At 30.3% G+C, this 144,179-nt stretch overlaps 8 protein-coding genes and 1 long non-coding RNA gene across 11 annotated transcripts; all 9 read left to right on the top strand.

Annotated features, from left to right (window-relative positions):
• The first annotated feature begins 1,859 nt into the window (after positions 1 to 1,859).
• On the top strand, positions 1,860 to 4,178 carry LOC130821631 (uncharacterized). Its single transcript, XM_057687419.1, has one exon. The coding sequence runs from the start codon at positions 1,860 to 1,862 to the stop codon at positions 4,176 to 4,178; it is 2,319 nt and encodes a 772-aa protein (XP_057543402.1).
• Positions 4,179 to 13,515: 9,337 nt separating this feature from the next.
• On the top strand, positions 13,516 to 14,945 carry LOC130820262 (uncharacterized). Its single transcript, XR_009045143.1, has 3 exons — positions 13,516 to 13,682; positions 13,776 to 13,912; positions 14,599 to 14,945. It is a non-coding gene; the product is annotated as an uncharacterized LOC130820262 (long non-coding RNA).
• Positions 14,946 to 15,231: 286 nt separating this feature from the next.
• On the top strand, positions 15,232 to 19,793 carry LOC130820261 (probable mannitol dehydrogenase). Its single transcript, XM_057685571.1, has 3 exons — positions 15,232 to 15,959; positions 18,008 to 18,050; positions 19,377 to 19,793. The coding sequence occupies exons 1-3, from the start codon at positions 15,957 to 15,959 to the stop codon at positions 19,574 to 19,576; spliced, it is 246 nt and encodes an 81-aa protein (XP_057541554.1). The 5' UTR covers positions 15,232 to 15,956; the 3' UTR covers positions 19,577 to 19,793.
• Positions 19,794 to 55,855: 36,062 nt separating this feature from the next.
• Positions 55,856 to 57,328, top strand: LOC130821630 (uncharacterized). Its single transcript, XM_057687418.1, has one exon. It carries the CDS (start codon positions 55,856 to 55,858, stop codon positions 57,326 to 57,328), a length of 1,473 nt encoding a protein of 490 aa, XP_057543401.1.
• Positions 57,329 to 58,717: 1,389 nt separating this feature from the next.
• Positions 58,718 to 60,280, top strand: LOC130820260 (dof zinc finger protein DOF5.7-like). Its single transcript, XM_057685570.1, has one exon. It carries the CDS (start codon positions 58,927 to 58,929, stop codon positions 59,911 to 59,913), a length of 987 nt encoding a protein of 328 aa, XP_057541553.1. The 5' UTR covers positions 58,718 to 58,926; the 3' UTR covers positions 59,914 to 60,280.
• A 17,282-nt stretch (positions 60,281 to 77,562) lies between these two features.
• LOC130820259 (uncharacterized) lies at positions 77,563 to 92,864 on the top strand. 3 transcript variants are annotated; one of them, XM_057685569.1, is made up of 6 exons: positions 86,893 to 87,080; positions 87,277 to 87,499; positions 88,545 to 88,592; positions 88,867 to 88,950; positions 89,044 to 89,213; positions 92,524 to 92,864. In XM_057685569.1, exons 2-6 carry the CDS (start codon positions 87,481 to 87,483, stop codon positions 92,620 to 92,622), a joined length of 420 nt encoding a protein of 139 aa, XP_057541552.1. In that variant the 5' UTR covers positions 86,893 to 87,080; positions 87,277 to 87,480; the 3' UTR covers positions 92,623 to 92,864. The 3 variants fall into 3 exon arrangements, 1 of the variants encoding a protein (XP_057541552.1); XR_009045142.1 differs by lacking the exons at positions 88,545 to 88,592; positions 88,867 to 88,950; positions 89,044 to 89,213; positions 92,524 to 92,864 and adding exons at positions 77,563 to 77,745; positions 83,893 to 86,308; positions 86,392 to 86,586 and having other exon boundaries at positions 86,657 to 87,080; positions 87,277 to 87,463; XR_009045141.1 differs by lacking the exons at positions 88,545 to 88,592; positions 88,867 to 88,950; positions 89,044 to 89,213; positions 92,524 to 92,864 and adding exons at positions 77,563 to 77,776; positions 83,893 to 86,308; positions 86,392 to 86,586 and having other exon boundaries at positions 86,657 to 87,080; positions 87,277 to 87,463.
• An 8,506-nt stretch (positions 92,865 to 101,370) lies between these two features.
• On the top strand, positions 101,371 to 107,147 carry LOC130820258 (uncharacterized). Its single transcript, XM_057685568.1, has 3 exons — positions 101,371 to 101,488; positions 106,252 to 106,365; positions 106,636 to 107,147. The coding sequence occupies exons 1-3, from the start codon at positions 101,445 to 101,447 to the stop codon at positions 106,814 to 106,816; spliced, it is 339 nt and encodes a 112-aa protein (XP_057541551.1). The 5' UTR covers positions 101,371 to 101,444; the 3' UTR covers positions 106,817 to 107,147.
• A 16,943-nt stretch (positions 107,148 to 124,090) lies between these two features.
• On the top strand, positions 124,091 to 131,443 carry LOC130820257 (probable glycosyltransferase At5g03795). The gene is made up of 6 exons (XM_057685566.1): positions 124,091 to 124,372; positions 124,463 to 124,765; positions 127,367 to 127,653; positions 129,017 to 129,249; positions 129,873 to 130,030; positions 130,915 to 131,443. Exons 1-6 carry the CDS (start codon positions 124,217 to 124,219, stop codon positions 131,014 to 131,016), a joined length of 1,239 nt encoding a protein of 412 aa, XP_057541549.1. The 5' UTR covers positions 124,091 to 124,216; the 3' UTR covers positions 131,017 to 131,443.
• Positions 131,444 to 137,451: 6,008 nt separating this feature from the next.
• LOC130820255 (flavanone 3-dioxygenase 3) lies at positions 137,452 to 143,823 on the top strand. Its single transcript, XM_057685565.1, has 3 exons — positions 137,452 to 137,679; positions 139,217 to 139,464; positions 143,242 to 143,823. The coding sequence occupies exons 1-3, from the start codon at positions 137,455 to 137,457 to the stop codon at positions 143,816 to 143,818; spliced, it is 1,050 nt and encodes a 349-aa protein (XP_057541548.1). The 5' UTR covers positions 137,452 to 137,454; the 3' UTR covers positions 143,819 to 143,823.
• Positions 143,824 to 144,179: the final 356 nt, after the last annotated feature.

Raw genomic sequence — 144,179 nt, 5'->3', positions numbered from 1 at the left:
TGTTTAAACACATGATACAATTATATATGACCATTGTTTGTATCTTTTAGTTGAACCAATGATACAAATTGTATATTTTGTTTTAATAAACAATATAGGGGGAATTTGGTAGTTGACTTTTACATTAGCTTTTTGGTTGACTTTTGACTTTTGACTTTTGACTTTTGACTTTTGATTTAAACGCCAAAAAAAATATTTGGGAAATGGATTTTAAGCGAGCTGAAAAGTTGGCTTTTAAATCAAAATAAAAAAATAATTCCAGTTAACTTTTTTTATTGGCTGTTAGCTTGTTCGTCCAACAACCAACAACCAATATATAAATTTACCAAACAACTTCATAAACAGCTGACTTTTTCATCTAACTTAAAAGCCAATAAAAACAGCTAACATTTCTAGTTGGTCAAACAAGCAAACTAAAAAAGTTAACAGTCAACAACCAACAGCCAACAACCAATTGCCAAACACCCCCTACAATTAAGGGGTTACAAATGAAAATTTTTTTCTAGTGTGCAATGAATTTGGAATGATACTCAACAAAGGTATATAATGTATTATATCAATGTTTCTGATTGTTTGTATATTTATATTTTTAGAAAAATAAATAATTGGCTCAATCCTTCCAACCCACCCCTGACTCGTTTAGAACCGCCGTCTAAATCACTAGAAACCGTCAAAGTATGGTTTGAAATCGAAATCAAAATCATCCATAGACAGTTCGAACTAGATTTCACGGCCGTATAAAATCGAGACCAAAATCGACCCAAATCAAACTCTGGCCATCATCAGTTGTGAGAACCTTAAAGAAAAAATACATATGTTTTAGAATTTGCATTTGAAATCTTGCTTGTGCTAGTTATGCGCAACAAGTCCTATACCACATTTGTTCACATCTTTATTGCCAACAAGAAAGACATCACCTTAAGATTGTTATGAACTCTTTTTGCATAGCAAGAGTGACAAGAGTAAATGTTATCACATTTGTTCACATCCTTATTCAGGGGCGGACCCAATGAAGTGACAAGGGGGTACAGCTGTACCCCCACTTTGAAAAATAAAAAAGAAAAAAAAAATTAAAACCAAAAACAGGGGAAAAAGAAAGAGAAAGCTGCGAAGAGCGAAGAGCGAAGAGCGAAGAGCGAAGAGCCTCCCTCGGTCCCTCCTGCTGCTGCCTGCCTGCCTCCTTGCCTCCTGCCTCGCCTCCGGCCTCCCCACGTCGACTTCGTACCTCCGGCGCTCCTGTCCCTGCCTCCCTAGTGCCACCGGCCACCGCCATCACACCGTACGTTTATGAACCCTAATTTTTGAATGTTGGTTTTGTCGATTGTTTTTTACTCGTTTTGATGCCGGTCTATTTCTCTTGATCTTGATGTTCTGAATCAAATGGTGAAGAATTCCATGGCTTACTGAAGTTACTGATTGTTGATGGGATCATGGGATGGCTTGAATTCTTGATGCTTACCGAATTAGTTGATTAATTTACTTATGGATGGCTTACTGAAGTTACTGGTTTTGATGCTTACTGAATACTGATTGTTGATGATTATTGATGGCTTGATGCTGTGATAGTGTGATGCATGATTGAATCATGTCTTTTGATTTAGAATTATATGTACTTAATTTTGAAAGATTTATTTTGATTTAGAAACATCTATTTATTGTGATTATAAAGCATTAATTAGTTAATTTAATTTAATTAGGAAATGTCAAGTAGTTCAAGTTCAAAGAAGTCAAAAGCCGAGGATAAACAACCCAATCTTCGTGAATTCTTGTTTAAAAGAATGAAATCCCAAGGATCATTTAACGAAACCATTGACTCTCCTCCTTCTCCTTTAAGTTCCCCTCCAACTCAAGATGTTAATATGGAAGTAGGTGGTTCAAGTGCTTGTGATGAACCATTGGATGATGATTGGGTGTATGATGTTGAACTTCTTCCTCATGACCCGGGATTGAGAAAAAACATAATGGATTATCCCCCAAATGAAAGAAATCCGGTTAGGAGAGCTTATATTCTTAAAAAACCTTGCCAACCAAAAACACATGTTTTCCCTCAAAAACAAGTAGGTGGTTTACGCCGTTTTAGTGTCAATTGGTTCAAAAAATGGGATTGGCTTGAATATAGTGTTGAAAAAGATGCCGCATTTTGCTTTGCTTGTTATTTGTTCAAGAGTGATGTTGAAATTTACAATGGGGGTGATGCATTTGTTAATGGAGGGTTTAGGGGGTGGAATAAACCGGATAGGTTTCAAAAGCATGTTGGTGGACTTAAAAGTGCTCATAATGTTGCTTATGAGAAATATGTGAATCTAAGAGATGCAAAAAAGACATCAATTGAAGTTGTGTTTGATAATGCGAGTCAAGCTCAAATGGATTCATATCATATTCGTTTGAATGCATCCTTAACTTGTTTGAGATTTCTTTTGGGCCAAGGTTTGGCATTCCGGGGACATGATGAAAGTGAGGAGTCAAATAGTAGGGGTAACTTTCTTGAGCTTTTGAAGTGGTTAGGGGAGAAGGTTGACGAAGTCAAACAACATACTTTCCAAAATGGACCCAAAAATTGTCAATTGACATCTCCCAAAATTCAAAAAGACATTATCAATTGTTGTGCAAAGGAGACTACCAAGCGCATAATAGAAGAGGTTGGAGATGGTTACTTTTCTATTTTGGCCGATGAATCAAGTGATGTGTCTCAAAAAGAACAACTAGCTCTTGTTTTGCGGTTTGTTAACAGAGAAAGTGGATCGGTAGTGGAACGCTTTTTAGGCATTGTACATGTGGGTGACACTACCGCTTTATCTCTTAAAGATGCAATTTTGTCCTTGCTTATGGAATATTCATTGAGTCCATCCATGATAAGAGGTCAAGGGTATGATGGGGCGAGTAACATGAGAGGTGAAATCAATGGCCTTAAGACTTTGATTATGAATGATACTCCAAGAGCCTACTACATTCATTGTTTTGCTCATCAACTACAACTAGCTCTAGTTGCGGTTGCTAAAAAGAATGATAGTTGTGGTTGGCTTTTTGAAGTACTTGCAAACTTGTTGAATGTGGTTGGAGCTTCTTGTAAGAGAAGAGACATGATTCGAAAAAAGCAAGCTCAAGTAGTGGCTCAAGCATTGGAAGTGGGGGAAATTGAAAGCGGATCGGGTTTAAATCAAGAATGTGGTTTGAGTAGGCCGGGAGATACACGTTGGGGATCTCATTACAAGTGTCTAATAAATATCACGAACTTGTTTCCTTCAATTATTGAAGTACTTGAGTGGATTGGAAAACATGGCACTTCGGACGATAAGTTCAAAGCTCAAATTGTTTCGGGATTTTTGGAGTCATTTGATTTTGTTTTTATGGCTCATTTGATGTTGATTATCTTTGGCTACACTAATGATTTATGTATTGCTTTACAAAGAAAGGAACAAGATATTGTTAATGCCATTAGACTTGTTAGTACTACAAAAAATGTGTTGCAAAAGATGAGAGATGAAGGATGGGATAATCTCTTAAAAAAAGTTATTACATTTTGTACTAAACACGAGATTGATGTTCCATCTATGGATGCTCATTATGTGCCTCAAGGAAGAGGAAGACGTTTTGTTCAACAAGCTACAAATCTACATCATTTTCGGGTTGGAATCTTTTTGGAAGTAATTGATTTGCATCTTCAAGAGCTTGATAACCGTTTTAATGAGATTAACATGGAGTTACTTACATGCATGGTCTCTCTAAGTCCTAAAGGTAACTTTTCATCTTTTGATAAAGAGAAGATACTTAAACTTGCTTCTTTATATCCCGAGGAGTTTTCATGTAATGATTTAACGGCTCTTGATCTTCAACTCGATGTGTTCTTGGATGCTATGTTAAACGATGAAAGATTTCATGATTTGGACGATATCAATTCTCTTTCCATGATGCTTGTTGAAACAAAGAGACATGAGACATTTCCTCTTATACATTTGCTAATCAAGTTGATGTTGATTCTTCCTGTTGCTACGGCAAGTGTAGAAAGAGTGTTTTCCGCAATGACATATGTCAAAAGTAAGTTGAGAAATAGCATGGGTGATCAACTTATGAATGATTGTTTGGTTACTTTTATTGAGAAGGAAGTGTTTCTACAAGTTTCCGATGAAATGATTATTGATCGTTTTAAAAGTATGAAGACTCGAAGGATGAATTTGTAATTTTGAAGTAAGACTTTTAAGTATTGTAAGACTTTTATTGTTATTTTGGATTGTAAGACTTTAACTATTGATTCTATTATGTGTTGTAATTTTTTTATTTTTTAAAAAAATTTTATTCGATATCCGAACGACATGAGGTTCGTATTTTGTACCCCCAGTTTGAAATTCCTGGGTCCGCCACTGTCCTTATTGCCAACAAGAAAGACATCACCTTAAGATTGTTATGAACTTTTTTGTGTAGTAAGAGTCACAAGACTAAATGTTATAGACGAGATTATATTTTAAATCATATTGTCTCCGAGTCTAATTTAATTTTGCACATTTTTCATACGCTATTTCAATTCTACTTATCTCTAATCAAGCTTTGTTAAAATTATAAAAGGTACATATTGATAAACATAATATTAAAACAAATCAAATAAAATCTCACTTGATTATGTTGTAACTTATAGATTTGAAATAAAAATAAACAAAAGTGATCGGTGAATCGTGTAAAAAAACAAATTCGACATTCAACAATAGAAAGTAGTAATTATCAAACAAAATCACACTTCATTATGTTGTAACTTATAGATTTAAAATAAAGACGCACTATATGCAGGGTGAAGCTTCATGGGGGGCTGAAGGAGGCCCGATCCCCTTGCCGAAAATGCGATTCTTTGTATTTTTAGCTTTGACCCCCTTACTAATATATGATATATTATTTAAAGAGTGCAAAAATATAAGGAAAAATTACTATAGCTCAATGGTTAGAGACTTAGAGTAACATATTTGTAATCTATGGTCAAGGGATCAAATTCCAATTTAAATTGTTTTTATAAACTAATAAATTTATACTATATTCTTTATCTTTCATAATTTTACATTCAAAAATTATGTTATAAGTATTTTTTTTTTGAATTTATATGATACATTCATCCTTTTTACTTTGTGTTTATATTTTTGCTATCTTAATTTTAATAATAATTTTTTTGGAGACTTATAAGGCGAATTTATGAAAGTTTCAACTCTATTTGTTAAATATAATTTTTGCTATCATTTTATTTCATTTTAGTCTACATGATTTAAAATTTTCATAGTTAACTAGTTTTTACGTAGTAAATAATTTACTAATATATCATTGTTTGCCTTCCTTAATTCAAAATCTTAACTTGGGCCCTAATCGTACGATATTAATGGAGGTTAGCTTTTGTGCTTTTGACCAAAATACGGGTTTCACTTGTTCTAATTTATTTAAATAGTAGCTTTAATTAAAATATTTTATAAACTTTATAGAAGTATACAATTATACAAACCTTAATTATCATAGACTTGGTTGAAAATTGAAAAAGCTAAATTTATAAAAAGTAGCGTTGTATCCATTGAAGAATTTAATCAACAGCAAGCTTACGGCTGGGCAGCTCGTCACTCATCAGCAGTTTTCTCTCCCATCACATTTTTGCGAAGGTTTTTCTTTTAAGCTTTGTTAACAGTTTTCTATTTGATTATTATCATTTTTAATTTCTTTGTTTTCTTCGGCTTATACTTATTTTAGTAATAGGCCGTGACAAATTGTTATATAATCTCACCGTGGCCCACTCGTGAGGACACGAGACACTTGTAGGCTCGAGCCCACAAATTCACGGGTTAAAAGCGTCGACTTGCACATACACTTGGTGTGGTTCATTGTTTCCCAAAACCATATGGTAGTAGGAGGATTAGTTCACCCAATATATATGCAAGTCCACAACCCACTATTTTAGCGATGTAAAATCTTGTCTCACATGTGAAGTATTTCCAACACTCCTCATCACATGTGAGCCACATCATACCAGGAACTACCTTCGGCTCTGATACCATATTAGGCCGTGACAAATCGTCACATAATCTCACCGTGGCCCACTCGTGTGGACACGGGATACCCGTAGGCTCGGGCCACAAACCCACGAGTCAAGATCGTTGACTTGCACATATACTTGGTTAGATTTATTGTTTCTCATAACCATAGATATTAGGAGGATTAGCTCACCCAATATATATGCAAGTCCACAACCCACTATTTTAACGATGTGGTATCTTATTTCACATGTGAAGTATTTCCAACAATTAGAGCTATGTTTTCTAATGTTTGGGTTCGTTTTGGAGTTTGGTGTGTTGAGTTTAGCGTAATTCTGAATTTGTTTTGGTTTCAGAGGACTATTTGAAAATCCTATTAGAAAATTAATAGAGTCTTAGTCTTGGTTTTGGTCTTAGTCATCAGTCTATTATACTGCACAAAGTAGGAATTTTAAGAAGAGAGGTAGTGGACATGACATCCCGTACTCCCCTCAAGGGAAAGAGCAATGCGCCTTCATATTAAACCCCTAAGTAGTGAGAGTCGTATAAAATGAGAGATGGATAGCACCAAGATAACGTAGGAGAAATTACCTGCGAAACGTAAAACAAGTTGTACTAGAATTAGACTGCTAGGGAAAAATAAAATAAATAACACATATATGGCCTCAACCATCAACTTAACAGTGAAATTGATAGAAAATATAATATATATACTCCTATAAGTTTTTGATTTAGTTGATTTATTAATTTGGTGTATAAAGTAGATGTTGCATGTAATATAATGATATTGACTTGTCCATTTTTTATAATATGAGCTTAACAAAATTGAAATTATTAGGTATTTTTTGACGGTGTTTGATAATTGAGTTTATAAAAAACTTGAAAGTATAAAATATCTAATTTTAAAAAGTAATTACTATTTACGAAATTGAATCTATTCAATACTTTTTAACAAAATGTTTAATAAGGGTGTCTTTTTTGAACAAAAAAGAAGGCTTAGATAGAATCACCGGTTGCAGGTACAATTAACAATCTAAAAAGAACCACCATCAAACCACATTTAATCATAAGAGCTAGATGAGGCCCAACGAGCTAAATTATGTGCTACTTCATTAGTTTCACGAAACAAAAAAAAATGAGTCAAAACTAAAGTTGTTTAACACAGACTTGATGGATCGATATTCACTAGATCTAGTAATAAAAATCAATATGGACACAAAATCCAATTTAAACCAACCTAAAACATTTGACCCGAAATCAATCCAATGTAACCTCTAATCAACACACACAACTAAAAGACTTAATATCGTCGAATCAAAATAAAAGCTACAAACGCTTGGAATCCTATAGAATCTTGGCTTTTTCAACCTCACAACTCACAAGCTCATTTAGCGGCAACAATCTCTCCATTTCTTAATAATGTAAGTTGTTGAATAATTTTGAGTATATAAGGTATAAAAGTATTAGTATACCTAGTATACTTATACTTTCACTACAAAACAAATCAATTTGGAGACAAAACCATATTCTAAGGAGAGATGTTTAGTGAAAAAAATAGTGACAAAAAGCCTTTGTCACTAACTAGCTACAAAACAGTTTGTCGCCTAATTTGTCACTAAGATAAATCTTGTCACTAAGGACTGCAACACTTTTGAAATTCATTTTAGCGAAAAAAATAGGCAACAAAGCCTTATGTCGCTAAGGTTTTTTACCCTACAATTAAATTTCGGACTCCAATTCAAATATTTTCAAATTCATTCTTTCAAACCTTTTAACTTACCATTTCATTCTTCAAACCATTTATTTTCTTCTTCAACTTCTCTCTAACATCTTACTAAGTTATTTTCCTCCTTCTCTCCACTTCTTCAAACCTTTTTTTAATTGTTCTTATGGAATTTTGTCATGATATTCACATCTTTTCACAAGTTTTCAAATTCATTCTAGGTATGTTATTTTTGTTTTTTTTTTCTCACTTCTTCATCCATTTTCTTTGTGTTCTTCATGTGTTTGCTTCAATCTGGGTTGTTTGTTTTGGATCTGGTTCGAATTTTTTTGGGTTTTTGTTCATGATCTTTTTTGTTACTTTTTTTGCTCATGATTTATGTTCATGATTTTTGATGTAGATTTTGTGGGGTTTTTTGTTCAAGATTTTCTTGTGGGTTTTTGTTCATGATTTATGTTTATGATTTTTGATGAGGATTTTGTGGCTTTTTTGTTCATGATTTTGATGTGGGTTTTTTGTTTATGATTTTTGATGTGGATTTTGTGGGTTTTTTGTTCATGATTTTTTTTGTTCATTGATTTTTTCATCTTTTTGTTCTTCATTTTTGTTCTTTTTTTTCGTTTATTTTTTTTTGTTTTATCTGTGTTCGTTTGTTCATGTCTAGATCGGGGTTCGTTTTTTGTTCATTTTCAAATCTGAGTTCGTTTGTTCTTGTTCTTCGTTTGTTCTTCGAATGTGTTTTTTGTTTCTTGGTATTTAATTTTTTATTTAAGAATAATCTATTCATTAAATTTCAATTGAATTACTTTTGTTGGTTAGATATAGTGTTTGAGTATTATGAATAAAAATAATTGAATATTTGTTATTATTGTTAAATAATAATAGTAATAATTACTATTATTATTTAATAGTAGTGACAAATATTCAATTTTATTTAAAAATTTGAAAATCAGTTTAGCGACAAGTTTTTTTTGGCGACAAAAAATTAAGCGACAAAGGGTTTTGTCGCCTTTTTTGTTGCAAAATGGCTTTTGTGACAAAATTAGTGACAAAAACCTTTGTCGCTAAAGGGTTTCTAAATTGTAGTGTTTTATACCTTTATACTCTAAATTATCGAACAATCCTCCTCAATTTAAGGTATATACTTATTTCTCTACGCAATCCAAGATTGCTCCATCTTGTACATCAATGCTCAATGTCCTTACGGATTGAATTGGAACCTAGTATATTCTCAAACACAAGTGAAAATGATTCGATGATGTCTATTAGGATTGAATCAAAGATATATATCCATCCACCCAGAGAGAATTACATACAAGATAACTTCTCTTGTACATTCAGCTTAACACTTTAAAGCATGTGTCCGTATTCTTTCATAAGCTCATAGAAGTCTATATCTCCATCCTAACTTCCTGAAGTGGTTAACTTCAAACTTACATAGATATGTTCTCCCATACGTAACTTTTGCGTCCTTGTGATATGACACATCCATCTATAGCTCTTCAACTTTAGAACTAGAGAGCTTTTTATTGAAGCTATCTTATTAACATCATAAGTTTCAAGTAACTCTCTTTCGGTCTTATTATACGTGAGTTACTTACCATCATAAACTTTGCTTTACACTCTTACCAAAGCTAAATTACCATCACAATGGATAGCCACCAAGTGAAATAGACTTAGGTAATAATGGTATCTAAAATAGAGATTTCAAAGCCATTCTGCTTCCTTAATTGCTGATGTTAGGGCAATAAATTCCGATGTCATAGTAGAATACGATATACATGTTTATTTCTTAGAAAACCAAGAAATGGCCCTTCTCCCTTACATGAATACCCAACCACTAGTAGAAGAAGAATCTTCTTTATTCGTGATCCAATTTGCATTCGAGTACCCTTCAAGTACCAACGGTTCTCCACTATAACATAACCCATGACTTATTGTTTTTTTTTTGAAAAGAAGAAAACATTTCCATATCACCAAAACCAAGACAAAAACATCATAGTTAGGGAGAGACAATGCAATATTGCATTAGTGTGAAAGGAACCCACCTTCTAGGAAAGGTTGTACCAGATCACCCTTCATGTGCATACACCATGTGAGCCTTAATAAAACAAAAAAAATACATTAATACATTAAAACATAAAGTCTCAAAACCAAGGGATGGTTCGAGATTTGACAGGATATAGTGTAAGAAACTGAGTCTTGGTGTCACTCTTGACCTGATCCATGATCTTATCAACAGTGCTCATGCGTTGGAGCCATACTACCTCATTTTTGGTTTTCCATATGTAGTAGCAAAGGCTGCAAATGCTAGAGATAAATCACTTTTTTTTGGAGACTGGTTGCCTTCCACTTGTATTTGGCCATGTCGGCAAAGGTGAGTGGGAGCCTAATCAGGGGGAGCCAGTTACCGAGCTCCTTCATACATCTAGCACTAAAAGGGCATAGGAAAAACAAGTGCTCAACAATTTCAGCAGCAACGAGACACATTGAGCATTGATCATCTGCTAGGAGATTCATCTGAGCAAGTTTACTCTTTGTCTTCAGTTTATTTAGAGCAATCATCTACAGAATTACTCTACTCTTAGGGGAAGAGGTTCTATTCCACACAAATTTGCTCCAGGGGACCTTTACGGTGTCTTTGAAGTAGTCCAAGTATACTTCCTTAATTTTATACTTGTCCTTAAGGATCCAGTCTCTGAGGTTGTCTTTAGTTCGGCAAATCTTCTTAACTGACCAACTGGCTGTTATGGGGGGGTTGAAGAGCATCCAGTTACCACCTTTCGTATATACTCCGTGGATCCATCTGACCCACAGGGACTCAGATAGGTGGGTAACATGCCAAGCCAATTTGCCCACTGTAGCTTCATTCTAATAGTCAATATCTATGACTCCCAGGCCACCATTCTTTTTGGGTTTGCAAACGTCATTCCAGTTGACATTACCAGGGGCTCTATTTTTAGGATCAGTATGCCAAAGATAAGAGCGACAAATAGTGTTCCCCTACTTTATGACAGCTCTAGGTAAGATAAAGAGTTGACACTAATAGGAGCATATACTTTGGAGTACTACAGATACTAGTTGTACTCTAGCAGCATAAGAGAGGAATCTTGAACTCTAGGAATGGATTCTAGTTGTCATCTTGTCTATTAGTGAGTCATAGTCCAAAGCTGAGATGCGCTTAGAGGTGAGGAGCACCCCCAGATACTTAAAAGGCAGACTACCCAGAGGTAGATGAGTAAGATGTGCAATTTGAAGTTTAGTAGGCTCAGGGGTCCCTGCCAGATATAGGGCTGATTTAGAATTGTTTCCATGAAGGCCAGAGGCTGCAGCAAAGGTTTCCAAGCACTCGTATAAGATCTGGGCTGACTGAGCTTCACCCTTACAGAAAAGCATAAGGTCATCCGCAAAGCATAGATGGTTGAGCCTAATGCTCTTACATCTAGGGTGAAAAAGAAAGTGGGGATCTTCCCCAACTACAGATAATATTCTAGACAGATACTCCATATCTATGACAAACAGGAGGGAAGAGAGGGGGTTCCTTGCTGTAGTCCTCTCTTAGGTTGGAAGTACCTTAGTACTCTCCGTATAGCTATCCAATGCATAGATCCCAGATTCCTAGTATACCTACTTAACTTTCAAACTGCACAAGCTATATTGGGTCTTATTGAGGTAATAGCATACATCAAATTTCGGATCATCTTTGAGTACGAAAGTTGAGAAATTGGACTACCTGCATGAGGTAACAATTTCACACTTCCATCCATAAGAGTAGAAACTGGAAAACACTCAAGCATATCAATGAGCTTAAGTATTTTCTCAACATAGTGATGACTTAAGATTATTTGATCATTAGATCGTTAGATCGTTAGATCTTACAATCTTTATAGCTAAATGAAATTCGCCTCCTCCATATCCTTCATTTTGAAGACCGAAGATAAATAATCCTTTACCTTCTTTACTTGAAATAAACTTCTACTGAAAATAAGCATGTCATCCACATATAGACAAATAGTAAAACAGTTGCGCTTGTTATCCAACTTGCTATATACACACTTATCTGGGTGATTAAGATTAAATCCATATGACAAGATAATTACATCAAATTTTTGTTGCTATTGCTTTGGTGCTTGCTTTAGTCCATAAAGAGACTCCACTAGCTTGAACACCTTTTATTCTTTTTCTTTCATGATAAACCCTTTGGGCTGTCTCATGTAGATTTCTTCCTCTAGATCACCAGACAAGATTATCATTTTGACATCAATTTGATGAATTACTAGATTAAATGACGAAGCAATCCCCGTCCAATAACCTAATAGTGGTTATCCTTGCAACTGGAGTATAGATGTCAAAGTAATCAACACCATGCTTTTGCCTAAAGCCTTGAGCCACTAACCGGGCTTTGAACTTATCAGCTGTACTATCAACGTTTATTTTCTTTCGAAAAATCTACTTACAACCGATGGGTTTGCACTCTAGAGGTAAGTCTTCCAACACCCAAGTGTGTTTTTCCCATAATGGAGTCCATCTCACCATTTATGGCTTCCTCCCGAAATTTCGAATATTATGAAGTTATTGCTTCACTATATGTTAACGGATCTCCTTCTACTTCATATAAATATAAAATACAAGTGCAAAGATCATCTCTTGTTCCTTCAATCAAACAAACCTCAACATTGGGTCCAAAAGATTTTTTTTTCTTTGCCTTTTACTCCTACAAAATATAGAAGCATTTTCCTCTTCATCCTCCATAATCTCTTGATCATCTTGAGTACTTGATTGATTTTGAAGATCAATCTCTTTAGAATTACTATGAAGTAAATCATGAGGTCTTATAATCGATGAAAAGCAATTTTCATCAAAAAAGCATCTGTTGACTCTATAACGGTGTGAACCGGCTTATATTCATTGAGTTTTATAATATAGAACTTATAGGTTTTACAAAATTATGCATAACCTATGAATATACTTTCTAGGCCTCTTTCGTCCAACTTCTTTCTTTTGTTGCCGGACAATTTTACAATATCTCTACAACCCCATATTCTAAGATAGCTTTGATTTGGATTTTTCTTATACCATATATAACTCACAAAGTGAGTTATTGGTGGCATTTGTAGGAAATCTATTTAAGGTGTGACAAGCCATCAACATCGCTTCCTCCCAAAATCCATCACTCAAGCCCGAGTAGGATAACATGGATTTAATCATTTCTTAAAGAGTTTTATATTTCCTTTCCGCTACACCATTTGTATGTGGTGCATAGCTTACATGGGTCTCATGAATAATACCATTATATTGAAAATAACCTAATTTGTAGTATTCATCACCTTTACCCGTTCTTAGCCGTTTTACAAGCAAATTTTGTTTTAACTCAACTCCACTTTTATAGAATTTTAAACTTATCTAAAGCTTCATCCTTAGCATGAAATTTTTTGATGCTAGTCACGGGTCGCAACTTTACTCGCCCCTCGCAGGATTTTCTGCGGCATTTTTTGATGCAAATTTTGTTGTTTGCTCGACACGATTTTCTGCGGCTTTTTTGGGCTTTATTTAATTAAAAGTGGTGATTTTTTTGCTTGGGCCTTAAGTAAGTTCCCTTAAACAGTCTTTACATGACTTGAGGGAAGTAGAATCATGGGATAATGGGAGGTTACTCCTACTTCTATATATGGAGGCTAGATCAAATTTTCATAATGTGCTTTAATGGTGAGTTAAGAAGGGTTTTATAATGATTATAAGCTTCTATATAAAGGATATATGATTCACAGAACCATCACAACAACAACACATATACTTTGAGAGAGGATTAGTTCATTTCTAAAGAAGTTAGAGTGTGTAAACCAAAAAGGTGTTTTTTCTTTAAATTAGTATTTGTGATTCTGAGAAGTTGTTCTCAAGATAGGAAGAGTTATTTATATTGTGTTGTTGAATCCATTATAATTAAACTTATGTTGAAGGGCATGCAGGTATCCAAAAAACTGCATAAATCATTGTGTCTATTATTCCTATTATTTATTTGTTATTCTCATCTTATTTTTGATTGATATAATTTCATATAGCTTTCATTTCAAATCTAATCAGAGCCAATGGTGAAACTGATCTGACGATCAAAATACTATATTTGTGGAGTTGATCACACTGATCTCCACTGTGCAAAAGACGAATTTGGGATCACCAAGTATTCATTTCTTCTCGGGTAATGTTTCTTTGTACTTCTATATAAAATATAAATTAATGTTGCATCTCTGATTTAATTTTGTTTGTAGTACTAAACTTACTATGCAAATACACAAAATATCTTAATTTAATGATTACTATTTTCTTTTTATAAATAACTTAATTAATTTAATTGTTATGATATATATTTATCGTACATATATCATTATATATAATCTCTATATATAATCTATATCATTAAAAATATATATTACTTTAATATCAACAAAACAAATATTTAATAATATTCTTGTTGAATAATATTATTTTATACATCACTTTTACTTTTATACTTTGGCTACTTTATAGAGTTTAAGAATTAGATCGAAATAAAAAATCTATATAATCCTTCGGTCTCACGAAATATGTCACACTTTTTTAGTCTGATATATTAAATTTGTTATATTTCTATTTTTAGTCATGATCCACAAAATTTAAATTTTCAGTCATATAAATAACTTACATTTTCATCTCATCTATACATTTTTCTCATTTCCTTGTATAAATTTACTTTACTCAATTTCTTAATTTTTTCCCAATTGTCATTAAAGCAAAATTGGTGGGACTGAGGGAGTAACTTCAAACCTGAATTTCAAGTAGACAAAATAAAAATAAATAGAAGTATATGGTAAGTCATGTAACAATTTCCTACTTTTTTTTTTATAGGCATGAAATTGTTGGAGAAATAACCCATATTGGAGCCAAAGTAAACAAATTTAAAGTGGGTGACAAAGAGGTGTGGGTGGTTTAATCGGATCATGGAGAAAATGTGAATATTGCACCCAACATTTAAAAATTATTGTTCATCATCAATTATGACTTTCAATGATAATGGTGGATACTCCAACAAGATTGTGGTTGATGAGCATTTTGCAGTTTTAATACCAAATCACATTCAATTGGATCGGACTGCCCCATTACTTTATGGGAAAATTTGAAAAAAATAAGACGTTTTAATGAATTTATTTAAAAAATAAGTTTCGTTCAAACTTTATTTTCTAATCCTTTGGTTATCTAATTCAAATCACCTTTAATTCCTAAACCTTATTTCGATTTTTTAATTTCTTCCAAATATTAAACTTAAAATATATATATATTCTTAAATTTCTTTATAAGCACTAAAATATTATTTTAATATTTTATACTACGAAAAGTAAAATTTTAATATTATATTTACGGTTTTATTAAAACGTTACGTTTTAATTTCGTTTCCTTAAACTAATTTTACTACTTATCATTTTAACCTTACAACTTTGATTTAATTATTTTATACCTAAAAATTAACTATATTTTTTTTTATTAACTTTAAGTATAGTTTTAACCAAAATTTTCTAAGTAAACTATCATATTTTCATAATCAAACCTTAATCATACTTTCCCATTAATCTAAAACATTTCACTAGTATAAACTAGAACAAAAATTTGATGAACCCAAATCCTTTCTACATCAATCCTTAATGTTCATCACTTACACAAGCTATCACCATTTTTTTACACAAGTTAACCTTCTTCTACCCTCCAAACTCTTACACATCCACTTACACACTCCAACTATTACACATTCACTTACACACTCTAAATCACTTACACAAGTTAACCTTCTTCTATACTCTTAACACTCTTTTTCATACAATCTTATGAACTACAAAGTTGCCCAAAACCCATTATAAAGACCCCTCCTTAGCCATGAGATCACTTGCACCCCCATCATCAAATCTTTCTACCATTCTTTCTTATATCTTCACTTTATTAACATCTTACTAACTTTATACCCTTTTCATTAGTTGAAGAATCAAATTAAGATGAAGCTTGATCTTATCACTTCTTAAGCCAATAATCATCAACTTTTGAAAAGTCAAGTATTATCTTTTGGAGCTTGGATATCATTTTCTTTTGGGTAATTGAAGATCTACTTCTTTGAAGCTTGGAGCCTTGAAGACTTTCTCTTTTGGAGCTTATTTCTTTAAGTTCTTATTTTCTTAATATTATTCTCTTAGTTCGTTTAGCACCACCTTTGAAGGAAAATGGTACAAATTTTCTTAACTCTCTCGTTATGTGATATTTATTTATGGTTACTCGATAATGTAAAAGCATGATCAACATGATTTTATTTTAATCATTTAAACTTTACATGGTAATATTAAAGTCATACCCAGTTTAGTGATATTTTTGTCAAAACAATAATACTTTGGGACACTCGAAAAAAAAAGTCATATATATGGAAATTTTTGATTAATATGATAATATAGATATATATGAATTTTACTAGTTAAATAAACTTATGTCTTTAAAATGATTCCATATCATCTTGGTGTTTTGATAATTTTTTTTTTATTTTGGACTCAAGTAATTATAAAGAATTATTAATCGGTTTATCGGTAAAATAGTCAAACAAATTTGTTAAAATGCTTAGCGTTGTTTTTCTTGAAAACTCATTTCATTTAGATTTTTGACCCTTAATAACTTGTCGGATTATTTTTTTTTTATAGTTATGATAGACCCGTTTTACTATTTTACTGGTTATTTGATAAAATACGTTATTAAGTACTTAGAAATATTACCCTTAACTTTTATGATTATTTATGACATAATAATGATTTAGTTTAGCCTCAGGAATCTTAGTATAGCTACGAAAATTTAATATTAAATTAATATTAATTTATTAGATACTAGTAATTTGTTTCTATTAAAAGGGTAGAATTGTTAAAATTTTGACTAGTGGAAGTTTGACTTATAAGGATGTAAACTATTTCGGTTTAGAGTCTTGTTTGATATTACATGATATTGATTGTATGACTCTGACAGTAAGGATGTAAATTATGTATTATGGGCTTAATAGGCCCAATATCTATCTTGATATTGTTGGGCTTGGTGGTGTGGGCCATTTGGCTGTTAAGTTTGCCAAAGCTTTGGGCTTGAAAGTTACTGTTATTAGTACTTCTCTTAAAGAACTTGATGAAGCTTTGGGCCTTCTTGGTGCTGATTCTTTTTTAGTTAGTCATGATCTACAACAACTTCTGGTGATAATATTTCAACTAAATGAATTATTGTGAGAGACGGTCTCTTCGAGGAAAATATTAAATATATGCGCTAAATAGTCTAATTAATTTAAATTAAAGAAAAAAAATTTTGGGCTTCTTGTTTTAAAGTCTTCTATTTGAGAGATGGTCTCTCACAAGAGTAGCTATTTTTAATTTCACAAGTCCTTATATGAGAAGGTGATTTGTTTGTGAGACGTGTGTTATTTATGGGCTAAATAGTTCAACTAATGCAAAATATGCGTATATGAGTTTTTTATTTAGAGGTTATATTATCAATGAACGATTTCTCACACGACTAGTTGTTTTAGTTTTGCAATCAATTTTTTATGTTAAGCTAGACTGAGTAAAAGGAAATGGTAATGAGAATAGAACTCAATATATTTTTCTAGAAAGTAGTACTTATTCTCCAACTAAAAAAATACTCCATTTTCAAATTGCAATCTATTATACTCCCATGTGTCTTATTGATTTGATTGTTTTTATTGATTTTCACTCATTAAAAATGAATTTTAGTAATTATTTTTAACTGATTAAAGCTGATTTTTGGATAAAATTACGAGGTGACCTATTTTTACAATACTTTTCCTTCCATTCTTATGATAAAGATTTAATTTTCACTGCATATATCAAAATCAATTCTCTCTCCTCACTTTGCTCTAAGAGATATTATCCATAAACTTGAATTTTTAAAAAATGAGTTGAGCGTAATACGTGATCATTATTTTAACCAGATGAACTTAAATTGATCCTCAAAAAATTTAAAAGATTTGTATATATAAAGTTAAGTTCTTTTATCAAAATCGAGTTGTACTTTACTAGCTCGATTAAATAAATTATTAAAATTGATTTAAATACTATTAGATTAAAGTTAATTATGTGAATAATAGACACAGTTTCTGTACATTATATGTATCCGATATTTTTATGACCGTTTCTTAGTGAGAAGAATTTGAAATAAGGCGTTTAAATACTCATAATTTGTTCATAAATGTTCGTTTATATATTCAAAAATGTTGGTTTATGGTGCTTGCTAGGCTGCTAAATCCAGTATGGATGGAATAATAGACACAATTTCAGGTGATCATTCTCTTATTATCCTAATTGATCTACTTAAAAAGAATGGGAAATTGGTGAATTTAATTTTGCTACACTTTCCTTTTAATGGAAATATTCCCATTACATTGTTTAATGCACTTCTATATTTTTTATTTTTCTTTTGATATAATTTATATAATTTAAAAGACCCCACACTCGTTAAATTGTTTCAAATGCCAATCTTGCAAATTTGCAATCTCTTGGGAATAGAGAGTAGAATTGTTATTTGAGACATTGAGCCGAATTCGAATCAGGTATTTCGGTTTGGATAAAAATTAAGTTTGTGTTCATATTGATAATTACATAATTTTCAATTTATTTTAAAGTCGGGTGAAAATCGAATTCAATTACAAGATTGAATATTGTTGGATCTGTTTTAAATGCTATAAGAGGAGTATGTATTTAGGCGCAAGATGTTATACTTATATATTTTAAGATGAGTAAATTTTTAAGTTGACACAAAAATATCAATATATCATACTTAATATACAAAGAACTTTTAATTGAATTATTTATAATACTACTAATTTTTTTGTTAAGAAAAGAATATTAAATTTTTTGGGAAAAATAGATGCTACAAGGTATACCACTTTTACGGGATTATTAGGAAAAGAAAAGAAAGAGAAGAGAACTTGTATTAGAAGCGCTCTTGCTTATCACGCTATGAATCAAATTTAATATTTTATAGATACTCATAGTCCAATTGTCGAATAAATTTAATATTTTATGAATCAAATTTAATATTCTAAATATTAATTATTATCAAGAATACGAATATATATATATATATATATATATATATATATATATATATATATATATATATATATATATATATATATATTATATGAAAATTCCTTTTCCATCTAAAGTTTTGAAATAGAAAAAGAGATGGGCACTATAATATAATTTTGCTTTTAATGGGATATATTTAGCGACATTTAATTTAAATGTCACTACTTTAAAATTCTAATTGTATATATAGTAAATTTTGTGACATTTTTTAGACTCTTTAGCATCATAGCATAATTAAAAATCACACGAAAGCTTTTCGAGACATATGATCTAGTTGCATTTCTCATAAATGTCACTATAGATTATTGTAATAATTACATATGCCACTAAAGGCCAAATAAAGTGTCACTAAATCATTTTGTAGTGGAACCTAAAATAAAAATCAACAATTATTACACTAAAATTATTATTCAGTAGCATTTTTTTAATACCAGTACTAAATTCAATGTCGAAAAAGTTAAATTTGTTGTAGTGTGAATATCCTTATATCTTCAGAAATTAAATTATACGCAGAGAGGAAGCTTGTTGAGGGAAGTGTGCATGGAGGAATGAAAGAAATACAAGAGATGATTGATTTTGCTGCAAAACACAAAATAAGTGCAGAAATTGAAATTATTCCCATTAATTATATAAACACAGCCATGGATCGTCTTGCTATGGGAGATGTTAAGTATCGTTTTGTCATTGATATTGGCAACACCTTAATTTCTTGAGTTTCTAATTTTTTTGTTAGGAAGTATTTGGCATTGTTGTGATATTCAATAATTTGATCCAAGGATATATTATATTTCGGTTTTTAAATGATAATGATGTGTAGCCAAGAGAAAATTTGATTAATGTGACATTCAAATGGTACTTTTTTATTATTAAGAATTAGTTTAAATTAGTTTATTTGTATTAGGTCGCATATATTCAACATTTTAAAAATCCTACTAAAGTGACAAATTTGGTATAAATTTTTTTTTAGGACTGTCTTAAAATTAGGATGACCGTCTTAAAATTAGAAAGATATTTCATATATGATCATTTTAAATACATATGTGATCACTTTATTGTAAGGATTATGTGATCACTTTTAAGGCGTATATAATTACTTTTAAAGCAAATATGATCATTCTGAATGGTCTATATGATCATTTTTATTTTAGTATATGATTACTTTTAAAGCTTATATGATCACTTTTGAAACATATATGATCACTTATAAAACTTATAGAGATTGTGTTTTGTAGTGGTGATGGTGGTAGATTTGAAAATTAAAATTGATCACATATGCATTAAAAGTGATCATATAGCGCCTTAAAAGTAATCACATAGATTTTAAAAGTGATCATATAAAGTAATTACTTATAATAGTCAAAGTGATCACATAAGCCTTAAAAGTGATCACATATGCTTTAAAAGTAATCATATAAACTTTAAAAGTGATCACGCAGTAAATTAAAAGTGATCACATAAGCCTTAAATGTAATTACATTGGTCTTAACAGTAAACACATATGTCTTAAAAATGATCACATAGACTTTAAAAGTAATTACGTACAATAGTAAAAAGTGATCATATAAACCTTAAAAATAATCACATAAAAATAATCACGTAAGTCTTAAAACTAATCACATAGTATATGGTTAGCCCATTTATCATGTCCTGAATATAGGATGGCGGCATATAAGACTTTTACAGATTTAGTGGTTTACTTGTTAACGGTAGACTAAGAGAATATTTTAAAATTGAATTTAGTGTTTAGAAAACTTGATATCCTTGGTAGACTTGATAGACTTGATATCCTTAATAGAAAGAGATGTTCAAAGATGGTTTGTTGGGTAGATATGGGTTAGGGTTTGGATAAGTGGTGGTCAAGAGGTGGTTTTGGTTATTTGGAAATGTGTTTGATTCAAATATACTCCCTTCTATTCTCCTTATTAGTCACATTTTTAAATAGGGTTAAGTAACCGTATTAGTCTTATTTCTATTTATAATGTATATTTTTTACCAAATTATCTTTACTCACATTATCTTATTAAAATTAATCTTATGAAAAACCATTAACAATTTACTTATTACCCAAATGACCCATTTGGTAGGTGGTTTAAATTGGTGGTAATGTGAATGATATATAGTGTAAAATTTGATCAAAAGTTTCATATCATTCCCATGGTAATAAAACTTTGATCGCAAAAAAGTTTTTTTGTTTACAAATTTCCATTACCACCTAATACAACATCTTCCAATGGTAATGCATTGGAATGAATTTTAAGAAGAAAATAAGATGATTGAAGTTGAACATGGCCATTAAGGTAGACAAGAGAATTTTCAACCAAAATTACACTAGTTTTTCATTTCCATTTCGTTTATTACCACCTACCAAACGAGTTATTAGTCTCTCCTTTTTAAGTGGTCCTATTTGGCCACCTAAAAATTGGGGAAAAGTTAAATGTGATTAATTAGATTAGGAGGGAGTATAAAACAAAGAAAAAATTAAAATAAGAGTTTATATCTTTTCATTTATTTTTAACAAATATTTAACTGATTTTGTTATGGTCTTTGAAAATTTAAAATATTAACTTTAAAAAATGCTACCACTCCTATTTCCGACCACTAAATTTAAAATATTTATGGACGAGTTGGCCACAGTGTTCGTTTGGTGGCTAATGGTGACTTTCTCCATAATGGTGATCTAGAGAAACCACAAACTGAATAAATGCATGTTTCATAGAAGTATTATAGGAGTATAACACTATGTATTCATGGAGATCATAAATGGAGACTACTTTTAATTCTTCTTGGATGGAAGATACAAAACAGGTGATCGACAGAATTCCCAGTCACTGATACCGCTAATTAACTACCTTGTTCATCTTTACTACTACATTATTGCATGCCAATCAATTTCTTGTACCCCTCCTTTGTCAAGCTTTTGACTACACTAGATTAGGCTTCATTTCATCACTAGAGGCCAAACTTATTAGTCCCTTCCTTGCTTAATAAAGTTCACATATAGAATATTCACAAAAATTAAAAAAAATAAAATCTTTTAGATAATGAAGATAGTATTTTATTAAATAATAAATTTGATAAGGAAAAATAAGGATCATAAATGCTAAAAGATGTTAAAAGAAACTTAGTAGAAAAAATATGGGGACTACAACTAATAAAAAAATGTTTTTATAAAGTTAGTAGAAAACATATGGGGACCATAAAAAATATAAAAATGTCAAAATAAAATTAGTGGAATATGCGTGAGGATTGAGGAACATAAGTATTATTAAAATATTAAATTGAAGATGAGTAAGTCTATTTTTATCCAAAATTTGTAATATAAATAAAATGATTCTAATGTAAACAACAAATAAAACACCCCCAAGATGAAAAGTGGGAACTTCTACAAGGAACGGAGGGTGTAAATCTTGTTAATTGTTACTATCAATTTTATACTACCTATCTTATTCATTAATGGTGTCACATTTAATTTAAACACGTTTATCAATGTACTGTTTCTATTTTAAATATATTTAATTGTGATTTAGTAAAAATTGTAATAAATTACTATTTGTAAAATTTACATTAACAGAAATTAAACAATATTACTATATTTTTGCTTATTAAAAAAGAAAATTAGTTAAAGAGATTACTATATTTTAATTCTAGACCCCTTTTCTTAGCCTAATATATAATTCCAAAAAAAGTAAAAGAAAAATAATAAGTAAATGTTATTAAAATAGATAATTAATATATCTTATAGATTAAAAGATTATTGTGAAGATCAGTGACGATCATTAGCAAAAGAAGTGAATCAAATGAAATAATTCTAAATATATGTGTAAATTAAATAGAATTAAATTTTTTTTTATGTGAACAGGACAGGAGGGCAAATGTTTACGAAACCATTAAAGGAAGTGGATGGCAGAAGACATAACCGCCCAAAGACGTTATGAAATGCACTTATGGAGTTATGACTAACAAACACAACCAACGACTGCAAGACGAGTGTGAGACAGTTACATAATTACATTGGTACCGCCGTTACTATTTAGCAGTACTAGTTCACAAAAACATGAATTCACATGCCATCAATTGGCCGTTGATTGTTAGCTGATGGTTTTTAAGTGAATTTGTTTGACTAGTTGAAAATATTTACTATTCTTAATGGCTTTTAAGTTAGCTGAAAAAGTCAGTTGTTTATAAACATATTTGATAAATTTAGATATTCGCCATTAGCTGTTTATTAGAGAAAAAATAAATCAATAAGCCAAAAGTCAACGAAAAAAGCTAAGTCGAGTAGCTTATTTATTTTGGCTTTTCAGCCGGCTTAAAGTCACTTACGAAATGGCTGTTTAACCAACCAATAAGACAAAGACCAAAAGTCAACAGTCAATTAAAAAGCTAAATATCAAGCCATTTATCAAACATCCCATAGTCATATTGTAACTTAAAATTATTTCTTAGGGCTGATTTTTCTCATTTGGTTCATGTACAATATGATCCACATCACAATTTAAATACTTGTAAGTGATTTAGTACGACTACTAAAACACTATTTGAAGAAATATTACTGTTTGGTAAAATAGCAATTTATATAATATTTAATGTTGATCCAAATAGTTGTTTTAGAATGTTGTAGTATTCTCAAATTAATAATAACATTTTGAGATTTTTTAATATTCCACTCAATAAATTATGTTTTAATAACTATCATAACCCTAAAAGTTTTGACACAAGAATTTTTAACTATAAAAGGCAACATATGCTAAAGTAGACGATTTAATAATTTCAGTTTGTATATTGTATTATTATGTAAAACATATAGTTTTCTTTAATAGGGCATCTCATGTTATTTTTTGACATTTTAGTCATTTTCTTTGAAAAATTTCACTATTATTGTTTTGGTGGGTTCATGACACCATAACCCCTTTGGTTCACCACTAAAAATCGTTATTTTTACTGAACATGTTTAATATAAATAACTAATTTAGAATTCCAAATATTTAACTATAGTCATATAGCTATAACTACCTACAACTAACACTACTTATATACTTCAAAAAAAAGACAACTACTTAAACAGCTAAAAACTGTCACTAGTACTTTACATTAAAAAAGACTTAGATTAGAGTTGAACAAAATTTGATCTAAACCAAAAAATCAAACCAAATCTGAATTAGAGTTTAACAAAGTTGAACAAAGTTTGGCCTAAACAATCCGATTCGATTTTTATTATAAAATAAAACATTGTAGACATCATTTTTTATTAAAACTGCATACATATTACATTTTCATGAAAAATTTTCCCTCTGAACTCCAATATTTTTTTTGGATGTCTACTACAATTCATTACAACATATTACCCCTCCGTTTACATATGTTCTTTTCAAATAGAATTTACGAATTTTAGTGTTAAACTTTGACTATGATTTCTCATAATCTATATGAAAAAACATATTTATGTGGGATCTTGATCGTTTTTGCCTCAATATATACATTCAAAATATCAAGTTTTTATAATTTTTTAAAATTCACAATTAAAATTATTTAACTTTTAAATTTGCGCAATGATCCAAAGAAAAGTGAATGAAAAGAAGATATGAAAACAGAAGGTATCATCTATACAAATTGAATTTTGACTTTTAAAATTACAACATTTAATTTGAGACACTAAAAAATAAACTACAAATATTTACATACTACACAATATATTATTATGATTTTATACTCCCTTCAATTTTCTACTAATATTCCATTTACTTTATGCATTATATCCAATGCACTTATTCAATTTTTAATATTTCTAATTGTGCATAACTAAACATTATAGAAAGTTAATAAGAATAATCCTTGCATTGAGACGAATGCAAACAAAATCTCACTTGACTGTGTTTTAACTTATAGATTAATAATAAAGTACAAATTAAAAGTAAGAGATGAATAGCATTCAAAAAGCAAACCAAATATTAATGTTGAATTGGAGGGAGTATTTGTTTGATAAAGTGTGTGGAGTATTAAAGCCTCTTTTCTTACTAAAGAAACTCATAATTGAGTATTGTATAGGTTCCAAATTTCCAATCATTTGCCCTTTATTAAAAAATATCACCATATCTAATCTTAATTACTAAAACTTTATTATTAGGCTTGAAATATTCAAGGTGAACTATATAATTAAGATCAATTGCCAATGCAAGAGGAAAATATCATACAAAATTTTATAAAGTAAAATGGATCCTGATTAAAATGTCCAATTGCGGACAAAGTAAAGATTATCAAGACTCTATATATTTTTCACTAATTTTAAAAATTACAATCTTTAATAATAAAAAAGAGAGATTTTTTATTAAATTAAAATAAAAACTCAGCTCGATTTTAATTTAAGTACTATATTTAAATAAAAGCTCAACACAATATAATTTCTTACTAATTTTAGATCAATTTTATAAGAATATCTTAAATTAAGTCGTTAAAAATTAAATTCTCATCCCTAATTCTATAAAGAAAAAAAATGCGTTGATGACTACAAATTAAGAAATCATCAAATGTTTATTATTTTTAAAAATTAAGATGATGCTTGATGGTGTACAAAAAATTAAATGGGGTAAGAGAAGATGCCCGAGAGTCAAAAGTTTGCTTTGGAGAGAGATAATATATGAAAGGAGAGAAAAGAATTGTTGTTAATAGGAATTGACCTTATGACTATTGATATGTAAGGTTAAACTCCAACTACTTGCTCTATTTTATTACTATGTTATTTTAATATGATTTTTCTTATTTTATATAAATAAAATTAATTAGATTTGGGTCCCTGTACAATTGTGCACCTACATATCTTCAAAATCGCTCATGAATTGCATATAACTTATAGAGTGAAAGAGAGCATGACTACTACAGTGTATAATTTATTTCTTAAAATTTTTCTTACTTTATAAAAATATATCAAAAAAAATAAAGTCGTGCATCACGCAAACGTACTTCATTCTATTTGAGTCATTACATAAAGACTTTGCCCAAGAATTACGTGAACAGTATGTTTTTATTAAAATAACCATTATAAACCCTGAAGAAATATTTGTAAAATTAATAAGGTAAGAGATATGAAAAAAGTAGAGACAAAAAAGACATTTACATAGTTACTTGTTGTCAAAAAATCATAATTTAACTAGTAATTAGAGGCCCATTGTTTTGTCGTGGGCCTCTCAAATTTCAAGGCCGGACCTGCTGCCAACACTATGTAAGCTTTAACATTAAATAGTTTATCTATTTCTAGCTATGAATTTGCTATTTAAAATAATATTTTTCTTTACAAGATATAATAGTTGATTGATTAGTTACAAATTATAATGTATGAATATGAAAGAGTTGCTAGTGATATAGCATGGAGCTCGTGAAGGTGGGCGAATTCCCGTGAATTCCAAAGCATAACCAGCTGAAACTCAAACTCAAACTAAAACCGAAGGAGATTACTTGTTCACACCGGTATCACCACTCACCGTTGACATCTTGTGTTCTATGCTTTGCATCTATTACTGCTTGTCTAATACTACTAATGATATTCGTTATTACTTACTACTTCCTATATTCTTTAATTTTCTTCTCATTTAGAATATTCTACTTTAAGGAAAGAATTTTGACTTTAAGTTTTGTGACATATTTCCTCCGTCCATATTACTTGTACCAAACAAATTTTTGCACTATTTATCATTCTATGATAATTTACATATTCCGGCTGTTATACGAAAAAAAAAACATAGTCATGTGGGTTCGTATTTTATTCGTCTCGTCGCATATTTTCATAACATCAAATTTTTATAATTTTTAGTTATGTATAACTCTAGATATAATGATCCGACAAACATGTTGGATTGCGTAAAAATGTGTTCGGTGCAAGTATTTTGGAACGGAGTAAGTATAACAAAGAAATAATATATCAATTTGAGATCTCGTTAGAATTTTCTTAATGTATACTTTATTATCATGCATTTTCATAATTCTTATGAAGTATAATTAGAGATATTGAAACTTAATAATTTCTTTGAAAACTATGCAAAACGTAAACGAGAAGAACAAAAGAAACGGAAGAAGTACTACACATACATATCATAAAACTTTTTAATAAATTTTTTTTTCTAAATTAAATTTTAATACATTCATGTTGTAAAAAGTATTTTCTTGGTTTTAATCTAATTATTTAATATTTATACTTAAATTCGTAATTCTACGTCAAAAGATGAGATAAAGGAATGAGTCAACATAAAATTTGGTAGTCTAATCCACCCGACACCAATTAATTTGATCGTTTTTAAAGCGATTTGCGCTATTATATTATTATTATTATTATTATTTTATTTTAAATTTATCTAGTTTACTGTAAAATATCATATAAAATAAATTTGATTTCACTTTAAATTGATATTATAAACTTGATTCGATTTTAACTCAAGTTTGATTTAGCTTATAAGAGGTGTAATAGACGATAGAAGTGGGTCGGGGTGGCTTGGGGCCGCCTAGGCAAAAACACGACAAAACCCTTGTCATGGCCCATCGCGGCACCAGAAATGTAGAAGTAGGGTTCATAAAGGTCGTAAAGAACAAAATAAGCATATAGGCACGCGGTAACCCTACGTTTACCAAAGTGTTCCATTGTGACGTTTTTGCACATAAAATATTAGCAAATATTAATTTCAAAGCTTTAAGGCTGCTGTACGCGTATTTATGCGACTCACTTTTTCAAATTCCATCAGTCTCAACCTTTTTTCCCAAAACAGAAACCCTAATTCTACCATCTTTCATCCAAATCACATTTTTTCTCCAAAATCCCAAAATTATCACGAAAAATTTCTCAAACATTTAATTAATGTACTTCAAATAGTTTTGATATTTGAAATTATAAAATGCAAAAAATCAAAATTATGGAGCAATTATTTTGGATAATTAAGCACAATATGACACAACATTAACACTATAAGTTTTAATTCCATGGTTAATAGTACTGATCATACAATTGAACAAAGAAGTGGCCAACTTCAAACCAAGTTGATATTGTTTAACCATTACCCAAAAATGTATCCAAATACACAACTAAACTTAGCATCACTTTCAAATCAATGGAAATTCAGTATGTTCAAAACTCAAATTTTGGAATATTAACTTAGTTGTCTGCCCTGAACCCAACAAAGGCATCTGACCCTTCGTATGTAGCGTTATGGACTTTGGGGAGAGTACTTCCTCCAAGGTGTACGGAGGATATATTATTTGATATTTTTTTTGTTTCACAAGCATTTATCATTATTTGATATTTTAATCCATTTTATTCATTTTTTATTATTTCTATTTTTAAATACCAAAGTTTTCTCTATTTTTTTATTTTTTTATTTTAATCAGTATAATTATTTTTGTTTCATTTTTTTTTTTATCAAATATAATTATCTTTGATGTTAATTCAAGAGACAGGATAGTAATACTTCATAAAATATTTTTTTTGTAGTTTATATTATTTAAGCATATTTACAAAGCGAATAAAATTGTACTTCAATGTAGAATAGAAGTATTTATATTCAACTAAATTCTCTTTTATTTAATTTATTTCAAAATTCAAAGTAGTACATAATTTCATGTACCGTCTTAACCATAAATAAATTATTTTCTTGACATTATTAAAGTTTACTAGTAGTATATTATAAATAAATATAAATTATTAGTACAAGTCGTTTTCTGATGTTAACAAGTGAATGTTACCATGTTATACATATGGAAGTGTACAATCCCTTGACGAGGATAATGGTAAATTACAATTAGTAATACTTTTTGTAAGATAGTAGTTGTTGACATAATCATACCTTTTGTTCTTTGCAATAAGACAATTTGTTCTTCTTCTCTAACAATTTTGTTGTATTTACTTTCAAATAGATTGGACTATTCTTATGTCTCTTTTAGGAGTGGATTTTAAAAATAAAAAGTAATATTGATAATTTAAATATATAAATTATGTTTAATAATAAAAAAATCACATTTAACATTTGATTAAGACAATTACTCATGCTGAATTTTATTTTAGGTTTTAAGAATGTTACAAATTACAAACATTCAAAATAACTTATAATTATATCATTTCAAAGACCAACTAATTAATATACCAAATGACCAACCAATGCAATGTTAAACAATCTTCTATTATCTACAAACAAAAATACAAAATCTACCATAACAATAACTTTATTATTTCACTATTATTTAGTCCTTCAAATTTTCATCAACTAATTTAAATAATAATGCTATTATCATAAAATAATATAAAAGACCTAATATTTTGAGAATAAACACTAAAAAATTTAAGTCAATGGAACAACACTTCCAAGTAACGTTTAGTTTGATTTAGGCTTCATCATCATATTAAATATATTTCACTCATAAAAATTATGATGTAATTTTATTAAAATAACATAAATAAAGTTAGTCAATATAAAATAGAGGATGTGGGATAACATAAAATTTTGACCTCTTAAAAACAATATCCAAAGCCTTTATAAATTTTTTACAAACATTATAATTGCTTACTCAATTTTCAAGTTTATTTATCACATAATTTACGAACAAGATATATATCAATTTAATTTTGAGTTTAATTAACGCCAAACAACAATGTGGGAAAAAAAAGTTCTTAAAAACGCCTCTAAATTTATGTCAAGATATAAGTCTACGTCGCCAAATTAAAAATCAAATTTTCTAAAAAACAATTTCTAGTTTTTATTTGTGGTTCATACATATCAAGTTGGAATCAAGTGATTCTCATTTCATAGTTTTATAAATAAACAACATTATGCTTTGTATAATACTCCCTCCGTTATTTTTTGATCTTCCACATTACTATAACGGGTAGTTTCAAAAGTTCTTCCACTTTAAAATACTTTCTATTTTTGGAAAGTTTTTATCCCACTTTTACCCCTTAAAACCCTCCTTTTCTTTTAATGTACCCCTTTTCTTTTATTTATAATTATTTTCTCTCTCATACTTCCAATACAATCATTACTTCACACTACTATTTAATTAAAATAATACCCACTACAACCTCATACTTCCAATACAATCATTACTTCACACTACTATTTAATTAAAATAATACCCACTACAACCCAAAGATTCTATCTTCCTTAATATGTGTGAAAAACCCAAAGTGGAAGATCAATAAAGAACGGAGGGAGTACATTTAACAAACTCTTAATGAACATATATCAGATTTACTTGCATTTCTTTAGCTCGTCCACTGTAATTCTATAATGGTTGTTGATTTAAAAGTCAGCGAGTACTATATATAATAAATTGAATTAAGTAACAATTTATTATATAAGATTAAGCTTGCGATTATCGATGATTTTATAAAATAATAAATATTTTGAGTCAGAATATAACTTTGATTTTAAAGTCATTAGTTATTTTGTTGTTTATTTACTTTTAAATTTTTATTTGATATGAAAAATCAATAACATAAATTACATAATAGAATAATTATGAACGCTTGAGCTAGTAAGCTAAGAAAACTCTATGACTCAAGTCACTATAGAATCACCCCTCATCGATCCTGGTGTACCATGTGCAGGGACAAAGCCAAGATTTTAAATTAGAGGGGCCAAATAGTCGATGTACTAACAAATTATTTACTATACAAAACTAGTTAAATTATGAAAATTTTAAAAAGAGAAATTCCACATGGTACCATCGAACTTTAATGAAATACCAGTGGTAGCACTTTTGTAAGATTTTTTACACATAGTAGCATCCAGCTTATGCCTTATCTAACTTCCGAAGCATTTTCCATTAAATTCTTGTCAATTTACGTTTAATTCACCATTTTGACGATTCTACCCTTACTAAGTGTTGTGATATTATTATTATCATTTATATGCTCCTTTTGGGTGTTAAGTAGCGTTTTAGGGTCGTGTAAGGCGTGTTTGCTTCATTTCGGTACTCCATGGCTAATTTGTGGGTAATTAAGTGAATCATGACATTTTTGAGTCGTTTTGTGGGTTTTTGTGGTTAATCTTGTTTATAGGACTCATAGATCGAATCAAACCATCTATAGCATCAAGCCATGTGAAGCTAAAGAACAAAAGGCCTAAGTTTTCTATGTATTTCCCTCTAGATCACAAAAGCTGAGTCGACTGAGGAAGCACTTTAAGTCCTCAACGAGTCGGTGATGAAGAGAAAATCAAGAGTCATTCCAGAAGACAAAGTCGACTCGGCTTCTGTGAAGAAGAGGTAACCGAGTCGGCGTTATGTGCTGACACTCACTATGATTTCCAGAAACAAAGCCGACTCGGCTTTAGTTTGGAAAAGGTGACCGCTGAGTCAGCGGTATAGGCTGCCAAATTCATCAATTCTTTCAGAAGCTACAACCGAGTCGGCGGTGGTGCGTGTTCATAAAAGCCAACTCGGAGGTTTTTTTTTTTGTAGCCCGGTTTTTTGCAGGACGTATTTTCATCCGGTTTTCTTTTAAGGGTTTAGGTTAAACTTCTTAATTAGTATAAATACACCCTTAATTGTTGATTAGGGTTTCTTCTTTTCTCCTTCTTCCATCCTTTAGACTTAATTACTCTTTTCCATTAGTTTTACTCTTAATTTCAGCATTTAATTTAGTTTTCCATTAAGTTCATCATTAATCTTCCTTTAAGCATTGTAAGTTTTCTCTAGTATTTAATTTTCTTTGTCTTTAATTCCTTGCATTAGTTTTAAGCTTCCATTAGTGAACTTTAATTATTTTCATTAATCTTTCTTCAATAAAAACTTGTTATTGTTCTTTATTCATTGCCTTTTGATTTAATTGTTGAGTTCTTGGAATTTAATTATTGCTTTTCTTGAATTTGTCATTAATTTCATTCTTAGTCATGTCTAATATTATCCTAGGGTTTGTATTTATTCTTTTACCATGATTAGTGAGTAGATCCATTTTCTAGGGTAGGAGTTTGAACCTATAAGTCAAGTATGATTTGATTTTTGAATGTGTCTATGAAACTAGGATTAAAGTAGTTGAATTGTGCTAATAACCTAAATTAAACATGCTTTGTCGGACTAGTCATTAGAACTAGCGTGTGAGATTGGGATCGACTTTGCTTTAGGGTAAATTTTAGTTAAATTCTTATTAATTCGTTCAATAAAATTAGCGTGTGAGAATTGAATTAATAGGGCCTAAATCTAATAGTTAATCAATAGAGCGCGAGTTTAAGATTAACCAGATTATGTTTAACCACGTAATTAATCCGACATTTCATACTCGACACGCTAAATCTCTTTATCATATAGTTTAATCCATATTTCTTATCGCATTCGTAGTTTGTTAGAAAACAACCAACCACATATTTTTCTTCTTTTAGCAATATAACTAATCGAAATTAGCAAGTTCCTTGTCCTAACTTTCTTGTGTTCGACCCGCGACTACACGTACACCTTGCACTTGCTATTAAATAAAATTAGCACATCATGTTGGTTGTTGTCATTAAATTTTCCATAAACCATTTTTATGCCCTCAAATGTTTAATTCACTATTTTGACGTTTAATTCATCAACGCTCTCAAATGTTGTAATAACATATTTTCATTCAAATTATTGGCATTTTTGACAAAAAGTGCGTTAAGCACTATTACATAAACCATAATATTCGCTTAATGTACTCCTTCTGTTCCTTTTTGTTTGTCCACTTTAAGTTTTTTTCCATTTTAGGAGAGAAAAATTTTAATTTGATTTTTGAAATATATATTGAAGATAAAATATATTCATGGAGGATTTTGTTAGTACATCTTCATAAAAAGAATTTTAATATAAAACTTTTACAAGTTTTTATAATGCCTATAAAGAAATATCGAGGCTCAAAATTTGCTTTGAAATGCGTGAAAAAAAAAGTAAAGTAGACAAATAAAAAGGAACAAGGAGAATACTTAACTAGGATTATAAAGTTTAAAAGGTGTGGACAAATAAAAAGGAACAGAGGGAATACTTAACTAGGATTATAAAGTTCTAAAGGTGCATTTCAAGCACTAATACATAGGTACTTAACTGGGTAAATTATAAAGACAACAATTTGAATGAAAACAAAATCGTTACAACATTTGAGAGCTTTGATGAATAAAATGGTGAATTAAACATCAAATGGTGAATTAAGCATTTGAGAGCATAAAAATGGTTTAGGGAAAATTTATTAAAACAACAAACCACACATGATAAGAGTAGAAATGTCAAAATGGTGAACTAAACGGAAATTAACAAGAATTTAACGGAAAATGATACAACAGTTAGATAAGGTATAAACTGGATGCAACAATGTGGAAAAAGCTTACAAAAGTGCTATCACTGGCGTTTCATGAAAGTTCGATGCTAACTTGTAAAATTTTCCTTTTAAAATTTCTATAAACTGAAAATAAGTTGTTCAAAAGGGACGACCCGATATTTTTCCATTCTTGTAACTAAACTTGATTTGACTAGACTTCAAAAATGATTTACAATTATGTAAAACTCAATATGTACATAAAATCCGATTTTAAACCGACCCGAAACACCTAATTCGAAATCAACTCGATGACTCAAATAAACACCTCTACCAAAAATCAACTTGAATCATCAAAAAAATTATATTCACGAAATGAAGTTGAACCTTCTCTATAATTATCCCATTTGAAAAAAAAAACATGTATTTTTTACTCTATTTTCGCCTAGTAAGTCTCCAAAAAATACTATTAAATTAAGATAACAAAAATACAAACGCACACACTAAGAAAGGATGAATGTAAATTATGAAAGATAAAAAGTAATTACATTATAAGATAAATGTTCTAGTTTATTAAAGATCATAATTATTTACATTAGGATTTAATCCCTTAACCTTAAGTAATGTTATATTTTCCAAACCATTAAGTTATAATAATTTTCATTATATTTTTTGCACTGTTTAAATTATATATTATGTATTAGTAGGGGGGGCCAAAGCTAAAAATCCAAAAAATCGCATTTTCGACAAGGAGGGTTGGGCCTCCCCCAGCCCCCCACGTAGCTTCGCCCCTGACCATGTGTCACGTTGATCAAGTACATAAGTGAAAGTGAATGAATCGCTTTAAGAACCATAGTATCACAAGTATAGGGGTGAATAGAATATAGTAAATTTTCACCAATTGTGCTTTAAGTCTTAACAAGGAACTTAAAACTATTTTTGAAGTTTTTGTATTTGTCTTTAAAAAATTAAGTAAAAAAATAAAATTAATGCGATAATATCTTCTTGACGTTTGTTCCTTGATCAACAACCCATATTTTAAATTCAAACACAATAAAAAAAAAAATTTCTTACACAAAGTGTAGGATAATTTGAATATAAAAATCATGTTCAAAAAAATTCAAAAATTAACAACTAAGTTAATATTCTTTGCTCTAAAATAGGATGAAAACAATTAAGTATTTAGACTTAGTATGATTTAATTCCTACATAAATTATAAAATAGATAAACATATGCATTACTTAAATTATATAATACTAACATATATACAAAACAATAGTATTTAAATCTAATCGAGACGGACAAATTCATCTTTCACTATTAAGAATATTAACAAAGTAAAATACGTATTTTATTATTAAGCGCCCTAATAATTATAATTACTCATTTATGAATGACAATCACTATCATCGATTAATATTCCGACAAAACATATGTTAGTATGCATAAAAACAAATAAATATTTTTAATCTAATAAATAGTTATGTGATGCAACCCAAAACAAAATATAAAACACAAGTTCATCTCCTCTTTAGCTTTCATCAACTAATGGTCAAAGGAATGTGGGATCAAAAACTTAAAAAGATAATCCTTACAACCAAATAAAAAAACAATTTAAAACCAAAATAAAAAGGTTTTTGAAATTCATCTAGTCGTTATATTGTAGATCAATTTTTTCTCGTCACTAGCTAGCACGTTAATATTGACGATTATTTATGCTTTATGATTATCATCATCATCGTATCCAATATATATCGTTCATAGAAGATTATAATTAGAGTTTGGAGAGGGAAGGAAGCAACGTCAGTCCTAATGTTTTATCGGCCCATTGCCAAATTGAAAATTGGGTCTCTCTTACAAAATTTCTAAAATATAAAATAAAATTACAACATAAAAAGTAATTATGAGTTATATATCAATTGGAAAAATTTGCATGTAACATCATCATTATATGACATCATTAAATCCAATATATAGGGTCATTATAAACACAAAAATAATATTAAATCTACCAAATAGCTTCATGAAAGTTTATTTTCTCAAGTAAAAAGTTAGTTTATAATTAGAAAAATGAAAAAATAGAAGTCATCTGCTTATTTGGCACCTACTAGTACCACATTGCTACTTTTTAAATATTTTTTAAATAATTTTTGGGCCTTTTATTTATAGCAATGAGCTCCTTACTAAATCAAATTTCTAATCTTTAGGTGTGGGCCCAGGCGGCCCTTTCGGCCTAACCTCAAGGATCAACCCTAAAAGTAAGGCGGCAATCCATACCCATTAAGGATGGTGCGATCAAAGAGTCCCTCTATCAAGGAACCAAGTCAAAAGCTTAAGTTGATGGTTGAGGTCCGAACTCCCAAGATATGTTATATACTCTAACACGTCCCCTTACACGAGAGAGCCCATTGGGCTAGAAGTGTGGATGCACACATACACTGAATATTCTACAATGAGAGGTGGTTGAAATTCGAACTCGTGACCTCTAGTCAAGCTATGTTATATATTCTAACACCCTGTGACTCAAGAAAGATTCTCAAAAAAAATCCTCAAAAAAAGAAATTCATACAACAAAAAGGATCGATTAAAACTAAATCTGCAAACCTACATTTAACCACACAAACTTGACACTTAATCAACATTTAACGGTCATTATTCTTTCATCTTTTTTTCCTCAATGTATAATATTTATCAAACCAAGATAAAGAATTAGTGTAGGGTTGCAATTGCTAAGTTAGAGTACTCGTAGATTTTGGCCTTACTTGGTCAAAAATAAAGTATATATATACTCACTACAATATAATTTGTTTTTAGTGTGATATATTTAGCAGCATTTAATTTAAATATCGCTAATTTAAATTTCTAATAGTATATATAAAAGATTTAGTGACATTTATTGGACCCTTTAGTAGCATAATAAAAAATCACACTAAAGCTTTTGCGACGTAGGATTTAATGACGTTTCTCATAAATGTCACTACATATACTATAATAACAATTACATATGCCACTAAAGACCAAATAAAGCGTCGCTAAATCACTTTATAGTGGACTTAAAATAAAAAATCAATAATTATTACACTAAAAATATAAATCACTGGCATTTTTTTAATGCCATTAAATTCAATATCACGAACAGTTAAATTTGTTATAGTGACTTCTTGTTATGTAATAAGTAACCAGTTAACATTAATACATTTTAAAATATTTTTAATCATTAAATTATTTTTCATTGAAACACAATTTTTACATTTTATCATTACGATTTTCCATAACTATTTTTAAATAATTATTAATTAATATATGTATGTATAGTATATAAAATCTTTTTTAAAAAATATTTATTAATAATAGATCGTGCATGATACGGGTTATTATCAAGTACTACACTAATACTGCATGCATTTATTTGTTTTTTTTCTTTTTAATTTACTAATCTCGTGAAGATAATAAACAAGTGGATTAAACTTTATTAAGAAAATCACATTCATAGATTGATTGAAGTGATAATTTTTTCTTCTTAATGTCATTGTAATGTGGATAGCAAATACCACTTTTTATTAGAATCATAATACAAATAGAAATACAAATACAAATTATAAGTACAAACGAACTATATAATTGTATTTTCCTTAAATTTGGCTATGGTCCCTTCAAATATCACCTAGTAGAACTTCTTGACGATTTGATTGCAACGTTAAATTCACTTGGAAACTTAATATGAGTAATAGATGTGTTGTCGCTTTTCTTTTGTGATAATTCTCCCTGCTTGAAAATGATTATGAAACTCACAAAGAGATACAAACTACTCAACTCTCTCTTAGCATATAGAGAATGCAAAGAAAACAACTAAGTATTGTAGATGAATTAAGAACTAAGTATTTTAGATGAAAACAACTAATTAGTAGGTGTGTTTCTTAGAAATGTTCAATAATCAAGTGAATATTTTACAAGTTGTTTTAACGTTATTAAGTCAGTATATAATGAGAAGTTATTGAGTCTATATTGAGTAACGTTTATGTTTTAATAGAGACCAATAAACGTTATAGGAGAGCTATTTGATAATTGTCCGAGCTTGATATTACTAATCCTATTAGGTCACATTATATCAATGTGTGAGACTATTTTGTGTGTTTGAACCTATATTATTTTAGGTTCATGTGACTAATCTAGGCTAACTAGATAGTAGTCATAATTTTATTATTTAATATAATGGTTATATTAAGTTTTGTAACTCCCACCATTATTTCTTATTATGTAATGGAGTTTATGAGAATATCTTAAATCTCTTTAGAACTAAATATTAAGTGCTATGTAAACATCTAATTAAGTTAATTAAAGGGCTTTCACATCCAGTTTCAATGCAATATAGAAGGACTTGATTATTAATACAAAAGGTAGAAGAATAAAAAATCATACGTGTAGCTTTGATTTTTTTTTTTTTTTTTTTTTTGCTGATCTTTTGTCGAAAAGAAAATTATTTTTTCATCATTGGCTTATACTGCGTTGGGATTAACTTCTTAATAAATAAAAGAAAGTGGGGTTCAATACAAGAGTTGTATACACACAAATTCTGTTTAAGAAAGGTTTTTAAACGTCGTATTAGTATATACGGTTTTATAAGACATTGTTGGTGGACTACACTAGGAGGAACTTCATTTGTGGTTCTTGTCTCGGGATTATATTTATATTTATATTAGCTAGTGGATTCACGCTACGAAGGTATAATTTCTCATCCTGATATTCTCTTGTTTCATTTAATGTCAATTATTGAGTCTTTAGTTGTTCGCATTTTAAAGTTAATAGTACTAGAATCCTATAGTGGTATTAGTTTTCTCTTTTATTGATATGTTTTGGGCATATATATATATATATATATATATATATATATATATATATATATATATATATATATATATATATATATATGTATATATATATATACATATATATATATATATGTATATATATATATACATATATATATATGTATATATATATATACATATATATATATATATAGATACATATATATATATATATATATATATATATATATGTATATATATATATATACATATATATATATATATACATATATATATATATATAGATACATATATATATATATATATATATATATATATATATATATGTATATATATATATATACATATATATATATATATACATATATATATATATATAGATACATATATATATATATATATATATATATATATATATGTATATATATATATATACATATATATATATATATACATATATATATATATATATATATATACATATATATATATACACACACACACACACACACACACACATATATATATATATATATATATATATATATATATATATATATATATATATATATATATATATATATATATGTATGTATATATATATATATATATATATATATATATATATATATATATATATATATATATATATATATATATGTATGTATATATATATATATATATATATATATATATATATATATATATATATATATATATATATATATATACATATATATATATATATACATATATATATATATATACATATATATATATATATATACATACATATATATATATATACATATATATATATATATATATATATATATATATATATATATATATATATATATATATAGATATATATATATATATATATATATATATATATATATATATATATATATACATATATATATATATATATATATATATATATATATATATATATATATATATATATATATATATTACTGAATTACAAAAACAATTCGAGGAAATGGCAGTCTATGACATACTTGATCAGCTCCAAGCTATGTTTTGGAAACACGCTAGAATTGAACGTTTTGAGACTGTCAAGGCTATAATAGATAGCCAACTCAAAAAGGGCAGCATCTTGGTCCGCATGTTCTCAAAATGAAGAGTCATTTTGAAAATTTGGAACGCCTTGGTGTTGAGTTTGGTGAAGAACTCGTCGTTGACATCATACTACATTCCTTACATGATGGTTTTAACAATTTTTATTCAAAATTCCAATATGAATTCACTTGAGAAAAACATCAATGAGTTGCTTGGTATGGTCAAAACTGCTGAGCAGACTATTTCCACTAAACTAAAGAAAGAGAGGTTCTTATAGTTCAGAAAAAGAAGAATGTCTTCAAGAAAAAGGAAAAGTCACAGAAACAAGTTAACCAAGGCAAAGGCAAAGAGGTTGTCAAAACCAAAGTGAAGTCTGGAGCTACTTCAGATCAAACTTGTTTCTATTGCAATAAGAAGGGTCATTGGAAGTGAAATTGTCCAAAATACCGCAAAGATCAGAAGGATGGAAACGTCGCTTCTACTTCACGTATTTATGTGATAGAGATCAACTTTGCTTTCTCATGTCCTTGGGTATTGGATACCAATTGTGATTCTCATATTTGTGGAAATGTGCAGGAATTGCAGAAAAGTAGAGATCTTGTTGAGTTGAAGTTGACCTACACGTTGAAATGGAGCTAAAGTAGCTGCATTAGCCGTACGATCTTATTGTTTATCTTTACCTTTATGATTTTTGTTAAAACTTAATAATTGTAATCATGTTCCATTTAGGAATAGAAATTTGATTTCAATTTCAATGTTGAATTCTGAAGGTTTTACATTTGTAACAAAGAATGGTTGCTTTTCAATTTATAAAGTTGAAATTTGTTATGGTGTAGGTCGTTGCATAAATGGCTTTTACATCCTAGATCTTGATAAACAAAACTATCACGTAAACAATTCTAAAAGACTAAAATCAAAGGATTCTAATCATACTTATCTTTGGTATTGTCATTTAGAACATGTAAATGAGAAACACATCCAAAAACTCCATAAAAAATGGACTATTAGACAATTTTGAATCATATGAAGTATGCGAGTCTGCTTTGCTTGGAAAAAATGACCAGATCACCATTTAATGGACATGGTGAAAGAGCTAGTGACTTATTGGGAATAATATAATCAGATGTATGTAATTCTATGAGTACCTTGGCTAGGGGAGGGTATGAACGCTTCATTACTTTTACTGATGATTTAAGTAGATACGGATATGTCTACTTAATGAAACATAAATCTGAATCTTTTGAAAAGTTCAAAGAATTTCAGAATGAAGTACATAATCAACTTGGTAGGACGATTAAAACACTTAAATCAGATCGAGGTAGTGCATATCTGAGTCAAGACTTTGTTGATCATCTGAAAAATTGTGGAATAGTTTCACAACGAACCCCGCCTGGAACATCACAATTAACTGCTGTTTCTGAGCGGCGGAATCGGACCTTGTTAGATATGGTTTTTTCAATAATGAGTTTAGTCGATCTTCCTATTTCATTTTGGGGTTATGCACTCCTAACAGCGGGTCATGTTTTAAATCGTACTCCGTCTAAAGCTGTCGATAAGACACCATATGAGTTACGAAAAGGAAAAGTTGTCTTTTCTAAGGATTTGGGGTTGTCAAGCATATGTAAAGTGTTTACAAACAAATAAGCTTGAACCTAGATCTGATAAGGTTTTCTTTGTGGGTTACCCTAAAGAAACCAAGTGATATTACTTCTACAACCCTAGTGAGCATAAAGTGATTGTGGCTCGCAAAGGTGTCTTTTTAGAAAGAGAATGTCTTTCTCAAAAGCCAAGTGGGAAAAATTTTCTCATGAAGAAGTTCAAGATGATCAGCCAAAAATCACTCCTCCAGTGGGAGAGATTGTTTCTCCTTTGGGAGCTTTAATTTTGGTACCAGTTGTACCTACTGAGGTGGTGGATGTCCTAATTTGTAGGACTAGTAGGCAGAGTAAACCTCCATAGAGAGATCCTATGGAGGGTTATCTCGTTCATGAAAGTCATGAAATCCTTATATTGGATAAGAAGGAACCTACTATCTATAAGGAAGTAATGACGAGTTTTGACTCTAAAAGATGGCTTAGAGCAATGAAATCTGAAATGGAGTCTATGTATGACAATCAAGTTTGAAACTTGGTTGACTTGCCTAAAATGCTAGACCGATCGAGTGCAAGTGGATTTATAAGATAAAAACTGACATGGCTGGCATAAGCCTTGTGTATACAAGAAAGTCAATGGGAGTTTTTTGTTGTTTTCTTAGTTTTGTATGTGGATGACATACTGATTGTAGTGAACAATGTATTGATGCTCGGAGTTTGTAAAGGCTTGGCTAAGTAGTTGTTTCTCTATGAAAGACCTTAGAAAGGCTCAGTACATGTTGGGCATCCGAATCTATAGAGATAGATTAAAACGGATGATTTGGCTTAGTTAAAAGACTTTTATTGATAGGGTCCTTAAAAGGTTCAATATGGCAAACTTTGAGAAGGGTTTTCTTCCCATGTCTCATAGCATGTCTCTTAGCAAGAAGCAGTGTCCATTGATACCTGATGAGCTCGAGAAGATGAGCAGGATTCCATACGCTTCTGCGATTAGATCTATCATGTATGCTATGATATGTACCAGACCAAATGTTTTCGTGTGCATTCAACATGAAGAGAAGATACCGACCGTGTCCGAATAATGACCATTGGACATCTTAAAGCACCTTAACAAGATTAAGAATAAGTTCTTCTTTTTTTGAGGTGTATTTGAATTATGTGTAAAGGGTTACACAGATGCTAACTTTCTTACAGATAAGAACGTTTCTGATCAAAATCTAGTTACTTCTTTAATCTGATCGAAAGTGATGTTAGTCGGAGGAGTTCCAACTGAACTATAGAAAATTCTACAAATGATGTTAAGTAAACTAGAAGTGTAAATTTTATTAGGTTAGTATAGCTATTAACTAAACCATTGTATCAATAAAATTATGAGATGCATTTAGTTGGAATAGACATCAATAGTTTAGATGTCAGTTATGTGTATGAGACACATATATAACTTATGTTACATTTGCAGTGATCTTCAATGTAATATGACATTCATGATTATTTTAAAGTATTATACTTATTCATTTAATGATGGTTTAGTATTAAATGAAGTCCAAACTATAATGTATAAAGTCTATATAGGTTGTTAGATGTATCTGACAAATGAACCCTGTAATGTGAACTACAGAACTTAGATTATTTTAGGTCCTTGGTCAGGTAGTTGAGTTGGACGCCAATTACCTATAATGGTCAGAATGTTGTTGATTGATGATGTGTTCACATATCATAGAGACATTGGATGTCTAGTCAATCACATTGATAGAGGTTGAGTATCTCCATTTGAACATGACCCATTTTGAGTATTCTTTAAGAACACTAGCTTCATAAGAATATCTCAAATTGACTTATAAATAGAATCCTTAGACTTGAGTTTCTCACTACTGACTTTGTATGTGAGAATTATTGTCCTTTGATGCAGTCTAACAAGATGGAATTGTCATCCTCTTTTTGAGTTATTAGTCTCAGGCCACTCGGAGAGTTGGAATTGTAAAATGCATTGCCATGCTCAGATGGATAAGGAGATAATCATTTGTTATTCAATTCATCTCATAAGTCCTAGGAACATGATCAGACCAAATAAGACCAAATAAGGATGACAATAATTGTCTCGGTATTATATTTATATTTATATTAGCTAGTGGATTCACGCTACGAATTAAGGTATAATTTCTCTTCTCGATATTTACTTGTTTCATTTCATGTCAATAATTGAGTCTTGGAAAGATTTTAGTTTTCTGCATGTTAAATGTCTAGCACTTTTTATTAAAGGTTTAATGTTCGATTACCACCTAATTTTCCATTTATTTTCTAATTCAAGAAATATCATTTTCATTTATATTTCATTCCCATGTTTTGCTATTCTGATAGAGTTAGAATAAACGGGTTAAAGATTCCTTGATAGTTGAAGCACATTCCTATATGATGTTATAAGAGTACTATAGTTTTTCAGCTTATTTTGCGTCATTTTAATCAAATTTTAAAAGCCTTTTCATCCAATCCAAATCATGTAAAATGAGGGGAATGAGAATATATTTAAGTAGGAAGAGATATAATAAAGAAGAGACAAAGATGAAGGCAGAGGAGATTGGCTTTATTCAGTTGGCAATGATGGAGGAGATTGGGGAGTTAAAATTGACAGTTCATGGTAAGGAGTAGACAATGCTGCAGTGGCGTGGGCAGACCTATGCTTATTCCTTATTGCTTATACTATGTACTCACTGTCCTTTCTCATCTTTGCTACTATTGTCTCCTATTGCCTCTATTTAAACTATTGGCCATATATTTGACACTATTAATCGTTCCAGCTTATTTTATATATTACGGCTAATTTATAAGAAAAAATATAGTTAAGTGGAATCTTATTTGAATTGTTTAATCACATACTTTCATAATATTAATTTTTTAGATTTGTGTAGTTTAATATATGAATGACCAAAATGATTTATTAGATTACGCAAAAAGTTAAATCTAACAAGTATAGTAGAAAGAAGGAAATATTTATTTCGTTTTAAATTACTAATAGTTTTGACATTTTTTTTTAATTATGATACGATGTAGAGTTTTAAAAAATAAATAAAATTAAATCAATCAAAATTTTGATGGGGAGTTGAATTTTAGAAGACAAATATCTAGATTCAACAAATATTGAAAATCAATCAATTAATTATCCAAATAATCGTTGAATATATGAACTACTTTATATATCAATGGAAAAAGAAAAGGCTAAGTAGCATGTGAAAATTGGTTTGCTTTATACCCAAATTAAGAATTCTAGTATATGATTTGGGTGATGTTAATTAACTATATTTTAATTAAAAATAAAAATAGCATGTCCAGTTAAATTTTCATATCGGATTAAAAAAATCAACAACAAAAATAAATGCTTTAACTGCGCTTACCATGTTAAAGATAAAAATATTAGAATCCTGCGGTTAAGATTCTAATAATGTACAACAAAATTCTTACTAAACCTTAAGATTGTATTTGAAAATTAGTAATTCATTTTAAATTGTAGATTTTAATTATGAAATTATAAAGGAAAGAATTTGAAAACAAAAAGATTTGAAAAGTCATTTTTAAATTCTCAATTTTACCTAATTTTAAAATAATGATGAAATTGACTCAAATTCAAAATCAATCTCATCAATTTACCAAATATTAAATTTGAGTCGGTTCTAATTTTCAAATAAAAATATTGTTCCCAAACATAGCAATAAATTTCTTTAAAGATAACAATATATTATGTATGTGTCACCTTTGCTTCATATTCCTTTTAATTTATCAAGAAAAAAAGAATGTTAATTTGTAAATCATTCTAAGTTCTTATTTCATTTATCGAGTTGTTAGCTTAATAAATTTAGAAAAAAAAATTAAAATTTATTAAAATGGAAGTTTTAAGTTATACAATATTAACTCTAAAGTATATATTGATTTTGATATTTTACTCACTTAATTTAAATTTTAAATTTCCAATTATTTGGGATAAAAGTGTAAATACAATACAAATACTTCTCATATCTTCGTACTTGACACTAAATAGTTTACTTGATCAAAATAAAAAATGAATGAAATTTAAATCTACAAACTTGCATAGTACCAGCTTTTGATATTTTGGAAAGGAACCAATTGGTCAACTAAAAAACTTATTACATCATTTGGTTGACATTGAAATTTAATTACCATACCAAGTTTGTTTTCCTAGGAAATCATTCCCTTCATACAATTTATAGGAAGTCTATTTTTGTGTATATTTAGCACATGAAAAATTACAATGAACACAAGAATTTCTAATAACCAAAGGGTGCCGTAGTGATTGAATTCCTACAATTTATGGAATTCACTTCCCTCACAAATTTTGTTTGGATGTATGAAGATGGAGGGAAAAGAAAGAAAATAATTTGGAGAGGTGAACATCTTTTTGTTTGAATAGCAATAAGAGAAAGAGAATTAAAGGAAAGAGATTTAAAGGGATTAAGTCCCTTCATTTTGTTAATATTTAATTTTTTCTATAAGAGAAAAGATTTGAAACGAAGGAAAATGAAATTCTTTTCTTTTCTCTCCACTTTCTCCCTATATAAACAATGAAACATTTTCCCTCTATTTCCCTCCCCTTCCTTTTCCTCTCGTCCTTTCCCCTCCACTCCCTTTTTTCTATCATAATTTGCTAGCAGAACACGTTATAAATTTTCAAATTTCTAGTTGTTAATTAATTTTCTTAGTCAACCAAACACAATATAATTTTCTCTGTTACCTAGCAATTTATAATTTCATGGGAATTAAATAAAGTACAACCAAACAATTTGTTAATTAAATCATTTTTTGCAACGATATCAAAGTATGGATGTTACATTAAGTAAAACGGATATAACATTGTTTGATTTACAAATTCTAATTTCAATAATGGAGTAAAATGATGTTGAAAAAATAATTTTCTGATTTCCTTTGGGTTTGTGCAACTTGCTATTTAACCCCTTTTCAGCAAGTAATTAAAAAAATATTACTTCATCGTACTTTAAATCTCTCCAATGTTATTTCGTACTTCCTCCTATTCAGCTTATGTGTCCCATTTCCTTTTATGGTCAAGTCACCTTAATTGTCCCATTTCTATTTTTGGTATAGGTTTTTGACTTTTATGCCCTTAGTAGCTTTATCATATTTTCAATTATACCCTCCATTACCTATACTAATTTTCCTCCCTTACATTAAAAACCCATGATATCACTCTCTTTTCTAGCTTTAGGGTCCCGCTTTTGACTCTCCTTAAAATCCGTAAAAAGTCAAATGGGAAACCTAAAGTGAATAGAAGGGAGTATAAATTAATTATTAGTATGGTCATAAGTTTCTGTATAGGCATAGATAATATAGCGTAATAAATACTTATCTTTAATCTGCTATACATACTACTACAAGTTTAGGAAATAGGAGTGGTCTTCAATCACTTTACTACCTGGTCCATATATGTACTTAACATTCCATTCCATTATTCCATAATCCATATTATTCTCTCCGTTCTCTAATATTTTTCTCGTTTTGAATATTTAGTAACTAGATAAAATATATTCATGTGAGATTTTGTTTTGTCTTCATGTATATTTTTATTATATATATATTTTTTTATTTTTTATTATACATACTTAAAAATATTAATGTTCAAAATTTACTTTAAAAATAATTATGCAGAAAATAAACAAGAAATACAATAAAAAAACGAAGGGAGTAGTATTGTATATGTGTCTTTAAACTTGACTATATCGCAAATCACAATAATCAATGTAAGAGTTGTTTATGAAAAGACAGAAAAGTATATCAACCACAATAAATTTAGAGTATTTGTTGATGCTTACCTTTTAACACCTCAACACTTAATTTTAGGCTACCTTTGGTTTCTTACTACCTTCCACATACTCTACTTTAGGAGTTCTTGCTAACACTTAACACTACAAAAAAGTTTAAACACCTACTAATTAGTTGGAAATTTCTGATAAAAATATCAACATTATCATGTTAGTCGCAATTTCAACCCACCTACCAAAAACATGAAATTCCGACTAAATTTCCTATTGTCCTTCATCGTTAGTCGAAGCACAACCAATTAAATTTCCAAATAACCAACTTTCAATCTAAACTCTGCATATGTGATCGGGACTTTACTTTCTTCAATAGTAATACCTCAAGTGCACGGCGTAGCCTAGTACGACGGCAAGTACCGGTCGAATCCACAGGGAGTGGGGGTTAAGTCAATAATTTCTCGATCGATTAGTATGTTCAAAAGCGTATAATATGGTGTTCGGTGGTAGAAATAATTAAAGCAAGCAATTAAAAATACTTAATGAAAATGAAGCAAAAAAATAAATAAGAATGCAATGAACTAAAGCAAGGATAAAATGATCGATAAACTAAATAGGCATAGGCTAGGGTTTCTCACCAAAGTAGTGTTTACTAAACTTTAGCCTAAGATCATAGATGTTTTGTTATGGGGAAGAACGTATCATAAATACTAATGTTTTCTCTTGAGCAACAAACACTTCCTAAATTATACTCAACTACCTATTCTCATGGAGTTAAGCATAAATTAAGGCATAAGGTATACATTAAACATTTCCAATCAAAGCATTTACCTATTCTCATGGAGATGACTTAATTTTTAAGCATATATTATCGGCAAAAATCAACTCTCGCTCTCAATTCAACGACACTACACATGATAGCAAAATTCATCGTAAACCATAAACAACACAAGCCAAAAGTAAAGAAAGCAATTTAGACTGCATACAAGGTCATAATGCCTAGCCTAAGCCAAAATTAAACTACTCACTCACGCTCATATGGAGATTGTAAATCGCAAATAAGCCAAGAACCATAGATGAATGAATTAAAATAGAGTACTCTAAAAAAGATGAATGCAATATAAGTTGAAGAACTACAAGTATGAATATATGAAACTAAAAGCAATTAATCAAAGATAACTAGATGACATGAATTGAAAACAATAATAAGCAAAAGATAGGATTTACTCTTTTGGGTTCAATCTAAGGATGAACAAGATGATTGTTGATGATTCAAAGTAATACCTTCCAAAAGCTTCAAAAATAATACATCAATGGATGAAGAATCCAAATTGTAAAATGTTACAATAGAGGATTGAAATTAAGATAATAATTGGAAATTGAAAGTTTTTTATTGAATTGAAAGAGAAATAATGCTAAATACTAATTTTTGATTGAAATGAAAGCTAAGCTATGAAGAATACATAAAAGTTACTCACAGTGAAGGGTGAAATTTGAGATGTTGAGCTCCATCTTACTCTTCTCTATTTATAGCCTTCAAAGCAAGTGGGGGTGGTGGTTTCATGATTGCTCCACCACCCCAAGGTTGTAGGAGGGAGGTGCCACCCCTAATTGACAGGGTAGGGTGGCTAAGCAGTCCTGGCAGCAGCGAAAAAGGAGTAAATGTGATTGGACCTCAAGTGATATTTAAAAAGATCGCAACAACTACTGCCGCCCATCTCGCTCGACTTGTGCAGAGCCTGCTCGACCAGTTGAGCCACCATCATGTACGATATCCGAAACTTCAAAAATTGGTTAGAATGTGAAAATTAGCTCCGCTCGACTCGAGCCATCTTGCTCGACCTGGTCGAGCGGATGTCCTGTACCCCTGAATTGAATTCTGCTAATGATCAAAAGCTACTAGAAGATTGACTGCAACTCGGTCGACCCGAGCCACCTCGCTCGACCGGTCGAGCGAGCTTCAGGAATGTGATACTCAGCTTCTGAACTGCTCGAGCTACCTTGGCTCAAGCTAATTCTGGTCGAGTAGGTCTACTTTGGCTTCTTTTGGCTTGTTCTTGTGGCTTGGCTCATGATGTTTAACTTCTTTGAGCCCTCGGCATTTAGGTGAGTAATGTATGCAACAAAAAGGGGCTAGTTTGTGCTCGGTTTTGATAATTAGATCCTGAAAGAAATAAAACACCAAAGCAACAAAACAAGCGTAAAATCCAATAAAACAATGCAATAATATATATTTTCCTCATGCTAAACAAGCCACTTATAGGAGTAAAAATAGAGATAAAATGTAGCTAACAATATGTAGTGACTATACGATGCAATTGTGAGTACTTTAAATTTCCAATTACACGCATCATCATACTATACCCCAGTCTGACGATATCAAGGATGACGTACTATCATAGTTACATTTTGAAGAAGTTTTGAACCCTCAATCAAGACTCTTCTTTATTATATTGCATGCTGTTAATTTACAATTGTACCTTGGTTGTGTAAGTCATACTCAAATTTCAAAGATAGGATGAATGACGAGTTTGCAGACGAACTTTCATATTCTTGAGAGATTGTATGATGAGTACAGCCAACTAATGAGAAAAGTTTTGCTGAAAGTAAATAGAATGACAAATAGTTTATACGATACAAAGAAATAGATTGCAGGTCTTGGTCGATTGTGGGTTGAAATTTTGATTGTTGTCTTAATGAGTGCATGATATATTGGAAATGTAGAGGGAATGTGGCTCATCGTGACGTTTGTAGGCTTTCTAGATGGTGTGACATTTTATTTACCGCAAGTGCAGGATGAAAATGTAGCAGCGGATCGAACATAAGGAAGCTAAGATAAGACAATCACTAATCTTTACTAATTATATTGCTTGTAGAAAAAGATAAATGATGAAAGTTGTGTATCTAATAATCTAAAAATGCAATGAAAATTGGTCTAAAATATATGATAATGAAATCTAGGGTGTTGGAAATCCCCAAATCCTTGTATGATTAAACTTCTATCAGTGTCTATAAAATGTTGGATTAATTATGTGATTAAAAAACATTTCGTTAATGTTAAACTCCTGCTCTTTTAATTAACTATCAGATTTTAACCCTATTAACTCAATTCTCATACGCTCGTTTTATTAATTAAAATAAGAATTTAACTAAAGTTTTCCCTAAAGCAAAGTTAATCATAATCTCACACACTCGTTATTTTGGTTAGTTTAACAAAATATATTTGATTTAGGATTATTAGCTCAATTTAACCACTTTAAGCCTAAATTTGTAAACGCTTTTTATGGTCTAATTATACTTTGAATTATAGTTTCAAATGCTAACCCTTGAAAAGGAGTCTACTCACTAAGCATGATAAAATTAATGAATGAAAATCCTAAGATGAAACTAAACATGATAAATAAAGGTATTAATGATACTTGTAAAGAAAATAACAAAAGAGCAAATGAAATTGCACAATTAAAAAGATCTAAAAGTCAAGATATGAGAAAAAGTACTACTTTTATTAATGATTACTACTAGGAAAAACAATTAAAATTTGACAAAAGAAGATTAAACTAATAAGGAGAAAACAATCAAATGACAAAAATTAGAATGCTAAAGAAAGCTTACAAGAATTCAAAATGTGTTCAATATAATAGAGAGAAGAAAGAAGGAAAAAGAAAAAGAAGAAGGGGTTTTGATCTCCTTATTTATGCTCTATTAGATTAACCTAATTTTCCCTTTTTTCATCACTAAATTAACCCTTATAACTTCCTCAAATAAAAACAAATTAAGATAATATTAAAACTAAAGTAGTAGAAAACGTGTGCTGGCGGCTTAAGTGGCCCGATGACGAGTCGTTGCTTTTATGGGGCGACCAGTCACATACTTATTGCCTACAAACATCAACTTCTGACACTTTGCGGCAACTCGTAGCTTTTAGGCGACAACTTGTCATTTCCTACTCGTTATCAGAATTAGGCGTATAATATACCGTTGGAAAGCTCTTGAAGTCTAGTTTTCAATGCCCCAAACCTTGCGTTAATACAATCTTTCTATCAAAAGTTATGAACAAAAGAATGAACTTGTATCATATTTCACCAAAAAATGTTGCATTATAAATACACTTCTATTCGCTCATCTTTGTAAAACGTCTTCATTCGAGCTAAAATCCCCTTAGTAAAAATCATTAAAACTATAAGAATTATGCTTAAAATAATCAAACCACTCAAAATCACCATGAATATGTGTAAATTAGCATAAACTTTCAAAATAAACACTAAATTACTAACAAAGATCATCATTTAGGAGTATAAAATGATATAAATAAGTGTAAATAATTACACTTATCACTAGAAGGATAAGAGACAACAATTATGATATAGCTCCTAGAAAAAATTCCCATTACTTTCCTCTTGGCCTCAGGTTACATCAATTGTATTCTTCTGCGACAATTGCTAGTCACATGAGGTGTCACGCCCAGCACCACTAGGAAGATGGAGAGATATGACACCTATCAGACGCTGAAGCATGGTTGACATTTAATGCGACACATCTAGACTTCGTGAGGGAGACGAGAAATGTGAGACTGGTGTTGTGTACATATGATTTCAATCCACTAGGTAGTTCGAGTCAATAATATTCATCGTGGCACATTTATCTTAACTCTATACAACCCTCCTCATTGAATGTTCATGAAGAAGAAGTATATGTTCTCAAAGTTGATCGTGTTTCATCTTAGCAATTCTAAACACACGATTGACATGTACCTAAAATCATTGATACTTGAGATAAACTTGTTGTGGGAAGATGCGATCCATACGTTCGACGTCTTTAAGGAAAATTTTCAATTTTGTGCAACGTTGATATGGACAATCAAAGACTACCTATTTTATTCAATGATGTCGGGGTGGAGTACATATGATGTGCACACTCGTCCATATTGCATACTTAAGGCATAGAAGAAACATATAATGGTTTGATTCTCATAAGAGATTTTTAGATATGAGGCATCCGTATTGCAGAAACATGAGAAATTTCAAAAATAAAATTGTTGAAGAAAATAACAGACCTCATATTTGTACGAGAGATGAGTTGAATCGATTTGGGTTTTTAAGGGTAGTTGAAGAGGATACATTTAATTATAATGTGTAAATCAACATTCACTGTGTTGGAAGAAGAAAAACATATTTTGAAATCTATTGTATTGAAGAAAAAACATGATCCAACACAATTTGAATGTCATACACATAGAAAAAGATCATCTAAAGGCATGTCAAGATTTAGCCGACCTAGGCATACAATTAAAATGCATCCAGCGGGTTCGTCGATCCCCGAGGCTAGTCGACAAAAAATTTAAACGAATAGAATATTAGTCATAGAATATTTTATATTTATAAATAAATATAAAATGAAATGGAAACTAGTCCACAAAAAAATAAATATTATACGGATATTTCATGATATACCACTGAGTTTCTTCGAAATTCACCATATACCACACAAAATGTTTTAATTCACCATATACCATTGAGTTTTCATCCGTTACCACAGAATACCATTAATGGCAACTGCCGTTAGTGTGCCGTTTGTGGTAAATTATTAATTCACCATATACCATTAATTTTATTTTTTTTGCGTCAAATACCATTTTTTGCGTCAAATCTGACAATAGCTGAAAACCTAGTTGCTGAATTTTCGGAACACGAGTCTGTGATGGGGTTGAACGTGATCCATTTTGGTTGATTTCTTTGTTGTTTTCCTTTCTTCTACTATCTTTTTAATAAGGCTTTTAGTATAATAGAGCATCTCTGTAGGATAAATGAGTGCTTTTACAAGCAATTGACTTGAATGAGCTTTGATCTTGGTTCATATCTTGATAAAACATGACATCTACTGCTCATTTTTACAGAGGAGCACATGTTCCGTAATCCTTAATGTGCCCATGGTTGCAGCGTTTCTCAATATGCTTCATCTTAAATTCTTAATCAAGATAACTTAATCAATAATAAGATTGTAATCTTTAAAACTGCTTGTCACGACTCTTTTAAGTTTGCGGCTAAAGAGGCATGCTGCATTTTTTGATGACTTGTGAGCTGAACTAGTTTTTCAAATTTGGTGAGGGATAGGCATAATCTGTAGACGAACTCATCCATGGTTGCACACCTTGAAACTTGCGTTTCATATGCTGGGCATAGAGACTAAATTTTTCTAATCATCTTTATTGCTTGTAAACTACCAACTTGTCTAGGGTTTCCCTGCTTGAAGTGATGTCTTCTTTTGAATTTGCTTGTAAACGTAGCCTATTTTAGCCACGCGATGTCACAAACATGTATACTTGCGTGTGCCTTGATGAGTTATGATGAGTTAGAAACATTCATATAGTAGCTTCGGATATCTGCCTTTTTCTATAGCATAGCTATTGTTACCAATGCAATTTTAGTGTGCCGTTTCTTGATACATACGGATATCAGCTATCATCAGATTTGACGCAAAAAATGGTATTTGACGCAAAAAAAATAAAATTAATGGTATATGGTGAATTAATAATTTACCACAAACGACACACTAACGGCAGTTGCCATTAATGGTATTCTGTGCTAACGGACGAAAACTCAATGGTATATGGTGAATTAAAACATTTTGTGTGGTATATGGTGAATTTCGAAGAAACTCAGTGGTATATCATGAAATATCCGAAATATTATACTTTCGATTGAACTTCCGTCTGAAAAGGCTAGCTGAAGGGTTCATATGCAATGTCTTCCAATTGATTTCCGACTATTTTATAGTCATAAATCAGTCTGGAAAAATGATTTTTTAAAAGGTGAATTTGGAAAAAAGTCCAGCATTTTGGTTTTTGAAATTCACAAATGATTTCGTACAAAATATTTGTCGGAAATTCCTGACTAAAAATTAGTAGTAAAACAGTCGAAATTCTAACTAAATTTCTACTAGCTAGATCAATCAGAATTCCAATTGTTAAACACCTACAAATGCTATGTTAAATTATAATTAAAATAGATGAATTTAACGCCTACATTTATTTTAACTAACAAAAACAATTATAATTCAGTCGGTATATCGGGATACCGACTATTTTCGTTAATTCAATGTATTATTTTTTACAATTGATATCTTAATTGTATATTAATAAAAATTAATACTAGAAAATAATGCAATAGAATTAATTAATTAAAATCTCAATTGATTTATACATGAAAATAAGCAGACAATATTATTTCTGGTACATACATACACGTTAAAGAATTGCCGCTCATGATAAAATAACATCAAAATTTACTTTTTATGTATGTTTTCTTTATAATTTTATGTTCAAAAAATAATTACTATCCCGACCCCTACCCCCATGACCAAAAAATTATCACTATCCCCTGCACTCATGATCAAAAAATTATCACTGTTCATTTTTTCATTTTTAAATCTTAATCAACCCCTTGAATTTCGCTATGCTACATGCCTATAGCCTACATTATACTATGGCCAAAATATGTAAATTACTATAAAATAATAAACAGTGTAAAAATTAGCTTGGTGCAAGTAATATAAAATGGAAAAAGTATTATTTTTATGAATAATATATGGAGCATAAAATAAGTGTCATTTTATACAGAAAATAAATTGGAAAAATTACCATGAATAATATATGGAGTACAACATTTAATTAATTTTCCTACAATAATACCAACTATTGATTAATCATGAATAATACCAATTTTAGTTTATTAACTAATTTACCAAATTTTTTTGTCATATAATCTCCTATAGTTTGATTTTTAACATGTTAGATATATTTTGGGAAAACATCCCCCAAAGTAGATATTATTAAGGTTAATCAAAAGTTGGTATTATTGTAGAGAAATAAACAAAAAATTGTATTATTTCTGATATTTTTTCCTTATAAATTTAGGTATGATTTTTTATATTTAAAATTTGCAAACGAAATTTCATAATTTAATTATAGTTTTTGGTCATGGAATGGTTTTTTTAATCTAGTTCTTGACGTTAATTTTCTATCACTAATTTAATTTACTATTGACATTGACAATTAAAATATTTATTTTTTTAAAAAAAATCTAACAATCAACTTGATACTCTTTCCGTTACAATTAATTTGTATCAACTTTCATTATCTGATTCATTTTACGGTACTTTCTTAATTAGAATTATATCCTACCGCTTTTTGTTTTATCTCAACTATACATTAGTCTCTTTTTTAATATCATCCATGTAATGCACTTACTTTATTATTTAATTTTATAATTTATTTATTTTTTATTTAATTTTATCACATTTTCACTACTTTATACATTTTTTAAAAAAATTTCTAGTTTTATTTTTAAGAAAAAATCACCCAGAATAATTCAACTTTTTACTGATTTCGCTGCAATAAGCTTAACTTTGGATTAAACATGAATAATCTCAATTATTAAGGGTGTTTGCTAACAATGCACCAAAATAACATCTTACATATTCAACGAGTCATTTTGCATAAAAAAATATAAAAATAAATACAAAATTAAATTATAAAAAAGAAATTGAAAAAATAACAAAAATTTTAAAAAAAAATAAAATAAGTTTTTTTTATTAACAATTTTTTTTTCAATAACTAATAATTAAATTATACTCCCTCCGATCTTTCTATATAGTCCCATATAGGTTGGGCACGGATGTTAAGGGTTGTGTGGGGTCCATGTAAAAGGTGGTAGTTGGGTATTTTTAAGTAAGTGGATTAATTGTTAATGATTCCCTCTTTTTGATTAATAAAGTATATGGAATGAAATTTGGAGGGAAAATTGGGTTTGACATTGTTTGAGCTTTAATAATTGAAATTAATACATTTCCGAATTTTTTTTTAATTAAACAACCATTAAACTAGTTAATTTAAATTACAAAAAATTACATCAAATAAATTACAAAAACCGTCAAATTCATAAAATAAGCTAAGTCTTCAATACTTCCTTGATTTCTTCAACGTTTTTTGAACGGCAATTGAAAACGAGCAACCCTCTCGCCACATGCGCATGCGGATATTAAATCTTTCGTTGACTTCAGATTTATAAAAAAACAAACACGGTATGCATTTAGTGTTCAAAATTAATAAAATAACTACAAAAAATCAAAATGTTTCATTTTGAAAGTAAGCCATCAATAAGAAAAATACAGCTGATCTTTAGGTACTGGAACAAAAAAAATCTGATAAAGGGATTGCAAAGATACTGGAACAAAAAATCTGATCTTTAGCCATCAAATGAGTTGACAATTACTAACACAATACAGGGAAACCAAAGAATGAAAATGTCAATGGCGCCAAAAATGAAAAAAATTGCGCCCATAAACAGAAAGAATGTAAGTATATAAGACAGCATTAACTGAAGAAGACAAACACTTCATTTATTTTCCACCAACTTCACAGTATATACAATGGGAAAAAAAAAAGATGTAGATAATTTCACTAAGACTCAAATAATGCATGACCTTTTAACGTCAGCAAACAGTAATGGGAAGCTACAACACGGGTTCATCAACGAAATTGCGAAGAAGTACGATTTGCATAGGAGGACAATCGGAAGGATATGGAGACAGATTCGTGATCAAAAAAAACACAATTTACCAATTAATGTCAACAATATGAAGTCATTGACCAACGGTAAAGCTCGAATCGCCTTTGATGAAAACAAATTCAAATCAATTGAAAAAGCGAAGAAGACAACCTTAAGATCACTTTCAAAGGCTATGGAAGTAAGCTACACCACAGTATGCAGATGGAAAAAAAAGAGGTACTTTCGCAAGCACACCAACGCAATCAAACCGTTACTTACAGACAAAAATAAACTCGACAGGTTAATTTTTTGTCTTAGTAGTTGCATTTTAGATGAGCAAACAAAGAATTTCACATTTAATGAAATGAAAAATGTAGTCCACATTGATGAAAAGTTGTTATACATTACAAGGACACAACAAACATTTTATCTAACTCAAGATGAAATAGAGCCTCATAGAGAAATCCAATCAAAAAGATTTATCCCCAAGATCATGTTTATGTGTGCCGTTGCAAGACCGATCTTTTCTATTGAAGGTGAGATGATTTTTGATGGAAAGATAGGCATTTTTCCATTCACACATGAAGTGGCAGCACAAAGAAGTTCAAAAAACAGAAAGAGAGGAGAGCCAGAGACCAAACCAATACAATCAATCACTAAAGAACACACAAGAGACATGATTGTGCACAAGATACTACCAGCAATTAGACTTAAATGGCCATCAGATTTAAGCAAAACAATTTTCATTCAACAGGACAATGCTAAACCACACATTATAGATGATGATGAGGTGTTTAGAGAGGTGGCTACACTAGATGGATTTAACTTCCACTTAGTGCAACAACCTCCTAACTCACCGGATATGAATGTGCTAGACTTAGGGTTCTTTAGGTCAATACAATCTTTACAGCATCAAAAATCAGCATACAACTACTCACAATTAGTTAAGGCAGTAACCACATCATTTGACAATCTAACACCAAATGCACTGAAGAATGTATGGATCACATTGCAAGCATGTAAAATTGAAGTTATTAAGAAACTAGGTGGTATGGATTATGCAATTCCACACATGAGCAAAGCAAAACTAGAAAGGGAAGGGAGACTCCCACATTGTTTGGGGGTACAGCAGGAAACAATTTACCAGGCACTAAGGTATCTGGAAACAAAGGTGGATAAAACTACATTGGAGGGCATTTTATTTTACTTGGGGATCACAGAAGCAACATCACAAGCAACAACAGAAGCAATACCAGAAGCAACAACAGAAGCAACAATTGAAGCAACAATTGAAGCAATACCAGAAGCAATACCAGAAGCAATACCAGAAGCAACAACAGAATCAACAACATATATTCCAGCAAGAACAGAAGCAACAACAGAAGCAACACCAGCATGAACAACAGAACCATGTAAATATGACACACATGAGTATACTTTTGGGTTTCCTTTTGTACTCACTTTTGGGTTACAGTGTAAGGCAAATGTTTAGGTCTAAACATGATGTAATATTGAAATAGGGGAGATGTTTAGCCGTAAACATTTAGAAGGAAAAATCATGTAACATTTTATTGATGGCTTCAAAAACAAATTGAAAACAAATTCATCTCAGAGATACAATTTGAACTCATCACAGATAACCCAAATCCCATACCAATTGCCTCCTACATCTGGCAAGAACATAGCCTCCTAAACGAGATGTTTGGTGGCTTATGAACTTAACACCCTAGATTGTTGGCAAAATGAATGGATTTAGAGATTTTGTAGCTATAACCAATTGTTTACCCTCAAAAAAAAAATCATAGGGCAACAAAAACAGAACACAAAAGACATGCATACCATCACCAGCACAAAAAAAAATCATCATTAGTCATAGAGGAAAGATATATCCATACGAGAAAATGGGCCTCGAACATCAAAATCAGAAACCAAATCAACATCATCCAACGAATCTTCATCTGAGGAAGGGAACAAGTTCTCAATGTATAGATCTTGAAGATCCAGTTGTAAATCAAACATTCCTTGTATTTCTTCATCTTCATAAGTTATACTTCTTCCCCAGTTAGGATCCGTTTCATCAGAAGTCGTAGGTATACGATTGTAGAAATCAAACCACGGGTTAGGAGATCCAATCGTAGGATCACTTTCTTGGGACGAAGACAAACAAGAAAGACAAGAAGTTGGAGAGGCCATGTTCGAAAAAATCCAGATAAGATGGGAAAAAACCCAGATTTACAAAACCCCTAAAAGCATTAGGGTTTCAAAGAAGACGAAGATGGTGGATAAAAAATGAAGATGAAGATAATAAACCGTAAACCAAGGGATTCAGATGAAGATGCAGATCAGTGAAGAACACGAACAGATGAAGATGAGAGAGAGGGAGAGAGAGGGAGGGATGGGAAGGGATTCACAGTAGGTGAGGTTATAAAAGGGAGGGAGTGATTAATGTGAGTTTAGAGTGTTAATTATTTTAGGTTAGTAGGGTTAACGGGGGTAAAATCGTAATTACGTGTGTGAACTAAGGGTATTTAAGTAAAAAAGGATGGCCAAAAATAGAAATGGGACTAATTCAAGGTTTTGCCAAATAAGGAAATGGGACTAAATTAAAGGATCGGAGGGAGTATTATTATTCTAGATAATTTTTATAATCTTTAATTATTATTCATTCTACTTAGGATGAAGTACAATGTTTTCTTACATGAGGTTCATACACTCCTAAATATATATATATATATATATATATATATATATATATATATATATATATATATATATATCCCAAATTCTCTTTCTAGCGACCTCTACTTTCTCTTTCTCTCTCCTCACTTTACACTCTAATCCAGAAAACCACATCTCATACCTCTCCTTCCACCTCCCACTCCTTATGAAACTCACAAGATCACCCAACCTTACCCCATAACTCATAACCTTTTTTTCTCAACAAACCTCTATTGATAATCTCACTCTTTCTTTCTCCTTTCTCTTTCACACCCAACAATGATGTCATCGGAAAATATCCCTCCGGTGGCTCACCAACCGGAAAACCATCATACAAGTCACCGAAAATCCACCTCCCAAAAAACCCCAGAACAACCCCTACCCCAACCACCTCCTCTTAAGTGCCCTCGTTGTGATTCCTCCAACACCAAATTTTGCTATTACAATAATTATAGTTTAACCCAACCTAGACACTTCTGCAAGACTTGTAGAAGGTACTGGACTAAAGGTGGGGCCCTAAGGAACGTTCCAATCGGCGGTGGTTGCCGTAAAACCAAGAAACATAAACCCACTTCATCTTCTTCTTCGTCCATAACCCGACTCGATATCTCCAGTGGGCCAGGAACTGTTTCCCATTTCAAGTTCCTGGCCCAACCGACCGTAACCCCTGCCATGGAGTTTCAACTGGGTGGACTCGCCTTACCTCGACTCCACCCAGCTACGGCAGGGGTTTACACCCAGTTTATCACCAGTTCCGGAACCCAAACCCATTCTGTAGGGTTGGGTTCCGGGTCAGGTGAGTGTTTTGGGTTGGACTTGTTGGGTCTTGGTAATTACCCACCAATTCCAACCTCATCTAATGGTTGTGGAAGTGGTGTTGGTGATCATAATATATCAATCTCTTCAATTGAGTCATTAAGCTCAATTAATCAAGAGATGCATTGGAAATTACAACAGCAAAGATTGGGTTTGTTGTATGGGCCCACAACAATGGAAGATGATCATAATAATCATCAGGAAAAACCCATTGAAGGAGAAGGAATGGATTTGTTTAAGAATTTGGAAAATGCAAGAAAAATTGATAATCAAGTTTCTGGTGATCATAATACTCCAAATAATAACCCTACAGAATGGTTATTTGAACAAATTCCAGTTAATTATGGTTCTTCTGAAAAAAGCAATAATAACCATGAAGATTTTAATGGAGTTTGGGCAACTGAATTACATCAACATCATCACCAACATCAGTTTAATGGTTTGCAGTAAGAGATGAAGATTTGAAGATTGTTGTAGAGAGAGAAACAAGAGAGAGGTAAAGGGTATTATCAGCTGGTTTTCATTTTACATAATTAATTTTATATGACAAATTAGGAAAAAAAAAAAAAGGTGAAGGTTAGATTTTAATTAAGAGTAGTTAAATTTATAAGCATATTTAGCTTGCCTCATCCATTTTGATATGGTTTCAGTTGTAAGTAAAAAGTTGACCTTTTATGTAAAACTTTGGTTAATTTATCATGGTGGTATAATTATATTTTAAATTCATAAGTATATTTCTTTTAATTTAATCTGAATAAAAAAGTATATATTTGTTAATTTTTACTACATAATCATATTGGATTGTATTTCTTCCGGTCTCTATGAATCAAAAAGATATCACATATTTGAGTTAAAAAGATATCACATATTTGAGTTAAAAGATGCCATTTTTACTTTGTCTAATTACTTTGTAGAAGTATAACTTAATATTTTTTTTAGTTGGTCTTAATAAATTTATTATTTTAAAATATAATTCTAAAACTTTTATACAATTCAGTTTTAATTTTTCAGCAGTTTTTATTTAAGTGTTTCTTTTTTATGATAGTTTCATATGAAATAATATATTTTTTAATTAAGGAGATTAAAATTTGTAGAGTTATAATATTTTATATGATCCTTGTTAAATGCAACACTTGTATTTTTTATATTATCTATAAGTTAACTATGTTTTAAAGTTAATAATTTTTTTATTAATTTATAAGAAATTATATAGACCAAATAAAATCTTATTAATTTTGTCTCAAAATTAATTTTAAAATATTAAATTTTTATAATTTTTAAATATGTGTAATTAGAAATAATAATAATAATCAAAAAATTATATTGGGTTGCTTGAGAAATGAGAACTCTAACGATGCATATAAGTAAGGGCACAGGAAGTATTTATATGTAATTCTTTCAAATTCATTTTCATATATACTCGTATAATTTTTCATGGATATTGACTTTTGAATACATACTTTAAAAATTATATAAAAGATAATCGAAAACCCAAAAAAACTGAGATGATTATAAAGTAAATATTTCATTCGTTTCAAAATAATTGTTACACAAATATTTAAGGTAGTGTTTATTATTCAAGCTTATTTCATGTATTGCAATTAATGTATAAGAATAAATATAGTTAAGTGAGATTTTGTTTGAATCGTCTAATTGTGTATTTTTATGATGTTGAATCTTTAAGATTTTTAATTATGCATAACTCAAGATATAAATGATCAAAATAATACATTAGACTGTGTATTAAAGTAAATATAGCAAGTATAATAAAATGAAAAAAATATATGTATAATTCCTCATTTATCAATAATTATTTAGAAAAATAGTAATATGGAATAGTAGTGTTAAAAATTGTTGTATGCATGGTTTATGTAGTACTTACTAGTACAGTAATACTACTCATGATACTTTTCCCAAAGCTCGTTGTCATGGGATCACTGATTTATAGAATTTCCTTGGATTTTTAAATTTATCTTCTTGATTAGCCCAATAAAATCTAGCTTCAACCTCAAGCTTGAAAGAAAAAAATAATTGAATATTATAATGGGATATTGTTGTAGGTGAGGTGATATTTGTTAATTGGGTAATTATAAGTTTTTATTAAATAGAAAGAAAAGTTACATATATTGTCTTGAACTTTAATTAGTTGGGTGGATTTTTCATTTGGTATTATTTTTCTTTATCGAAATAATTATGGAAATCATTTTAGTTTGTAAGTACCACTCCATGGTAATTTACTCTTTTAGTCCTTATGGATTAGCAATATGGAATAATGACATGGCGGTTAAGAAATTTACTTCCTCCATTCCAGCTTATTTAAACCAAACTAACTTTTACACTATTCATCATTTTATGATAATTTACATATTTCAGCTATTATACGAGAAAACAAAAACATGTCCTATAAGATCTTGTTTTATTCGCCACTTCTTATATTTTCATAATATCAAATTTTTATAATTTTTCGTAGTATAACTCTAGATATAAACGATCCGACAAACACATTGAATTGCACAAAATTAAATTTAGCTCAAGTATTTTGGAACGGAGGAAAATAGATCATAAAATTCTACAGATAAGATTTAGAGCGAGAGAAAATATATGAATAAGAATTTAAGAAAATAATAAGTACATTCCTAAAATAAAAATAAATGTTACAAGGCTTAAAAGGGTATACTAAAATAAAAATGTTAGACAAAGGGGGATAGAGTATTGTTCATATTTATTCTATCATTTTCTCTTTTCTTACAATTAAAAAATCAAAATTTTTTTTAAAAAAAAAACTTTTCCCAAATTATTTTGTACAAGTAATTTGACATATAAAGAAAACAAGAGAGTAAACTTTATCATTATCAATTCCTAATAGTCTAATACTCCTAATGATTAAAAGTAAATTACTTCTAAAAAATTTATTTTTAGCCGTTTGTAGATAAGAATTCAACATTTCGTTATTCTTTAAAATTTATCTAATACTTTCTCCAACATTAGATAAATAACACTAATCATTTATCACTTTTAATTTGTGATTAATTTTTAATCTATAAATTAAAATATAGTCAAGTGAAATTTTATTTGATTTGTCTCATTGCAAAGATTATTAATATCAAATTTTAAAAAAATTTTATTATATATAATAAGAGATATTAAAAATTAAATTAGTTCATTAGACTAAATGAAAAAACAAACATCGTAAATAAATTAAAATGGAACAAGTATTAATGCATAATTTAATTTAAAAATATGTTATTTCAACTCCTAATAATCTCGGAAGATGAAAGTTGTGGTTGACCTAGCAAATGAATATTTAATTTTTCTTTGATCTTGATTATTGGAATATAATTTCCCTCAATATCTTGTTTATGGGAGATTTTGTCATAAAGATTTTAGTAAATATAACGATTATTTATAATGTCAATAAATTAAAATGTAATAGGATAATGATTTTATTATTTTAATTTATTTTTTTAATTTCAATTATTTTAATATTATTTTTTATTTTTTTTATTTTAATTTACAAATCACGATGATTATTTAAGAATTTTTGCATCAGGAACAATAAATGATGGGCATTACTATTTGTCGCCACCCCTTCTAATGAAATTACGAATTTGCCCCTAAACTTTAAAAATTTACAAATTTGCCATTGTAGTTATAATAACACAATTAAAATAAAATAATTTATTACAATATTTATTTAAATAACAATAACTTAAAAAATAAATTAATTAATCAAAATAATTTCAAAAAAAAAAATTTAGTACCAGTCGCACAAAAAGTGCGACTCGACCTAGGTACAGTCGCACTTTTTGTGCGACTGGTAATTTTTTTTTTAATTATTTTTTAATTATTTTTATTTATATTATTATTGTTATTATTATTATTATTATTGTTATTATAATTATTATTTTTGTTATTATTATTATTATTATTATTTAAATAAAAGTAACTTAAAAAATAAATTAATTAAACAAAAGAAATTTTATAAGTCGAAATTCAAAAAAAAAATAAAATAAAATAAATAAATACCAGTCGCACAAAACGTGCGACTGTACTTAGGTCGAGTCGCACAAAAAGTGCGACTCGACCTAGGTACAGTCGCACGTTTTGTGCGACTGGTATTTTTTTTTTATTTTTATTTTTATTTATATTATTATTGTTATTATTATTATTATTGTTATTATAATAATAATAATAATAATAATAATAATAATTATTATTATTGTTATTATTATTATTATCATTATTATTATTATTATTATTATTATTATTATTATTATTATTATTATTATTGTGGTTGTTATTATTATTATTATTAAATTATTATTTTTTTTTTAATTATTATATTTAATTTATATTTTTAAATGTTATTATTATTATTATTATTATTATTATTATTTAAATAAAAGTAACTTAAAAAATAAATTAATTAAACAAAAGAAATTTTATAAGTCGAAATTCAAAAAAAAAAAATATACCAGTTGCACGTTTTGTGCGACTAGTATTTTTTTTTTATTTATGTTATTATTGTTATTATTATTATTGTTATTATAATTATTATTATTTTTGTTATTATTATTATTATTATTAGTAGTATAAAAATTAGAAATTTTAAGTCCAATGGCAAAGTTGTAATTTTTTAAATTTTAGGGGTAAATTCGTAATTTCATTTGAGGGGTGGCGATAAAATGAAAAAGGTAACGACAAATAACAATTGGGTAAGTGATCTCAGAAGCTGAATAGAAACATATAAGTATAGAAGAGCAGTAAGCAGGCAGTGCAGTAGTAGTAAGATTCTGATGACAGAAACCAGTCAGACAAGCAGGCAACAGTACTATCACATTCACACCTCCTCCATTAACTAGTTAATCTATCAAAGCTACTTATATCGGAAAAATAAGTATTATCCACTTATTTTTTTAATTTGTAATTAATTTGTAATTTATAAGTTAAAAATATAATTAAGTGAAATCTTGTTAGATTCGTCTCGATGTAAAAATAATTAATATCACATTTTTATAATTTTATATTATACATAATTATAAATATTAAGATTTAAATTAGTGTATTAGACCGCATGAAAAAGTAAGAAAGAAAGTATATCCATAGTGTGATCAGAATAATAGGGCTTACCTAAAACTTGCATTTACTACCAAGTCTACCAGACTGTTACTCCTATACATGCACCTCAATCTTATAGCCCTGCTCATGAATGCTGAGTGATGGCTTAGCCAATGCCTTGGGTTTCCCATTTTGCTTTTTTATTGTTGTTTTGTACTCCTATTTGTTTGTTGGTGGTCTCAAAAAGGTTGGCTTCTACAACAGTTCATTTAAGCACTCTCAACATCTCTATTCTACCTCTATATCTTAAGCATACTATAGACTAGAAAAATTGAAAATCTTTGTAAATAATTACAAAAAAATAAAATTAAAACTAATAAAATAATTAAAATAAAAATATTATAAAAAATAATAGACTTATGACATAGTGCCACATACTAGTGATTTGTAATTGTTGTAAATCACGGTTTTAATCGGTAAAGCTCTTAGAGAAAAACAAAGATTTACTGCTTTGATTTTATTGTGAATATGTGGCTTGAATTTGATCCTTGTTCCAAAAATTATACATCCTCCCTTATATATTACTTGCACTAAATTAACTTTTCTACTATTTATTTATGGTAATTTACATATTTCGGCTATTATACAAGAAAAAAAACATAGTCATATGTGATCTTGTTTTATTTGTCTCGTCTCATATTTTCATAGTATCAAATTTCTATAGTTTTTAGTGATGTATAATTCTAAATATAAATGATACGACAAACGCATTGGATTACGCAAAAGTTTGTTTGGTGCAACCGTGCAAGTCATATGGAAGGGAGGAAGTACTTGTTATATTTGACTTTTTTATTTCATTATGCTATTTTGATCATTTATATACTTCCTTATATTCTTCCTATTAGTTCCATTTACTTTTGGATTACAATTCACTTATTACTTTTAATATGTATTTTATTCTTAATCTATAAGTTAAAAGATACTCCCTCCGAACCAATTTAGATGTCCCATTTGCTTGGGCACGGTTATTAAGAATGATGTGGGGTCCATTAAAAAGGGTAAGTAGTAAAAGGTAAGTAGTGAAGGTAAATAGTGAAGGGTAGTTGGGTAAGTAAGGTATATGAGGGTATATTCGTAACTACTTGTGTGAACTAAGGATATTTAGATAAAAAAAATTTGACAAAAATAGAAATGGGACAACTAAAAAGACTTTGCCAAATAAGGAAATGGGACAACTAAATTGGTTCGGAGGGAGTAGTAAAGTAGGATATTATTTGATTTTTCTCGATAAAAGAATTATTAATTTTAATTTTTTTAATTTTTAATTAAGTATAATTAGAGATATTAAGGGTAAAATTTTACCTTGATAAATGTGAAAAAATTAAATGAGACTAATAGATTAAATAGGATGAAGTATTAAACGATGCACATCTAATTTAAAAATCAAAAAAAGTTTTTATTATGAAAATATGCAATTAGAAGATTCAAACAAAATCTAGCTTGACAATTTTTTTTTACACTTTACTCGCAATATAAAGTACTCCATCCATTTTCATATGTTTTTCTCAAATAAAATTTACAAGTTTTAATGTCAAACTTTGACTATGATTTCTCATTGATCTATATAAAAAAAACATATTCATATAGGATTTTGATAGATTCGTATTAATATATATTTTCTAAATATCAACTTTTTAAAATTTTTAAAAATTCACAATTAAAATTATTTGACTTTTATGTTTGCATTGAGATCTACGCAAAAAGTGAATGAGAAGAACGAAAGAAAAGAGAGAGTATAAAATAAACTTGAATAATGAATACAAATAGATAAAGTAGCAAGTATTTTACAACAAAGAAAGTATATCATTCAATTTTACACTATTTAATGCAGGCAATTTGATTATTTATATCTTAATTTAAATATAATTAAAAAATTATAGAAAGATAATATTATGAAAATATATTTTGACGAATTAAAAAAGATTGTACTTGACTATTTTTTATAAATGAAATATATAACAGTACAACAATATCAAGAAAATGTTTTTACTCCTATTAAAATTAGCATTTATAAATTATGCGATTACTTGTGTGAGTGTCTATATTATTTAAAATAGTTTATGTCTTGGTGTTGCTCTTTCAATTTTTGTAAAAATGAATTTCTACATCTACGTACATTTACCTAAGATGATCTTACATAAATAAGATAATCACGGCAGTACACAAAGGGTGGTCATGTTGTGGGCCATGGTTTTTGGTGTCTCGTATGACCCTGTACTGCTTGCGCGAAGGCCCACAGCAGCCACAACGCCCTATGTGCCGTGCCCACCACCACCTCTCCCATGAGAAAAAAGAAGAAACACGAGGTTAGCTAGCTTTGCAGGGGTGTTGGAGAATGAGCCAAACAATATAGCAACCGCAATGCAAGTATGCAACATCTTTAGGAATTAGGAGTATTCTACTGACTTAAATCACTTAACGTTAGTTGTAGAAAGAGAAGGGGATAGATGATATTCTTAATGAAGTTCTCACCACAAATTTTTACCCAAAGTAAGAAAAATACAATTATTTAAGAAGTAGAAATAATATTTTATTGAATAATAAGTTTGATGGAGGAAAAATAAATATCATAAATATTAATATAATATTAAGCAAAATTAAGTAGAAAAAATATTAAGGTCACAACTAATAAAAAAATATTTTTAAAAAGTTAAAAGAAAATATGTGGGACCATAAGAAATATGTAAATGTTAAAACGGATATTTCATGATATACCACTGAGTTTCTTCGAAATTCACCATATACCACACAAAATGTTTTAATTCACCATATACCATTGAGTTTTCGTCCGTTAGCACAGAATACCATTAATGGTAACTGCCGTTAGTGTGTCGTTAGTGGTAAATTATTAATTCACCATATACCATTAATTTTATTTTTTTTGCGTCAAATACCATTTTTTGCGTCAAATTTGACGATAGCTGATATCCGTATGTATCAAGAAACGGCACACTAAAATTGCATTGGTAACAATAGCTATGCTATAGAAAAAGGCAGATATCCGAAGCTACTATATGAATGTTTCTAACTCATCATAACTCATCAAGGCACACGCAAGTATACATGTTTGTGACATCGCGTGGCTAAAATAGGCTACGTTTACAAGCAAATTAAAAAGAAGGCATCACTTCAAGCAGGGAAACCCCAGATAAGTTGGTACTTTACAAGCAATAAAGATGATTAGAAAAATTTAGTCTCTATGCCCAGCATATGAAACGCAAGTTTCAAGGTGTGCAACCATGGATGAGTTCGTCTACAGATCATGCCTATCCCTCACCAAATTTGAAAAACTAGTTCAGCCCACAAGTCATCAGAGAACATGCAGCATGCCTCTTTAGCCGCAAACTTAAAAGAGTCGTGACAAGCAGCTTTAAAGATTACAATCTTATTATTGATTAAGTTATCTTGATTAAGAATTTAAGATGAAGCATATTGACAAACGCCGCAACCATGGGCAGATTAAGGATTACGGAACATGTGCTTCTCTGTAAAAATGGGCAGCAGATGTCATGTTTTATCAAGATATGAACCAAGATCAAAGCTCATTCAAGTCAATTGTTCGTAAAGCACTCATTTATCCTACAGAGATGCCCTATTATACTAAAAGCCTTATCAAAAAGATAGTAGAAGAAAGGAAAACAACAAAGAAATCAACCAAAATGGATCACGTTCAACCCCATCACAGACTCGTGTTCTGAAAATTCAGCAACTAGGTTTTCAGCTATCGTCAGATTTGACGCAAAAAATGGTATTTGATGCAAAAAAAATAAAATTAATGGTATATGGTGAATTAAAAATTTACCACAAACGGCACACCAACGGCAGTTGTCATTAATGGTATTTTGTGCTAACGGACGAAAACTCAATGGTATATGGTGAATTAAAACATTTTGTGTGGTATATGGTGAATTTCGAAGAAACTCAGTGGTATATCATGAAATATCCGATGTTAAAATGAAGTTAGTGAAAAATATGTGGGGACCATAAGAATTATTGAAATATTAAAATAAAAATAAATAAGATTATTTTTTTCCAAAATTAGTGACATAAATAGAAAAATTATTTATAGGAATAATAATTAAAATATTTAAAAATAACAAATAAAAACTTGTTTAAAAAACAACAGGAATACTAATGTAATAGTATTATGATCATAGAATGATGACCAATTAATCATCACCATAGTAGTATATATTGGCTTTCAACCTTTTCTTGCTTTTGCCCTTATCTATTTCCTTTTGCCTTTGAATAATCTTTTACTTTAACTATTTATTTCTAATAATTTGGACCGTACTTTTAGCTTAACTAACAAATGCCAACTATGATCAACCTAAATTTTCTTTTCAAAATCAGGAAAATAAAATACTAGAATTTTTTTTAAAAATGAAATACTATGATCAACCTTGTTATTTTGTTGCAAAAACGTGTTATAATTTTTTTCCTTGATTTTTATAGTTAAAAAGTAACATATTTTTGCCAAAAAATACACTTTTCAAAAGTATTACTTTTACATTTAAAAGTGTTACTTTTCAACTATAAAAATTTCACACAAAATAGTAACACGTTTTTACTAGAAAATAACAAGGTTTGCACGGTTCACACTTAAACACATTGAAACTTCACACACACATATATTTGACATCTCATTTTTCCTTTTTTTTTTTCAAAATGTACATGAGAGTTAACTTGTATACTCCATCTTGTTTCATTGTATTTTTTAATATGAAATTAATTTATTTATTTTCTTTTATTTGTCCACTTTAGATTTTTGTATTTTAGAGGAGAGAAATTTTTTAAGAGATGTATTAAAAATAAAATACATTCATATGAGACTTTATTATATTTGTCTGAATACATAGCATTTTATTATATAACTTTTAGAATTTGTTGTTATTCTTATTTAGAGATATTAAGATTTAAAACTTACGTTGAAATATGTGCAAAAAGTAACGTAGACAACAAAAAAGTACAATTCTTTGATTTGTCCTAGTTAGAGGTGTTTTAACCAAACCAAATGACTTGATATTTACTCGACTTTGTAACCGAACTCGATTTAACCCGAGTTTAAAAATAATTTACAATTATGTAAAAAATAATATAGACCAAAACTCGATTTCAAATAGACTCGAAACATCTAACCCAAAATCAATTCAATGACCCGAATGAATATTTCTAGTCCTTGCTAAAGCTCTATATATCAAAGGCAAAACTCTAAAGTATTACCTTCGTTTCATAATACTTGCACCATTGGCTTGACATACGTATAATAAGAAAATGATTGGTTGATAGAAAATATCATTGTTGTCCTTATAAATAATGACAAATTAAATGTGTAAAAGTAATTGAGGTATAGATAGATTAAGAATAAAGTAAGGATAAATAAGATAATTTATAAGTTATTTTATGATTTATATAGTAATTTAGTAAATATTGTGAATCAGATATAAAAGAAAAAAAGAAAAATATAACATGAAAAAAATACAAACAGAAATTATAGCAAATATTATTGAGTGGATCAGTTATCAAAAGTGGTAAAACTTCCATAAGTATTAACAGCATCTCATATAGAAGTAATCTTTTGAACTTTTACTTCTACATGATTTCTTCTCTTTTATAGATGATGTAATGTAATAATCACCTCATTCCCATATATCCCTTTGTGAACTAGATCCAACAATACCAGGTACTTTTATTACTTTTGATAAACAGGAGATTAAAATTTTAATCAATAAACGTTATTTATAAATCATTATAAAAAGATAAAAAATAATAATAAAATATACAAAATTAAAAAAGGTAAATTGAAATTATAAAAATCTCATCCTATTAAATCTTATCACATAAATATAATTTATTAATTTTATAAATTATCGTTATTTATTAACATATACTTCTAGGTGACACACCTTATTTTAGTAGCTCTTCCAACCTTTTTACTAAAAGTGAAGAATATACTACTTATCTTTTTGGGTCTGTTATTACTCCACTTGGTAAAAAACAATGAGCTACTTCCACCAGATCAACGAGTTTGTTCGTATTTTTCATTTTAATTAATTCGTCGGATGAGATTTCTTTACTTTTTCAGTTTTCTATCAACCACACATTTTTAAATTATTACTCCAATTTATATATTTTAATATCATTTATATATTTTTTTTGCTTTTTTATAAATTATACTTTTTTACCATATATTTTATAGGAAAAATTATTGTGAATAATACAACTTTTCATTAATTTCTCATAATAATATCAATTTTTGATTAACCATAAATAATACCAACTTAGAGGGTTTCTTTTTCTAAAATAATACTAAATTTAGTTTATTAACTAATTTATCAAATTTTTTTGTCATATAATCTCCTATGGTTTGATTTTTAACATATTGGGTATATTCGAGGAAAACAACGCTTAAGTTGGTATTATTCATGGTTATGTAAAAGTTGATATTATTATAGAAAAATACGTAAAAAGTTATGTTATCTGATAATTTTTCCTGCTTTTTATCATTGTTTTTTTCCTTTGATTTGCTAAAATTTTATTCTTATATTAAAATGCTACTACAGAGAGTATTTGTAAATTTTTAACGATAAAAATAAGAAAAATGATATATACAGTTCTTAGGAATGTATATAAGAAGAAATATTGTATTTAATTTATTTAATTTGATATTATTTTTGCTTTGGAAACATAAGCATTTAATTATATTTTATTATTTTATCATTTATTATTTCTTGGAAATTTAAAAAATATTTTATAAAATATTAATTATTTTCTAATCTCTAAATTAGATTCTCTTAAATATTTAAATTATTAATCATTAAAAAAATTTGTTAATTTTTATATAGAGCCCTAAGAACTAATCATTACCCTAAAAATAAATAGTATTATTAATAAATAAAGTATAATAGAAATTGATTAACATAATAAAGAGCCTTCTTGGTGGTGACTTATTGAAGACAGCTTTTTCCTGTCATGGCTTCCTTTTAGTATCGGAGATATCCTATAGGTAATAACATTGTTTCCCCACTTACCCATTGGAAATAAGTTTGACTAGAATATACTTTCAATTCCCTAGTAGCCAAATTAATTTTTTTAATTAAGAAGTTGAATTTAATTTGTTTTCAAAATAAAGTGTATGTGTTTTAAAACTAAATTGTTTATGTGCAAACAACAAAAGTAAGATTATTTTGCATCTACTACATTGTCTTTTTTTTTTTTTTTTAATAGATATAATTTCATTTACTATGTTTTTCATTTGTCCACTTATATTCTTTGTATTTTCTTAAACTTTTCTAATATTTCATCATATAATACTTGACTTTAACATGTTAATTGTAGCTTATTTTTCCGTTAATTAAGTATTATCATGTGACATTTACTCTTAAATTTATTTTTTTTGAATTTTATTTATTTATAAATAACATTACCTGTACATCTCTTTAATAATATTTAAAGTTACAATAACACGAATCAATAAAATATATCGAAGGTAGTAGATAGTAGGTGTCACATGTAATGAAGCTTGTTGTATGGTTGAATAAGAGTTAGGGAAGGGAAGGAGTAAATAGAAGGTAAGAAAGCATGATGAACGTGAATGATGAAGTAGAAACTTGAATGAAACTGCGTTATAATTCAACTTTATATGAGTTAGCTAGTAATAGAAGCAAGGGAGGATCATAATATTAATACATCAGGCATACTCTTAAGATTGGCCAGATATTATATGTCTTACTTTATGTTTTTGTGATCATGCTGTCATTGTCCAAATCGTCAATCCCTAACTTACAACATGCAAGAACCTCATGACATACTCTCTATTATTCATATACTTACCGAATATTTTATTTTAAGGGATTTATAGTTCTTCTTACCAGCAGAACCGTCATTAAAAATTTAGTGGTCCTGCGTCTTATTTATAGTAAATATATTTATTTATTAATAAATTTAAGATATATTTTTTTTTAACTTTTTTATATACGGGAGAAATGGGGAGTCATGTGCGGTCGATTACCTCGCACACCCTATGTTAACCAGCGCTTCCCAGGGATAATTTATTATGTGACATAAACAATTTTAAATTGTAAATTAAGAATATTTTAAATTTTAAATTTTATAAGTGCACTAATTTAATGGTTTTTTAAAGTTATTCTCATTTGCTATTTTGGGTTGTTTTATTTTGTTGTTCTCCTAAACAATTTTTCTATTTATATCATGAATTTTACCTTTTTCATCCTTGTTTTAATATTTTAATGCTTATGGTTCTCATATATCTTTCACTAACTTCAATTTAACATTTTTATATTTTTTATAATCTCGACATGTTTCCTGCTCACTTCATTAAAATAAACATTTTTTAATAGCTATTGTTCCCATATTTTTTTGAATAATTTTCTTTTAATATTGTTTTTATATTTATGGTCTCAACTTTTCCTCTATCAAATTTATTATTTAATAAAATAATAGGAGTATATCACCAAGTAGTTTTCATAAAGAACTTGTTATAATGGTGTCAAAATATATATCTAATTATTGGTATTATTCCAAGTAATTGTAATTAGGGGTGTTTATAAATATCCGATTTTAAATATTCGGAATTCGATTTTTTAAATCAGATGATTCGGATCGGGTACTCGGTTTTTAAACCGAATTCGGATCAGAACATTGACAAAATCGGATATCCGATTTTCTAATATTTTATTATTATTATTATTATTATTATTTATAAAATATAAAAATAATTTTTAATAATTTTTTTGTTTAGGTTGTTAAATTTACTAATATGTACAATTGTCAATTATAACTAAGTTATATAATTAATTATTGTTAATTAATTTAGACTTTTGAAAATCCAACCATATTCGAAGTCTAAAAAATAAGATTGATTAAAGAAAGAAAACGAAGTGAGCTTAAATATTTATGTGGAAAAATTGTAAAATTATTTTAAAAAAGAAAAAAATAAAAAATAAAAAAATTTGAAAACCGGATATCTCGTATATGATCCAGATTAAATTGGATATCCTTTTTTTACGGACCGGAACCGGAATCGGATAGTAATTTTCACTATCCGAAAACCAGGCATCCGAATTTTTGGATCCAGTTTTGAACACCCCTAATTGTAACGATTATACTTCTAATTCTTCTTTCTTATACTCCCCTCATTCTTTTTTGTTTATAATTTTCTTTTACATTTTGCACACTTTTCAAATCGATTTCTGAATCAGAATTTCTCTAGATACACATTATAAAATAAAAAAATATAAAAAATTTACAAAAAACTTTACATTAAGACAAATCTAACAAGATTTAGTATATTTTACCTTATACATATATTACTTTCAAAAACTTAATTTAAATTTCTCTTATTATAATAAAATATTCAAATTAAAAGTACATCAGAGATCAAAATGGAGGTAAGATTGACAATTATAATCAATTATTCCCTCCTATACAGAGTTCAAAATTAGAGTTTTCCAATCTTATAAAATAAGAAGGGCTGAAAGTTCAAGCAATTTACAAAGCTAGTCTTAAAAATATGCTTTTCATTACATTCAAAGTGAACTTTAAAATATGCATATTGATTTTAATATTTTATGATCCAACTATTTTTTTCTCGGAAAATACTCTAATTAATTTTTATATTTGTAGTCTTTCGGAATGAATCCTAAAACGTAAATATATGAGTTCATAATTATTATAGTTTGTCGTTTAGACTGCCTCATATTGTGACATTTGTTTCTTATAAAATAGAAGTATTTCTTGTGTTGCATCACACTTATTTAATTTTATTTTTGACGTAATTTTATATGTTATTTTAATTATTTATATTTTTAATTATTTATAATTAAAAATAATAAAAAGCTAAAATTTTGAAAATAACAATTTGATAAATCAAATAAAATCACACTTAATTATATTTTTTGTAACACATTAATCGTAAAATATAAAAAAAAAATTAAAATGATAAAAAATTTTGATAACTTTATATGAAAAATATTTGAAAGCGGAGGTAGTATCATATAATTAAATAAAGACAATTACTTCATAAAAGAAAAGACGAGTACTCCTTAAGACCATAACCTTAGGCACAATTTGCAAATAATAATAAATGTGAAAACTAATGGGCGGTAAGAAGGATGTCATCATCATAATTATAAATAAACAAGAGGCAATAACAAATATTTGTTGGAGAATTTTGTCATATTGTCATCTTGTATTTACTACTAGTTTTTTAAACGGTTCTTTGAAACGGCCATTCTTGGCTTAAACGAGAAAATTGCATACACCCATAATCATATTGCATGCAATTCATCATTTCTTGTATTCATTTTTTTTTTACCTTATTTGCAAGATAATTTAGATATTTTGATTTTTAAAAAATTTGCAATAACTTATTAAGGTATATTTTTTAAATTGCAAATTTAAAGAAAGAAGTCTGAATGCAATGCCTATTACATAAATAAATATAAATAAAAGAACACAAAAATATTTGAAATTAATAATTTATAGAGTTAATATATCTTATTTATTTTATTACGTCTTTACATAAGAGCAAATCCTTAGATTGAAAGTGTCAATACAATACATATTTAATATTTTTAAGAGTAAATAAAATTCGAAATTAGACTTTTTTTTTAACAATTACGATCAACTCAATCACACGTTTGGTACGTTATTTATCCCTAGTTTTGAAGAGAATTTTAGAATGAGTCTTAAGATAAGACTAACTAATTAATTATGTGTACGATGCTAACAAGAGTCTTAAATGGAATTCAATCTTTGAAATTCAAGACTCTCTTTAAGACTTTTGTGGGTTGTTCTTCATAAATAAATTGACAATCATGTTATGAGATACTTCTACCTATACAAAAAGAATGTTTTTTTTTAAAAAATATTTAAACATTATGAAATGAGTCTAAAGAAAATGTATAAAATTAGAGAGAATTTTATATGAGTTTGAATAATAATAATAATAATAATAATAATAATAATAATAATAATAATATGGGGATAATAGTCACTGAAAATAGACTAAATTTGCAGACTTTGCGGATTTGAGTTTGAGTCCTTGTGGGGTCGATTAGATTAAGAGTAAATATTTAAGATAGTAAAAAAAAGTCAAACTAATGTAACAAAGGTCATTAGAAATACAAATGAAATTATTCAAATAATTGTGATAAAGGTAGAATAAGTGTAAATTAAAAAAGATGAATAGAAAGAGTTTGATTTCACTCATTTGGAGGTAAAGAATTCCTCCAAATTTCTTTATTTATACCCTAATGTAAGAGAATTTATTGCTATTTTTTCTATTTTTCATTACTTTTAAATTCATTCTTCCACCTCTCTAAGAATCAAATTTCTTTAATCATGTACCTAACTAACTTTAAATTTTTACTTTAATTTTTATTTTCCCTTAAATATTTGCTCCCACCCTTGTATCTATCTCATTATTGCCAACTAGTTACTACTAGTCTTCATTTTTGTTTGTTTTGAGGGACCATCAAAATCTAGTAATTTGGTACTAATAATTTGGTACTAATTAAACCAACGCAACTTAATCTAGTGCTTTGGCACAAAGCTTGTAAACTTTACAAAAGGTTTTTTAGAGTAACTATATCTACTATTCTATTTAAAGTTGCAAGAGATTATATATATATATATATATATATATATATATATATATATATATATATATATATATATATATATATATATATATATATATATATATATATATATATATTTGCATATCGATCAAAGAATGAAATATAATTTTAACCTAAATGATACATTTACAAAAATTTTGAAATAGGTATTGATAATTAACTTAAACAATTATTTTCTACAATGACATGTCAGGGCGTAATCTTTGTAGTAGCATGTGATGAATTTTTAAATGATAATTTAGTAACTTACATGGAGCGATTTTCCTTTTTTGAAAATGTACCTAATAATAATATTGCACAATAATTTAAGATTATGATCTAGTATCGTGATGGACTTATGTAAGGTAACTATGGTTACGACTGTTGAATTTTAGCGTATTTGTGCGAATACATATTTTTTGTTTTCTTAATTTTTAATGTATTTGTGCGCATATACATTTATCTTCTATGCTTTATTTGTATATATGAATTTATAACTTATTTATGTATGTCTCATACTCTTTTTTTTCCAAGAGATTTGTGGATAAGAAAAATAGTGGAAACTATTAAATTGTGTGAGTAGAATTAAGATTTGTGGATAAGAAGTAAAGAAAGTGATGAGGACATTACTCAAAATAAAAATACTATAAAGTGAGAAGGACGCACTGAATGATAGAAACATAATTAGTAATAATATATAGAAGTAGTATTTAATTAAGCTCTGCAACCATATATTTTAATTAAGCTACATTGGGCTCGGGGGAGGCCCGACCCCTTGCTGAAAATGCGATTTTATTTGTATTTTTGACATTAGAACCCCCTACTAATATGATATATATCTTAATAGTGAAAAATATAACAAAAATTATTATTGGTCAATGGTTAGAAACTTGGAGTAACACATTTGTAATTTTAAAGTTAAGGGAGGAAACTCTAATTTAAACTCCTACATCTTTATAGACTAATTAATTTATATTAAAAATGTGATTACTCTTTATCTATCATACGTTCACCATTTATCCTTTTTAGACTGTGTGTAACACCCTATTATTTATTATGCCATAATATGTATATTCTAGTCAATTTAAGAGAATTAATATAATTAAAAATGTGTTGCATTTAAAATAATTAAACGAATTTTATTTATTCGGTATTTATATTTTTTATTAAATACACTCATATTATTAATATCATTAATTATTAGATAAAATAAAAGAAATTATTTAATATGTGTAAGTTAAATTAAATTCGGTCTTAAAAGTAAAAAACTCAAATTGGGTAAAAGTTTAAATGAGCTGAAATGTAGTATATACGAAGTACATTACTACTACCCCATTTATTTCTTCTATCTTCCTCCTCATTCTTCCTCATCTCCCTCCCTCACCAAGAATCCAACTATCACAATTACCAACCCAACCACCACAGCAGCTGACAGCCGCCGCCACCTACTGCCGCCACCTACTGCCGCCACTTTACGGCAGCCGCCACTTGCTGCCCCCACCACAAGTAGTAGTTTTGGAGGGTACTTCTCTCCTTCTTCCCATCTCATCCTTGTGAGCTACTCTTTATTATTCTTTTGTTTTGAGTAATTAATTTCATGCTTTCTCTTTAGTAGTTAGAGTGAATTATATGGAGTTGTTATGGGTAAGAGTTAAAATTGTGATTCAAGAATGTTTCAATTTAGGGTTTGGATTGGGATTGAGAATAAGGATTAAATAGTGTATTCAAAATGTGTTTCAATGGTGTTACAGTACATAGACAACTTTGTTGATGATTTTATTGAAATTAGATTTGGTCCTTATTGTTGTATGTGTTGTTAGATGAATTGTTAGTAGTTGTTGGGTACTATTGATATACAACTTGTTATGGGTAAGAGTAGTAATGTAAATTGAACATGGATTAATTAAAATTTGTTACGAGTAAGAGTAGTAATGGTAAATTGAACAAGAATAGACTTGAAATTATATTAGGAATGAAAATAAAAGTAGTATGTACTAATTTGTAGTGTTTTATGATTAAGAAAGCTTTGTGAGCTATTCTTCTTCTCTTTTTATTTTCTTATAGTTTTATGTTGAAATGTTATCTTACTTTGTTAAATGTGTTGTTAAATTGATGTTGGATGGGTAAAAGTTGCATGCGCTTCTATTGAACAAATAATGGTTTAGACGCATTGTTAGTAGCACATCATGATGTTGAAATTGATTCGAGTTATGGATAATTTTTGGTTAGCTTGTTATCGTTATTACGAGTATTATTACGATTCTAAGAATAAAGAATTTTAATTCCATATATATCATTAATATACATAATAATATTAAAGTAATGTGAATCTTATTAATATTTCAATTTGATGTATTACAAATCTTGTTTTGATCAAAAAATAATTCTCCTTAGAATGTACTTCATCATTGAATTTATTTGGAAAGTGGTGCATTTTAAGTCACGGACTATACGATATTTTATAAGTGAGCTTAAGTATGCGTGGCAAGTGCTTGAATGTTCTAAAATTGTGTTAATACTTGTGAATTGTTTAAAGGCTACTTTTCGTAGTATTTAGTAGCTGTTAATGAGATTAGTTGACTTATAAGACCTACTTTAAATTTGGTAAGTGCTCACTTCATAAGAGATTATAAAACCCTGTATTGGTGATTGTTTTGACTTTTGCAAAGTGCCAACAACTTCAGGTACGTACATGCAGAAACTAACCCTTACATATGCAATTTGCTTTAAGACATTATTGTTTATTTGTGATAATATGCATTGTATCGAAACTATGATGTACTAGTGAATACACTTTGTATGAAGAGCTATCAATTATACAATCCTTGCGCTTAGAATAGTTTATAAAATGTAGGGGTGTCAAACAGGTCGGGTTGGGTCATTTTCAGGTTCAGGTCATATATAAATGGGTCAATAGACCCTTGACCTGAACCTGACCCATTTAATTAAATGGGTCAAAAATTGAAACCCCGACCTGATCTGTAGCAGGTCGGGTCAACCTGCTAATGACCCATTTAACCTGCTTTTTTTTTCAGGTCATTAAACCCATATATTTCAGGTCATTTGACCCATTTGACCCAAATAGTTTAGATTCAATGGTATACAAATTTTGCGAAATCTTCTTAAATAAGAAATAAAGCTTTCATTTAATACAGTATTAACACAATACAGTATACATAAATAAGATATTGTTATCACTTTACATTACTTAACTTCAAAAGATTATACAAAAGATTATCAAAAGCTTTCATTCAAAAGATTATACAGTATACAATATATGTTGTAAAATAAGTTGTAAAATAAAAATAAAAAAATAAAAAAAATTACCTAAAATGAGAAATCAAACCGATAAAGCCAAAACATATGAATCTTGCAAAAATTGGCCAGGAAACCAAAAAATGGAGTAAATAAAGAAAATAAGTATAGAATAATAGGAAGAAAGAATTGAGATTTAATGAGGATTAAGAACAATGAACCCTAAATAACACAAAATCAAACACAAAAAAATCAAACACAAAAAATAGCAGTAACACAAACACAAAAAAAATCAAACACAAAACCAAAAAATCGAACCCTAAATAACACAAACACGAACCAAATTATTATGAAGAATTAAAGATGGCATTAAGAACAATGAAAATAGCAGTAACAACAATGAACATTAAAATCAAACACAAAAAAATCAAAAAAATCGAACACAATCCAAATCAGAAAAAATCGATCAAAAAAATCAGAAAAATCGGACAACAAAAAAATAATACTTACCTTGGTGCCGCAGAGAAGATGAAGGAGAAGGCGCACAGTCGTACAGAGAAGAAGACGCCGGAGAGAAGAGGAAGGAGAAGGTGTAGGCCGCACAGTCGCACAAAGGAGAGAAGAGAAAGGAGAAGAGGAAAAGAGGAGGCGCGTAGAATTTCAATGGATTTAATGGGTTTAATTTTTAGGGTTTATGTCTTTATGATATATCAGTTATGACTTTATTTGGGTTAATAAATTTCTAGTCATCATCTTTATGAATTTTGACTTTATTTAAAATTTTCAATGGGTTAATAAATGGGTTAAATATGGGTCGACCTGACCTGATTGACCCATTTAATAAATGGGTTAAATAGGTTTTTTTCGGGTTTAAATATTCAACCTGAACCTAACCCATTTAATAAACAGATCAGGTCAGGTTGACCCGTTTAATTAATTGGGTCAAAAATCTAAACCCAAACCCGCTAATTTCGGGTCGGTTTCAGATCAGGTTAGCAGGTCGGGTCAGCTTTTGCTAGCCCTAATAAAATGAGAGTGTTAGTAGAAGGCAGGGACCATCCCCTTATTTATTTAAGAATTGGATATGTCTTGGAGTAAGAAAGATTCCTTTATAGGTGAATTTCATAATTTGTTTGAGTTCCTCAATGGGTTTTGCTATCCCAGGGCACTCATTAATAGTAGAAAGCTCGAGTTATTCCCATTTGATAAAGCATTAGATCATGCTTAATTGACGTGACTTTATTGGGTTAGTACCTCCAGTTGGTTTAGTTCCCGAGGTGAGATTCGAAAGGATTACCGTACGGGAGGTGTGAGCATATTTGTGTCATTGGGCGCCGGATGGCCGATACCGCCCCTTGACCGAGGTATTGCCATGTGGGCCTTATAAACCCCAATATGGTGGCCTCTCCCCAGGATTGGTACATCAGTGGGTCTTTTTTTCCCGAAGGTAGGATCCGATACTGCACTTGGCCTAGTCACATAGAATTGTATAGTGGATAAATCTAATGAGATTATATTTTTTTGTTTGAGGGTCTCGTGAACCCCAAATATGAAGTATAGTGGATAAACATTCGTTTGTATATTTTATCTTCCGTTGTGTTGTTTTAGTGGGTTGTATGTTTAAATTTGTTTTGTTCCTTTTCGCACTCAAGCGTTTACTTCGGAACCACGATCCATGCTTAGCATTCAACAGAGAATCCAACGAGGATCATTTCGCCGTTATAGAATATTTTAGACCGACGTGTCTTTTTCTTATGAATGTCTTTATATTTCTGAGCAAGTTTATCTTTTATCTCTCCAATACACAAAGGAGATGATGTCGAATTTCCAGCTCAATTTAAAAGAGTAGTTCCAATTGGTTTTTTTTTTAGTTTTTTTTTTTGTAACACCTGGATTTCCTCCCGTCCTTTTCGATGTTATTTGGTTTCGTTTAAGTGGTCGGAAATTCAGGGGTGTTACAGTGTGTTTATATTTTTGCCATCTTAAATTTAATAGTGTTTTTTTTGAAGATTTACTAGACAAATATATGGAGTCAAAAACACTTTGTTTTTTTTTATTCAAAAGGGATAATTATATCGACAATTTGGTCCCCTAATTCAAAATCCCGACTTCGCCCAGTGTATGACTTTTAGTATGTTTTAATACGCTAGCTATATAAACACTTTTGAATCATTCATTTGGCAATGCACTCACAGTGTCATCTTTGAGAATATTGGGGCCCAAAGCGAAAATAAAAAAGGGCCCTCTGAACAATAGTAATATATTCCGTGAATAACTTATCAACAAAAATTTTCAAGGTTATTTTTAGCCAAATGTCAAAAATAATCCGAAGACTTATATAAAGTCACCAAAATTACATAACAATCACTTGAAAAATGTAGTCCTTTAAGCATATTTTGAAGCAAATTCATCGATCAAATTCTCATGAGGAATTTTATCCAACACATCATTCTCAATCGACGCCGTAGCAAGCCTATTAAGCCGATCTTGAGACATAGAATTACGCTAGTAAGTCTTGATCAATTTCAACTTTGAAAAACTTTTCCTCGGCACTGGCTACCGTCACAGGGATGGTAAATAATATCCTGTAAACAATCATAGCATTAGGAAAACAGTTAACACGTTTCATGAGTTTTAAGATTTCAAGTGGCCCTAACGTTTCATTGGCAAAAGTTGTTGAAACAACTTTAGTTCATCATACAAATCGCACTCTTGAACATCACATTTTTCACCATTCTTAAGTGCTTCAGCCAAACGCCAACAAGAGTTTAAGCTTGAATCATCCGATAAATGCAATTTGTTAGAATTAAAAAGAAAACCAAAAAAAAGTTTCATATTGTTCATATTGCGCAAATCTCTTATCAAGAGAGACAATTTCTTGATCAATAATGCAATAAAAGAAACTAATATTAAACGACTCCTCCGCACATTGCAAACTGTCATCATCTAGATTTTCATCAAATTGCCATTTTCGTTTAACTTTATGCTTTTGAGGAAAACTGGGTCAATATCCATATTAATTGCAATTGTTTTAGCAACTTCAATAACATTTGAAAAACCATTTTTCTTATTGTCCTTAATAAATGAAATCAACTTCTTCACATCTTCGATAGCAACACCAATAAGCATATCTTCTAAGTATAATTATTTATTGACCAAATTTATAGTATATAACAACTCATATCAAATAACAATAGAAACTATAAACTCAAAATCATCAAGTTCATTATTAGCCAGTGCCGTCTTTGAGAGAATTGGGGCCCAGAGTGAAAATAAAAAAAAGGCTCCTGAGCAATAGTAATATATTTCGTGAATAACTTATCGACAAAAAAATTCATGGTTTTTTAAGCCAAATGTCAAAAATAATCCGAAGACTTATATAAAGTCACCAAAATTACATAACAATCACTTGAAAAATGTAATCCTTTGAGCATTCCTTGAAGCAAATTCATCGATCAAATCCACATAAGGAATTTTATTCAACACATCATTCTCAATCGACACCATAGCAAGCCCATTAAGCCGATCTTGAGACATAGAATTACGCATCGACTTCCGAGAGGATTTTGAAGCTAATCTCTGTCTCTCGTCCTTTCATAATTTCCTTTGTCAAAATCAAACATTTAGGTGCTGCTTCATTTTGTATGAGAAGAATTTCAGGATTTCACCATTATTATCTACCATCTCCATTAACAACGCTCAACACCCATTCTTAATTAAAGTGACTAAATTTAAAAATGATTATGAAAAGATGTCGCCATTGACATAGCTCGACCACAACCAATAATGGCGCAAAGGGAACGGGAGTTTATCATTTTAGATATGAGACAAATTAAAAATGTTGAAGGGCGGAGAAAAAAAAAAGAAAGAAATTGGTTTAAGAAAAAGGAAACAGGGACTTGAAGGAACTTTTGAAAAAAATAAGACAATTTAATAACTTTATTCAAAAAACAAGCTTTGTTCAAACTTTTTTTCCAAAATAAACGTCCTTGGCTTTAAAGCTAGGCTTGGTGTATACACGCTATGACTAACAGCGAACTAAAACAAATTGTCAAAAAATTAGTCAAGGGTGAAGTCGCTGTTACTAATAGCGACTTAATGGTTGACTGGTGAAACCATAATGTCGCTGTTAGTAACAGCGACTTTATGTGTGCTAAATATCTGCACTTCTCCTTCTTCCTCATTTCACTTTACTTCGTTTGAGAGCCCTAATAACCCGCGAAAATCTCCCTCCTCTTTTTACCATTAAAATCAATTTCAATCCTATAATTAATTTCATCAAATTCCAAGTTTGTACTACTAATTAGTTCTGTCATCTTACTACATTCACTTCAGGTAATAATCTTTTTGTTTTTTTTTCTTTTTTGGAAAATTTAGGGTTTATATTTCTTCATGAAGTTTCAATTAAATGCAGGTTCATAAACTTGCAAATTACTACTCCTTGGTGATCTACAGCTTATTAAGGTACCTTTATATTATGAATTTTTTTAGTTCTTTTTGTTTTAAAAAAAATATTTCGTTTAAAGTGGTCATTTATACTTAAACTCTATAAATATGTCAAATGTACTTGTTATTTGCCATGATTTTCATAATGTGGTTGTTTGTTCATGAATTTAATGTAGAAAATGTTTAAATTTAATGTAGAGAATGTTTGAATGTGAACCCTAATTTTGAACAATGTACTTGCTTTCTTATGAACTTGATGGTGATGTTGATTTTGTACGTATTGTTGTAGAAATGACTTTATTTCGTGTGACTGTCGTATGTTTTTGTAATGGTTCAATTCGATCAAGTAGTAGCAATGTTAAGTATGTTGGGGGAAAACGTAAATTGTTTGCATGCAGCTCAAACATGAACTTGAATGAATTTAAACATCTTATATCTCTAAGATAGGCATTGACACTACAAGAATTACTGTTAATGTAAGTTTTAAATACAATATGAGTGGAGAATTGTTAGCTCTTTCGGTTGAGGATGAGGAGGCTATAGATGCAATGTGGGAGTATTCAAAGTCTACCTCTATTCCTTCTTTAGATTTATATGTAGAAGAGGTACCCCTAGGGAATCAAGATGTCAACGTTGTAGAAACAAATGTATTCCTGAATGTAACTTCGTCTGTTCCTTCTCCTACGCCCTTTCCTACCCAAGAAACCAAAAATCCCACTATGCTATCTTCCTCTTCTCCTTCTAATGAACCCAATCAATTTTAAATTCAAGTCTCAAATGATTATACTTTTAACTTAGAAGATACATATAAGCCTTGGGATGATGTTAATAGTGAGAGTAATTAATTCGCTGAAGCTCCTTCTGAGGACGATGTGGGTGTTGATGAGGAGGCTCTAGCTAATGACATGACCTTAGGCAACATTCTAACAATCGTTGCTCCTACACCTTATGCACTAGTTCTCCCTTTAGATGAACACGTTGAGGACAAATCTTGAAGGTCTTGGCATGTGATACAACCTACACTGATGAAGGAGAGTTTCAAAAGGGTATGATGTTTGATAACAAGGATGCCTTGTTGGACGCTGTTAGATTGTATCATATTCGTAGGAACTTTGAGTATCGAACTGAGACTTCAAATCAAACCGTGCTTACCTTGAAGTGTTAGAGAGGGTGTGCTTGAAGGCTAAGGGCTAGGATGAGCTCCTATTCACCTTCATGGGAGATTGTTACATATAAAGGGAAGCATGGGGGTTGTGGATTAAGTACTGAAAATGTGTCAGCTGGGCACATTCATTTGACATCTTCCGTGATTAACAATGTTATTAGAAATTGTGTTGCTGAAGTCTCATCAATTAAGGTCTTTGTGGTGCGACAAATGGTGAAAGACCAATTTGGTGTCGAAGTGACCTATAAGCTGGCATGGTGTGCTAAACAGCAAGCCCTTCTCTCCATCCATGGGACATGGTAAGACTCTTATCCTCTCCTTCCTCACTTCTTGAAAGCAATGCAAGTTTCTAACCCCGGGACTGTAGTTGAGTGGTTCTTTAAGGAAGATAATGATGTTGGTGTGTACGTCCGTCCTAGTATTATAACTTTCCAACGTGTGTTCTGGGCTTTTAAACCTAGTATAAAGGGGTTCAAGTATTGCAAACCCCTTATTGCCATTGACAGAACACACTTGTACGGTAAGTATCGCCATACATTATTGATTGTGATTGCTCGAGATGGGAACAAGGGAATCTTCCCGCTTGCCTTTGCTTTAGTAGAGAAGGAATGCATAGCTGCGTGGTCTTGGTTTATGGCGTGTATTCGTAAGCATGTGATGCATAGTTTATATTTATGTGTTATTTCTTATAGACATGCGGGCATTGTAGCAACCATAGAGGAGCTGGAATAGAAACCTCTAAATGCCCATCATAGGTTTTGCTTGCGGCATTTGTTAAGTAACTTCAATTGTCACTTTACTTGACGTAGCTGTGCTTACACGGCTTCCCATCGAGGGACATGCTGTTTCTACCGTTGGACGCTAACTCGAAAGTTGGCAAGATATAGTTCATAGGGTCTTAGAAGTCCGACCTCCCCTAGAGGCAGCCAAAGGGAGTGGGTTGCGCGTAACATGGCTTGCGCAGAACTTCTCGCACCTCCCTGAAGGTGCTGATGAGGCTACCATGGCGTATCTCTTACATCTAATTGGTGTTGTCTTGTTCTCCGACAAGACTGGCAACAGAGTACAGCTTTTGTACTTGACGTTGCTTGATGCACCATGGGAGGTAATCTCCGGTTACAGTTGGGGTTCCGCAGCCCTAGGTTATCTGTACAGGAGACTTTGTGACGCTTCACGGAAGAACTTTAAGGAGATCGCTGAGCCCCTGATTATTCTCCAGGTAATACTAACTTTACATGTCATTGCTTTGTTTCTTAATTTGTTCTTATGTTTCGTTTACTTACTTATATCTGTAATTCATAGCTTTGGCCGTGGGAGCACATTCTCATTGGGCAACCAATGAGGACTGTGGGACGTGGTGCATTTACGCCACCAATTCTTCCACCCCTACATGTGCCGTATGGATCGCGTTGGTCCTTTGATAGACGTACAAGGACCCACACAGGATCTGGCGTGGGCTTCTACCGCGATCAATTTGATATGCCTCGAGCTGACCAGGTAAAGGCTTTACTTACTAGTCTTATAACTATCACATTGAGTATTTTATTAATTACATTTTCACGTGTAGTTTCGATGGGACCGTTACCCCGCTGAGGCATACGCTGCATTGCCTCAGCGCTCAGACATATTGTGAGGGGCGTGGAGAGCATCTGTGCCTCTGATTTGCTTCGACATAGTCGAAGTGCATCTCTCTGAGCGCGTACTGCGCCAATTTGAGATGGTATAGGGTATCCTGCCGCCATGTGACACAGAGGCGGAGCTCCATCACAGCTGACGCAAGGGTCGGGAACCCAAGAAACTAGCGCCATATCGCTCGTTGGGAGCACAGGCTAGAGCTGCTGGCCCAAGGTGGGCCGATCGATGTTGTAGGCGCACCTACTTCAGCGGATTACATGCCGTGGTTCCTCTCCATCACTCATCGATCGATGACACCACAAGGTATCATCGCAGCCGCCCAGTATGCTTCCGCAGTACCGACGATGACACAGTTTGTAAGTATTATTGCATGTTGATTATTATCCATATATTTTACATATTATAGATTTCATTAACTACAAATTGAATGCAGGCACATCTTTAGTAGATTATCTCATTATCATCTTTTTATTTAATTAAGATTTAATGTGCTGGATTTGAATCAAAGAAACCATCTCTCAATAGACTAACTATTGATATATTGAGGTTCAGATTTAAAGTGGGCCGTTGAATGGATAAACGAGGGCCCAACTCCAAACTATTTGCCTTCCTCTTTCTATAAAAATGAGAAATTTTCTGGACAACAAGCTTGAACAACAAGCCTCCAACCTCAAGTTCAAATCGCCGACTTCCAACATTTCACGTCTCTAGAACTCTAGAATAATCTTCTTCATCCAAATCCCTAATCAGAAAAAAATGCCTCGCCGGAGCTCTGGTATTATTTTTCTCTCTCTTATTTATTTTTCTTTTTTGTTTCACTGAATTTATCACTTAGGTTTTTTCTTAATTACTTATTTCGTCGTTTGTTTTCCGCCAATTTATTTCAGTTTTAGGGTTTTGTTATAGGGTTCTTCTAATACTCTAGTACTAGAAAAATAAGTAAATTTTGAATATTTGAAGATTTCATACATTGATATGAATAGTCAGACTAAAATAAATTCATATTGGATCAAAAACTAATGAAAAGTCAGTTTTTGAAAGATTTCATTTGATGAAAGTTTATTGTAGCGTTTATATTTTTGAAGATTATATCTATGATGTGTTAATCTTGATTCTATTATGGAGGAAGTTTTTGGTTCTATTACGTGAAGGAAGATGTATTCTTTTGTAACTTGATACTTCTTAAAAGGTGATTTCAACCAAAGATAATCTTATTGATTGATTCTTTTTTGAGATACTTTTTTCTGTGTGTTTACTGATGTGATTGGGCCATTGCTCTAGTTTATACGTTTGGGATTGAAATGTAGCCGCATAATTTATTTGTGGTCTTCTTTTGAACCTTTAGTATAATTCTGAGGTTTGGATCAATTAATTCATTTCAAATAGTTCAATCAAAAAATCATAAATGAAGAATTTCTTTTTCAAATAATACTTTTGACTATGCTTAAGAGCAAATAAATAGGGGATATGAATTCGTTGAAGTTAATTTTTGTAATAGATGAGTTGTAGAACTATTTTGTTGGTTTCAAAATTTTGGAATGACACGGTTTTAATAGTTATTCTTTAACTCTCAGCTTTATTTTTTTTTTGTATTGAGGGTGAAATAGGACTGATTCTCAATTTTTTTGATTTGTCAAATGAGCTAATTGTAGATTTCCAAATAAAACTACTGTTCCCAAACACAACATAAAAAGATTTTTGTAGATTATTTTTTTGCAGTGATTATCTATGTATTATTTTATGTAATTCTACTAATGATGAAATTGAGTAAATTTGATCAGCTTTAATCCTATGTGATTTGTTTTTATTCTATGATTCAGGAAGATCTGCCCCCCGCCCTGCTCCTCGTCCTGCTGCTCCTCAGCCAGGTATACATTAACTTTTTAACCTTGGTGACATACAATGTACTAAAATTTTTTGCTCAATTGTTTTGCTTTACGCAAAGAGTGATTTATGACTGCTTCTACTTGCAATTCATTTGTTTTTAGTTATGGGTGGTGTTGAAACTGATGTAGAGATGGTTGTGGTATCTGCAAATCTATGTTTCTTTACGCCTTTTTGGTTTTTAGTGTATATTACCCTTCCATTGCTTTACTTTTTTAAGTCGCTATCGCTAGTTATATATCATTAATTGTTTTACAGTTCACAATGCTCCTCCACCTGCCCCAGTTCAAGCTTCCAGTGGTGGATCAATGCTCAGTGGTATTGGTTCCACTATAGCTCAAGGTATGCAAGGATTTATTAAAGATGTCAATGTTTAATTTTTTTATGCTTTGCTATATGTTTTGCTTATTTCGTTATTGCAATGGTTTCTGGTAGGTATGGCTTTTGGAACTGGAAGTGCTGTTGCACACAGGGCTGTGGATGCTGTCATGGGTCCTCGCACAATCCAACATGAAACTGTTGTTACCGAGGCTGCTGCTTCTGCACCAGCTCCCACCAACAGTGCTGGTGAAGCTTGTGGAATCCACTCAAAGGCCTTCCAAGATGTATGTGATTACTTCTCTCAATTTCTGAATATTGTGCTATCAACTATCATTTTTATGGAATTGATGGAATACCTTTGTTGTTAGTGTATCAACTATGTCAACAAGATTAGGGTTGGTTGAGTTTGTGTTTTGGTCGTTTTTAAATGGCTCGGATACCTATTAACTAGATCACGGATGTTTGAATTTGTTTTTGGGTTGTTTATGAACAATCAAAAACCCCTTGACCTGAACATAATCTATTTAGTTGAATAGATTGAAAATCACAACTTTGACTCGATTTGAACCTTCAGCTTAATCCCCCCACCCTCCTCTATGTCTCGATGTCTCTCTCTCTATATAGGTAGTCGTTGGATCAATTTGCTTTGTGTCAGCCTGATTCAACCTAATAATGATTAAAATTTAAGTGAATTACAAGTTCTAGTTAGAGGTCTTGCTAGGTTTGTGTCTACAATTGGTCAAGGGCTTTAAAAAATATGTATTTTTATCATTATTATTTTTAGAATATATATATATATATATATATATATATATATATATATATATATATATATATATATATATAAATCTTTTTTATATAAAGAAGATTCATATATTTATTTTAAGGTTACATTAAAGAAATGTTGTCTCAAAACATAAAAATTGATTAGAAAGTCAGTGGGTCTCGAATAAATATGTGATGTGGTCCACATTAGGGGTGTTCAAAACCAGATACTGGGTTGATCCGGTAATTCGGATAGTAAAAATCACTATTGGGTGCCGGTTAAATCCGGATCGGATACCGAATATCCGATTTTCAATTTATAATTAAAATATAATAACCAGAATTTTCAGTTAACGTAGGCTGACTGCAGTTCAGGAACAGTGCGCTGTTTCCAGAATCCAGTTTTGCTAGAACATCCAACTTAGGAACAGTAGACCTGCTGTCTCCATTTTACATCCCAAGCGATATACTTCTTCTAACATCCCTTGAATCCTTTTGACACGTGCATATATATATAAATATATATATATACATATATATATATATACATACATATATATATATATACATACATATATATATATATATACATATATATATAGATATATATATATATATATATATATATATATATATATATATATACACGTGTATATATGTGTAACTATTAGGTCGGGTACTGAAGTCGGATACTGGTACGTGTCTAAGTGTCAGATACGTTTAAATATTTAATTTTATACCTAAAATAAAGTGTCAACGTGTCATACTATTGTCCAAGCATCAAAGATCGGACACGGTACGTAAAGCAAAATGGAAAATCCAAGTAACATAGAGTACAACAGAAATGCTATTTAATAGGAGTAAGTAAGGTTGAAATTGGTTGGGAGGTCTTATAATCATTTCTTCCGTGAAGTGGTTTTATTGCTTGTTGGATTGGGACAAATATAGTTCAAACTAATTACTCCTATTAGTCTAAATATAGGATAAGAGTATCAATTAGGAGTATCATTTTTGACAGGAGAATATAAGTCACTTTCAAGTTTCAACTTGTCTCACTAGTTTGGGAATTGGGATGCAGGGTACTCTAAATATCTCTTTGGTTCAGTCATTAAATCCAGCTTCACAATACTGGTTTTCCTCTTGCAATTTACTTTCATATTAAAATGTAACATGCATATGAGTAGACTTGATTAGTTTTGATCTGAAACACATGAAAATAGTGGCTAATATCTAGAAAATGTTGACTTGTGACATGATGCACATGAACATGACTTCACAGCGAAAAGAAGCAGGCTAAAACGACTATTTCTCAACTCGACCTATTTAAACTTGTTTCTTTTGGTTAAGTTACTTGAACTTTAATGCTCATGTTGAACACAAATACGTGTTTAAGTCTGATCAACTTGACTATTTTATAAAAAAAAATTTCAAGATTGTGAACCAAAGATTGAAGTGTCAAGTATCGTCTATGCCCGAGTATCAAGGACCCCACACAATCTTATGCGGATACTTGAGATAAAGTAAAACGTTCTGTTACATTTTCTAAAGAAATTTGCCAATTTTTTGAGTTTCATTGCCCTATTTAAGTACACACCCATTGTATTATCAATCAATTTTTGTGTTTTTGGTTAACATTTCTCTTGTGAGTCTCAGAAATTGAATGTTAATATATTGTTTTATGAAAAAAAAATAATTTTATAAAAAAACCTTTTCATTTACTTTGAAAAGTTTTATAATAAGTAAAAAATAGATATCAAAATTCTTGACCCGCTATATTGACCTGTGTAAAAATGCGGTAACAGTCATGATCATAGTAACGAAACGGTGGTTTGGTAATGGGAGTGATGCGGTTATCATAACGCCTAAATATCGGTCGAATCATAAGATATCCCTTGATACAGCTCAAAACGCGTTCTTTTACACCTTTACAACGCATGAAATATCGATTCAAATGCTTTGGAAACCTTTACATCGTGGCCAATGCGATGCTATGCGGCCTTGTTTCTACGCTATGCTGCCGGAACTGGTCAATCAAATACAAATGAACCTGTATATAACTGAATAATAAAATGATCTGATTTGACCGACGATTTTGCTAGATCTACATATAGCTATATAAGCATTGTTGAAGTTAGGCTGATATTCTCTGAGGCTATATTGCTTTTTAATTCAATGTAATATTCTTGGATATGCTTCTCACATTAAAATAAACTGATCCTAGAATTACTTCCATAGGAGCAACCCATTTATATAACAGGGTCAGCAACCCACTTATTTCGGATTAGGTATCAGTCCTAGTTAGCAGATCAAGTCAGCCTAATGTGTATTCATCCCTTGGAAATCATTGAATTTTGAAGTAGAAGTGTGACACTAGTTAAATCCCTTTTGTACTTCATTCTTTTTAGTTGCAACATTTTTCCCAAATTTGAGAAAAGTGTGCCAGATTTTATCTGAGCAAATTACTTCCATGAAGATATCTTTTTGTATTTTTGACATACAAAGTATATGATTTTTAAGGACATATGTGGCATCAAGCAGTAGAAACAGTTTAAATGTAACATCTGGTCTACGGAGACCCAGAGGGCAGAGAGAAAGGAAAGTCATTTGTTTAGTCTCTCCCCTGCCAATTCCTTTGAACGAAGCAGAGTAGAGAATAACAAAATGAACTCATATTTAGAAGATGGTTCTTGTTCCTCTTGAAGCATTTTTTGTTTTCAAACTGTTCCTTCAAAACAAATAAATACTTCATATTTTTGTTGTATGTTCCACAGGCCTGTCAATTGTTCTCTTTTGTTGCTTATGGTGTTCATTTTCGGTTTTGTGATGCAGTGTTTGAACAACTATGGAAGTGACATTAGCAAATGCCAGTTCTACCTTGATATGTTGAATGATTGCCGAAAGAACTCTGGATCCGTCATGGGTGCTTGAAGTTGTGTTCGGGTTGTTATGTTGAAGGAATTCTTGAAATTCATATTGAAGCTCAAAACTTCAAATACGGTGGTCTTTTTATGTATAATTTGATGGGCTGTTGCCTATTGTTATGACGCTCTCTTTAAATGACATTTAACCGGTTATACTGGTGATATGATTCATTATAATTTTAGCTGTTGAATGTTTTGGACCTTGCCAGTTGCCATGCTTTATAATGGTTAAATAAGAATTTCTTAGTATTTTCATTGTTTGCTTGATTAGTTTAATAACCAACTCTTTACTGTTATTTGAGCATAGGATTGGCATATCGGTCGTTAGGTTTACCAAGTGTTCCTTTGGTTGCAAATTCGAATGCTTGTCACTAGACTAAGGGGCTTTATTAGGTAGATTAATTATTTCCATGTCAATATTTGTTTTGGCAACATCCAAAATGACCTTAATAAAATTTTCTATCCAAGTTTTGTTAAGCTTAAAAGTTTTAATTAGTTTACCAAGTAATTGGGGAACAATATAGTCCAAGCAAGGGGACTTAGAAATGAAAATGAAAGTTATATTCCAACTCTATGGAATCATCTTTGAAGAGTTTGGTATGAAGGGGAAGGGGTTTGACAACTTTCTTGAAACATGTGATACCACTATCCTTTGATAATTTATTAGTTTCTTTTGTGTAAGATCAATTCCTTGAGATACTTGATGAACTTATATACCAAGAAAATAATGCAATTTACCAAGATTTTTAATACTGAAAATTTCGTGAAGATAATGCATAAAACTATGCATTTGAGATAAATTATTTTCGGTAAGAATAACATCATCGACATAAATTGCAACAAGAGTAGTACAACCATCAGGTTATCAATAAGATAAAAATATGTTATTTTTAGACTGTGTGAAACCTTGATAAACGAGTTTATTTGTCAACCTAGCAAACCACTATCTTGAGGCTTGTTTTAAACCATAATTTGACTTCTGTAATATGCAAAATATTTATTAGAAGCGTGAGGTATGTCCTCAAGTATAGTCGAGTAAATTTCTTCATTAATATCACCATGGAGAAATCCATTATTAACATCATGTTGAAATATACTCCATTGTTTATGAGCAACAAGGAATAAAATGCACTAAATTTTTGAAAAATCAACCCCGTATTTCTAGTTGTAACTTTTGCGATAAGAGGAGCTTTATATCGTTCTAATGATCCATCAGAGTTAAGTTTAATTTTGTATACCCACTTACTTCTTATTGGTTTCTTTCCTGGAGGGAGAAGAACTACATACCAAGTATTATTAGACGCAAGGGCTTGCAATTCTTGATTCATTGCATTGATATCCATAAAGGATATTGGAAGCAATTATGTAAGTTTTAGGTTCCTGCCAGTGAATAAGAGAAGATAAGAAATTGTGGTGTGTAGAAAATATATCATTATATGCAACAAGGTTACACCAATGTGTAGAGATATTACAATTAAAAATTTTCAAATAAGAAGGACGATTGCGTGGTTTATTGCTACGTCGTAAAGAAAGACTATCTTGGTCAGATAAAATATGAGAAGGAGGTGAAGATAAGTCCACAACAGTAGATAAAGAGTCACTAGTTTTAAACCAATTTAAATGTTACTTTGTCCTACACACTAAAGCATACTGTAAAATTTTGCCTAAAAATTATCGTATATTAGGCTAAGGCTTTACTAAGCATAAAATTTAAGCTAAAGCATAAATGCATTAGTCGAAGGCATTATTAAGCTAACATAATCTAATATAATAGTGAGGAGCTATGTCAATTAAGAGATATTTGCTATTTGTTAATTTACTTTCATTTTGAAAGGTAATTTTTTTGTTAATGATTAAAATTGTGGTTTTAAAAATTTAGTGGCTCTTGGCCCAATTAGGTAGAATTTTGGTCGAGTGTTATTCATACGATTAATTTTATAGAAAAAACCTTGTAAACACAATTTATATAAAGGAGTAAAAGGTATAGACATAAAATTTTTTTATTTAACTATGGAGAGTCGATTTATAAAAATTAAGTGAAATATTATCAGAAACTCTCCTATGCGGCGATTGCATATATGCTACTAAACTTTAAAACCAAGCTCAATCTTTTTCAAGAATTAAAATGCTCATTTCGAGCCTTAACCTTCTTTTTCCAAGGTTTAAGTTTAACATCCTACTCCAAAAGCTTAAAATGTCAACTCTAAGCCTTAACTTGTCAATTCTAAATTTTAAAGCTTGAAATGTCTACTCAAATACTTAAAATTTATAACCGATCTCCAAACCTTAAATGTGAATTTCAAGCCTTAAATTACCAATTTCAAACCTTAAAATATATTTTTCATACCTTAAATTGTCTACTCCAATAGTTATTTTAATAACCTACTTCAAACCTTAAGAGTTAAAATGCCAACACCAAATCATTATATTGTGCATTCCAAGTCCTTAAATATCAATTCCAAAACTTAGATTTAATTATATTTATATCCTACTCCAAACTTTAAATTCTCAACTTAAATGCTCAATATGTCTATTTCAAGACTTGAAATTCCTATTCCATGACTTAAGTACTATAAATTAATTATCTCCTACTCCATCAAATAACTATTGTTATTTGTAATTTAACATCCACTCTATGACTTAAGTATTATAAAATACTAGTATAAAAACTCGTGCATGCACGAAGCTTTTTTTACAAAGATATAAATAAATATAATTTTCAAAGTTATGTAATAATAAAAATAAAGATACTATATACTAAAGATGAAGTAATAATTGTTAAGATATGTTGATATGACATTGTTTATTTGTATAATAAACTTAAATAGTTTGTAAATGACCTGCTTAAAAAGATGAGTTGATTTGGACAATTAGTTATTTAATTGATTGAAACATATTAATTTATCATTTTACAACAAATCATTAAATAAATAATGACACGTGAGATTTTCTAGTCTTTTTATTAAATTGTATGATGATATGATTAAAACTAATTATTAACTATAGCACATCCCTATGAATTCTGAATTTTACTGCTTTACTTCTAAACACTTTGTGTATATTGATACAATAATATAATTCAGTATATAGTAGAATAAAGTATACATTACTTGTCAATCGAAAATATTTATTTAAGGGCTCGTTTGGATTAAGAGTAAATATTTAAGGGCGTAAAAAATCAAACTAATGCAATAAAAGTAATTAGAGATACAAATAAAGTAATTAAAAAAATTATGAAATATGTAGAATGAGAGTAAAATAAAAAAAATGAATAAAAAAGGAGGATGATTTCCCTCATTAGAGGAAAAGATTTCCCCCACCCTCCCCCGGGGTAAATTTATGTTCCAAAATAAGAGAACTAATTGCTATATTATTATCTATTTTCATTATTTTCTAATCAATTCTTCCACCTCTCTAACAAAAAAATTCCTTTAATCATCTATCTAACTAACTGCAACAACAAATATGTAAATCAATAATTTATACATATGCATATTTTATAAAATAGAATAAACATATAAAACTATAATTCAATGTAAATATTTTATAAAATAGAATAATTTTCTACATAATCAATATCTTTTAAATATCATAAGAATAAACATAATATTTCATGACTATACCAATTATTACAAATATAATATAATGCAAAATACAAATTACAATTTGGGAATTTGTATTTTCTCTTTGTTAATGGCTAAAATAAAACTTACACAAAATACACTAAGAACAAACTTGAAGATAAACTTTGTATGACAACCATTACCCGGAAACTTGATACTTGTTGTAGGCGTGTAATCAATTTCCTTTTGTAATATTTCCCCCACAAAGGTACTTGGGTTTTGACTTGAAAATCCACAACGAGATACAAACAATACAACACACCCTTAATACTTAGGGTATGTCACTTAATGACAAAGTATTTGGTGAATTATAAACTTTGGAAATTCTATCAAAAAGTTTATAACTCTTTTTGAAAGAACACAAGTAAGAGAGAAAGTAAGGACAAAGAATTCAGAAATTAGGTGTATGAAGCATCCTTCTTCAAGCCCCTATTTATACTAGTTCAAGTATACCAAGGGGTCATAGCTCATTTAATTACCCATTGATGATAAAGCATAATGACCATCAATCAATACCATTATAACTAAGGTATTCATGAGCATTATTCCTCCTCATTAAACATTTGTAACATCAGAATTGATATGGCATAAGAGAAGTAATCCAATGCACTTAATTCAACGAAAACGTAAAGTCACAACGGTTTGATCAGAACCTAAAGTCGAGTCGGCTTTAGGTCCATTCCCAGGAAAGTCGACTCGGCTTTTCCTGCTGGACAAATTCATTTTCCAGTACCTAAAGCAGAGTCGGCTTTAGGCTCAATTCCAGGAAATTCGAGTTGGCTTTTCTTGCTAACTCGGTTTTCCAATTTGCCTTTTGTCCTATCCTTTGAACTCCTTTTGAACTTTGTATTTTTAATACATTTTGTCCCACTAGTATTTGTAATACTTGGTGATAATTACTTAGGATTTAATATACTGTAAATGTTCAACACCAATCATTAAATTGTGAATTACAAGTCTTAAAATATCAATTCCAAAACTTAAATTGCCTTCTCAATTAATTACGTTTAATATCCTACTCTAAACCTTAAATTCTCAACTCCAATGCTCAATATGTCCATTTCAAGGCTTGAAATTCCTACTTCATGACTTAAGTACTATAAATTATTTATCTTCTACTCTATCAAATAACTATTGTTATTTGTAATTTAACATCTACTTTATAAGTTAAGTATTATAAAATATTAATTCTTTACTACATCAACTACTGTCAACTTCACCATGGGTTGAAATGCCATTTACAAGGACTAAAATCCATATCCTAAGTATTAAAATGAGAATTAAATTCTCCGTAATTTTTAGATGAAGCGGGTATTTGGATGTTGGGTTAAACTATATGAGTTAGATGAAGAATTGGCTGATTAAAATAAACCCAATAACTGAAGGTCGTATATGTATATGTGCAGTCGTTCTATACAAGTTTTTGTGAAGTATTATTAACTTCTTATTAGAATTTAGGCCACACGCACATACATATATAGGTAGTATAATACTTGGAATACGAATTTTAAAGGAAAAATTCATGTGAATAATACAATTTTTTTAAAATTTTCCTACAATAATACCAACTATTGATTAACCATAAATGATATCAAGTTATGGGGTATTTTCCTTGAATAATACCAACTTTAGCTTACTAACTAATTTACCAATTTTTTTGTCTTATAATCACCTATAGTTTGCTTTTTTTAAGTTGGTATTATTCATGATTAATCAATAGTTGATATTATTGTAGGGAAATTAACAAAAGATTGTATTATTCACGACAATTTTTCTAATTTAAAATTTATTAACTAATATTCCTAATGTGTTTTACCCAAGTTATAATGGTTTTTTTTTATCATTTTGTTTTTATAATTACCCAATATTAATTTTTAAGAAAAAAGTTAGAACAATAGCCGAATTCACAGAATAGTCTATGGACTATAAATCTTCAAATAACTAGACTTTTACCAGCCAATCGAGAAAACAACAATTTGTTTGGATAGCAGTTAGCACATAATTCATAATCATAACAATGATAATCATTCGAACAAATTTTAGGAAATAGAAAAATCTTAACTATTTTGATGTGAGGACTTGCCAGTAAATCATGTACATGCGAGTATAATGCTAGAGGTAGGCCTTCTATGCATGTTTTGATGTTTACCCCGTTTGATGTAAAAAAAAAATTAAAATAAAAGAAAAAAAATTTATTGGTTGGCTATTACTAACAGCAAACAAGTAAGTTCAATTTTTTTTAGTTTTAAAAATTATATTTTTAATCAAAAAAATTTTAATAACTTGTTCTTTTTTAGTAATAACGATTAAAACTTTGACTTTTTATTTTGGTAATAATTTACTTTGCGCTTATTTTGAAAATTGTTTTTTTAAAAAAATCACTTATATTTTTCAATTTTCGCATTGGCCCACGTCCTACATTCCATGTTTCTCCATTTTGACCCTTTGATTACTATGTTGGACCTTGAGAAAAGAGTATAAGTGTATAACTATATAAGTAACATAAAAACAAGTTAAAATCTTTAAAAAAAAAAAGTAAATTAAATTGTTTAAACTAAATTGAGTTCTTAAAAAAGATGAATATATAATATACGCATGAATTGGTTGATTTCCCGTTTCAATATCCAGACAATATAAAGTAACGCGTCATTGGTTGATAATGCGTTTCAACATCTAGAATACGTTTCTTTCTCGAATGTTCAAACGTCTTTTTATAGTTAAGCGTGGCTACTTCATCAAAGTCTGGCTTATTGGATAATTGATTATAGCATTTTAATAGATTCGAACAGATGTCAGATCATATCTATCACATTAAATGATACCCCTTAAGTTGAAACGTTTCGATGTGTAGCAATTCTTCATATAATATCACCCCGTGTGCCAACTCGTTTGCACATATGCACGTGCAGTTGTAGGCTAGAGCACGCAATTATGGATAATGAGCGTTAACTTGTATACATATTTGATGCTGTTCATTTTTTCTCAAATTATACGATAATAGGAGCATTACCCATAATTCATCAAGTATTGTATGCATGTCCACAATCTATTATTTAAGAGATATGTGATCTTTCTCACATGTAAAGTATTTCTTACACTCCTCTCGCATGTGAGTCACATCAAATTCAAGAACCACTTTTTGACTCTGATACTATGTTAGGTTGTAACATTTCGTCACATAATCACCCCGTGGACCCCACTCATGTGGATACACCCATGAGGCACCCTTGGGCTCGGTCCCACAACTAGTGTTCATTAAGAAAAAAAAATAATTAACTCTATTTGTGTGGTTTGGAAAGTGCAAAATCTATTAAATCTCTCCCAAGCAAAGCTAAACCAAAATTAAATTAATTTCAATTTCAACAGCAAGCCTATTTATTTTTTTAAATCTCTAAACCAAACATTAGTAAGACTGACGATGGAGTACTTGAAGAGACTGATGACAACCACCATTCACGCCAACCGCCGGCTTTCCACCAGAATCGCCACCTATACCAATCACCGTAGTCTAAATCCACTGTTCTAATTGAGATTCTTTTTAACAATGTGCAATTGAGGTAATTTTCAATTTTTCATCTCTATTTTTGATTGATTTCAACACAAGGATGATGCTAACAACAGATCATAAGGGTACGCTATTTTCGACAAACATCTTTATTGATTTTGACTTTTGGACTTGATTGAGATTTTTGGTTGTATGTAAAAATATTTTTTAGCATATTATACTTTTTTTGTAAGACTTGTGGGATTTTTTTAATTTGTTTATGTATATATTTGCTTGACAAAACAGCTTTATACTCTTGTAGGTTTGGAATTACCAAACTAAAACAATGTAGCTTAGTAAAACTATTTTATTATATGAACACCATTTTGAGAATTATGTTTTAAAGAACACCAAAGTTGGAATTTTTTTATTTTTCAACTCCAATTAGGCAAATCACTCAAAATAAACAGGCTTGCTGTTAAACTTGGAATTAATTTAACTTTGGTTTAGTTTTGCTTGGGAGAGATTTAATAGGTTTGAAACTTTCCAAACCACAATCAAATAGAGTTAATTAATTTTTTTTTTCAATGAACACTAGTTTGGGAAGTAAATATTGGTGAACCCCAAATTGAGATTTTTTTTATTTTCCAACACTACTTAGGCAAATCATTCTATAAAAAATAGAAGAAGAATAAAAATCTATGCAATTAATTTGTTTTACTTTTTAAAATTTCTTGCAATTTAAATATATAACAATTTAAAATACTACTTTCTTAATCTAAATTACCTTGTGCATATAATGGATGAGAAAATTAAAAAAGAGTTTGAAGCTTCTACTTTCTCCGTTTTATTTTAGTTTTTATATAATAATATGTCCAATAATTTTAAAATCATCTCTATCACTTAGGACTTCCTTACCCATGCCCTATATCAATTTGAATATATATCATTTAGTCAATAATGTTGAAACATGATAGATGACATCAAATCTATTATTATTGAAATACCCAATGACTTCTAAATTGATTTTAAAAAGTCCTTAAATTGTTTATTTGTATTTTCATGTAGAATGATGTATAGAGTGTTTATAAGAAAGAAATAATCTTGTATTTTTTTTATGTAATTTAAAATTAATCATTCTATTATTTCACCATTTATTCTTTCTTTTAAAGTTAAAATAATGATATTAAATATTAATTATTCTCAATTTCTATACTAGTTTCTCTTAAAAAGTTAAAATTATAGATAAGAAAGACAATTTATAAATTTTAATGATTGTAACTATTATTACCCTTCTATTATATTATGAAATAATAGTTTGTACAAATAACTAAATAAGAACTCCCGTCAACTTTCGTATAATTTAATTTTCAAAGTTAATTCATAAACAATTAGAAATAATTAATTGATGGTAACTTCCAGTTTTTCTTTAAAAATAAAAAATCTTCATATATTCTTTCTATGCGTGTAAATTAATTGCTTTATAATTGTTACAATTTTTAATTCATTGGGGATTATTTAATTCATTATTCATATATTGAAAATGACCTCCTAAGATCATTTTAAAATTAATAGAAAAGAGAAAAAAGAAATAAGAGAAATTAAATAATACATGGTCTTTGTGTATAAATAGGGAAGCTTGTCCTCCCCTTGGAACTCAATTACTCAACAACTAGAGAATATAAGTGAATAAATAAAAAGAAAAAGGTCAGAGAATTAATTATGGAAGGATCCAAGAGTTGCTGTCCACCTGGTGAAGCTAATAAGTAATTTCCTTCTCCTTTTCTTAAATTTTTAATTTAATTTTCCATTTTAGAAATACGAAATTTTTATTAAGATATTTTTTAAGAAAAATAAATGTTTTTCCTCTTGAAAATATTTGTAATTGTAAATTAAAATTATATTTGATTGAGTCCAATCCTGTTTTTATCTGACTTTGTTCTTAAAGTTTGTTAGTTGGTAGTAATTTCATACTCCTGGAAGGATATATTTTGGATTATAGATATCATGATTCAATCAAACTACGTTCAACAATAAAAAGTTGTGTTTAATTATTAATTTATATGGGTTTAAAGATTTTTCGTTCTTGATTATATTGATCTAGAGTTAAATGAATTTTTATGTAAAGTAACAAATTTATATTTGCTGTCAAGGGTTAATCACAAATAATTTTTTTTAGTTTTGTCACTGACGTCAGTAAGATTGTCATCTAACCTTCTCTAACTCCATCCTAAATAAGGATCATTTAATGGCATTAAGACAAATAAATAATGATATTGAATTATTAATGGACAAAAATAAAAAAAATATATAGAGGCTAGATCATGATTCATGAATTATAAAAGATTATGGACAAGATAATCAATCCTCCATCAATGCATCTAACTCTTTATCTTATTGTTTTAAATTTAAACCTATTAATGGCTTATCCAGATGTCTTTAGATTCGCCCCTAAGTGTAAGCTAATACATGTCAAAAGGGGAAAAAACTAGACCTGATCAAACACCGTGCCGGGACGGGTGGAAAAACAGTCCATTGATGCGGACCAGGCCGGGCCTTATGTCGAAGTGCGGGCCTAAAAGTTCATGCCCAAACCCGTAATATGCGGGCTTGCGGGCCTATGTTATATATTATTTATACATAATTAAAAACACAAATTACAAATAATTGAAATAAACAAATACAATTGTTACATATTATACATAATTTAAAACACAAATTACAAATAATTGAAATAAAAAAATACAATTGTTACATATTATACATAATATAAAACAGAATCAAAATGCAAATCATGAACAAGCTAGTAAACAAATGAGTAAACCAATGAAATAATGAATAGATCCTCAAGTGTTAGCATATGATTTTACAATCGTCATCTTCATGATCTACCTCTTCTTCCTCCTCTTCAGCATTAAAAATGATAGACCGACCTTGATGCAATATGGAAAAAAAGTGTTAGCATATGAAATAATCAAAATATGTAACTAATTAATTATACATTAAAGCAAAATAATAACTTACCTAAACATAAACCCTTTGCACGTAGCCAATCTTCATAACAAGCAAGAGATTCAACCGTCATTGATGTTAGAGAAGCCCTCCAAGGATTAATCAATTTCTTAACCATACTAAAAGTCGACTCGGAGGGAACGGATGATATAGGAATAACTAGAATGTCACGAGCTAATGCGGTAAGTTGTGGATGTCTAGGTGCTCCACTATTTTTCCACCAACATAACACATCAAGAGGAGTCTTATGATCAACATTCTTTTCCTCCAAATAAAGATGAAGTTGTGATTTTTCCACCACACTTTGTTCTTTTCTAGTCATCCAACTGCTATAATTAGCCATCCTATCACTACCAATAGGAACATGCATATTTATCTCTCCACCAACCTCGCCACTTTGACTAATATCCTCACCATCCACATCCCTATACTCCTTTAGCAAGTCACACAAAATGGCTCTCACTTCCGCCACTTTTTCCTTAGCTATCATTTCTCCATAAAGAACGGTGTAACAATACTCAACAAATTTAAGCTTATAACGAGGGTCCAAAACACAAGCACAAGACAATAACATATTATAATCCGACCAGTACTTGTCAAATTTCTTTTACCATATTAATCAAGAATGAATGAGGACCATTTGCAGTTTCAAGTAGCATGCATTGAATATTCCAAACCCCCTTGAAATAAACATTTGAAGTTGGTGTTGTAGAGGCAGAGAATTCATTAGTGATATTGTAAAAAACCTTTAAAAAGTCACGAATCACCAACACTTTGTGCCACTCATCACCATCAAGTAAATACATTTTTATTTCAATATCCTTTTCCACCACATGATCAATGGCCGCCCTAAAATAAAGAGCACGATCAAGCATCAAATAAGTTGAGTTCCACCTAATACAACAATCACCACGGATTCTTTTCTTACCATCTAAATGATAAGTTTGTTGAGCAATCTGGTAAAACTTCTTTCTCTTAGGTACCGAATGCCTAAAATATTTGTCAATTGATTTAAACTTTTCCACAACATCATCAATAAGTCTAAGACCGGCTTGTACAATTAAATTTATGATGTGATAACAACAACGAGTTTGGAAAAAGTCACCAGAGAACAAAAGTCCTTTACCATTACTCACAAGTTGTCTCTTTATTTGACTCACCATTGTATTATTGTAGGTCGCATTATCTAATGTAAAAGAACCTACTTTACCATCTATTTTCCATTTGGACAAACAAAGACAAACATCCTCCGCTATAGTAATACCATCAAATGGAGGTATTAAAGCTCCAAATCTAATGATTCTTTTTTGCAACTTTCAATTCCTATCAATTCAATGAGCAGTTATACAAATTTATTCATCTTGTGTATGATCATTTCTCCAATTATTAGTTTTAAAACAAATCCTTCCTGATGCATTTTGCATGTCTAACTCCACAATTTTTCTTTCCTCATTATAGTGCTTCAATGCATCCCTTCTAAGTGTGTGTCTACTCAAAACTTTATAGCTAGGACAAGCAACAGCAAGCATGTTTTTAAAACTGGGCTCTTCCACAGTTGAAAATGAATGAGCACCAGCTACTACATACATACAAATAGCTTTCCTAAGTTCTTCAGGATCTATTTTAGGATTTTTTAAGGACATGTATTGTCCTTGAGAAGTGGTTTCAGGCCCTATCTAAGTTTTTTATCAACCTATGATTTTTAGCAACACACTTTCAAGATGTCTTTTTAAATGAGAGGTTCCATTTCGAGATTTTGCTATAAAAACTTGCTTACAGTGATTGCATTTTGTTTTTGTTTCGCTTTTATCATCTGATTCAATCCTCTTCATCTCATTCCAAACAATTGATCGACGATTCCGTATGTCCCCTTCATCTTCATCTTCGTCATCATGTACATCATCAAGAATTTCAAGATCTTCCACTGGATGCTTTTTGCTATTTGCAGATTTTTCCATTATTTTCAGATCAAGTACTACAATCAACTAATCAAGAAATACAACTCAGAAATACAACTAGGGTTTTAATGTTTTACACTTTACAAGTTTACAATTTACTGATTTAGTGATACTACTTCTTGGGCCATAATCTTTTATTTCTTCTACTTGGGCCATATTTTAGGCGTGAATTTTAGTTCTTTTATTTAGTATTTTTATTTTAGTTCTTTAACTTCTTTTTAGTTCACAATTCACAGTAAGTAATTCAGTAATTCACACTACCAAGTGCCAACATAGCTTCTTTTCGGGCCGGGCCGGACCAGCCCGCGGGCCAAACGCCATTTCCAAACCCGTCCCAAAAAAATTCGAGCCACTTATTTTCTGCCCAAACTCGCCCATCGAGCCATATTTTGGTACCCAAACCCTCACTTTTTTCGGGCGGGGCCGGGCTGGTGGTGATCAGGTCTAGAAAAAACAAAGTTGACCCGGTGGGTAATTATGCACTATTAATGGACAAATCATCATCATCATACACGATACTAATTTATAAGCACTATATGCCAAGTGTCACTATTAAAATACATTTTGCAAGCACTTTATGCCAAATGTCACACTAACAATATTAGGTTGTTGTTTTGGAACTCATCCTTTCTTCTTCCCTAAATGCAATGCAAATAATCAATGAAAAATCTTATTAAAAGTGGTTTTAATTGTAATGGAATAATTGTCATTGACATAAACCCTACAAATTCTTATTAACATTAATATAAATAATGTCTTTTTTAGCTTTATAAGAGAATATAACTCATAAGTAATGTAAGGCTAATTAATGTTAGTTAATTTTATTTTAACTACTCCTTTTCAGATCTCCTAATACATTGCACTATAAATTGCGAGATCAGAAAATTAAAGGCTAAAAGTTTGAGATATAAAGTTAAAGTAGTATACATTAGAATTAACTCATGCAATCTTATTTTAGCTTATAAATTCACAAGGAGTCATCAAAAATACCCTTAGTATGCTTTACACAAACAAAACACACATGTAGCAACATAATATGGTATGATTGAAGATTTTTCAACTACTACTTTCAACGATCATCAAAAACATACAAGTTGCCTAATTTAAGTATTCCTTTTCAAGATATAATTCTAGCATCTGTTTTATAAGGTAATATCTAATCATACTACTATTTAACTGTATCACTATGATAACATCCTTAACACTTTAATTAAGTATTATTATGTATATGATTACACTTTGTATAAATTTCCTAATGCTTAATTGATAATTATCATGTATTATTACAAAGTGGTGAAAGGTTCTATATGAGGACTTTGTTAAATTTTTTCCAAGGTCCTACATGTTATGAACCCAAACAATATATAAAATAATAAAAGTAAAGCTACACTGTGAATGACACGGGTATAATCCTAGTAAAATATATTTGACATTAGTGAGTTGGATACCACTATTTTTTAATACCTATTAATAAATAGGGGATACTTTACCCATTGGATAAATTAGTAATTAAGAGTAATTGGTGTTAAGAAATGTATGTTTGTGTTATGTTTGAACAGCAAAGCATGCTGCAAGTGTGGCCCTGGTTGGACTTGTGTGATAAGGAAACTTGATGACCCTCTACCTGATTCCAAGCCTTTTACCAATTGCTGCGATAGTTGTGTCTGCATCACGTATGTTTTTATAATTCTAGTTACTCATCTTTTCTCTTTTTGACTTTACTACATCGATCTAAATTAAACTTGTGAGAACCAACTTATTATTTCTCTGTTGGGATATTTATCTCACATCGATTAATTAAAGATAGTGTGCACACTTTATAAGTCATTGGCTTATCCCACATCTGTTGGAATAATTTATCCATATCGATATCTCCTTGGCTTATGAAGTTTGTACACCTTGTGTTTTTCAATTATATGTTGACATTCACCAAAAATGTTCAGAGATGAATCAAAGAAAGTAGAGATTGAAGGAGGTTATTGTGTATGTGGAAAAGGTTATGCTTGTACTTTCACCAAAACTGAAGGTCCTGATGCTGGTAAAGTCTTCTTTGAGTGTGGCAATGGATGCAGATGTGAGATTTCTGGTTCTGGCAATGAGGTTCTTGTGATGAAGGAAGCTTGATTCAAAAAATTGTGAATGCTTATTTTGTGGAGACACTCTCCATAAGCATGCTTTTCTTGTAGCATATTGGGAGCCACTAATATCAATCAGAAACTTTGTGTTTTGTTGATGTGTTGATTATGTGTGTTTTTTCCTTTAATAAGCTTTGTGATGATCATAAAGTGTAATGTTTGTCTATCCTTGTTGTAAACAAGGGAAAAGGTTGTAATGTCATATTATACTGATAGTGTGTAATGTGAATGTGATGTTATTTGTTGGTGTTAATAGTTATTTCTAGTGTTATGAATATAAGTTGTTGGATCTCAATAGCTGACTTCAGTTACAAATTTAAAAATGAATCTTAATTTTACAAATCAAACTTGCTCTTACGATTTTGAAGATCCTTATAAAACATTAAGACTAGTTGTGAATCAAGCTAAGCCATAAAATAAAGCAACCAACAACATGAAGATCTAGTTGAATATTATCGTTTAAAGGTGATGCAAACCAAAAAGGAGAATACTTACCTTGTATTGTGCTTACGATATTTATATCAAAATGACAAAAGGTAGTTATTTGTGATAATCATCCAATCAATGAGCTCCAGTAAAGTATTGACTATGATCTCTACAGTCTCAAAGATCTAGTTGAATATTACCTTATAAAGTACTAATCCAGGTAACTAGGGTTTAGAACATCGTTCCAAAGACCCAGATTATATATACACAGTCTCATGCATAGCCACAAGGTAATATTTATCCATTCATACATCCACAAAAAGAATCTCACATTCGTAAAGAACAAGTTTTAACTCTCCTTCTATTAGAGCGAAAGGCCGTTATGCACTTTGATAGAAAGATTAGGCACCTTTGTCAATCTCATACTAACTTAATTATCGGAGGAGGTCCCCCGAAGAGGCCCTTTTCGGCCCTTATGTGTTACTTGTGTAGCTTAATACATTACCAGTGTACTAGATAGCAACTTTAAATCTCACCAGCAATTGTCTACAACTCTTAGACGCAAGAGATACTCTTAATCACATATAAATTGTATTGATTGATTTAATCCTTGACAGGAACATAAGGTAAATAATGATCTTGAAGAAAGCTCTAAATGTTAACAATTACTTTAACAAACTCACAATCTATGGGATAACAATCTAACAAAAATAGTATTAACTATATTCTAGAAGAATTAGATTGTTGTGTTGAGTAGCTTTTGAGTATTTTATCAACTTTTCTCCTCAAGATTTGTTGATAGTATAGATTAATTTTATGTGTTGATATGTTATTTAGTTAGTTTAATCATCTTATTTTACGTCTAGTTAGTTAGAGTTTAGAAGTTAGTTATTTTCTCTTTTCTCTTCCATCTTGTATATATATTCCTGTTAACTTGTTCTAGTCATTAATTTTGATCAATATACAAAGTATTTCATTTCTTTGTTGTTAATACAATGAGCCACTGTTCTTCTTTGTTTTTACTGTTTGTCTCTACATGTCAATTTTCATCATGGTATCAGAGCGAGACATCTAAAATCAACAACCTGTTCAGTTTGTCCATTTTTTCTTTTCTTTGATTATCTGTATTTCTTTCTTTTCTTCTTTTTCTTTTCTCTATTCTTCTATTTTAGTATTTCTTCAACATGGTTGTCTAAAATCAGAAACTATACCTCACTCAAATCAAACCAATGATCAAACTCAAAACCTTGGAAGTCTTTATTATTTAAACCCTTCAGATTCTGTTAGTACTAAATTGGGTTGTTCGTCTCCTTGAACAATTTGGTCTTGGTAATTTAATGCCTGTTACCTTGCATGTGATAATCAATCGACACTTTACATAGCTTAGAACCAGGTCTTCCACCAACGAACTAAGCATATCGAAATCGATTGCCAATTCACTAGGAAAAAAGTCATAGAAGGTTTGATTCAATTACAGTATATGTGACCTGAAAACAGTGTTTTGCTTCTTCGAGATCCAGATTATAGGAGATCTACCTAAAAGAAGAAGATAACATGTGATCAAACATCTTGTATCTAAACAGACATCCCAATCAGAATCTAAAAAAACATGTAAACCTAATTGATTAGTGTTTGTGAGTATGATACCTTGCCAACAATTACAATGTATCTAATTAAGAGTGTAATAAAGCTTGATATTGTAACTCTGTAGAAGCATATGTGTGATAGGCTGTCACAGTGGCGAAACTTAAACAAAATTTTGGGGGGGGGGGGGGGGGGCGGAATTTACAAAAAAAATTTGAAATCAACTAAAATATAGTCAATCAATACAACAAAAAAGGCATAACGTAAATTTTAATTCAAAGTAAAAGTCGACGCTTTTTTAGCACTTTAAATCATCTATAATTACATTGACAGTATATGTCTTTACTATTAGTGTTAATGTATATCAATAAACTATCAACAAAAAAATCGTCGTCTATTTTGTTACGAAGTCTGATGAACTATCTTCATCGTCAAAAAAACTCTTTCCGTTGTAGTAGTAGAAACCGGTAGAGTCTCAATTCATCATGTCTATTTTCCCCCAATAAATAACAATTTAAAGCAACAGCAAGTACCCACTTAATTAATGCAGCTGGCTCTAACCTATTTCGCTCCAACCTCTCTTCCCCCCCCTCCTTTCTCACTGCACATTCCACATTTCCTCTCTAAAACCTTCCAAATTTCAAAAATGAAACCCCTAAATCTCATTTTCTCTCCCCTTAACCTACTCCTCTAATACTCTTCTTCTTCGTCAACTATTCAACAAGAACAAACTATACAAATACTTGAGATTAAACCAGATATCATGATCCCAAAATTACCACCAAAATCATAATCATTAACGAAGATATAAAATTATTTTTATTTTTTAGTTTTACTTTAGTTATTCACTTATTCTCTACCTTTGTAAGGATGAAATTATTAAAACTATAAATTAACAGTTTTATATTATATGCATTTATATTAATCTTGACATGAAAATCAATATTTTATTCAAGAACTTTCATGTTATTTCCAAGCCCAAACTAATGTACTCACTAATCATGAATTCAAAACTAATTAACATAACTGATCGAATTGAACATAAAACTAAATTAGATTGAAAATAAACAAATAGGATTCATCTCTATAAATTGATTAACAATAAAAGATAGAAATAATTACTTTGTTGAACGGAAAATTATTAAATTTTGGTTCGCTTATCAGTACGATTTGCTAGACTACTTGAGTTTTATCCCCTTAATAATCACATGGCTTGATTCCCAATAATAGTAATTATATTTATAACCACAAGAATAATAATAATCCATATAATATTAAAGCCTAGAAAAATATGTATGGAGTTTCTCAACTTAAAATTAAGGGAAATTACATAAAAGACATGGATAAAAGGTTTAAAAAAAAAATACTTGGAAATATAATAAAACTACGTAACTAAGAGAATAAAGTATATACTAAGGGGTGTTTGGTATGGGAATGTAAAATGTAATGGTAAGGAAAATGATAAAGAGGTGTAAGGGTAAGAGTATGAGTTGTAGTTATTTGTTGTTTGGTATGAAAATATAAGAGAAACACTTAATTGATCATAGAAAGAGAATTTGTTACTTGACATAAATGGGTGGTAACAAAGTAAGGGTATCCATTACCCTCAAGAAAGGGATTGGGTTAACCTAATATCATACCAAACAAATATATGGAGTAATGGTAATTGAATCCCTTACTTAGTATTAAAAAGTTCAGACCAAACACCCCTAAAAGTAGTTTCTTCAATAACGGGGCTAAAAACATGATTGAAAATTTTTATTTAGCGCATGCAAGAAAGCTTTCATTAACATTATTTACTAAATTGAAGATTTCACGTAGGAAACAATAAATTTGAGATTTTTTATTGCAAAATATATAGCTAAGAGTCTAGGATATCACAATTCACTCAATTTGCCATTGGACATCAATTATTACTTAATTAATGTTTATAGATTATAGATCAAGAGCAAAATTAAAACTGATCTAGTCAATTTCATATTTTCATCTTATTAATTTAATTTTAAATTAAGATCATATTAGTTTAAATCTCATACTCTTGTCTTGTTAATTACGATAATAAGCATTCAACTTAAATATATACCAATTCTAAATTATCCTAATCTCACACTCCTGTTTTATTAATTATGTTAATAAAGATACTTTAATTCAAGTTTATTAGTATATATTTAATCATAGATTCATAATTCTACAAACAAATCACAATAAATTCAATCGATATTTAAATTAGAATATATTCCTTTATCCTAGATATGAGATCTACTCACTACACATGATAATTGACAAGAAAGATAAAATAAATGCATAAGTAAATAATGAATTTAGACATCACAAATAAATTTTAAAAAATAAAATAAAGAAATTATGAGTTAGAACAATAAAATAAAAAAAATTTACTTGAAATTTAATAATAAAATCAAAACTAGAGTAAACAGAACAAAGAATAAAGAATAGAAGAAGTAAAAAAATTGAATTTGGATGAAAAATGTGTTCACAAATTGCAAATTAAAGGTTTTAAAACATTTTAGGTTTAATATTGAAATATACTAAAAGTTAAACAGATATAATGTCCTCTAATGGAAACTAGGGCTTAAGTAATACAAAATATAAAATAGAAAATTTAACACTAAGATAAAAACTAAATGTATGTTCTAAAATACAATTAACTTTTTTATTTACACTAATCAAAAGATCTCAAAATCAGCATAAATATATATTCAAATTAAGTAAAATTGTATAAATCTTCTATAAAATTTGATCAAAATGACTAAGCCATTAAAAGTAATTATAAATCATGAGAATAAGTTTAATATTTTTCCATAATATCATGAATTTTGCTATGTGGCAACGCAAAAGCATAGTAGTTAAAGTTGAGTCTTTTCCTTTCAAATTTTTTCGTATCTATTATTTAGTGACCTACCAACATAGGTTTCATTTTTTGTCTATGGGCTAAAAATCGATCAATCTTAGCCTTTTACATCTAAAACGTATATTTCGAATGAGCATTTAATACATTGAGTAGCTTCATCTAATAAAGCATTTATGTTTATGATAATCGAATTCTACATATGTTAAGTATAATAATCATCAAAATATCAACTTCAAATAATTTAAATTTAAATAGGATTACTTGGGACGTGCACGTGTAGCATACACTCTAACAGTTAGTAAGTTAAATTTTTATAAATTAAAATAAAGAAAATAAAATTGTTTGAGTTGAAATAAATTGTTAACTTCAACTAAATTAGTTCTTAAAAATGAAGCTGAATATATAACGTGCTTTATCGATACAGAGAGAAACGTTTGTGTATTTAGTTACATTAACGCATGAATCATCATTCATCATGGTTGATACCCGTTTCGATTTCCAGATGACAACGAAACGTTTTGTATGATCCCGTTTCAACACCCATATTTAGATGATATCAAGTACAGAATAAAACCGTTTCTTTCTCGCACATGTAAACGACTTTTTATAAGCGTGCCTCTCTTCGCAAAAGTCTGACATATTGAGTTATTGTCTTTTTGACAATAGCACTTTGCTAGTTTGCTAAGAAAAAACCTTAATTGACTAGATCGAATTACTTACTACTAATAAAAAAAATTAAGGGGGCGTTTGGTTCGCACAAGGGAATCGGAATGGAATGAGGAAAGGGAATGAAAGAGAAAGAAATGGATTCTCCTAATTTAGCCTAGTCGTTTGGTTGTGTTCAGGAAACAGAATGAACTGCTGAATGATTCCCTTTGTGACTGTTTGGTTCAAGCTAAGGAATCAAAATTTTAGTTTTAAAATTCTTTTATATTTTCTCCAAAAATAAGTCGTTGTTATATGATAAACTTAAAAAACTTATTTTTTGAAAAAACATAACTCTAAATAATAACAACGTAGCTCGATTAATTACATATAATGACTTGTTTGTAGATCAAAATACATACGAAAAGTGTTCTAGTCCTTTTCAAAATCATTCATGGAACCACAACATTAGATCTAAGCATTACTATTTCCTTCAAGAAGACTCTTAACATAATCACTTTTCAAAGCGTCGGGACACTTTGAAATTATGAAGAGCTTGTTTGGTTGTGATGTTAGAATGTTAGCCATTAATTTGAAAATATATTTGTTATTAGTAAGTTGAGTCTTACTATATTTTGAAATCTATTAGTAGTCATTAATTTGCCTATTTAGAAATATAGCTGAACTTCTTTACTAGATTCAAATATATTATATTTATGTCGTACAAAATCATACTTTTTAAGTTGAAACTTTTCAATGTGTAACGCAAGCATCTAGTGACCCAATTAAAAAGAAAGAAAATGTTAGAGATGTTTAGAAAACAACTTAAAAGCTCATAAATAGTATTTAATTAGGGTGATTGATTTTATCAGTTGGACCAATTAGTTTTAAATACGCTCTATAGCAGATTAGTAATAGCACTAGATAGTGTGACCATCTATTTTATCTGAATAAGTTAAAATTATCAAATAAACTATTTACTAGACATTTGGTTATTTTTTGTAGTTAATATATAATAGAAAAAAGAATAGAGATCCACATTTTTATCTGAAATAATAGACTATTGTATGTTAAAACACACTATGTTGTCTTAATTAATTTTTTGGTTTTATAAAAATTTGTCCCATTTTTAATCTACACAAAAACTTGGATGAGACCGTGGCAAGTTAAGACAAAGTGTGGGCCGGCTCATTTCACGCGCATGTAAACAATTTAATTTTCTGGGCATTCATCAATTTTGACCTTAAAGGTATTGATTTTGAAAATTGAAAACCTTTAAGGTCAAAATTGACACTTTTAAGATCAAAATTGAAAAATATCCAGAAAATAAAAAAAATGTCCAGACTATTACATGCGCAAATTAGGCCGGTTCAAATTAACGGTCTCATTATGATGCCATCTCATTCAAGACCAGCTATTTAATCTAATATGTTGCATTAAATTTGCTCTATATTAATTTGACCATAATATCATAACTCATTCTTTTTCTTTAATTTCAACTAATATTTAACTTACTTTTTCAGGTCATTAACATATTTCTCTCCATTTTCTATAAAACATGTTAGAAACTCTTTGACCTAAACATAATATGTTTTGTTAATTGGGTTAAATATTACAATTCTAAACTGATGTGCAACATATATTCTTTCTAGGTGTGTAAATTAATTGCTTTATAATTGATACAATTGTTGATTCATTGGGAGTTATTTAATTTTATGTATTAAAAATGATAAAAATTGACCTCTAAAGATTTGAAAAGAAATAAAAAGGAGCAAAAATAAATAAAAGAAAATAATAATAGATGGGCTAGAGTTTTGTGTATAAATAGGGAGGCTTGTCCTCCACTTGGAAATCAAGTACTCAACAGCTAGAGAATTAAAAGTGAAATACATAGAAAGAAAAAGTTGAGAGAATTAATTATGGAAGGATCCAAGGGTTGCTGTCCACTTGGTGAAGCTAACAGGTAATTTCCTTCTCCATTTCTTAATTTTTTAATTAAACTTTCCATTTTAGAAATATGAAATTTTTATTAAGATATTTTTTTTTTGAAAAAATAAATGTTTTTCCTCTTGAAAATATTTGTAATTTTAAATTAAAAGTATATTACGCATAGTGGATTAAATAACCATCGAGTTCTGTTAATCCACCAATCCCACTTAATTTATCTCCTTTTAATTTATCCTAGAATTTTGTTAGTTTGCAGTAATTTCATACTCCTTGATGTATATATTTTTGATTATAGATACCATGATCAACACAAAAAAAGTTGTTACATTAAAACTAAGCTTAACTTAACAATTGCTAATTATAATAAGATAGATTCAAAGAAATAAGGGAAAAAATATATTCAGTGATATAATAAAGACATACAATATATGTTATCTCTAAAATACAAAGAGATGAGATAGATTATATATGTAAATAGAAGTTGATCAAAAATAAGGTTTGGTCTATGTAGGAGTGGATCTTGGAAAGAAAAATATTGTGTTGTCAAGAGTTAATCTTAGTTATAAAGTTATATTATAAACTATTTAAAAACAAGTTGCGCTTAGTTTTAAATTAATCAAAGCAAATCCAATGTAAAATTAATCAAACAATAAATTATGAATGGATAATATGCCAATTATTTTGATGGGATTTTCTAATTGAAGTTAAATGATTTATTAAATTATGTGCACTTTTTATTATATAAATAAAATTTATGTAAAGTTGCATATTACATTTGCTACCAAGAGTTAATCGAAAATAACATTTTTGTAGGTTTTATCATTGACATCGATAAGATTACGTAAATCTAACCTTCTCCAACCCCACCATAAATAAAAGCCAATATATGGCATGAGGACACATAAATGTTATTGATTGAATTATAAAAAGACAAAAATAAAGGACACATAAATGTTATCGATTGAATTATAAAAAGACAAAAATACAGGAAAATGAAAACGACGATGTATTAGAGTTCGAATTTCAAACTCTAATATTGCCAAGATCGAGTGTATGAAGTTTAGTGACAAACAAATTACGCTATCAATGATATCGACGTTTGTAAGAGAAAGTAAAGCAATAAAAACGACACAAAGATTTAACGAGGTTCACCCAATTTAGGCTACGTCCTCCGGTGTGTAGTATCTCTTATAATATCAAAAGGAGTTCAAAGAACTCTCAAATATGGAGAATTACAATAGAGAAGAGATATAGGCTAGTGTTTGGCTTGGGGTATATTTTGTGGATTGATTACAATGTGATTGAGAGCTCTCTATTTATAGAAGAGGTCATACTAAATTACATTAAGTATATTAAAGCAATGAATAAATGATAATAAAACATCTCCAAGAACTTGAAGAGTCAAAAAACAACATCTTAGGAGTATCAGAAACATCGCTCGACTAAAGCAGTAGGCTCGCTCGATCGAGCGGCCTGGTCGAGCGGGATATAGGAAGTGTCTGTCTGCATTCTGTCTGCTCGCTGGACCCATCCTGAAGCTCGCTCGGTCGAGCAAACTGGTCGAGCGGCACTTCAAAGGGCTTCTGACAGAGTTGCTCGACCTTACATTGTAGAGCATCTTGAACTAAACCTTTTCACTTCTTCATTAAGTCCCATAACTCCCATGAATTACTCATTAATTCATACCTTAATCATCATCATAAACTACAATAATCAACTTAATACACCAACATTAACATACTCATTGGATTCCAAACCCAAGAGTCACACATGAATGCACACTCCAAATGTGCACTCAAGTCACACTAATCATAACAGAAAAAATAGGGGCTAGATCATGATTCATGAATTATACGATATAATCAATCCTCTATTAAGTAAAATATTCATTTATGTAATTAGATTTTCCATTTTTTGATTTTAGGTAATTTATAAATGTATCCTTTGACTTTGTATATTATTTATGTTAAGTTTGATTTTGTAAAGATGTTGAAGGAGATTTGTTAGGCATAATCGCAGGCTTATCTTAGGTATATGTTGTACTCCATTTTGTTAATAGAATATTATGTTTTTCCATATTCTTTACATGGTATCAGATTTATTACGATCCTCCTTTTTTCCCCTATTGCTGCGCATTAATGGCCAATAACAAATTACTTTACCTTCCTTCCCTAATCCCATTACCATGGTTACCTTTCCTACTCCTCTTCCGATTTTTCTTGGTTATTAGATAGTGAAGCTTCTTACCATGTGAATAATGATCTTAGCTCCCTTTCACTCTATTCTCCGTATAATGGTCATGAAAAGCTCATTATCGGCAATGGTACTTCTCTTTAAATTACTCATATCGGTTCTATGTCTCTTACTCTTTCTAATCATAATATTAATTTTTCTAACGTATTATACGTTCCTAGAATTTTCTGTAATATTTTATCTTTATCTCGTCTTGATAATAACCTCCAAACCTCAAAAATGATATGAGTCTCTCTAGTTTTTTCTCTCTAGGATTTCCTCTTTAGAATTTTCTTTAGAGTTTCTGCTACGAGTGTTTGTTTCCCCTTTCGTGGGTTTTGTCTTGTTTATGGAGAAAATGGGTAATTGTATTTCACAGTTAGGGGTTCGTATTTTTGCTTCTTCTTCTCAAAGAATGGTGAAGGAGGTTGAAACGAGATTGAAGGAATCGGTGGTGGGGGACTGTACTGTTCTTGAATCCAAGAATGGTAAGGAGAAGGATGTTATTGCATGTGGGGTTGATCAGGTGCATGATCAAATCTCTGGTGAGTTTTTGGAGGAGGAAGTAGAATGGGTTGAGGATGGTGAGGATGAAGCGGCTGAGAGTGATCGGTTGCCTTAGGGTTGATAGAGAAGATATGAATGAATAGGCAGCCTAATCCAGTAGCTTTCATATCTACTATGAAGAATATATGGGCGGTTATAAATGGTGTGGACATTACTAATGTGGGACGAAATCTGTACCAAATTCAGTTTTACCATTGGAGAGATAAGCAAAAAGTTCTACTGGGTCAACCGTGGCATTTTGACAAGTTTCCATTGCTTCTTGAAGAATTTGATAAGGTGGTTAAACCCTCAGATTTGGTAATTTTTAAACTTCCATTATGGGCCAGATTTTATGATATTCCTTTTAGAGATAGGGGGAATGATGCTAATGCTAAAACTTTGGGGAACAAGATTGGTGAGTTTCTGGATGCTGCGAAATCTAGTAGGTATGGCATGGAAAATCGATGCGGATAAGGGTCATGATTGATGTTAGGGAACCCCTTAACGATTGCGTGACTTTGAAGCTTTGTGGTGACCAAGTTTGCAAGATTCCTGTGAAGTATGAAAGATTGCCTATGATTTGCTTTTATTGTGGACGGTTGGATCATGGCACAAATGAATGTATTGATGTTTTGGGTGACAGTACTCCGAAGAGAATTTTGATTCATCTTTGCATGCTTTGCCTCGGAAGTTTTTTAGGGAGGAGGAAGGTAAGAAAGATTCGGGGTCGGATGGTAGTCATTCTTCATCTTTGAATAAATGTTTGTTTGTGACCAAGCCTCGGGAACAACAATTTACTTCAGAGCAGGGGAAGAAAATGATTGAGGAGGTGGCTAATTCTTTTACACGGGTGTCGCTTGAATTTTCTGGTAGGGAAAATGGGGATGTGATAGTAGGTAGTGTTGATGATGGGCCGATTATTTTTCATAAAAAAAGTGGTGTTCAGGATGTTAGGGAGAAGGAGTTGTTTAAGAAGGATGATGTGGTGCCTTTTAAGAAGACATGAGATGATGTTGGTGGTAAGTTGAATGACACCTTCTTATTTGATCAAAAAGGGGGGCAGGATGATATTGGGCAACTTGGGAAAGTGAAGAAGTGGAGAAGAAGACCCAGAGGAGAGGGCGTTTCGTATGATACGCAGGTGCAAGCAATATGTATGGGTAAGAGGCATGTGGATGTTACAGCTATTGCTAACCTTGATGGGGGTAATGAAAGAGGTGCACAAAAACAACGTATGGATTCTATGGAGGTTGATGTTGAGCCGGGGTCTTGTGAAAATTATGTGTCGGGTCCCACAACATGGACCCTTAGTGAACAATGATAAAAATTATTTTTTAGAATTGTCGCAGGTTAGGGAGTCCTGAGGCAATTCGATCTCTTACGGACCTTATTAGTCAAAACTCTCCGGAGATTGTTTTTCTTTGTGAGACTAAGCGGTGGGATGCTGAGATGAGTTTAATTTAGAGGAGGTTGAAGTTCAATTGTGGTGTCTGGGTTGAGGCTGTTGGAAGATTTGGCGGGGTGGCGCTTTTTTGGTCTCATGATATAGATCTTCGGGTTCGTTCTTTGAGGCATCATTTTATCAATTTTGAAGTGAAGTGCGCTTTTGGCAATTCTTGGCGTGGTACTGGAATTTATGGGTGGTCGGAAGCTGGACATTAATGGAGAACTTGGGAGTTAATTCGTGAGTTGGGTAGTGATCAGAGCATGCTTTGGCTAATGTGTGTGACTTCTCTTCTATTATGGGATTTAGGGATGTGATTGATTTTTTTGGCTTAAAAGACTTGGGTTTTAAGGGTTATCGGTTCATTTGGTCTAATAGGAGGGGGGAGAATTTTATTGAGGAGCGGCTTGATAGAGCGATTGCTAATGATGCTTGGATGGATCTCTATTCTTCTTTTTCTGTTTCGAACTTAGTCTGGGATTCTTCTGATCATTTTCCCATCCTTGTGCGGGCCTGTAAGAAGATTGGTGGTTTGGATAGTGGTTTATCTTGGGATGATAGGCCGTTTAAGTTTAAGGCTAAATGGTTGCATGTTGAGGAATTTTCGAGTGTGGTAACTAATGCCTGGGATGCTGCGGGAAAAGATAATTTGGGGAGGTGGTCCGATAAAGTTTTGAAGTGTGGGCGTATTTTGGATAGGTGGGGTAAACATACTTTCAAGGGTATGCATAAAAGGCTCCAATGGTGTTTAAAGAGATTAAAGAGATTGAGGTGGATGGTTCAGTCGGTTACCATTTTAGAGGAGATTCGTAGAGTTGAGGAAGAGACTGGTGATATTCGAAAGAAAATTGAGACTGAAGCCTAGCAGAGGAGTAGACCATTTTTTCTTCGAGATGGGGATAAGAATACATTTTATTTCCATTATAGAGCTTCCCACCGGAGGAAACGTAACTTCATTTTCTAGCTAATACATGTCAAAAGCAGGTAGCAATAAATATTATTGGTTCATATTGATATATCTGGTTTGAAGTTAAGAAAATTATTGAATAATGTTTGCATTGTGTTATGTTTGAACAGCAAAGCATGCTGCAAGTGTGACCCTGGCTAGACTTGTGAGATAAGGAAACTTGATGGCCCTCTACCTGATGCCAAGCCTTTTACCAATTGTTGCGATAGCTGTGTTTGTATCACGTATGTTTTTACAATTCATACAACTCATCTTTTCTCATTTTGAGTTTGCTCCATCGATTTACATTAAACTTGTGAGATCTAACATAATATGAAATAGACTACATTTAATAAAGCTTAATTATAAGTTTATTAAGCTGATTGGGGTTATTAAGTAAGTTAACTCGAGTAATAATATTATTATTTTGATAATATTGATTCAAGTATTTCATTTGTTAACATTTTTAAGAAAGAGGTATATTTTATTTAATGTATAAAATTCATATAAAGGATACTTCGATAAAAGTGTATTTGATTATATTTTATTAATTGATTACCATCTTATCTTTATAAAAATAAATTTAAATAAAGTATTGGAAAATAAATTCCTAAATGCAATCTTTATTCATACTACCCATTTACTTATTTCATAAATCGTCTATTATACCATTACAGCATGTCTTATATAAGACTGATTTACGATGAGACGACTTTAATAGAATTTTAATGGGTCAAAGCTAAAAATGAACCCATGCTTATCTCATTTAACCGACACACCTCTTCTCCCTCATACAAAACCCACGGTTCTCAATCTCTCTCTTCCCTCTTCTCTCACGTCCCACTCCCCTCACCCACAGCGGCGGCACAACCAAGCCTAGCCACGAGTTCCACCACCAACAGCAACCACTTCTCCTCCTCCCTTTATTGTTGGTAACCACTTTTCCCTCTTTTGTTGTTTTGTTTTCAAATTTAAATGTTAGAGTTTTGTAAAATGATTTGGGGATTTTGTGACTCAATTTGAAGTTCAAGATTGCAAGGTCCTTCAATGGTGATTGAGGTAATCCACAAACTATTCTATTTAAGTATTAATTGAATGTTTTAAAGTAGTTGGGTATTTGTGGATTCAATTTGGGTCGTGGATTTAATTTGGGTATCAACTTGAATTTAAGATGAGTATATGGATTCAATAAGTAATTGAGTTGTTTTTAGTGTTGATTAGAATTGGTTATTTGGGTTATTTGGTTTTTAGTATAAAACTTAGTATTTGGATATTGAAATTTCAGCTCAAAAATTGAGCATTCTGTTTTGGCCATTTTTGGGTCAGTTGTGATTGTTTCTAGGTTCTGATGTCCTCTTAGAATTTGTAGAGCTCCGAGTCGCGGTCGTGTGGGCACTTGAATCGGCTCAAAATGAGTTCGTATGAGAGAGTTATGTCTGTTTTAGTAATGATATGTCTGAAATGGTATTAATACGGGATTTATAAAGTGGAACTAGAAGCTATGAAATAAATTGGGTAATTAATTCAAGTGTTGATGTTGGATTCATTTGGGTTCTCTTTATGTTCTAATTCATGTGGTATATTGGTGAAATATTAAGTATTTTGATATTCATGATTGAATTAGGAGCTTCTTGTGGAAATCATTAATGGTGGGATAAATATTGGTTGTGTGGTTGTATAGTTTGATATTCTTGAAGGGATTATCAAATTCTTTGAGGATTTTTGAGGGTTGGTTTTAAATGTACACGTTAAGTCTAATTAAAAATTATAAAGAATGTTGAAGGTGAGTAATCTTTATAAAATATGTAAACAAGTTAGAGGGCGATTATAATATTTTGAGGACATGTAGAGTGTTTAAGCTTGGAGTGCACAATCCTTGTATGATTAGAAATGTTAGAATATAATCCATGAATAAGATACGGTCTTAGGAGGAGATACAATAAGCTATATGATCCTAGTTTGTAGTATCGAACTCGTTGTTGTGATGTTATGTTTGTTATGCTTCAGGAGGCGACGTCATCGAGTAACCTTTTTAGTTGATAGCTGCAAATCGATCACGGCTCTTTGAAGCGTCTTGTTGGTGAGTAGTAGCAGTCCCTTAAAGGGTCTGGCCAGACTACTTTATTAAAAATAAACTTTTTACTAAAGCTCTTTTGAATTGGAAATTGTTGAGATAAATGTTGTTGTGAATGCTTATGCTGATATTATGATATGGTCAATGGATCGGGCTTGTGAGCTGGTCATTGACAGAGTTGAGGAACATTGTTCCCTACTCCCTATTTTTGAAGCGAATTGTCATTGAGATATTGACTAGTTTCACCCGAGAGTGACATAGCCTTAGAGCTATGGATGTTCCTCTCAACTAGACTCCCTGTGCGCAAATAGATCTAGGGAACTGATGTTGCTTTTAAACCTATGTTATGATTTACTGTGTTTTGTTGTTTTGGATTGTTACTTCTCATTCAGTTTAATCTGATCCTCTATTGTTTCCATCTTTTAGCTTGTCTACAGATCGGAACCAGTCGGGAATAATGGATTAGCGGAGGTGAATAGAGTTTCCAAGGATGTTAATTGAGCTGAGTACTTAGGAATTATAAATTTGTATTAGAAATTTTGGATAAATGTAAATTTGTTTTGGCTGTGCTGGTTATATCGGACTTGTAGAGAATTATATGATTATCTTGTGTAATAGTTAGATGTTGGTTTTAGGATTTACCTGAGTTAGTCACATTGAAGAGCTTGTGACCCCTTTGCTTGAGTTTTGGAAGTGTGATTTCAGTTTCTTGGGAAACAAACCCAGTGATGACCATGTCTACCCAGTCAACGGTAAGTCGAGTTATTACATAATATTTCTCTGTTAGGAGGATGTTTATGCCACATCGATCAATTAAAGATTGATGTGTATACTTTATAAGTCATTAGCTTATTTTACATCTGTTGGAATGGTTTATCCTATTCGATATCTCTTTGGCTTATGAAGTTTGTGCACTTCGTGTTTTTTGATTATATGCTGACATTCACCAAAAATGTCCAGGGATGAATCAAAGAAAGTGGAGACTGTAGGAGGTTATTGTGTATGTGGAGAAGGTTATGCTTGTACTTTCACCAAAACTGAAGGACCTGATGCTGGAAAAGTTTTTTTTGAGTGTGGCAATGGATGTAAATGTGAGATTTCTTGTTCTGGCAATGAGGTTCTTATTATGAAGGAAGCCTGATTCAAAAGCTTGTTAAAGCTTATTTTGTGGAGATACTCTCATATGCATGCTTTTCTTGTAGAACTTTGGGAGCTACTAATATCAATCAGAAACTTGTGTTTTGTTGATGTGTTGCTTATGTGCGTTTTTTTCCTCGAATAAGCTTTGTGATGATCAAAAAGTTATCCTCATTGAAAACAAGAGAAAAGGTTGTAATATCATATCATAATGATATTGTGTAATGTGAATGTGATGTTATTTATTGGTGTTAATTGTTAATTTGGGTGCTATGAATAGATGTTGGTGGATCTCAGTAGTTAATTTCAGTGACAAATTTAAAAATTAATCTTAATTTTACAACTCAAACTTGCTCTTATGTTTTTGACGATTCCTATAAAAACATTAAAAGTAGTTATGAATCAAGCAAGTATGCAAAAGCAACCAACAACATAAAGATCTAGTTGAATATTATGGTTTGAAGGTGTACTATATAAACTAGACGATTATGCGAGTGATAAAATAAGTGATAAACCAATAAATAAACAGGGGTATGTAGTGTGGAAGACTGTACAGGGAGAGAGTTACATATGTACAGAAGACTAGAGATGAAATTTAGTTCAATTATGAGTGTGACTTACTTACAACTCATAACAACTTCAAGCGCCACTACTACTAGAAATATACACGTATTTTTTTTTTAATTCATGGCTTTGCTCATCCTTTTTTCTCTACCTTGTATATACCCACTTAGTATGCCTTAGGATAATAAAACCAAAAGTCTCCTTTGAGCTTCTCTTATTTGCTAAGAGTAATTCTCCCTTTGGTCTCTTGTATCTCCTTTCTTCCAACACTTATTTTTATCTCCATGGTTATTCCTTCAAGATTAGTGAGTGAGCTCTCTGTCCTTTATATACATAATATCAACATTAGCCTAAGTATGAGGATGTAGCCATTTTTGTTGAACCTTGTTATTGTTGTGTGTGGTTTTATTTTTCTTGTTCATTGTGATTTCATCATTTACTTGCACATTTGTCTTGATTCATTGATTGCACTCAAACACCTCATTTCCTCAAAATTTCTACTTGTTTTCTTCGCTCCCAAAATTTCTTGGCATGGCCGCACATCCATCTCCGCATACGCATCTCTTCGCAACTTTTGTGTTTCTCTAATGGGTTTTCTTTCTCAGCTCGTCTTATATGAGACCGTCTCACAATGAGAGATACTCATATAAATAGTTCATTTATCTAATTGGTCACTTTAAAATTTTGAGTAATCACTTTAAGACGCTAAATGTACATGGACTAGCCTAATAGAGACGTCTCATAATAAGACCATCTCATTTAAAAATTTGTATTTCTAAATAAGGCAACATTTCTTCTCGTATAACAAGACGCCTGATTATTACTCGATAGAATTTACCTTTTAATTTAGGCGAAAATTAACAATCAGGCGCCTCCATAAAAAACCACGTGAATTTATCTCAATTCTCCATCTATACAAAAACAGCACATTATTCAGTATTCAGTGATTCACCAACTCTCATAAACGCGCCACCAATGTCGGCGGTGAAACCACCGCAATCATCACCATCTTCATCTTCTTCAATGTTCACTCTCAGAGGATCTCTTCTAACCCTAGCTATTCTCACTCTTATCTCCTTCACTTTTCTCTCACTTAAATCACTCCATTCTCCTTCCAATTCTCCTTCTCCGGTACCTTTTTCTTCTCTTTCACAATTTTCTTTATCATGAATTTGAATTTCTCTCCCTAACAACGTTTTTTTTTTGTGTTTTCTTTTGCAGATTTTAAATTTGAGGGAAGAGAAATCGACGGAAGATGAGGATCGGGAAGAGTTTTCGGAAGTTTATCATTCTTCGGAGATTTTTAGGTTAAATTATGCTGAAATGGAGAAGAAATTTAAGGTTTATATATATCCTGATGGTGATCCGAAGACTTTTTATCAAACTCCGAGGAAACTTACTGGAAAATACTCTAGTGAAGGTTATTTCTTCCAGAATATTCGAGAAAGTCAGTTTCGTACTGAAGATCCTGATCAAGCTCATCTTTTCTTCATTCCTATTTCCCCTCATAAGATGCGTGGCAAGGTAACTATTTTGATATTTATACGTCTTAATATTAATTTGAAGATTGACGTATGTGTTTAACTTTGATTTATTAATTGTATTGAATTATTGAACTCTTGTGGATGAAAGATGATTAAATGAAGAATTTAGAACAATTTTTGTGTGAGAAGAGATTTTGAAACCATAAAAAAGCTAGTTTTGTGAGTGAGAAGTGAATCAGATTTTGCTAAGAAAGTGAAGTAACACTAATGGAGGCGTGATTTGTGTGATCTATATATTTATTTTCTGAAGTATCTAATGCTTATCTTAAGGTTGTATATGACTATTGGAAACTTGTAAATGAACAAGGCAAGATAATGCGTGATAGTCTACTGTTTGAGTTTCAATGGAATTGAGCACTAAATTTGTATCAGATGTAGTTCAGAAACAAGGAGCTGTGACTCTCCATTGTAATTCCGATTCTGTGGGCAAAACTAGTAGCTTTGTTTTTGGTTGTGTGGGAGGGGGGATGTGAAGTTGCTAATGTCATTTACAAAAATTAGATCATTGAAGTTATTGAAAAAGAAGGGCATGACCTACTTCCAAATGGCAAATGGTCATAAACATTAAATTACCATTTGGGGAATGTTAGATGTGGGTGGAGTAAACATTATTCAAAGATTCCAAATAATTAGTGCTGAAATAACTACGTTATACAGCTCAAACTTCTTTCTTTTCTAGTTTATCCCTGCCACCCTAGGAGTCCATATATTTAGTCGCTCTACAAAAACTCCCCACAGTTATGTTTGTGGATGTGCTTAAACCATTTAGGCGTTCATCAAGAGATTGTGCAGTAAAATGCAACTCATCAACAACAATTTTTTTGTCTGATTATAAAATGGAAGAGGTCCAGGTGGTTTGTTTGATGTTTTACAGAGATAGGTACACAACCAGCTTTTCCACTTCCATGATCTTGTTACAAATTAATGATGGTTGCACAACAATGTAATAATCAAAATCCTTACTAACAATAGAGCCAACTCTAGTAGGTCATTTGTTAATAAAAAATGTATCCATGTTAGTTTTTATAAGAGAGGAGGGGGAGGTGATCACGAGGCATTAGGACGAGACAAGGACCTGAGAGGCAATAATTTTAGAGAAGGTGGACACTGATGATAAATTGTGGGTTAGAGTATGGGTTTACTCTTTTTTCAGAACACCAATGGTTTCTTATTTTGCCGATTGGCCTAATAGTGTATGCATGCAATGGTTCAAGTAGTTCCTTGAAGTTAGAGGAGTCAAATATATACGTATGAGGCTATAGTATGAGAAGTATAGAAAAGCAGTTAGAGGATACGCATAGGTCCCAAATTTATCTAGTCATCTGACATACTCTACTCTCAAATATAAGTGGCATCTTCAGTAATAAAATTGGTTTCCTATCCCCTCCCTTAGAAAAGAGAAGCAGGTCTTTTGCTTTTGCATTTTCAGATGAGTAATTTTCAGCCTCTTGCATTTTGGATGGAAACCAAAGGAAGGGTGTTTGGCTAGGTTTTCCAATCTTCCTTGCACTAACAATCATGTAATGAATAAACTTCTTGCTGAAGCCTTGATGAATATGATGAGCTTCTGCCAATAAGGTTTAGAGAGATCCCGAAGTAGCAAGTATTACAAGTTACCAATACCAAATTTGTTAGTCTTTACCATGCCTATCGAGAATAGGTATGGGGAGAGTGGATCTCCTTGTCTCAACCCCTTAGCAGCTGCAAAAGGAGGACAAGTAACCCCAATTAACCAATATTAAGAGAGATACAGACAAAACACAACACATAATCCATTTTGTGAAGGTAGCAGGATAGCCAAGTTCATCCATCATACTCTTGAAAACAGGCTATTAAAGGGAGTCATGCTTGTTTAAGGTTCATATTGATCATGAACCTTGGAGATTGATTACTCCTTAAGTAACCCATAATCAGCTCAGATGCAAGTAGCACATTGTAAATCATAAGTCTACCAGGTATAAATCCAGTTCATGCAGGACTTATAATACTCCCCATAAAACCCCTCAGAAATTTATATATGCTAATTATGACCATTGAAGCTACATAGATCAGAACTCTAAACTTTTCAATATAAATAATACATGGGATAAAGTGCTATATTCTATAAGCTGCAGGTTTAACCTGCAGAGAATTAATGTACAGAAATTTTCATTAACTTATAAGTTTTTATTTAGGTTACAGTGAATTGAGCTCATGGCTAGATTTATTGGTTGTTGGGAAACGTTTTTTCATGGTTTCATCTAATACTTTTTGCAACACTACTAGCTATGATAATATCATAAGAGAGTGGTTGTGAGCTTGTTGAAATGTCATTTTGCACTTGTATAGTTGTATTATCAAAGAAGAATGAATAATACGGCAGGGTGTATGGATTTCCTGCTCAGGATGCATGGACAATTTTGCATCACACATATGACTACCTTTCAACTACTATTTAGTCAATCTGCATCACGCATCACACAAGTGGTACTATTTTACTATTGATATTTCAAATTAATGAAATGTGGTCAATGGCCTTACTGTGCTCTCTAATAAACTTTACGTTGAGTATAACGAGTCATCACTGTATTATGTTATGCAGGGTACATCATATGAAAACATGACTTTAATTGTCAAGGACTATGTTGAGGGTTTGATTGCCAAGTATCCTTACTGGAATAGAACATTGGGAGCTGATCACTTCCTTGTCACTTGCCATGATGTTGGAGTTCGGGCATTTGAAGGGTTGCCATCTCTCATAAAGAATTCTATACGAGTTGTGTGCTCTCCAAGCTATGATGTAGGGTTCATTCCGCACAAAGATGTTGCTTTGCCTCAAGTACTACAACCCTTTGCTCTTCCCGCTGGAGGAAATGATTTAGAAAACAGGTAACCAAATTTTGTTAATGGTTTTGTTTATTTCTTTTGGTTAATATACATCTGTTGCACTTTTTAGCTTTAAATTTAAAAGCATTATAGGTGATGCATTTTCCCTTGTTATCAGTGGATACTATTGCTTCAAGAGTTCTTATATGTTCTTAAGCTTGTCTCCAACACATTATGGTAGTCTTATAAGTCGTATAGATGTTTTTGGCATCAGATATGAAAATGAACATTTTTTTTAGAGTGGTTTAGGGTCTTCTAGCCCATCATAGTAGATCAGTAAGTAGACTATCAAAACACAACCTCAGGTGAGGTGTTTGAAAAAGTAAATTGTCTACTCCTTTATTTTACCCCAAAACCTTACAATATAGCTGAGGTTTGGAAAATTTTATAGATTGTCTTCTTTAGGCATGCATTGTTGCGAATGACTATTGAAGATTTTACATGAGTAAAAAAGCTACAAGTCATGGAATGATATTTGATAGGACTCAGGTAATTAAAACCTCAGAATGCATTGAAAATTGCCTTGGGGTATACCCTATCATGAGGAGCTACATTATTTATAAGTAAGGTTCATCCCACAATTAACTCGTAATGGTTGGAATATCTCCTTGTAATTACTACAACATTGATTTAACTTCTTTAGAATCATTTCCCAGAACATATATAGAGTTCAACATATGTCTAGTAAGGTTGCTTGGTATCAAACAGTTCTATTGCTTCTTTATGATTTTTCATGTTAGTGTCAGATGTATTCCTTGATAAATAATAGGAAGAATAACTTTTTATATTCATGAATACTAAAAAAAAAAAGTTAAGATCGGGATTAGTTACATATCAAGTTTTTGTTTTTCAAAATATTTATGCTGCTATCCTGCTTGGTGTTTCCCAGTCAGGCATCAACATCACCTTTTTTGTGTTCTTTCCAAATGTTAATTTATGTGGGATCACCAAAGACATTAAGAACATATGACTAGAGCCTTTTTGAGTGAATACCTAGAGATTAGGCTGCATAAAGTTTGGACATTGGACTTGGGACTTTGGACCTTGGAACACTTGCCTGTGGGTGGAATCTATGATGGCCTTTTGATGTTTCGTTTTTATGACATCCTTGTGTAGGTTATCTAAACCATAGTGTAATTGTGGTAATGGAACGGTGATATGGTAACGGGAGTGATGTGGTTATTGTAACGCCTAAATATCGGTCAAAACCATATGACATCCCTTGATGCGTCCGGAAACACAGTTTTTTACACCTCTATAACACGAGAAATATCGGTTTACGTTTTTTTCAAAACCTTTAAAATGCGTCGACACTATCCCTTGTTTTTACACTATGATCTAAAGTAACTGAAAGTATGTTTTACAGGACAATCCTTGGATTTTGGGCAGGTCATCGTAACTCCAAGATTAGAGTTATTTTGGCAAGAGTTTGGGAAAATGATACTGAGCTTGATGTTTCAAACAACAGGATAAGTAGGGCTATTGGGCCTTTGGTATATCAAAAGAGGTTCTATAGGAATAAATTTTGTATATGTCCTGGTGGCTCCCAAGTTAACAGTGCTCGCATTACAGATTCCATCCATTATGGATGTGTTCCTGGTAAGATTTTGATCTATTGACTATATTTGAAAATTATATCTGTTGATTTAGTTCCTGGTTGTCAAAATCGTGATTTTTCCTTAGCATCGAATGATATTACAAATCATATTTGGATATTTTATTCGGTTCACAATTGTATGCAATTCAAGAGATTTCTCTTAACTTTCAAAACTTTTACAAATTAAAATTAATTTAATGATGTTGTCTAAGGCGTAAGCTATTAAAGGATATATATTGGAGATTACCACTATTGTTAATGGATAAGCGTTTATTTTTTTAATAATTATTACCTTTTGAAACTATAAGATGAACATAATATATAAATTATGCATGTTCTTAGAATTCTCAATTCTGTAATTCAGTTTTACCATCCAATTCTGGGAAGCCTGTTGGATTCAAAGCAGAATCTCCATTCCCTTTTTAGCGGCGCTTGTATATGCTCACATAACATTGAAACAGGAATAGTAATTAGTGAGACTTAAATGGTTGGTGATATTATGTCGACTTGATAGTACTTGGTGATTCTCGTATGTCTAAGGTTTTAGATGACATTTCTTGGTAGCTTTAGTAGCTTATGCAGAAATTTGTTTTTTGATATATTGTTATTTTTGTCTTTTATGCAGTGATTTTATCTGATTACTATGACCTGCCTTTCAATGACATCCTTGATTGGCGAAAATTTGCTGTCGTGCTGAGGGAGAGAGATGTTTACCAGCTCAAGCAAATTCTCAAGGACATACCTGATGCAGAATTTGTACAGCTTCATAGGAATTTGGTCAAGGTATAGGTTTTGTATTGCCAAAATTTAATTGAAGTACACAAATTGTTATAAGAGACGGTCTCTCCAAGAGACGCATTAAATATATTGGCTAAATAGCTCAATTAATACAAATTAAAGAGAAAATAAGAATGTGAGCTTCTTGTTTTGAGGTCGTCTCTTTGAGAAACGGTCTCTCATAAGAATAGCTGATTGAAGTATTATAAAGTTCCCGGCAACCTGAAGTACCACTGGCACTGGCTTGTTCACTACAATTGATTTCTATTCGAGGCTTTTTGAAAATTGGATCTTGCTGGTGCCTGGTGCCCATCCACTTTCATTACATTGCTTTAGTTCAAAGTTAAAGGTTCATACATTTGTTACCATTATACATAAGTTGCCTTGTATTCGTTATGCATGAAATAGGCTTAGATAGTTTAGACTTTTTTGTGTATCATGTTGCTCTAAAAAGAAACTTGATATGACTTACGGTAAGAGAAGGTGAGGGAAATGGAAGGATCCAACTTATTTTAACTAATGAGCCAAATTCTCACCTCAAAGATTCAAAAATACAAAAAATATATGGGCTCACTGCTGCCTTTAATCTCCTTCTCTTCCGGTCCTTTATCCTCCACCATAGCCAATTTCCACTAAAATAATATTGGGACGGGAGGGGGAGGGATGAACTCATAATCTCTATACTTCATGATTTATAATACTGTACAGTGGACAGTGTGCTTTATTTATTTTTTTTTTATTTTCTTCAGATTTGATGAAAATTCCAAGGACTTTATTTGTCACTGATATTATTTAGTTAATCAGATTTGTATTCCACAATTACGGGAAAGAAGAGATTGATATATTGGAAATTTGGGATGTGATTTTGAAGCCTTTTTTTTGGGTATCAGGTACAAAAGCATTTCCAGTGGAACACCCCTCCTATCAATTATGATGCTTTCCATATGGTTATGTATGAGCTCTGGCTACGACACCATGTCATCAAATACTGAGTTTCCTTTGCTCTGGCTGCGACACCACATGATCAAATACGGAGTCCCTTTGCTCTGGCTGCCACACCATGTTATCAAATACAAATTCCCTTTGCTTTGGCTGCAACTCCACATGATCAAATACTGAGTTCCCTTTGTTTGACACAAAGTACGTTGTTTTCTCGGCACCTCTCTTTTTGTACACTCGTAAGATTGTAGACCCGGATGAAGATGAAAGGAAAGTAATGCCTAGTTGCCGATTCTGTAGTTCTGTAAATTATGACTCTAATGTTTGTTCTACAACAATACTTCATTCAAAGCAGCAGTCTAAAGGTTATCGATATGTAGGAGGATATGTCAAAATTCATTTATTTGTATTTCTTCATGTACCTGTAATTCTTTGTTTCATACGAGAGTAACATCTGAAAAGTCATCAGCTGTTCAGCAATTGAAGATTTTCCTCATCTCATACTTGCATCGACTCTATCGCAGGACAAATGCAGGATGCGGAGCAGCATACAGTTGCAGTTGCATATTGCCACTATTGTATGAAATAAGAGTTTTTGTCTTCTTTTGAATTTGCTAAAATATTCAAATTGAAGTGAGTTTTTAGACTAGATTTTGGTATACCAAATTCAAATGGATAAAAGGGGTAATTCAAAAGTGAATTTAATGGTCTGGAGGTTTTTGTGGCTCAACAAGTTGAAGTCATGGTCATAATCGGCTCATTTTACAACTATAAAAGCATTATTATATCATAAATTTTTATGAGAGACGGTCTCTTTGAGAGATCAATTCTACTTAGGCTGGTTCATTATATATTTTTTAAAACACTGTAAGTAGCCGTTAAGAATGATGTAAGTAAACATTAAAGATATTGAAAATAGGCATTAAAGATACAATAAGCAAGCATTAAAAATAATGTAAGTGGATACTAAAAATATGGTAAGTAGACATTAATCTTTAATAGGTTAGATTTGAGATAATCTTTTAAAAAGACAGTCTCTTAAGAGATTAGCTATTTTGACATTATTAGCAAGGGTGACATTATTAGAACATTTTGAAAAATTGAGCTATATATATATTTTTTAATTAAGGATTTTTTGATACTATTTATAAGGATAAGCGTTTTCTAAGTCTATCAAAAAATTTTAAGTTAGTCGGGACTCGGGATAATAAGTTGAGTTCAAAAATGTTATTTATAGATAGAGCATATTTTCCAAGTGAAGTGAATCTATTAGGCAACGAAATAATAAGTCTAATATTTAGAGTTTAGGAAAATATAGCCATGTAAAGCTGAAACCCAAATTTAGAATATCTTGTTAATTGTGGATCAATACTCTAGAATCCATACGTTTTTGTTGCAACTTGTAATGACAAATAGTAGTGATAGTGATAGTTATCAATTTAATATTTTTGCATAAAAAGTTTTTTATTTATATTTATTTAGTAATTAGCATAAAAATTCGTGTAATGTACGAAGTTATCAGTAAGAAAAAAACCCAAACCCCATGTAGCCCTCCCCTCCCATCTGATAACTCAATTAATTAATGATTTTCTATAATTTATGCAAATCTTGTATTTTAAGAATTAAGCTAATTTGCAGATTTTTTGTCATTTAGAATACAAACAACTATATATTTTTGAATCTTTTATGTTAGGTATTAAGGGAGATAAATTAAATAATAATACACCTAAGCAAATTACGTCCATTAATATTATTATACATGGTAATCAATCTTAGAACATGACATGTGTTATTTCCCTAGCTTTTTATTAAATAGTATGATATGATATTAAATAGTTTGATTCAATTTTAAAATTAGTTATTTTAGTAAATCATGATTTTTAATTGTAATTAACTAATTAATTAATTAATTAATTAATTAATTAAATAATAATAACAATAAAACAATTGAAAAAAATCCAAACCCCATGTAGCCCTCCCCTTCCATCTGATAAATCAATTAATTAATGATTCTCTATAATTTATGCATCAGCTAGTCTCTTGAGAGACCGTCTCTTTGTTCTCTATAATTTATGCATCAGCTAGTCTCTTGAGAGACGTATCTCAAGCCCAACTCATTAAAGATTAATGTCTACTTACCGTATTCTTAATGCCTACTTGCGTTATCATTAATGCTTACTTACCGTATCTTTAATGCCTACTTTCAGTATCTTAAATATTTACTTACATTAATCTTAATGCCTACTTATAATATTTTTAAAAATATAATGGACCTGCTTAATTATAGATAATCTTTTGAAGAGACTGTCTCTCACAAGAATTTGTGTTTATGCAAATCTTCTATTTTAGGGATTAAGCTATTTTGTGGATTTCCTATCATTTAGAATATATACAACTATGTATGCTTGAATATTTTATTTTAGGTATTAAGAAAGATAAAAGTAATAATACATGTAAGCAAATTAAATTCACTAATATTATTACACTTGACAATCTCAATTTTAGAACATTGACATGTGTCATTATTTTCTAAGCTTTATATAATTTGTATTGATAGTATAATTCTTGAATCTTTTATTTTAGGTATTAAGAGAGATAAAAGTAATAATATATGTAAACAAATTAAGTCCACTAATATTATTGCACTTGGTAATTAATATTAAAATATGACATGTGTTATTTTTCAATTTTTTATTAAATAATATGATTGTTTTTTATTTTTTTTTGAGAACGAAAAATTTCATTAATCCAAACCAAGCAATACAAACAGAAACGAGACCAACAGAAACGAGACCTAACCCCCCTAACTGCATCAGTATGAAAAAGACCCCCAACTTTTAGGAAGGGTTAAGTCAGCTTACTTTTCATGTGCAAGAGTTAGGAAACAAAACCAGAGTTAGGAAACAAAACCTCAAAATAAGACAAAAATAAAGCTAAACATGCTCAAACAAAACCTGAGCCCATCTACTATTGTCTAACAAAGTTGGATGAAGAGAAAGAATCCTCTACTTCACCTCCAATTTAATCCTTTTCATGACACAGTTATTCGAACTCACACTCATATGCTACACTGCCTCGTTCCGAGCAGTCCAAACATGATAAGAGAGCTGAAAATGCTGGCAAAAACAACCTTCCTTCGTAGGGAATTCATTCTCCATCTTCTAACAGAAAACTTATACAAGGAGCTAGTGTTGAAGTGGAGACCAAGCCAAGACTATAAATTGCAAAGACACTTCAAATTAAATGGGCAATCAAAGAACAAATGATCAGAAGACTCAGGATGAAGATCACATAAAGGGCATACATTTGTAGAAACAATTCCCATTTGCAAAAGTCTATCCCTAGTCTTGAGCTTCCTAGATAGGGCCAACCAAACAATAAAGCATTCCTTGGGGATAGAAAACCTATTCCAAGCAAACTTATCCCATCTGACAGTTGGGCCATATCTAGTATCTTCTTGTATACATCTCCAATATCATAACTCGAGTTAATAACCCAAGGGAGCAACTTGTCTTTCACCTACATAGCTTCTTGAAAGACCAACTTGATGTAATAGGTGGGTTAAAACGTGGCAACATTAAATAGGTCTAAAGTCCCTTAGACTAGAAGGGCATGGAAGTTTAGGGATCAGTGTAATGGTAGTAATATTCCAGAATTTCAAAAGTTTGCCAGTTCTAAAGAAGGATTGAATGGCAGCAACAATGTCATCCAAATCACAGGCCAAGCAGCCTTATAGAACTTGCTATTAAAGCCATCTAACCCCGGAGCTTTATTGTCATTAATACTCCATAAAGCACCCTTAATCTCCTCGAGCAATTTACCCATCTCAGAGGACAAAGTAAACCCAGCATTAATCACCTGCATATTAATCTTCCTCCTATCTTTCAAATGAGAGCATAGAAGGTCAGAGTAAAAGGATAAAAAAGCAACATTTATATCAAGAGGGTCACTAATAGATTTACCATCAACAATGAGAAGATTAATTCTATTAGTCAATCTTCTTTGCTTAATACTATTAAAGCAGAGAGTAGTGTTATCATCACCGTGTTTCAACTAGTCAATTGTGAAGAGCCTTTTACATCTTTGAGAGATTGGGCCTTCACATACTCAGTATGACCAAGCTGAAAATCAGTAGGGCACTTGTGAAGAGCCTCTTGAGCCTCAAAAAATTCCCTCTCAGCGTTAAGGAGCATCACCTGGACAGGCGTGTGTTGATAATGTTGCTTGAACTTATACTTGAGCAGTTTAAGTTTTTGCTGAATTTGATAACTAATAACACCAGGAACAGGAGTCTGACACGTCTCCTTAACAATATCAATAAAGGAGTCCTTCCCAGCCCAAAAGTTGAAAAACTTAATAATAGGAGAATGATCATAGTCACCTTCAGGTAAGAAGGAAACTTTAGCAGATGGGTATGAATTTTCCCATAAGTCATTGCACATTGCTCTATCAATCTTGGAGAGGACCCTCGCACAACCAGCCCGTTTGTTATTCAGGTATAAAAGCGACCATTACACTTCATATAAAATATCACAAGCCATCATAAAGTTTTTAAGAGGAAGAATTTTAGGAGGTCTTACAACTTGGCCAATTCTTTCATTAAAGTTTACAATACAATTAAAATCACCTAGAAGGATCCATGGCTTAGAATCCACAAAGCCCTTCCTCAATCCCTTGTGCTTGAGGAGTAGGAGATCGTTCTTTTCTGTTAGGATGTACCTAAACTGCTTTATACCTTATAATATGTTGCTTTATTTAAAAAAAAAATATTTTTTCTTATGCGAGGAGGTCTTAGTAAATAACAATGATATGTGAAGTTAACAAATCACCCTTATGTGGTAGAATTTGATAGGGTAAGAGTTTGTGATTTTGATTTTATTTATTTTACTATTATTTTTTGTCTTTTTTGTGATGATCTACAAATCATGGTGATTTTATTTTATGCAATATTCATCAACATTTAAATTTTATGCAATATTCATCAACATTTAAATTAGTTGATTGCTAAAATGAGTTGTATAAAATAATTAAAAAAAAAGTAATAGCTATATGCTACCTAGCTAAGATGCTTACAAGTTCATATGATTGACCCAATAGGTCAATTTCACCATAGGTTTGACATTTAAAATAAAATAATATTTTTATTATATATAGAATAATATGATATGATATGATATTTTTCTTCTCTTATAAATTCTCTCTAATCGTTATACTTTTGGCCAATTATGTTGTCTTTTTTCTAATGTGTTAATCAAAGTCAGACTAAAACCCTAATCATCCAACATTTAAAATATCTTGGTAAATTTAATCTTTAAATAGCTAACTCATCATTTGCTCAGCAGTTTGTTAATTACAAAGAGTATGTGCATGGAATTGACACGGACACAATGGAGAAGCTGGGCACACTTTATGAATTTTACCAGAACTTCCTTGTTCTTAAAATTGTTGTAATCTTATTTGTTATTTTAGGCTTTCTCATTTGTTGTTTATAAAATAATTCAATCTTATTCATCTTCATTTTAATAATATTTTAATAACACTAATTCTTTATTTAGATTATTTCACCGAGAAACGATCTCAATTGGATCACCCCAAACAATTTAAAAAAAACTTCATGTACAAGTATGAATTCATATTTCATTTATTTTATAATTTATTTACTAATGGGCTGTTTTTATGGACCTATCTCATGGTGAGACGGTCTCATACAAGACTTGCTGTTTTAATAATGCTTATGGTCCTTTTATATTTTCCACTAATATCATTTTAACATTTTTATATTACTTTAGGTACCTATGAGATTTTTGGTAATTAATTAAAATTCAACATTTTTTTAATACTTGTGTTCCTATAATTTTCCACAAACTTTATTTTATTATATTTTAATGCTTACGGTCTTCAGTTTTCCTTCATTAAATTTATTATTCAATAAAATAATACATTTGGGCATCAAAAATATTTTATTTTTCTTAAATACTATAAATAAATATTAGTGGAAACAACATTCAATAACCGAAGGGAGTAAATAAGCTACCAGCATGGAAACATAGAAAATTCTCAATATGCGTTATACATACAATAACACGGTATATACTCCGATCCCATCCGTCTACATGTGTATTATGACTTCATTATGGAACGCAAAAAAGTGAAATTTGTCTTCTAGCGTTGTTCATCAGCAGCTAATTAAACTTACTCTCAGACCAGATGCAAACTACAATTCCTACGTACGTCTAATTGCAATATAATAACATGCACTTGGTTTACGTAAAACTGGAGTTGTTTTACATAATATATTATATATCTTTAAATTCAAAGCATCTGATAGAAAAATTTAACTGATTACGCCTTCCTGTCTTATGAATCTGCAAGTTGATCAAAACTCATAACATACACATACTATAAATAGATTGATTTTGTTGATTTGGTTGTTCATAAATTTCTAAATTCATTTCTTTATTTCGTATAATTTAATTTGGTTGTTATTAAATATGGAAAGTTATGAGAATTCTACAGAATGTTTGAGTGCACAAGAGAAAGGGTTAAATCATGTTCCTGATTATTACGAAGTTCCACCCTCTCAACGTCCCACCTTAAACTCACCCTTTGCTGATGTTCCTTTGATTGACCTTGCTGGATTGTATGAGGGCCCCACTCAACGTTCTGCTGTCATTCACTCTATTCGTCAAGCTTGTTCTAACTTGGGCTTTTTTCAAGTATTTATTTATTTATATCATTTCTTCGTCTTTTTATACTTTTTTTTTGTTTTTTTACACGTAAGTATATACATGTCAATGCATATATTTTTTTTTTCAAGTGTTAGCATTTTTAGTTATCCACAAAAGTATAAGTTTTTTTTAATAAAATCTCATATAATTAACTATCTTTATTGTTAAAGATATTCAAATTTTTAAATGGCATTTTTTTGTGAGTTTTACCACATGGATTATTGAGATTGACTAAATTTTGATTATTTGACAAGTTATTTTATACTCTATCATTTTCTACCAATTAAAAAGCAGAAATATCAAGCATCTAATCATATCATCTTACATATTAATAAAAATATTGAAAAATAATAAATGTCATTTTTAGGGGAGTCATGACAAAAAAATCTTTTTTAAATATTTACCTTATCTAGAATCTGATTTTTATTTAATTGAAGCTAATTAGATAAAGTATTTATATAATTTTTTTTATAGAATTCTATATATCTAACCTAGAACTTGATATATTCAATTTAATAAAAAATTATGTACAAATAATTAAAAACAAATATAGTATTTTATTGTTGCTTAAAAAAATTAGTATTCGATAAATTTAATCACAATATTACATACTGGTATTATTATCTAAGTTATCTTTTTATATATTTTATACTAATAAATTCGTAAATTGTACGAGTTTCTATGCTAGTGTATTATAAAAAGTCAACAACAACAATTGTGAACGGTGTAAAAGTAAAACATATACTGCATGTAAAAAGAAATCGATAAGCTTTTACTAGTCATTCCAAATATTGACAGTTCATTTTATGTGAGACCGTCTCATCATGAAACTAAATCATATAATTAACTTATTTCTCTAATAGATTAGTTCAAAATTTTAAATGATTACTTTAACATACTAAACATATATTGTCAGTATAATAGAAACAGTCTCACTATAAGACTGTCTCATTTAAAAATTTGTGAAATATTAATCAATTTTATGATCAGTCAGCTTATGTAAATAGTCATTCATATATGCTCTATGCCCATATAGAAGTGTAGTTTTTCAGCCTGCTTAACATTTTATAATTAAAAGAAAGATATTCTCTCAGTTCTCCTAGATTTGCATAAAAGATAAAAGAGATAATTTTAAAGAGAAAGTACTGTATAATGGTAATAAATAAAAAGAGCGAATGAATTGTGAATGAAGTTTAAAGAGAGTTAAAATATATGATGAGATTAAAAGAAAGTAGCGGGTCATTGTCCAAAAATAAAAATAATGTAAATTAAATAGAACGGAATAAAATAACAAATGATGCAAGTTAAGTAGGACGGAGGTAGTATATGGTAACCAATCTCCAAGAAATCATGAAAAAAAAGGTGCATGTCTTTGTTTTAAAAAGCCTAGGAAATATAAGAGCCACTCATGAGTAAATGAATATATGAAAATAGTTTTGGGGGGCTAAGGAATTGAACCTAGTCTATATATAAGCTAAGGTTATTATTGTTGAATAAACTAATAATTATTCAATTTACAAAACAGGTAATTAATCATGGCATAGATGAATCAGTTACAGAAAAAGGGCTTGCAGCAGCAGAAGAGTTTTTCAAGTTGCCAGCAGCAGAGAAATTGAAGTTTAAGTCAGCTGATGTTCATAAGCCAGTGAGATATGGTAGTAGCCTCAAAGATGGTACTGACAAAATTCAATTTTGGAGGGTTTTTCTCAAACATTATGCAAATCCTTGGAAAGATTGGATTCAATTTTGGCCTCAAAAACCACCCACTTACAGGTATTTTTAGTTTTTTCTCTATATTCTGGTTAAAGCTTGGGATATGTTATGTAACAACACGTACTCACGTACAAGAGCTCTTTGGGTTAGAAGTGTAACTATAGCATAGACCCTCCTCATACTTGATGTTAAATATTTTAATTGAAATTCAAACTTGTGACCTCTTGTTAGGCTTTTAAAACCATGTTAAGAAGTCAATTCAACCAAAAGCTTAAGTAATCATCCTGTTCATTTTTGGGTTCTAGGGCTAAAGATATAAAGGGTCCTTAAAAACTTAAGGCGTAACGAATAATATAATACCCCTTTTGTTTTTTAATTGTTGATATAACAGCAAATTTCAACATAAAGTTATTTTTCGAAAATAATTTAACTACCTCCGCTATGAAAAAATTTTCACAATGAATATTCATGGGAATTAATTAAGAGATTAAAATCATTAGAAAAATAAACATAGAGACTATAACATTAAACAAAATATTAAAGAAAAGTTAGTAGAAAAAATATAAAAACCACAACTATTAATAAAATATTTTTATAAAGTTAGTATGAAACATGAGAATCATAAACAATATAAAAATATTAAAGAGAAGTTAGTAGAAGATATGTGAACATCATAAGCATTATTAAAATATTAAGATGAGAATAAATAAACTAATTTTAAAATTATAATATATTTAGAAAGATTTTTATAAAAAAAACAAATGAAATAACTCAAAATTACAAACAAAAACAAAGAAAGTAATAAGAAAAATGGAGCAGTTTTTTGTAGAAGCTATCCACAAGGCTGGCATCACAGCATACAAGTGGCTATTATTATTAGGGGTGTGCCAAAAAACCCGATCCGAAATATCCGATCTGGATTATCCTATATCCGGTTTTCAAAACCGGATAATTTACCCGGGTTTTGTAAAGCGGATAATCCGGATCGGTACCCGTTTTTAAACCGGGTATCGGATCCGGGTCACATATTTTTGGAAACCGGGTATCCGGTATCTGGTTTTTTTTATTTACTTTTTCATAAATAAAATAATGATGGTATCTATTAAGCTAATTTTGGGTTGAATCTTAATATAATTTTTCTCCAGTAGATAAATTTTTTTTGTATAATTGTTCTTACTTAAACCAATGTGTAACAATATTATTCTTTAATTTTCTTAATTTTTCTTTTATGAATAATTAACCTAAATATTTTTAAAGAGTTAGTATTTGAATTTTATATAAAAAAATATTGTAAATAAAAATAGAGATAAAAACACATAGTTGAACGAAAAAAAGACAAAAAATAAAAAAAATAAAAAAACATTAAAAAATTTTTTAAAAAACATTCTAAGAAAACCGAGTATCCGGTTTCTAAAAACCGGGTCGGAACCGGATCACAATTTTAGTTACCCGATTTTCGAGTACCAGGATTTCCGGATCCGAGTCGACCAGATACCCGGTTTTGAACACCCCTATTTATTATAGGTTGGAGTATGGCGGAAATTTATATACTTGCAATTGCAATCAAATAAATGCCAATTCTATATCTATATCTATAAGCACTAAAATACATGATGTATTAGGTCTCAAAAAAAAAAATACACTATGGTATCAATACTCTCTATAGCTAGTCTCTTGAGATGCCGTCTTTTTAAGAAACATATCTCAAGTCTAGTCCATTAAAAATTAATGTGTACTTATCGTATTTTTAATGTCTACTTACATTATCCTTAATGCTTACTTACCATATTCTTAACGCCTACTTTAAATATCTTAAATGTCTACTTACATCATTTAATGTCTATTTACAATATTTTAAAAAATATATGATGGGACGGGCCAATTAAAAATGGTCTTTCAAAAAGACCGTCTCTCATAAGAATTTGTGTACTCATTATGTTGCTAAAAGTTACTCATATGTCCTAATAAAATTGAATCAAAGACAAATAGGGAGATTTTTAAGAAAGTGATAATAAATGTAGAAAGAGAATGAATTATATGAATGAAAATAAAAGAGAGTTAAAATACAAGATTAAAAAAAAGTGGTGAGTCATTGACCAAAAATAAAAATGATAAAAATTAAGTGGGACACATCAAAATAGATAATGCTTCAAATTCAATGGGATAAAGGGAGTAGCTACTTTTGGTGATGTTGATTTTTAATATTATATTTCCTCTTATTTATTATTGTTGTCGTATATTATTTTTACATGTTTGTCAATACACTATGTTAATTTTAAAATATCTATACTTCTGTTTGGATAAAAATTATAATAGGTTGATGTTAATAAAATTTATACATTAGGACGAATTAAACAAACAAGAGTTTCTTCTCACTACTACAAATTATCTCTGTACCAACACTTCAAAAATATTGCATTAAGACCCTTAAATGTTGCAATAAAGCTTATGTAACATTTTTTCAACTGCTGCCTTAAGTCGCGTTGCATTAGCTAATTGTAACACTTTTATGAGTTTTCACAACACTTATTAGAATTGTTGCATATATTTGATAGATCCAACACTTTTTTTCAAAATTAAAGGCAACACTTTAAATAAAAAATGAAACACTTTAAATAAAAAAGGCAACACTTTTTCTTTATTACTATAAATTAAAATCAACACTTTTTAGAATCAATTGCAACACTTTTACCGATTATTGCAACATTTTTATTAATAATTGCAATGTTTTTCTTTTTTCCCACCAAAATATATGCACCACATTTTACTTATTTTATCACCATAATAAAGTAACATTATTTTCATAAACACAACGCCTTCACCAATCATTGCAACACTTTGTAATAGTTTCAAAATTAGTTACCATAATAAGACGACTCATCCAATGTTACGATATCATATACAATGAAGCCAAAATAGTATAAAACTATAATCTCCATAAGATCGTTGTGATGATTGCGCCAATAGATCACGTCACAACAAAAAAAATTTAAAAACTAAATACAACTTCATTTGAAGGTTTTAAAATATCTGAATACATATAACTATAAGCATTATAATAAGTGTTGTGTTATCTATAAAACAATACAATGCTTACATTATTGAACTTAGTGGATATATGATTTGATCTCAAGATTATATTAGATCCCCGAACGAAGATCAACATCAACCTGTAATATAACATAAATATATATGATAAGTATATGAAAAATAACACCTTTCTAAGATAATTTACCACCTTCATCACACTATAAATTATAAATTCGAAAACAAAGGGAAAAAAAAAATAAAATGCAAGTCACTACCAAAAAAAGATGCATTTACCTACATTTATGAGCCATTGTTCATTTATTTAGAGATTATTATGTGTGACCAGTGTGTGTTTGCTACTTAATAATGTTTTTTTAAAGACTAATATACAATCTTTAATCTCTAGCTTCATTATACTAGTAATGTTACTTTTTTTGCAATAAATTTAAGAAAAAAAACGTTAACAATACTCAAATATCCTCAAAATACTTTTCAACAAGGGAAATGTCATTTAGCTAATTTCTAGATAAACATAGTATGCATCATGCCATCAAAGAAAGATTAAATTAAACACTTAATTAAGACATTGGTCTAGTACTTTTAAATTGAAATAATGGATTAATTTAGTAAAAAAGATATCATACCGTAGCTCATACTAAGTATTTCCTAGCAACCTCAGTAGGTAATTTATCTCGATCCATTACTCTTCCCATCCCTTCTTTCTGCATTCTTTCTATTTTCTTTTCTCTCCAAAGTTGTTATCCAAATCCGTGACTGATAATATGATTTTTTTTATATCTATAACAGGGAAAACATGGGGTTATATTGTTCAGAAACGCAGAAATTAGCAGTGACACTAACATCAGCTGTCACAGAGAGTCTTGGTTTAACTCCTAACTATCTTACCCAAAACATTCAAGATGGGATGCAAGTTATAACATCAAATTGCTACCCACCATGTCCACAACCTCAACTAACACTTGGATTACCTCCACATTCAGATTACAGTTGCTTGACTATCCTCCATCAGAACACAACAGGACTCGAAATCAAGGACAACAACGACAATGGGTCTTGGAAACTCGTACCTTTTGTCGATGGTGCCTTACAAGTGCATATAGGAGATCATTTTGAAGTTTTAAGCAATGGGTTATACAAAAGTGTGGTTCATAGGGTTGTCCTTAATTCCGAGAAGACTAGGATTTCGATTGCTAGCCTTCATAGCCTTGGTTTGGATGAGAAAATGGAGCCTGCTCTTGAGTTGATTGATGAAGATCATCCTAAGAAATACAAGGGAAGTAGCTTCAAGGATTTCTTGAATTTTCTTAGTGTTAATGATATTGGTCAAGGGAAGATTTCTTTCCTTGACACTCTTAAAATTTAGTGAGTGTACTACTTAAGATTTTATTACTTTTCTTATTAAGAGGATACTGATATCTATAATCCTAAGGATTGCGTTCAATAAAATCAATATAAATATTTAATGAAACTTAAGAATTTGCTAGATACACTATTAGCTAGACCTTTGCGTATCTAAGTATTTTTGTAGTTAGTTTTGTAGCTAACTTTCTTTAATAGAAGTAAGTTTTGTCTCAAAATTAAATTCCTTTTGTAATGTTATAATATGTTACCTTATTTCCCAAAAAAAACATATTCCCTTATGTGATATCAATCAACATTTAAATTGATTGATTGCTTAAAAACTAATTGTATTAAATAATCAAATGTAGTACTCCCTCCTATTC

Source organism: Amaranthus tricolor, chromosome 8, assembly GCF_026212465.1.
Source record: "Amaranthus tricolor cultivar Red isolate AtriRed21 chromosome 8, ASM2621246v1, whole genome shotgun sequence".
NCBI lineage: Eukaryota > Viridiplantae > Streptophyta > Magnoliopsida > Caryophyllales > Amaranthaceae > Amaranthus > Amaranthus tricolor.
Note: the sequence above shows the minus strand (reverse complement) of the source record. Positions and strands in the feature narration are given on the sequence as shown.

Bases quoted from the DNA above. Each gene is read 5' to 3' on its own strand.
- LOC130820261 (XM_057685571.1), top strand. The intron at 18,051-19,376 runs GTGATCATTCTC...AATTATACGCAG, and splicing joins AATAATAGACACAATTTCAG to AGAGGAAGCTTGTTGAGGGA.
- LOC130820258 (XM_057685568.1), top strand. From the start codon at position 101,445: ATGGAAGGATCCAAGAGTTGCTGTCCACCTGGTGAAGCTAATAA. The intron at 101,489-106,251 runs GTAATTTCCTTC...ATGTTTGAACAG, and splicing joins CCACCTGGTGAAGCTAATAA to CAAAGCATGCTGCAAGTGTG. The intron at 106,366-106,635 runs GTATGTTTTTAT...AAAAATGTTCAG, and splicing joins GATAGTTGTGTCTGCATCAC to AGATGAATCAAAGAAAGTAG.
- LOC130820255 (XM_057685565.1), top strand. From the start codon at position 137,455: ATGGAAAGTTATGAGAATTCTACAGAATGTTTGAGTGCACAAGAGAAA. The intron at 137,680-139,216 runs GTATTTATTTAT...TTTACAAAACAG, and splicing joins CTAACTTGGGCTTTTTTCAA to GTAATTAATCATGGCATAGA. The intron at 139,465-143,241 runs GTATTTTTAGTT...TATCTATAACAG, and splicing joins CAAAAACCACCCACTTACAG to GGAAAACATGGGGTTATATT.
- LOC130821631 (XM_057687419.1), top strand. From the start codon at position 1,860: ATGGAAGTAGGTGGTTCAAGTGCTTGTGATGAACCATTGGATGATGAT.
- LOC130821630 (XM_057687418.1), top strand. From the start codon at position 55,856: ATGCATGACCTTTTAACGTCAGCAAACAGTAATGGGAAGCTACAACAC.
- LOC130820259 (XM_057685569.1), top strand. The intron at 88,593-88,866 runs GTATACATTAAC...ATTGTTTTACAG, and splicing joins TCCTGCTGCTCCTCAGCCAG to TTCACAATGCTCCTCCACCT. The intron at 89,214-92,523 runs GTATGTGATTAC...TTTGTGATGCAG, and splicing joins ACTCAAAGGCCTTCCAAGAT to TGTTTGAACAACTATGGAAG.
- LOC130820260 (XM_057685570.1), top strand. From the start codon at position 58,927: ATGATGTCATCGGAAAATATCCCTCCGGTGGCTCACCAACCGGAAAAC.
- LOC130820257 (XM_057685566.1), top strand. From the start codon at position 124,217: ATGTCGGCGGTGAAACCACCGCAATCATCACCATCTTCATCTTCTTCA. The intron at 129,250-129,872 runs GTAAGATTTTGA...TCTTTTATGCAG, and splicing joins CCATTATGGATGTGTTCCTG to TGATTTTATCTGATTACTAT. The intron at 130,031-130,914 runs GTATAGGTTTTG...TTTGGGTATCAG, and splicing joins TTCATAGGAATTTGGTCAAG to GTACAAAAGCATTTCCAGTG.